We start from the raw sequence: 103,514 nt of genomic DNA, 5'->3' as shown, positions 1-103,514 counted from the left end.
GTTCATGATTCAACAATAAGAAAAAGACTGGACAAAAATGGCATCAGCGAGAGAGCTCTAAGGAAAAAAAACAACACAAATTTCCCAACAAACAACTTAATGATCTGCAAGATTTTGGGGGAAAATATTGATGCAGCTGCATGCATGCAGTTGCATCAATGCAACTCTGAAATACAGCTTACAAATTAAGACGCAGCTTTCTAGACCAGCCCCTACAAAAGTCCTGCTCTGCAGACTTCTTCACATACAGTCAAAATGTTTTGTTTTTTTTTACATCGTGTTAAGTTATAAAGACTACACATTTTCAAAGGAGGCACTCTTTAGGCTCATTCGCCACCGTTTTCTTAATCACTTCCTCTATCAGTGTTGTGGGGACTGTAGCCTATGATAGCAGGAAAAGCGAGTACACAATGGACAGGACTCCAGTCTACTGTAATATGGTAATGATAATATTCACTGCTTGTAACATTACATCACTTGTCTTAGATAAATCCAGGAGATTTTAATGGAATTGTTAGTCATGCTATAGATAAGGCGTGATATTTTCTTCAAGCCTGTGTGTTTTTAAATGCCTTAATGAAGCATTACCTACTAGGCTGAACTGTAGAGCACAAGGAAGAATTATAATGATTATTTTTCACAGCTGTTTGGCCCTTTAAGACCTTCTGATGTTCTTACAACAGCAGGAACACAAGCAATTAATATTGGTCAAACGGTTTAGTTTGTATCCACTGGATATTTCTAAAATGATAAACAAGTTCACACTGTGTTTATAAATGTTACTGACAATTCACAAGTCACTTGAAATTTAAGTTTTTTAATATATTGCTGAGGCATTTACATTTCAGTTTTCCTCTTTATATTTTTAGTGGGAAAATACTGTAAATGTAATATTATAATAAAGTTGCTAAAATGGATTTATTGGACCAGCTACACCAAATGCAAATCTATCAGCCATAAACATATGATGTGCTTCATACTGTTTTCGTGCGGGCAATGATCCTAACTTTGGATTGGATAATAGTTTAAAGCACGTTTACACGCTTTTGCCACGCAGGATGCTTACTCTCTCGGGCTTATTTGGGTTTCAGAGCTTTGAAACAGAATAAAAGAAGAGGTGAGAAGAAAAGGTGGAAGGAGAGTAGTCTGAATTGGGTTCTGGAGCTGTACTCCACCTCATACATCGCACTCATTCGCCAGCCGCGAGTGATTCCAAGCCAGCGAGCACCACATCCACCTGAGGAGCTGAGAAACTGCTCCACCTGGCTTCTCCTGTGAGACGTGCTCGCGTCGGCACCACTATTTCTGTTCACTCGCTCACCCGAATCAGGTGATGCCCTGCAAGAGCAGCTATTGGCTCTTGTCTCAGACCTTCCCCGAGGTAACTGGAGGAGTGACGAGCACTCTGCACGTGACCTCTACAATGAGCTTCCTCCCACCGGAAGACGTAAACACAACTGGAAGTTATTTATATGGGGGCGAACCCGACGGTGGCTTTTGTTACGGTGCGAGGACTCGTCCCTAAATAAAAGCCGTGTATGACATAAAGTGTTGCTTTATTGTGAGACTAAATTATATTCGCTAATTTTGCATCTGAAATGACCTGTCCATTGACACGATAGGAAAAATGGTGCTGAGGCATGCTGGGAAACAAGGCATGCTGGGAAAGACACCACCGCAGACGAATCAAATGGCTTCTTCAGAGACAGTATAATGATACCTATATTAGACCTGGCCTCATTAAAATACCTTTATAAACAACGCACTGCTATTTATAAAGACACTGTCAGTGCGCCAATATAAATGATAATTCCACTGAAAACGGGAAAAATAACAAGTAAGGGATAAAAATGCAAATTATTTCTTCTTAAATTATCATAATACAAATTAGTAAATCAAGTCAGCTATGAATTTATGCATGTGTGCGTAACACACGGCGTTTGTGTGGAGTTTATTGTCTTAGATGTGGTGTTTTGAATAATTTACAGCAATTATAATGGCATTTTTTGAAAAGCTAAAAGGGATGTTAGTGCCCCCCCCCCCCCCCCCCCCAGCCCTCCGGGGACATTACTGCGTTTACTGAATTATTTAAAAGTGATACACTAGACGTGGGTACAGCGTTGGCATATCAAAAAAACAAACAAACCCCCCGCTAATATCCGCCTATTACTGCGCCTTTAACATTTCCCATGATGTCCCGCGGCTTTGATCCGTTCAACTTGAGCTCCTTACAAACAAGAGGAGACGCTCTTTCTGGGACAGAACAGCTGAGACATATTCACTCTCATTTTGTAAAATAGTTGTTAACACTGATACAGTTGTTCATATTTTGAGACACCGCGATGTTGAACATGTGCCGCCTGCCCCTCTATTTATGCGCCGCTTCCTGCTGATGACATCCGGGCATTCAGAAGGCTTGCACTCTGGGCTACATACAGGGAACCTGGTTTCTCCTCTCCTCGCCCAGGGGAAAGTCCCCGGACACGTGGCAGAAAGTGCCCTGGCTTGAAACCAGGATCGATCTGCGCTCCACCACGAGTGAGCTGAGATGTTCTGCTGAACTGAGCTCGGTGATCGCAGGTCGAATTTGTCAGCGTTGATAGTTATGCAAGAGAGCTGCTAGTAACGCCTTAACAGAACGGGGCTCATTCTCCGAATGCTTCTTTTATAGTTCACTTCGTCCAAGCATGTTTGTGAATATATGGGCCTACTTTTACTTCACATACTTTTGCGGTTTGGAGCAACAGGTGCAGTCAATATAATAACAGGTCCTTATAAAAATGAATGAAAAATGGTAAGGCTGCAATTTCCTTACGGTAAGGTTCCTAATTACTGCTCATTTAGACATTCCCTCCTGTTTAGCATTTCTACCATTTTTACCATTTAAAATATAAGAAGAGCTTATAAAACAATATAATTTTTTATAGATTAAAGTAGTCTGAAGTGATTTATTTTAACAACAACAAATATGCCAGGTCTAGGGTGTAAGGATTTCTCTGATTTATTTATTTTGTAGTGTTGGCCATATTTATTTATTTATATTTATTTGATAAAACACATTGTTAAGATGTTCCTGTAAGTTCCTCAGTAAGTTTCCCTGAGCTTTTAAAAAACAGACAAATCCTGTTTAAGCACCGTGAGTTTGACCAGGTTCATCTTCAGAAGAAGAAAAATAAATCTCAGGTTTTGAATTGTGTTTAGGGCTCCACCTTGCGGTGAAATATTGGACATGCAACTCATTAGCGCCGAGCACAGGGCTCATACAATAAATCCAGGCATATATTAGACAAATCAATCTGAGAGTCGGATTTATTTCCATATAATCAGACATAGTTGTAAAAAGTTTTATTGTATGGGGATACTTTGTGCATATAGGTATTTGGGGGGAGAAGAAAAGCTTGTGAGAAATAATCCCATATTTAAGCAGAAAAAGGCACAAGATTAAATGTCAAACCTGGGATTTTTATTATGTATGTATTTCACTGTAGAGCTATGCTGTGGTGATGCATACAAAATGCTGGTGAATTAAGCAAGGCCTTCTCTGAAAAAGGCACTGACGCCCTAAAATCTGTATATGTTATTTGGTTCGTTACTCATGCAATGTGGACTAATGCTCCCATTCAACCACAGATGCAGACTTCTGTACAGATGCTGATATCAGCCAGGTGCTCCCTCTTTTGATAGTTTGTGATTTTCAAAAAAAATATTTTTCACATTTTCTTCGTCAGCCCCCCTGAATATATATATATATTTTTTTTTACCAAACTCATGTCCATCTTAAACGAGCTTGGTCTCCGATATCTCAGATATCAGAGTTTTAAGTTTGTGTATGTGGATTATATGACAAGCAATTCAGTATTAGATTTTCAGCTTTGCCCCCTGCATAGATATATTTCTCTGGATTCTTCAAATTTTTTGGTGAAATTCAATTGCATATAGAGAGTATTCATCCCCTCAGATGTTTTTACTCTTTTATTGCTTTTATGATTGGATTCATGGTCAATTTTAAAGCTTTAAAATCAAATTTAAAAAAAAAAACAAGTCTCTGATATTAAAATAAATTTTTTTTTACTTCTACAAAGTAATGTGGATTAATTCAAACTATTAAACAAAAACTAAGTGACTACATAAATATTCACTCTCTTTAAAGCCATTTATTCTCGAGGGTTCATTCACTGAAGATACAAGCACACTGCAAACATCTCTGTCTCTTGGAGTCTATCCACAGGCACGCAGGAGGCTCCAAGGTTAACTAGAAGAAGGTTGTTAGCTCTGATTTAACTAACATAGAGCTTTTTGTCTGAGGCCAGACCTCAGGCCGGAGAACTTGTCACTGAACTTTAAATGTGTTGTTCACAGCAGATCTCTGTTCAGTCTGATGGAGTTTGAGCAGTGTTGCGAAGAAGAATGGAGTCTGAGTGAAACCACTCCACATAAGGTCAAAACAAGGATGGCAGCCAAAGGTCCACTAAATATTCATTTCAAGGGGGTGAATATTTAGGCAATAACTGACTATAAAGAGCTTTTTTGTGAATTATTGTCAAAAAATGAATGCAAGGGGGATGCTTAGCAGCGCTACATGCACCCACGAGAAGCAATTTTATGTTAACAAACATTATTTTAAATATGCCTTACAATGACTTTAAACATAAGCGTATTTTTTGATATAACGATTCAAAATAACACCTTCCCAATTAAATATGGAGTTTAAATATTATGCAAATCATTGCACTTAAATTTTATTTACATGTAATTTAGAATCCCAATTTCTTCTTCTTTCTGATAAAACATGCATTCCCTACAAGCAGCAATAACTTCAGGCCAAATCCTTTCCCCAATTGATTGTAAAAGTCACTCCTGGTCTAGCATTTATGAGTAATTATGATATTGTAATTTTTGGTGGGTATGGTCCAGTTTAAACACCCTGTAACCCATAAAAGAATACAGGAAGAAAAATGAGCTTCGTTATTGTTATTATACACTGTCTGCACTCAAAATGGCCAATGGATCTCCATTTTCTCTGTGATCTCACCTTTCAGGCAGAATAAAGACAGTTTGTTTTTTTCCATTTGGTCCCCAGTAGGGGGGGAAACCAGCTCTACAGCATTTATTCTAATAGCCTCTGACATGAAAGCACCCAGTGACACACATAGGCATACTGTATACTGCAGGATTAGGCAGTACACAAAAAGATTACAGTGTCACATGGTATTCCTTCCAAATGGTGCCTTCTCACAACCTACTTCCCCCTCTTAGGTATCCCATCATTCCCTGGAATGGGCGTAGGCTCACGCAGCAGCAGCAGCATCACAAAGGTTCAGCTCCTCCCTGCTGTGTGCTTGATATAGGATGGGAGGGAGAGAGGGAGCGAGAGAGACAGAGAGGATCAGGCACAGATGAATTCTAGTCTGAGTGACGGAAGCAGTGTGGGCACATGTGAGTGAGAGAGGACGAATCAGGAAGTAGAGAGACCTGCGCGCGTGTGTGTGTGTGCGGGAGAAAGAGACAGACAGAGTGTAAATCAACAGAAAGAGGAAGAGGACATAAAGAAAGGAAGAAAAAGGGCTGCAGGAGGAAGCAGACAAGACAAGGGGTCTCAGACTGAGAGGGAAGATGGCTGAGCCGGAGCTGAAATTGAGAGGCAGCCGAGAGAGCGTCGCTAAGGAGAAGATGGGGGGTAGGTACAGTGCATGCTCACGCTCCTCTAAGTGCCACATGGTGCAGCGCTGCATTATTCCACCATGCGCTCTGATGCAACATTGCCTGATGCAAGAGTAGAATTGTAGAGTTGATGCTGAGGAGATGCTTTCATGGTAGCAGGTGACAGGTGTGGACAAATGGCACATATTAGGAACGTGGGTATGAAAACACAACTATCAGATGCAGTGTGTGTTTACACGGATAGAAAGAGTTTAATAAGGACAGCAGGTTCAGAATGAAAATCTCATAGGCGCTGATTTACAAAAATTTCTATTTTTAAAAAAATTATATGAATTCTTCCTTTAGTAACACAAGTTTTTGTTTGTTTTTATTAATCATAATTTTTCAAAGTAACCAGTGCCTAAAACAACTCAGTGAGAAAGCTTGTAAATTCTTTTCATTTGTCTGAAAATGAGCCAGACTCTGTAATTTGACTGTCTCCCCTTCTGCTGTCCTCTCACCACCAGCGACTGGAGCAGAGCCTGAGCAAGATGGTCTCATTGTGGAGCAGCCAGCATCTCCATCTGACCCCGTGGGTTCTCCGCCTGCTGCCACAGGTTCCACCAACAGCCTGCCAGGCAAGGGGGAGAAGATTGAACTCAAACGTAGCATCACCCTCTTCAACGGTGTCGGAATGATTATCGGCACCATCATCGGCTCCGGCATTTTTGTCACTCCCACAGGTGTTGTCAAAGAGACTGGCTCCGCCGGGCTCTCTCTGATCGTTTGGTCCGCCTGTGGAGTGATATCCACCATGGGTGCTCTGTGCTACGCAGAGCTGGGGACAACTATTGCCAAGTCAGGAGGAGACTACACTTACATCCTTGAGGTATATGGCGAACTGGCTGCCTTTCTGAAGCTGTGGGTGGAGATGCTCATCATCCGGCCGTCGTCGCAGTATGTGGTGTCACTGGTGTTTGCGACCTACCTTCTGAAACCTCTCTACCCCAACTGCATCGTGCCCGACAGCGCAGCCAAGCTCATTGCCTGCCTGTGTCTTAGTGAGTACATGATGTTGGTGGGCTTTCTTAGGTCAAATACACATTTTAGACACTTCATTGCAGCTGGTCATTCACCAGATTCTTGATTGTAGTTTGTTTTGTGTCTCCCCGCTGCTTGTAGCCTCCCTGACATTTGTAAACTGTATCAGTGTGAAAGCAGCAACCAAGGTCCAGGACTTGTTCACCGCTTCCAAATTGATAGCCTTGATCATCATCATCCTCTTTGGCTTCATTCAGATTTCCACAGGTGAGTGGCAAAATACCCCAGAACAAACCAAGTCAGCTGCATGACTGCATGCTGTTGAGAACAAATCTTATGCCTTCATCACAAGACTTGTTAATTTTTAACAGAGAAGTAAAATAAGCTTCAGGTCAAAGCTGGAAAAACAGGTTTTGTGAGTGTAATAAAATCTAAATCCTCAACAATATTTAACCTACTTTAATAGTCAGTAAAAAAAAAATCCTCAAAAAGTGTCCTCACTTTGAACCTGTTATTTCAGATCTGCTCGTCAGCATGCAGCTTCCTTCATTGTGTTGGGAACACAGCTCCCTTGTTTTCAATATTTTTAGTTGGAGTAATTATGGAACTAACAGCATGCCTGTAAAGTAAATGCCATTGCAATATGTGGCTTTTTGCAAACTATATAGTTGCATCAATTATTATGATTCTCATCTTTACACGACATCTATGTGAGGTTTACTTCTTTTATCTCCAATGGTAAACAAGTTGTTAACGAGCCCTAATGAGCCTAATGAAGCAGACTGCTTTGCTTTCAGCTTGTTAGCACACTTGCTGAGTCTGAACACAGAGCTTGTCTGTCTAGAGCCATGTGATTGAGTCTGAACATGAACATGGGCACCAGAACGTGCCAGGATGGTTTTGATTGTACAAATGAGACTGCAATGAAATGAAAATTTACAGAAAATAAGGTGACTATACAGACAGTAATTTACTGCCTGAAATAATGGCATTGTAGTAACATTTTTCTATATGATAGCCCTAAGCGTGTGGATTCACGTGTGCCGTCTAAGACTGTAAAAGCAACGCACGTTAATCCGTCCGAGCTGTGCCATTCACAATACAAGAGCGTGGCCACACTTGCTCCACGCTGCATCTGCTGCTCCCCTCCTTACACAAGGCCACGCCTACCACCTTTGTGCGCCATACTCTGTTACCATGGAAACTAGGCAGTGAAGCTTGCCGGCTGTTGTCACACTCTTTCAGCAGACCAGCAAGAGGGAAGAACAGAGTTGGAAAATAATAAGGAGGGTCATTACCATCTGAAAGCGACAGGTACAGGGAGAGAGAGACACCAAAACGCCAGGCTCTCTCTCTCTGTCTCACTCACACACACACACACACACACACACTGGATTTATTGACTGCAGTGTATTGTATAAATGGATTGAAGTTTACTTATCATAAATTTTTTTTTCTCATATTTAAATGTCAATTGATCATGTTTCTGTACCCCAGAGGAGATGCTCAGCTGGCTTGCTGGTTGAAAATGCCAAGCATGTCAAAGGGCAGGCATCAACAGGCCGGCCTGGTACAAGAGACAAAATGTGTCGGCAGCACAAAAAGAATCTATTCAATGCCTAAGCACATAACTCCTCCAGGCGCTACACCTGGCAGTGGGACAGTTGCTTCCCTTTCAGATGTTTTCTTCTTCTTTCTGTATGTGAGCAGGTGATGTGCCATATCTGACCCCAGAAAAGGCGTTTGAAGGGAGCAAACTGGGAGTTGGGAATATTGTCCTGGCTCTGTACAGCGGTCTCTTTGCTTTTGGAGGCTGGTGAGGGACTTAAAATTGAATTATTTATAGCTTCTGTTTGTTTTTGCTTGAAAGATTTGTGACCTCTTTGCTTTTCACCCCCCCAGGAATTACCTGAATTATGTAACGGAGGAGATGATCAACCCAGAGAGGTGACTTAAATGTAATGAAGGTTGTTTTGGTGATGATGGCACAGACTGTCTTGTAAATATCTGCCAAGAGCATGGCTGCTCTCATCCATGACTGAGCTTGTCTATCATCAGATAAGTCCACAGAGATAAAGTATCCAAGCGATACTGACATAATCTGAACTATGAACTAAATATGAACTAAAATATTACATTTTACAAAAAAATAAAAGCATATGATAATAATGATTTATAAAATCCAGTAAAATTATGCAGTCGTGTTCCTCACTGCATACCCTGCATGAATTCAGTCACATCTCATAACACAGTCTGATATTACCAGAACATACAGTGTTACACGGTATTGTTTTTTCCCCTCAAATGACCTTTGACCTTTCACCCCATAGGAACCTGCCCTTGTCCATCATCATATCCATGCCTATAGTCACGGTGGTATATGTTCTAACCAACCTTGCCTACTTCACCACCATCTCTCCTCAAGTCATGATTGAGTCAGAGGCTGTTGCTGTGGTGAGTGTACTGCTTTTGTTTAATATAATGTGTTTCATCTTAACTGGTTGTTTGTAGTCACAAATTCTCCTCATCTGCTTTTTTTTCTGTTCTGCAGAGTTTTGGGGAGTACCATCTTGGTGTGATGTCCTGGCTCATTCCCGTCTTTGTGGGACTGTCCTGCTTTGGTGCAGTCAATGGATCACTCTTTACTTCAGCGCGGTGTGTGTTTGCATGTGTACAATGAAACATAAGATAGCATTTTATACATTTAGTATTAATAGTTTAAAGTCTTTGTATTTTTTGAATAAATAATGATTTAAGAAATTTCTCTTCTAGTTTGTTCTATGCTGGAGCTCGAGAGGGTCAACTCCCTGCTGCTCTGGGATTGGTCCACACAGACCTGTTCACACCAGTGCCATCCCTCATATTCACAGTAAGAAACCTGATACTTTCAGTGACATTTTACCAGCTGGCGACCAATAAGATTAGGTTAGTATGTTAAATCATGTATGATCATTGCTAAAATCTGCCAAGTGTCCTCATTTTTGAGGTATTATACATAAGTGTATATAAATCTGTTTTGACGATACAAAACATTTGTGAAGCATTTGTAGAGTTATTTTTGTTAGAGAAAATTATTTCAGTGAAGAGTTACAGTCCATAATTTGTTGGATTTTTGTGCATTTTTTATGATCTTGCCTCTGTGCACCACCACAGTAGATTTTAAATCAAACAGTCAAGATGTGATTGAAGTGCAGACTTGCAGCTTTGATTCAGCGAGGTAGACTTTACAACAGTTTTTATACACAGTGCCTCATTTTCAGAGGCTCAAAAGTAATTGGCTGACAAGCAGTTTGAACGTTACTTCATGACAAATTAAGCAGATCTAGTATCTGTGGTTGATTCCAAGTGGTGCATTTTTATTTTAGAGCTCTTATTTAGCTCTTTATTGTCATTTTAAATATCAAAACAACTTCACAACATCTGACCAAGTCAAGAATAGTCTCAAAGAGGTAGATGCATTATTGTTAGGGTCTACAATCAAGACGGCTTCAAGAAAGTAAATACAGAGGGTTTAGAGAAAGGTGCAAACCACTGGTTACAAGAACAGGGAGGTCAGATTAGATTATTACCAGAAAACATCTAAAAGAGCCTGCACAGTTCTGAAAAAAAAAAAAAAATTGGGGGGGACAAATGACACCAAGATAAGCTTCTACCAGAGTGAAGGGAAGAGAAAAGTATGGCGAAAAAGAGAAACAGCTCATGATGTGAAGAATACCACATCATCTGTCAAACATGGAGGTGGAGGGACTGTTATGGTGTTGGCATGTATTGCTGCTAGGGGAACTAAGTCACTGGTGTTTATTAATGATGTGAGTGCTGATAGAAACAGCAGGGTGAATTGTGAAGTGTCCAGGGCTACAGTTTCTGTTTAGATTCAGCCAAAGCTGCAAAACTGATCAGACAGCGCTTCATGGTGCAAATGGATAATGACCCAAAAACTGTAAAACCAAGTCAAGAGTTTCTTAAGGCAAAGAAATGGGATATACTTCAAATGCCAAGTCAGTCACCTAATGTCAACCCAACAAAGCGTGTTTTTTCATTATTAAATAAAAACCTGAATGCAGCAATAAAGCACAACGTCTGGTGATGTCCACGTGTTCTAAACTTCAGGTGACTAACACACTGACTAAAATCAACCCTTACATTAAAAGTGATGTTAACTTGTTCAGTTCATTTTGAGCCTTTGAAATTGGAACTATGTCTAAAAATGGCTCCAGTTCTTAAAGAGTTAATGCAGTCCTCTCAAATTAAGGTCTGCATCAATCACATGTTGATTGTTTGGTTTAAAATTCACTGTGGTGGTGAACAGTAGCAAAAAAGCACACAAACTACCTCCATTAAATAAACTTTCAAAAAACAAACCAAAACCCTGAACATGAGAACTAAGAACTGAAAAACACTGGGAAACTAGAATTTAAACTAGACCAAAAGAAAACAGACCAGGAACTGAGAACTAGGGATTTAGACAGAGCCATGAGAGAAACGCACAGCAGTGAGGGTCTACGCCACGACAAAGGGCAAAGGGCTAAAATACACCACGGAGTAACGCGGGAATGAAGAGCACAGCTGGGACTAATCAAACATGACGAGATAAAGGGGAAGCAAAGCTTTAAACGCTGAACACAGGACATAAGACTATCAAAGTAAAACAGGAAACAAGAGACATTCACAAAGATGTAGACTTGACACTGAAACATAGAGACATAACTGACTGGGGAGACAGAGAGAACATGGAGACGAGTGACTAGACGAGGAACACGGGGAAGGCAAAGTAACAGAAACCTAAATCCTAGGAACTAAGAATATAACACAAGCAGAACACAATAAAGAGAACCAAAACCATGAATAACAATAATCAAAGAATAAAAATTAACCAACAAACACAAAACCCTGGGTCACAGACCCAGTACTGTGACACCGACCTGCCTTAAATAACTGCTCTATTCAAGAAAATCACTAAGGAGGATTCAGAAGCCTTGTGTGTGTTTATAATCTATTATCCATCTACTATCTATAATCTAATGTTTCCAGCAAACTAATGCAATCTTTACTCCTTTTTTCATTGTATTAGTGTTTCCTATCGATGATGTATGCCATCTCCCAGGACATCTTCTCTGTCATCAATCTCTTCAGCTTCTTCACCTGGATGTGTGTTGGGATGGCCATCGCTGGCATGATCTGGCTGCGCTTTACCAAACCCGACCTCAGAAGGCCCATTAAGGTGAACGTCTTAGGGGTTAAAGTAGCTGCTCAGTGCGTGTTGCAGAGAAGATCCATTTTGATGGATATGAGTCTCACTGAAAGGTGACCCTGGCCCTACCTTCTTTGTCTGGCAAAACATCAACATGTCTTCTAGTTTCATAAAGCATCTGCTATTTTTTTTTAGTGAAAGCACCATTGTATCGCTACTCTTGTTATTAGGTGGAACTGGAAACATACTGTTTTTCCAAGACAGGAGGGAGGGGTATTTGGAGGAATACATGATCCTTTGTTTCTATTTCATCATGGGAAAATTACCTTGGCTGACCAGAGTCTTTCATCTTCTCTTTGGCCCACACTGCTTTCAGCTCATTTATTTTATAAAATCATCTATAAACATATTAAAAGAGAGAGAGAGAGAGACAGAGCTATTTATATGTAAACCATTCATAAAAAATGTCAGTTTCAACCCAGAAAAAAGAAAAACAAACCGTCAGCTGAAGAAGTTTAACTGATAACTGAATCTAATAACAGTATGGAGCTCTTAACATAACAGTTTAGCCAATAATTATTACTTCATTTTGATCAAATTGTTGGAGACGCTTAAGGAAAAAGGGAAAGCCAATATGAGAAAAATACTTAAGTAAGAGTACAAATGTATTTAGTATCAACTGTAGCACATATCATTGTTTCAAAATCTGATCTTTAGATGAAGTCAGGCATCATTCAACTTTACATACACAGTCTTATAGTTTGAATTTGTATTGATTTGATTGATTTTTTTTGCATTATTGTCTGATCTGTAAAGTAATCGGTACTGAAAATGTCTTAACATAAAAACTTTGGTAATTATGTGTCTCCTCTTGTTGTTTAATGGAAACAAAGTGGCAGAAAACAGATATTAGTGAAGAAGTTACAGGATCTAAAATCTGAACTTGGGAAGTATTGTCATCAAAATCACTATACATTAGTCTTATCGTTAGCTATAGTTGCATTATTCCAAAGTCCAAATATGATATTTTCTTCTTTTTCAGTGTGTGAGACATCTTCACTCAACAATTATAAGCTGTATCTTATCTGCTCGTGTCTAATATAAATCGAAACACATCTTCATCTGTTATGTATTTTATATTTTCTCTCTGCAGATTTCTCTCTTCATCCCCGTTACTTTTGTGTTGAGCTGCGTCTTCATGATCGTCGTGTCCTTTTGGGCAGCTCCCTTCGAGTGTCTGCTAGGCAGCGGCATTATTCTCACAGGCGTCCCAGCGTACCTACTGGGCTACAAGTGGAAAAAACCCCATGTGGTCAAGAAGATGCTGGGTGAGTTGGAGATATTTTTTGTTTTTTTTAGAGTGAGGCAAAGGTGGTTTGTTGTGAAATTCCTGTGAGATTATCTGCTCAAGTTCTGCTGTGGGCACCGATACATTTCCTTTGTTTACATAGTTGGTCCGGAGGACTCAGGCAAAAGGCCGACGCAGTGTTTAAAAAAAAAAAAAAAAAAATCCAACATTTGACCTGTAGTAGCCTAGCAAAGAGAAAATAGACGTGGCTAACGTGACGAGTTGTTTCTCCTCAGAAATCTTCACCATGTTCTGTCAGAAGATCTTCATGTCTGTTCCTGAAGAGAAGGAGCAACATGGGGCGGCTGAATAATGCTGGACAAACTGAGCAAGATGAAAGACTGGGTCAATATTTTTGTCTGGACATTCCTGTAATGTTTACATTCATCCACATGTGATTGGACTTTTTTTGTTTTAACTTTATCTGACCAGGCAGGTAACTGTGAACATATTCAATATTTGCAAGAGTGGCCTGACAAATGGAGGATTTGTTTTATGAATATTTTATGAATACTGCAACTTTTCTGCAAAGAAGATCACCGGGCATTTTACACTCCTTATTATGAATTGATTTTAGTATTTCAGCGTATCTCCTTAAATGATTAAACATGCTCTGATGTTCCATGTTAGTTAATGGAACGCCATCTGTAAGTGTATAACTGCTGCAGGCATATAATTACTTGTGTACTGCAAGTACACAATCAGGAGCCGCAGTGGCCTATGACATACAGGTATATTTTTCTCCTGAAGTGTACAAATGAATAGCTTAGGCGGGAAAATATATGTCTAATACCACTAACAACCAAACTAGACATAGTATATTATAGTTTAGGGTTTATATTTATAGTTTATATTGTGTTAAAATAAAGGATTTTGCTATAGTTGCTATAATCACGTCACTTTATAACTAAGGTCAGATTTGGAAGAGGAAGAGGTTGTCTAACAAAGCACTTACTTCATTTTCTCATATGGTACTAATGTTTGTGTTAAATAGTAATTCATTCTCACATTTTACTTGATATTGTTTTTTATTTATTGGTAAGATGAACTTGTAGCGCTGTCGTAAAGCACAAGCTAAAGGGAGATGAAAGAGTGTCTGTGATGTCTGCTTGAGCTGCACTGTGAATCAGGTCTGTTTCTTGTATCATTTCATTCTGATATTAAACCTCATCAGCGCCACGTGTGACGATACTTGATGAAAACGATACCAGCATCTCCGTTTGTGCGCCATTGTTGTGAGACGGCGTAGATATGCTCAGATACTGTAGTAGTGTTCGTAGTTAGCCTTAGTGTTTGTACTGAACGTATTTGATGTCTGTGCCAGCCGTGCCAGTGCTGATATTCTGTTTTTTTTTGTCAGTGTATGACCAAAATGAATGTTGCAACTTTAGAGATGCTGGCTTTGCTTTTAATTTTTGTAGGAAATGTACCTGGAGAGAGGTTTGAGGTTTTCCCAGCGTATTTCCTGGTCCAATGAAGGCCTGGGAAGGGAGGAGCTTCTGAGGAAAGTTAAGGGATTGGAATCATGTGGAGTGGGAAAAAGGTTTCTTACTTTTGCACACAATGGAGAGACAGTCTCCTGACAAATCTACCACAGATGTACGTATTGTCAGCCTACTCACTGTGCTGGCAGTCCTGGTTTCACAGGCCCCTTTCCAGTGAAGGGAAAGTGCTGAAAAAACATACTAATTCATACTGGTTGCTATTCCTTTAACATTAATGCAGCAGAAGCTTTCAGACCAGAACAAAAGAAAGTCTGTGAGAAAAATGACCTTTGACATTCTCACTGGTAACATCAGACTTTCCGTGGTGAGACACAAACAGCTCTCCTTTTTCTTTTTTTGAAAGGAACCCTCTTTAATCTTATTTGTATAAGTTAATGGAAATGTGAAGCTTAAATACAAACATGTAAGTACATTTGCAATTAGCATGCAACAATATTTCTCCCACTTAAAGTATTTAATACGGATTCTTTATTAATGCAGATTGCATACAGATTTAAAAAGAGAATAGCTGAATGCAAATGTTTGCAAAGTTGGCACTGTGATCATCCTTAAAGGTGAGCTCTCTGAAAGCACACCAATGAACAACACAGTCCTCGAAGACGTGCCTCTTACTTAATGAATCTACTTAAATTAAAGCCCTGAACACACACGTGTGTCTAAAAACACACTGATTCCAGTTACGATGATAAACGGTCTCATATATTTTATTTTATGCACAACGTGCTGCATCGGTGTGTGTGCGTTTGTGTGTGTAAAGTATTACTATATGTGAAAATCAATAACGCAAATGTAATTGAGAATAAAGGAAGCTCATATTTTTGATTCTATAATCGAGAGTACCTATTGTAACTGTTGTCTGTGAGTGACCATAGTAGGTACTGTACGTGTAAAAAATAAAACTATTTTGTTCAAAGTTTGATTGTTTGCGCTTTTGTAAAGCAGACAGCCGACAAAAGGAGTCAGAGGATTAAAATCTGATTGCTTGCTCCTGTAGAAATGCAGCAGCTGGTCGACAAAAGGCCGGCCGAAGCCGCTCTTCAGGCACCGGCTTCAGATAAAACAAAGATTCTCTGAACATGACATCCTAATGTCCAAATGAGGATGTTTCTCAAAATAGCGTTATCATCTCAGCCATCAAATGTTTGGTAGTGCTCTGTGTCACATGCACATTGCTTCTTGTTTGTCCTGTCTTGTTTGTTGGCTCTCAGACAATGACGCTGCCGACCCGCTGTGCTGTCAGGGGACTTCATATCCGTCTGAAGAGGAAATGAGACGGCCTGATGGCTGCTGATGGAGCTCTTATCAGAGCTGCTGGACACAATATTAGTGATGGGGGATTGGACAGGCAAGGAGCCGATGAATGAGTCACGTCTACAAATACAGAGTATTTTGATATATTAAGTGAAGATGGAGGTTGTGGGGAAAGGGTTCAAAGCATTTTCAGAAGATGTGGTGAAGTTGAGGTGTTAGTGTATTCTTTGTCTTGAAGACAGTGTGGGTAAAATCTTTTTTTTAAAAAATATGTATATAAAATTATACAATTAGTTTAGTTTACAGAAAGCAAACTATTGCATATGTTTTTGTTATAACACATGATCATCGTTTTACAGCTTCTAAAAACAAAAAACTTTCATCTGCTTTTGGCATCAACGTTAGGGCTGTGTAGCCAACACTAGATTTCACCAGCAGGTGGCGATAGAGGCCCATCAATAGAAAGATGATGGCGAATCACTGAAAGGAAACTGCCGAACTACGGTAATCACCCACGCAATAAAACAACAAAACATATTAAACTTAGAACATCTGCCTTTGAAACTGTGCAAACCTTATTATTAATATTACTAATCTCTACATTTCCGTTCACAAATTATTAAATTAATTAGTCTAACAAATGCTAGTTTACCTGTATTTTAGCAGAGTATTTTTCCTAAGACGAACATGCTGCAGATGAAGATGAGCCATGGGTGAGGGTTGCTCAAGGGCACAACTGAAGAGGGAATGATAGTGAAGCCTTTGATATCCTTTATCACTGTTAAAACATGTCAGCGTCCCACTTTTAGAAATCTGATTTACTATAATTAAAGTATCTTTCTATTTTGAGGGTTTAGGGCAAAGATGTCAAACTCATTTTATATTTTGGTACAACCCATTTTGATCATAAGTGGGACAGACCAGTGAAACTCTCCTTTCTGTTAGCGTAAAGAAGCTTAACTACACATTTAATCCCAGAGACATTTTAATATAAGAACACGAAACTCAGTTTGAGCAGTACATCTCAGTTTGTCTGCATGAGAAATAACTGTTGCTCTGGACCTAAACTGCAAAAAATAAATGTTCTGTTAGCTTATTGCACAAAGTGTCATATAGTTATAAAACAGAACATTTGTAATAATTGACAGAATGACTTTTTTAAACATGATTTTTACAGTAAACCTACCGTAAAAACCAAACATTTCTATAGCATCTGGCGAAAAAAACAGGCACTCTGTTATTTCATTGTATATCTATTACTTGTTTACTCTGACTTGTCATGGGGGAGCGCTTTAGTAGAAAAAGCCATAAAACTTATGAAACTATAAGCTTGTAAACATTTTTTCTATTTTTGTTCTTTACATTTTCGAAAGCCGTGTAATGCATCAGATTGGAGTCTCTGACAGGCCCATTCTGGCCCCTGGGCGTTATGATAGACACCCGCTTTAGGGGAACTAACAAACTGGGAGGTTATAGTTTTGTGAATCGGCTCTAGGGGGCACTGCGCCATCACCATCATGGAAAGAGAGAGCGAGAGGGCAAAAGAGAGAGGGAGAGGGGGAGTAGAAAGGGTAGAGAAAGCGCTGATGCGAAAGGCTGATAGATTCCATTTCTATTTTACCTTTAATCCAACTGTGAAATTCATAACTAAAAGGCAGATTTTGTTCTTCTTCTCAGGTAGTTCTCTGAAAGGCCGTGTACTGCTGCATCAACTCTGAGTTTCATCATGGCACCTTTTAGCAAAAAAAAAAAACATGGCCAGGGGGCAGAAAAAAATGTTGCTTGGTGTTTTATATTGATCTAGTCTGGATTTTCTAGGGTGGGGAAGAAAAAATAGAAACAGCGAAAAGGTTAAAAGCACGTTAAATGAAGTTACACTATCAAGCCTTAACTTTTCACCTAATGTGACAGCAGCTACATCAACTCCTGCTACATCAAAGGTAATTCTCCTAATTAACCCCAGACACATGCAGGGGGAATGCAAAGTTGCGTTTACAGGTTGCTGCAGCGATCAGGCAGAGCTCATCGAAAACACTAATGAATCTGCTAAGACTTAATAATGTGAGTGACAGCCATGCAGTCAAAAATAAGCAGAGACGCACACCTTTTTTTGTTTTGTTTTTCACTTTAAACATTTTATTACAGACAAAAGAAAACGAAAAGAAGTAATTGTGACACAAAAAAGAAAAGAAAAAAGAATCTAATGCTGGTACATTAGCACCAACAGCAGTTTTTGAAAAAATATTATTCTAATAATCATGTAGTTTGATCATTAATAATAATAATAATAATAATAATGATAATAATAATGCACCCTGATGAAAATAAGCCAAAATTTTACTTCATTTCATTTATAAATAGATGTGGAACCTGCAACCAAATTAAATAGAATGACCATATGATATTTAACAAAAACATAATGGGTTCTCTCATCACTGGCTTTAAAACTTTAAAAGAAGTATGTTTGGCAGGTTTATACACAAAATTAAAATATCTGTCCTGACGAGCAATCCTCTGAAACAAAATCCTGCTACAGTGAAAAAAAAGAAAATCTTAAAGAATTATTTTTCTTTACAGAAAAAAAAGATAAAGATGAGTTCAACACAATTCTAAAACACCTAATAAAACTAGTCAAAAACTTTAAAACCCACTGTTATGTTTTTTTTTTCTTTTTTTAACCTTTAGTAACATTTCACATTTAGCAACTTTTTTTTATTTTTTTTATTTTTGTTATTCACCTGTACAAGTGGTGCTGGGACTAAGGGGTGGCTGGGCGGGGTCACAGGTGTAGGGGAGGAGGGTGTGGTCTTTACTGACCTAGTAAGTAGGAGGAGCTAAAAGGAGAGGTTTCAATCTTTGACCTCTACAGTTCTGCAGCGTCCTGAGGCCATGTGAAGAGAGTGCGACACTCTCTACCGGAGCTCTGCCAGCTGTGGAGGAAATTGAGCATTTTGCAGTCTTTGCATTTCCCTCTTTATTTTGGAGAGATATGAGACTGGTGAACACAGTTTCAACACGAGTTTTAGTGTGTGTATTCCCTCACTGAATCCGCCTGCACAGAAAAAAAAAACAATTTGAAAAAAAAAGAAAAGAAAAAAGAAAAAGGCAAGGGACTGCAGCTAAATACACACATAAGAGGAATCCATTTTGGTGATATTTACAATCACGCTGTGATAAATAAAGGAAAGGATGAAGTCCTCTACTGAGGGCAAGGATGATTTACAAATGCATTTGTGACTATACCTTCATTTTAAATGTCGCTTTGCTTTCACTCACTTCGGGTGTTTCAGTCTGTCCCGAAGAACATCCACTCCGATGAAGTGACTATATTCTATTTTCCTGCATTAGCTTTTCTACCCAAGACCCTACACTTGGAGTATGCTTTGAGCATTTTAACTCCCCAAAACAAGGGCAGTCCATGGCAAACAGCGTAATGGAGCAAAGAGGAGTGGAATCATCTTTAAAAAAAGAAAATCTAGACAAAATGAGAAGATGTTTTTTTTCTTTCTTTTTCTTTTCTTTTTTTTTTTTTGGTCTTCATTTCCAGTATGTTGGCATGAGCTTAAAACTCACTGCCCCCTCAAAAATTGGAAAGTTCACTGATAAGGAAAAAAAAAGAAGCAAGAGAAGTGCCTCGGGCTTCTGGCCGATCTAAGTGCTTGGCAAATAGGTGAAGTTACTGTAGCAGTCTTTGGGATTTTCGAAATCCATCAGGAAAAAAAAAAAAGAGAGAGAGAAAGAGAAAAAAAATGGTGTAGAAGCAGATACATCGATGATGTTGTTGTTATGTTAGAAAGCTCCCTGGAGTCTGACATTTGGAGGTCTTTCAACTTCAAGTGAGGTAGAGAGGCTTGTCTCGAGCTCCCATGCCGCTGCTGCTGAGGAAAGAAAGAAAAACAGCGTTAATGTATGGCTGGATATACGTGTGAATACGGGGGTGTTTATCCTATATTTCACTGGGAAAATGCTGCAGGATTGTTAAACGTTTGTCACGGAGGGACTGGCATTAGAGAACGGATTCAGAACAAACATAAAAGCTGACGATGAAGCGCGCACATCAATAAGCGTGAAGCCAAAATTTGAAGATCACTTGTTACTTGAAATGTCAAACACAAAGTCTGTTCTCCAGTTATCTCTACTGACATACTGGAGACAACTTAGCTCCCTCCAAAACTACAAACTACAATGACTTGACACTGAGAGTAAAGGTTTAAGCAAACACCCAATATTACTTCAAAGACTGTCAAACATGATTTGACCTAGGCGTGATCCCGTTTGACATCCAGATGAATCAGCTCTAAATACAGGAGACGCCGACTTCCAGCTCAGCTGCCTCTCAAAGTAGCGACGCAGCGTTTCAGGTGTGAGACAAAACATTCTTCTCGTGCCCGCTCGGATATCTTGATTCAATAAGGCAACGTGTGCCGAGCGAAACACGGGGAAACTTAATTGGATGTCACACTTTTTTCCAAGCTTGGTAATAGCATTGTTCTACTGCTGCATTACTCATTTCAATTTCAAGGAGATGCTTTGCTTTAGCAGGGAAATTGCAGTTTATGATTAATACTGTCTGAGTCTCTGAGTGTGAAAGTGAAGTGGTTTAGAGTAACTCATTTGGAAAATGAGTAACTGTCAGACAGCTGCTTAGTATTCTCAACAATCAAATGTCTTGGATTGCACTCACAGAGGGACAGAGCTTTTTGTGTGTGTGTGTGTCTGACTCTGTAATCCCCGTAAGGAAAGAACTAATATACTAACAGCATAATGTAAGCGGTGCAAAGAGCTCACCTGCAATGGTTGGGTCCGCAGTCCCTGTTGCAGTACTCGCTATCCCAGTCGGGGTTCTGGCCGTGCACTGGATTGGGGGCCCCGGGAGACTGTGAGCCCCCAACACTGTTCTGGTAATCAGCTTGAATATGGGAGAAACCCTGCAGATAGCAGGAGAGGCGAGATGAGCACAGGATGTTACACGACTTCAGCTTTATGATGGCCAGCCATCAGAGTTTGCTGAGCCATGATACTGTATAAGGCTAAATGTTGCCACTGGTCTATATGAGTTGTTACGCATTCACATTTGGCCCCATTGCATTGACGAAATCACCCTTCTTAGTTTGGCAAGACACCCTGCTGCTGGAATGGAAACATTATGGACTCAGAGGGAAAGGAGAAAACAGTTTGATTGAGACTAAATGGGTCTTTTATGTGTTAAAAGAGGAATTGAGAACTCTTTATTAGAGAGCGAGGCTTTACTGGAAGTTTTTCCTCTTTAGAAAACAGCAGTAACCGATGAGTAACTGTTGTTGATTTTATATTAAATCACAACAGGAGAAGCATTAGACGCTGAATATCTATGGAAGATAATTAGGAAGTAAATAAAGGTGATGATATTTGTATATTTGTATGTGAAGTGAGTCTAGAAGAGACACAAATCCCTTTGGGGTTATATAAGGAATGGGCATCTGGTGGAAAATATCTGCCAAATGAAACACATGCAGAGCTACTCGAGTGGCGACCCGGTGTAAACAATCGAGTAGCTGAAAGTAGCTCATGATGTCTGCTAGCATGTGTGTTGTTGATCATCTGTGGAAGAAGCATGCATGGTGGATTTTAATAACAGCTAGACCAACCTGTTGGCTGAGAGGAGGGGAATGCAGAGGTGCCTGGAGCCCCATTTGGTGCGAGATGATTGGTTGCGACTGCTGCATTCGGATTGGCTGGTTGAGCAGGGAGCTCTGATGCAGGGAGAGCTGAGCGTGTGGATGCAGAGGTGGGCTGATTTGGAAGGGTGCTGGGGGAGAGGCACTCATGCTGGGTGGGAGCATCTGGGACTGGCTGAGGGTCTGCGCCAGTGTGTGGCGGGGTGGCCCGCCGTAGCTCTGGAGGTCTGACAGGGGAAAGGAGCCCGGCGGGCCCAGGTACGGTGAGGAGGGCTGAGGGGGCACGCTGTACAGGGGCTGCTTGGGGGGCATCATGTGGGAGGACTGGCTGGTCTGCTGGGCACTTTTTGGTTCAGGGTCATTGTATGTCTGTGGATGAAAATACATCATATTAAGACAAGAAAGGCCCCATTAATGACACTGCACTCATCAGCCAATATTCATCTGATAATAACACATCTCCCTCATTCCTTTTAAAGAGAAACTTTTTGTTTTTGTCATACTCTGTATTGTTGAATAGGTTTTATTTTTTTTAAACTGCACGCATTGTTATGCTACAGGAAAGTGCCAGCAAGCAAACCAGGTCGTATCTGTTTCCTATCACAGCCACAGGGATATCCTGCTATTTTCCATCATACATTTTTGTTAGACTCACAGAGAATTATTTTTTAAAGCAATAGTTTGAGATCTTTGCTTCTTTGCTTTCTTTCTAAGATTTCGATGAGAAAAATCAACAGATCCATGCAGCTGTTTCCCCTGATCTAGTATTTATGCAAAGCTGAGCTAGCTTTCTTATTAAGCATGTAGGTATGTAATAAAGGCTTTTTCATCTAATTAGAACCTAAACAGGCTATCTCCTAAAGCGTTACATTTACTGCTGAATTATTTTTGGAAAGCTTGCACCCTTGCACAAATTACTTTCTTTATTGACTGAGGCTTTGTTTACTAAATCTCTACGAGGCTCCAGGCTGTGCGTAAAATATAATCTATATCAATATTCATAATGCACAAAATATGAGAATAAACCCCTGCTGGATTTTTCTTTTAAGCATGTGACAGTTGTCACCTTTATACCCATGTAGAGGAGCTGACAGATGGGCAAAGATTGTACAGATTAAAAACAAAAAAACCTTAAACTTCACCAAAAAAAAACCCTCCGAATTTGACCTTTCTCAGGCTGGACAGTACCACACTGAGCAGGTGCAACACCCGTAAAACACCCCACCTCTATCTTCACCCCACCCTCTCCAGGCTCCTGTGATGAGCTGTCAGATTGCTCATCTCCAGCCATCAGTGTTGATTAGAAGGTAATGGAGCCCATTTGTATGAATAGAGCAAGGGGCCGAGGTAATGATCAATACACACCTTGACAGATAGATGGGAAAAGGATTGGGACACACACACACACACACCCACACGTGCGCACACACACATACATATATGCAGGACCCCAGGCAGAGAAATGAGACTGTTTGCCTGCAGAACAAATGGAATGACAAAAGGAATCTTCACCACACTACATTGTGTGTTGTTAATACAAGACGGCACTAAACAATGCAATTCGCAGCCCTCCTCCTTGCCTTTCTTTATTCCCTGTGCTGCGTTGCTGGTTTATACAAACCGGCATCATTCATGGGGCAAAAAGGATGTCATAGATCTGAATTAGCGGGAAAGTGTCAGAGGTGGGAATAGCAGCAAAGCCCACGATTGCCTCTGTTGATTTGGATGTGCTTCCAGCTCTAGATGACGACAGGAGGAGCTAATGCAGGACACAGGTAAATTAATGATTGCTTATTTCCAAAGATACATACAGTACAGAGTATCTGATAGCCCACATAGCGCATAAGAGAGTAATTATATTGTCCTCTCTAAGCCGCATACACATTATGGCCATTATGGATGTGTGCTTTGACTGGCCGACCCCTCCCCCAACCCTTCACCCTATATCACCATACCAACTACATATCCCTACCCCCACTGTGCACCCTATGGAAATCAAGTATTGTTCCAAATAGGGCCTGTACTTTTAGCATCAGATGCCCCCCCACCCCAACCACACTCTTTTTCACCACCACTAGCTCATGCGAAAGAAGGTCCTCCCAGCCCATTAGCAAGTATTTTACATCCAATCCATCATCAGTCTTAGCCAGGGCCTGTGTGTCATAAGCGTTACCTTGGAAACCAGACTGGCTCGGTACGCGGCCAAGGCTTTCAGGTACTCTTTCTTAGCCGCCTCGGTTTTCCTCTTGTACCCCTGTGAAGAAATAAAATCAAAACAAGAGGCTTCAGGTGAGAGCAGAGTTTGACTTGCTCATAAACGTGCAGACACACACAGACACACACATCTGTCAATAAACACACACACAACTTTTTTTTAAGGCTACTCTAACACTCTCTTAAACACATCCTGCGCACATGAACATGCACGCACACACAAACATACACACACATACACATAAAAAGATGCTTAATGTTTCCCTTTCCATCAGAGCCAATGGTACAGAACACCTCTATTTCCTCATCACAGCGCTAATACTCCCTCATCTCAATGTGTCTCTCTCTATTGTAGCGACACATCATTTCCATTCCAATCCACCTAGAGAAATGAACTGGAACTTCTCTCTCTCTGTCCCTTTAGCTCCACAATAACACTATCAGTACATTAGTGATAAACCAGAATGGTTGTTGTCATTTGGCACATTACGATGTGAGTTTTGTTTGAAACTGCCTTTCATATTGTCAGAGGGATGTACAAGCCTCTGATGTCATGCAACTCCCTGCTGCTGTGTTTTCCAACAGACTGAAGTGTGTTTGCATGAAGAATGTGAGTTTGTGAGCGCACATGGACTTCCGCGTGTGTGCTGTTGCACAGGTATTTTCTGCCAGCATATATAGGTGTATATATATATATATATATATATATATGTAATGATGAGTGTCTGTGTAGGATGCAACACCATGATGGAAAATGGTGCTATTAACTATAAGGGCTATGAGGCAAAATGAGGCAAAATTATGTCTATTATGCAAAACAAAAAGAAAAGATAGAGAAAAATCCTTCTTAGTAGGAAAAAATGTGTTTATATACTGTACTGTTGTTGCAGTACTGGAGCCGGTATGAACACATTTACTGATATCACAATGATACTTTTCTAAATGTTTTCCAAAAACACAACTATTCATTTAGCAAAAGACCTGAAACTTTAACAATCTTAAAAGTTTTCTGAAAACAAGCCACAATGCAGGAACTGGAAATCTTTTTATGTGATTGATGTGCACTGGTAAAGCACTAGGCTAGTCTAGAAGCTACACAGGAGCTTTGCAGAGCCCTGTCTGAACTCTTTTACATCCTTTCTTAAAATTACACTTTGTTCATCCCATGAAACAGCCTAATTAATTAACAGCTAACAACTGCGATTTCTCTTGCAGGTGAAAACCCACGAAGACTAAAGTGATGGCCGTCTATATCTGTCATCAGTATTATTTCCCACCTATTACTGCTGAACTGAAACTAGAGATCATGTCGAATAGAGAAAAAAAACAATAGATTGCTCCTCCTGGATAGCCAAGATGCCCTTCAGCTCAATCCAAGGATGAGTCGATAGTGGAGGGAGCTCACTAATTCTGTATTCTAGGCAGGATCAAAATAGAAGGCGAGAGATATAAATAAAGAGAGTGGAAATGAGAACTTCACACATTCCAGCTTGTCAGAGGGCCAATGAAGATACATATTGTGGAGGCTGGTGGGACAGAGGAAACGGGACACTACCTTGGCCTAGCGCTTTGTGGGAGTTTTTTTTTTGGCAAAGATTTTCACTTTTTCTGTTTTATTTCTGGAAAAGCCGTTTTCACTTTCTATGGACACTACACTGCTAAGATAGATGCCTTTGATAGTTAACAGCAGAGCTGCATTCACATGTGATTGCTTGCTTTTGCAGGGGTGCGCGAGCACGTGAGTATGTGTGTATTTACCTCCTGCATAACATTATCAGTCCTAGACTCTTTAAATCTCCCCAGGCATGTTTATATTTTTCCCATACTGACCATTTCCTGCCTATAAAATGTCCTACTTTGTTAGTCTCAGACTGTTTTATGGCTATTGTTGCAGAGAACACTCCCCCTCCCTCCGTTTCCTTCCCTTTGGTAGAATTAAATTTAGAAAGAAAATCATTTTAATGAGAGTCAGGGGAGTGGGGATAAACGGATGGATTATCTTTGGAAAGAGAAGAACTAGCTCATTAAGGTGAGCTGTATCTCACAGCAATGTTCTGGTAATTACACGGCAGATAATGCCAACGAAAGGCTGCCCGCCTCTGCTGCAGCACATGCGCCATCTACTGGAGCGACCGCAATCAAAATGTGTACGCATGTTTGTGTCATTGCACCGTGCTCCCATCTGGAAAACTCATTTTGGTGCCTAGACTTTTGCACAGCATGTTGTTTTAAACCTTCCGCACCTACACAAAATAGTTTTTACCTGCTTCTGTTCTTCGCCTAGGCTGTCCCACATGGAGGCCACGATCTTGGACACGTCCCCGAAGGTAGCATTTGGGTTTTGGCCCTTGATGGCTGCTTGGGTGTCTCTGAAGAAGAGCGCATATGCGGACACGGGTTTCTGTGGCTCGTTGGGGTCCTTCTTCTTCTTCTTCTTTTGAGGTTTGGGTTTGGGCTTCATCATTTCTGCTGAGGGTCGCTTCTCACTGCTTATCTGAAGACAGAAGAAATGGATGGGGAGAAAGAGAGACAAGGAAACCGTCATAAATCACTTCATAATATCAGCTACCGAAGAAAGAAGTTTTATGTGCCTGATGCATTGGTTGGACATGATACTCTAGTTTTTTCAGGGCATCATGTACAGTATATGTAGGTTATGCACAAACATGCAATTTTGCACAATTTTAGAGAAAGTTAGACTAAATTTCAGTAGCAACCAAAACATGCCAAAAACGGCGGTACTTTTAGTGCCCAAACTGATCTACACAGATTCTTGTGGGAAGCACAGTCAGGTGGTTAGCAGCACTGTTGCCTCACAGCATGGTCCTGGATTTGGATCCACCGACCAGCTGGGGCCTTTCTGTGTGGGGGTTGTATGTCTTCTCTCCAGGTAGGCATGGGTTAGGCTAATGAACAATTCTAGATTGGCCATAGCTGTGAATATGAGCGTCTCTTTGTGTTAACCCTGCAACTGACTGGTGACCTGCTCAGGGTGTACCCTGCTTTTCACCCTATGACAGCTGAAGTGACCCCAAATTGGATACGTGAAAAAAATGGCTGGTTAGATTCCTGTGTTATTTACTGTTCAGTATAAATAAAATACTGCCAGTGATACCTACTGATATAAATGTGAAAATCCCACGTGACTTCCTTCTTGAACTATTAAGTCGAACCTTTGGCCTGTCTGGCAACCTGGATGCCAGCCTACCTAATAGTGTGACGACAACACCACATCAGCTTTTTACCTCTGAGGGGTAAACAGCTGTAAAAAGATGGTTTTGGTCTCTATAGCTAATTAGCCACTTAGCTGAGTGGGAGGATTTACAGTTCCACTCAACCTTGTAAACGTTAACGTGTAAAGTTCAGGGTGTGTTCACTTTGACTGACAGGTGGAGGAAGGCAGACAACTACACCTCCACTAAACTCACTGAATTTGACCTCTTGCCTTGTTTTTGGTGCCTTTAGGATTTTAGATTTAAATGCAGCTATGTGATAAATACAGTAATCTTAGTTGCAGGTTTGGGAGTTTAATTTAAGCAGGTTTGGGTTATAGGGACATTTCCCAGTAAGTTTGCAAAATGTCACTAGTTGCTTAAATTAATAGCTGCAGAATTAATAGATATTTCATATTTTCCTTTTTTCCTCCTTTTAAAAAAATGCTTCTTTCAAGTGTACCAGAAATAATGGCATGTTTTCAGGAAACCAGCAGAGAGGGAATTTTCCACACACTCAGTTTGTCAACAATAATACACTGCAATCTCTCGACATTTTCAGGAGGCAAAACTGTTCACATCTGTGTGATGTACTTGATCCAATACACATGAATACATTCTCATTTTCCATGCAGGGCTTTGACTGGGAGTCAAATCCAGGTCACCTGATGCTGGATGTGATTCTATATGGAAATTGCCTTCTTTACGGAGATGAACGGAGAAGGGAGAGGGAGCCAGGAGAGAGAGGGAGAGAGAGACGGTGAAGAAAAAGTGATGGCTTGATGTTGCCATTAGTAGCAGTGAAACATCAGTTAACCTGATTTCCTGGTTGCTATAAAGGCAGAAAAAAAACAATCTAATTTCCATCCATATCATAGAAATAATGACATGCGGAATATATGATGATATACATTGGTATTAAGTCAAATGACGGATGTTTATGTGCACTCGTTGCGGTTGTCGGGTTACGCCGAGTTACTCAAACGTTGTTAAGAGCTCTGAGGGAAGTGACAGCGAATTCTTCTTTATTTTGGCGAACGCGCATCATCTCCAAGGCCAAGTTCCTGTTTAATCATGTTGCATTTTTAAAAAAATTCTAACCATCTTTGAATGTTTGCTTTCATAATCCACTCATTCAGGGGTTTCAGTGGTAAAGCTCAGTGGGGGTGCAAACCGTGAAAAAAGATTTGTCCCCGCGTGAGTATCGAACAGCAACTTTAGGACATTTAAAGACGTTCATTTCCAGCCAATGCATACTTATCACTAGATTAAGCAAAGGCCGTGTTTTCCCCTTTCACCGTCGATTGGAAAACAAGAAACGACTGCCTTTGAAAACTGCATTGTTTTTAGCGAGGCATTTGCCAAACAACACACTGTATTCCACACAGCATGAAATTAACTAATCAAAATTCAAGGTCCAGGAGCACATTTGGCAGCTAAGGAAAACTTCAAAATGGCCTTTGTGGTGTGAAATGAATGAATGTTCCCCATTCAGGATGATGTGAAAGTATTGCTTGTCTATTTCACAGCTTACAGGTAATATTCTTTTTTTTTCCCCGTGCGAGTGTGTGCGGTTTCATTAAAAAATAATCATCCCTCACTTTTAGGCAATGAGGCAGAAGACAGGCATTTGAAACGACATCTGTTCCACCCAAGCCTTTGAAGTGAAAATAGAATAAACTGAAGGTAGAGCTAATGGAATGACAAAACATAAAAAAAGAAGAAGAAGGCTAAATAATCGCCAGGAAAATTCACATGTATTCATACAGAGGAAAGAATGATGACACACAACAGCCCACAGCAGAATGCAATCAACCAGGAGAATAAAGGGCGTATTCTTTCATTTCTTTCTTTATTTCCACGTCTTATAATCGGAGATTCATGTTCTCAGCTCAAGTATATACAGTAAAAAGCTGACAGTGACTCTGAAAGATTAATAAAGATGGCTCACATACTTCTAAAGAGACAACAGTAAGTGAAAACTGCTCACTCTGCACAGTATTAATAATTTTCTCCCAGAAAAATAAGCAGGAAAAAAAAAATCACCCCCTCAGATGATTAATTTGTTCTCATCTTTCTTCAGCATGTTTCATCTAAATCTAATTGTGAAAGTGGTTTCCTTCATTTATGAGATTACCTTTATATATAAATATATATGTATTAAAAAACCCAACTTAATCTAAACTTCTCTGCAAAAAAGGCAATTTAACATCGGATCTTTTTTCTTCCTTAACAAAGTACCACAGAGAAACACTTTGTATTAGAATATTAAACTAGGCCCACTGGCCTGTGATTTTGCCTGCTATATAATCTTTTTGTTTTAATGCGCTCTGCCTGGTTTCCTCACACTCGAGCCCTGAACACCTATTAAGAGAAAACGCCACAGCTTTGACTTTATATTTAAGAAGACCAGTCTCTGGTAGAGCATTAACCGACACAGTCTTCTGTAAAAAATATCTTTCAAATGAGAAAGTGAAAAAAGTGATCGCAGCCATATTCATCACTATAGTTTTTTCTTACTGGCCTTACAAACTATCGACGCTGGATAAACACTTACCCACCACACAGCGAACTACACAATATCAAGCTTATTTTGCTGGGTTCTCTCGTGCAGGTGCAGTGAACAGTAATGATTATGACAGCTGTTGTTGTCAGTTGAGAAAAAGAGACAGTCACATCCCTTATTCATAATGCAACATCTCGTGGCTCCAGTGCATTCTGGTCTATTTTCTGATACTGTTACTGAGAAGACTGGTATCTTGTGCTCTTGCGAGATGGACTCTCCATGCAAAATGTCAAAACTTGAAACTCTTTTTATTATATGCTTACAACAGACAGATTTTAACCTGACTGATATTTGTTTCTTGTCTTGCATCACTGTTATTGTGCTAAAGCTAGCTTAACATATGATACCATGTTATTTACCAATTTATTTAGCCATCATTTTTATTTTTTATCATTTTGAAACACAAAGGGAAATTCGAGGGAAAACTCAACCCCTCATAATCTGAAGCTGTAACTTTAGTTTAGACACAGGCCTCTTTGTTTATTAAGTATTCACATTTACAGTGCTGGATGGATTCAGTGCAGCCACAACAGTTAAATTCACTGCAGCAGTGCAGAGGTCTCCTTTGGCTTATTTTCTAATTGTAGCTTGCAAAGTAAATCACTCACATGTTTTACATAAAAATGTACCGGGGATAAAACTGTCAAGGATCATGTAGCCTGATGAGATTAGTACCCAAATTAAAGTCAGTTAAAAAAAAAGGATAAATTTCAAAAGTAAATAACAAACTGTGGAAAAAAGTACCAAAGGAAATCCACCTGTAACAATTTACCATGATGTCTTTGCCATTTACATATAAAATCAGGCATTCACACTACAGACAGGCCAGACCAGACAGGTTTATTTAAGTATTTCAGAAACTGTTGATCTACTGGGATTTTCCCACACAACCATCTCTAACGTTCACGGTAAATAGTCCAAAAAAATATCCGGTGGGCGAAAATGCCTCGTTGATGTCAGAGGTCGGAGGAGAACGGCCAGACTGCTTCAAGCTGATAGGAAAACAACAGTAATTCAAAACAAGCACTCTTCGCAACCAAGGTATGCAGAATCTCTGAAAGCACAACACAGTGAATCTTGAAGCAGACGAGACCAAACCTGGACAGCAGAAGATTGGAAGGGCTTGGTCTGACGAGTCTTGATTTCTGCCTTGTATCAACAGTTCAGTATGGTGGTGGTGGTGGTGTTAGGGATATTGTCTTAGCATGCTCTGGACCTCTTAATATCAACTGAGCATCACCTAAATGTCACTGTCAAGTATTGTTGCTGACTATGTTCTTCCCTTTATGACCACAGTGTACCCATCTTCTGATGGCTGCTTCCGGCAGGATAATGGACAATGTCACAAAACTGGTTTGTTGAACATGACAGTGAATTCACTGCACTCAAGAAGCCACCGCAGCCACCAGATTTCAATCCAACAGAGCACCCTTGGGATAAAGAATAAAGGTAGCTCTGAAGGCAAAGGGAAGTTCAACCTGCAGGGTGTACCTAACAGATTGGCTGATGAGTGCGTTTAATAACATTTTCTAAAGTTAAGTAATTGCCTGCCAATTTTCTCCATGCAAGAGGACTCAATGCACATTTACAGAGCAGACATACACTGATGCTAAAAAAAAAAAAAAAAAGCTTTTAAAGACTGCAATTAGGGGGTCAACCAGAAACAGCACACGGATGTCTTAGGTAAAGACCATCGTGTCCTGTACACAGCAGCAGAGACTAAATTTATTTCCAGCACAGCTTTCTAGTTTACCAGGAAAAGATTGAACTATAGAGTCAACCTTAGCTTGCTCATCCCATCAGCATTTCTGTTGTCTGAGAGTGAGAGAGATAGTGATGGAGAGAGAGAGAGAGAGAGAGAGCGAGAGAGAGAGATGGAAGGGGTGGTAGGTGAAGAGAGAGAGATAAGGAAAAGGAGGGGTAGCTGTGATTCTGAATGGACAGCACTGCACTGGCAAGACAAGATTAGAATTGACAGCCTGGTAACTGCGTCACTATCAAAACAGCAAAGAGAGAGAAAGAGAGGGGTGGAGGTGGATTTGGGGAAGAGTGAAGAAAGTGAGATGCAAAAAAAAAGAAGAGTCGATCTAAAGAAAACAGAAGGAGTGGAAAGATATAGAAAGAAGAGGACTCGCAACGAGGACTGTGTGCACGCGCGGTGACTGACAACGCTTAAGACAGATGAAAATTAGACAATAAAATCCGATAATAGCATGAGAGTGTATAAAAGTCTTTCTCCAATCACAGTCTTCTTATCATAGTCATTATCATATACAGTGAACAGCAAAGTGGAGAGTGCTGCATAATGTATCAGCTTTGAAAGGCCATAAAAACAAACAGGAACTACTCTAAGGTGATACATATCCTTTCTCCTTACAATGATGACTGTTACACAAAAGCAAATACTGGGCACAGCGCTAAACCAAAATGAATGCCATGCACTTCCAAAATCTACACACCTTGTTTCATAGATGCACACACACACACTATTGGTTTTGAGTGTGTTACACAGTTTGATCTACACAGTAGCTCAAAGAAGAAGAAGAAGAAGAAGATAAAAACCTATTTTTACATGCTTTTTTTTTTGCAGTGAGTGTGCAGTGGCCCGGAGAATGAGCAACAGACTATGAGAGGGTTTTTAAATCTGCAGTTTAAGAACATCAATCGAAAGCCGGTAGTGAAATAAGCTTTGGCCGAGGACTGTAAAAGCAGATTTAACAAGCCGACGTCTCAATAACAAATCATCTAACATTGTTTTCCCGATACAGATTAGCACCTTAATGTTATCTCCAGAATAAAGTACACTTTGAAAGAGGCAAGAAGTGCCGGCTGAAGCGAAACTGCGGATGTGGCTATTTACTGGAAATCTGAACGTAAACTGTTTCTTCACCTATCTGCATCACAAATTCCCACAATGGGAAGAAATGCGACATCCCTGATTTGCGCACTACTTTCTGTCGCATTTTAAAGGTTCTCCAACACTTACGCTCTACACTTCTCAATGATGATGCAGAATGATGACATATAAATGGCTGCAATCCCCAATTCACTTTTCATTGTACAATCAACTGCTGCGTTTTTGATACACAGGGAAGGAGCAAATGATGAAGCGATTGCAGATGCAATTTGCGTAAACTGTCTGTGACTGTTGTTCAAAGTGGTGATTGCAGAGTAATAGCAGATTAAACCCAACGGTTCGTTCTTCAACCTGCACTAACTATTTTTTTTTTTTTTTGATCACATGGGGGCAGCGGACACAAGCTGTAAACACAGCGAGTCTGAAGCAAAACGCTTTCCTCTTTCACACTTACAGGAAATGTGGCGCAGCAACATTTTTCATTACTGGTGTTGCTCTAATGTCCATCTGACGAATTTCAATCCAACATTTCCTTGTTTTCCTCTCAATTTGGCTCCTCACCAACTGCTATCTGGCTCTTTATTGGCTAACCTTGAATGCCTGGCTTTTGGTTTTGTGTAGGAAATGTGTGTTTATTTTTTTTTTTGATTGTTTGTTTTGGAAAACACCTGAAATATGATTCACAGACCTGATGGGAGTAGAATGTGTAGATAATTCTCATTGAGTTCATTACCATGACCGACCACTATTACACACAAGTGCTCGTAGGATCCACTGTTAATAACCACAGCCTTAAATTTAATAAACAATGAAGGAAATTCAATAATATATTTAGATTGCACTACAGTGGAATACATCTTTCAGCAAAACAAACACGGACCTCTTCACAGTAGCTCAGTGAAGAGCTGCACAGCTTAGTGTGGCGGTTGCAGACACTTAAGCCTTTCTGGGTTAATAAATAGATAAATAGTCACAGTTAAAGCACCAGCAGTGAGAATAATACGATTTCAAGATGCTATATATAATTTCTTTTCCTGTAATCTTCACCACAAGCTGGAACTCAGGGCAATAAGACAAAAATGAGCTCTTATAGGTGCTGTAGAAGTACAAAAATCTATTGTGCCAAACATCTGTAACAGCAATTGTGTAAAACGTACGTTTTTGTTAAGTCTTTGTTAAGTTTCTGTAATTTTGCTGTTTTTTTACATTTTATAACATGCTCTTAGTCATTATTTAGATATCATTTTCAGCTAGCATTTGAAAGTGCACCTGCACATGATGCAGTCAGGCCTGTTGTCTCAGAAATTGCTGGCAGGCAACATGAGAATGTAAACACATCTGAACGCGTCAGTCCTCTTTAAATTAAAAGTGACTGTAAATACCAGGACTGGCATCCAAAATTCCAGATGATCGTTAAACATTTTTTTTCCACACAGGTTGAATGATACACAACATGTCATAGTCAACTTTGGATACAGGTTAACACAAATTCCTCTTATCTTACGCTACCAAACGCTGTGTTAGCCTGGTTTCTCTGTATTCCCCACATCCAGCTCAGGATGAAGACTTGATAGGTTAAAATATGTCTTAAAATATATGCAGTGCCCTCCTCATCTGGAAGCAATTACAGCTCCATGTCAGACTGCCCATCTGTAAGCAATAAGCAGGACTGCATGTCAAAGCCGCTGCAAAGATCTCTGAGTGGAACCAGGCACTCGTCCAGAGAGCAGCACTCATCAAATAAAAAATACAGCCTGGCCTAAACAATAATGAACCGGAAGTGCACATTCGTGATCTTGATCTAGGAGACATGAAAGGATGTTAGCAGAATCGTATAGACCTGATATATAGATATATACATATATCTATATATACATAAAGAAGCCATTATGGAATTTGTATCCAGTTTTGGTACCATTCCATTACAAATACACAGGGTCATTATGATGGAGTATTTCTACAGTTTTGGGCTGCAATGTGGATTTGATTTCAACTAACATTCCTATTGCTGATACTTTAAATCCAAAGCCATTGCTGAACTAAGCTGCATGATTTATCTGACTCGGGAGAATGACTGACAGCTCTGAGGAGCTCCTCCCTACAAGCTCTGCCTAACAGCACTGGACCTACTTAATCAGCCTAAATTGCAAAGTCGAGGCCCTTGTATTTGGTAATGTGGTGAAAACAGTGGCAAGTGAGAGCTAATTAGATTAACGGTAGTTTAACGAGCTGTTGGAGGGGCCCCCGCAGATTGGATTTTAATAAATAGTGGCAAAAGCATCTGCTATGCACTTCCTGGCTCTGCTGGCATCCTAATTGGCCCCAGTGGGTTGCTGTATCTCAGCGCTACACAGTGCAATTTAAGAGGAGAAAAAGGCAAAAGAAAAAAAAGCTTATCTTCTGTCCAGGTAAGTCTGGGGAACGAAATAAAAAATATATCTGTATGATTGCGTGGCTTCACAAGCGAGCTTTATCAGTGTTAATACAATGCTAATGCAGTTACTCGACTTTTATCACCACATCCACAAAATGTCAAAGCAGGAAGAGAGTGTATCTGCAAGTCCAAATAGAGCAGATTTGAACATATTCATCTTTTCCTATTGTTTGTTTTCGAGATGATATGTTCCCATGATGAGGTCTTTGTAGAGGCAACAGCACAGAAAGGAAAAAACAATTAATCAAACATGAATGAGCGACCGTAGCAGGGTTATTTCCATAGCAACAGCCTGAGGGGACAACTTGAACCCTTTAATGTGAGCTGGTGATGTCTCTTTGTAAACATCTGCGCAGCGGGGGGAGAAAGCCAATGAGAGAGCCTGGCAACAGAGGCATCACAGGGCAGCAACCTCTTGGTATCAATCGAAGTTTCCATTATCTAGAGCTGAAAGGACCGAAAAGTGCTCTAAAACATTGCATTTGGAAGCATTTGGAGTTGATAAGTGTCTTTGTACTTGTGCTGTTAAATGCACGAAAACACCTAGGTGTTTTTTTCAGAAAAGCGTCTGGCTGATTAAAAGAAAATATCTTATGCAAATGACAAGAAAAGAGTGATGTTACAAGGAATGAGTTAATTCTTGTAGACATAATTCACCTGGTTTAGCTGCTTGAAGAATCACTTGGATGGTTATCAAAGCCATTTATACAAACAGACTTTCTCAAAGTTGTGCCTCTTACACCAGCTAGAAATCACAGTCATAATCTCTCTCATAATCTCTCTTTGCACCCTGTAAGTGGTGGCCTCCAGCTGTGACCAACAACAGGCACCATACAAGTGCACAAACAGCTTTTATCAAGGGTTTGCTTTTTGTTGGCCGCAAAGGCACCAGACTAATTGTCATTTCACAATTCCCATTTAGAGCAGTGGGGAATTATCAAAGCAATCTGCCTTCTTTGTCCACTGGTGGAATTAAAATGCACGAACGCAGTCTTTGAATTTACAAAAGTAACAAGACTAACAAGAGTAATGCATGAAATGGAAAGAAAAAGAGAGCCTCGTGTTCTGAAAGTAACTTGATTGCAGTCTAAAAATGACTTGAGGACCATAAGTATACAGTAGCAGAATAGTAATTCAGTCAACCACAAAGCTCTCAGCTTGTAAAGGGGTACGTGAACAGCCTATAGTTTTCAGCGGTTTATGCTTAAGTCAACAATCCTTCAACAAATCTTCAATCAGTTCTCAGTCAAATGCACAGAAGCAAAAATCTCACGTTTTCAGAAGCAGCATAGTCAGAAACAGTCTTTAAAAGCTCTAGAAAAAGATATGAATAAGGAGTTTTTTCCACTCTCTCAGGGCTCAAACAACTCATCAGAGACCGGGCTAAATGCGGAGCACGACAGCACGACTGCTGGCAGCGGCAGGTATCCGTAACCTTCTTACAAACACTCTCGTCCCAGACCTCATTGGTTCCCTGGGCGAGAGTAATGGCTTCTTTGCGCTGGGCTGCGCAGTGCTATTGTAGAATCACAGAGCGGTTAATTGAAACAAATGACTCTAATAATGGGACATTATCCCCACAGGCTGGCTTTGCGGTGGGCCTAATTAGCGTCGCGGTGGTGGCGAGGACGAGTCACCACACTGATCCCCTCATAGGAAGGCCCTCTTTTAAGTGGCCAGCATGGGATTCTCTGACTTGTAACATGTAAGGGCGCCAGGCGGTAAACATAAACATGTTTAGTCAACCCTCGGGTCGCCCGAGGGCCCACTGTGCCAGGTGCAGCTTTTTCCCCGCGCTCTGCTAACTCTACATTCCTGACTGAGCGAGCTCGAAAGGTTTATGATCATTTTAATTTATTTTATGATGATTAAACCCCCCAAAACAAAGACTTTTCTCTCTTTATGATACATATCTAAATAAATATATCACTTTTTTTATCTTATGACTGGTTCGGTGTCCGAATAATACATTGAACCTATTCGATTCCCAAGCACAACAGGTGAAAATCAACACAATCTCACATTTGCAGCATTTTTGCGTGATAACTGATTATGATTTCAAAATTGCTCCACTTAATAATTTGTTGATTACGCTCCCCGATTACTCAACAAATCATTTTAGCAATTATTATGATTATTTACAATTTTTCACACTGTCGCATGGCACCGCGCTCGCCTTCGGATTGCCAACGGCCTGTAACTAATGTGACAACACGGGACACTGTTTCCCAGACGTATTTTCATCACCGCTGAAATCTGTTTTTGCCATTACTAATTGTTTACTCTTGTACACGATGATCCTAGAAAGTCAGATATAATGCAGTGTTCAAATCTCTGTGACCAAGCTGTTTTAAATATTCATTAGTTGTAACAGTTGCCTAAGGTTATTTGAATTAGCGGCATGAATATTCATGAGCCCCAATGAATGTGCATTTGTTTTTAAAGCTCAATCCGTTAATGCCCGTCTTCATTACTCCATTTTGAACCCTGCATAATGAGCAGCGCAAAACAAAGCTTTACTTTTTTAAAAAGCCCGATTCTATTTTGAAGCCTACTTGTCTCGGTTTAAACGAAACGGGAATGCCCCACCAATTATCTTGCCGTCATTTCTTTTGACAGCTACAAGACACATTGTTCACCCCTGTTGTGGAGTGTAGCACTGAAGGGCATCTGTCTTTTTTTTTCCTTTCTTTTTTCCTCTCTCATTTTTTTTTTTTTTTGTGAAATAGAAAGCCGCAACAGAAAATATTTCTACTGTTCCAAAAGTGATTTATCTGGGAACGTCACCAAGATGTCATATCTATTCCAGTGAAAGGCAGCAGAGCAAGCGGGTCATATGAGATATGTCTTAAAAAACCTACGGTGGAAAAAAAAGATGGCTGTTTCAATTTAAAAGGAAAAAAAATCCAGCTTCACTGAACATGTCATGTCAAACCCAACTCCAAATATTGAGAAAATATTTTAGATAAATCTACTTAAATAACAGACAAAGGAAAGACTGACACGTTGCCCTTCACCCTAAGTACTCAACAAACAGATTCTACTATGAACACTTTCTGTAAACTCAGCATCTCTGAATATCCTAAATATCTCAAACATGACCGTGTGCACTATAGTTTAACTCACTTTGATCTCTTCATAGCTCGATCGGTTCATCTTATATCCATGCACTCTCGATAACCACAGCTGTCAATATGGTTTTTATGTCACTGCCCTAAAACAGTTGTGGCCTTTTCCGTAGCCATCCTTGTCGCAAATGCCAAGCGGTGCAAGTAAATTTCTTTCTCCAGATTAAACAAAATCAAATTAAGCCAAGCCAACCTAACCTTGCAGCTTTCTCTTCTACTTTTTCTGGAGACAAAGGCAAACAAAGACACACGCACATATATCTATATATACACGCACATGGTCAACACACACATACATACCGAGCACCCACATGCTGCACAAATAGTAGCAGGGTGCAAACACGATCTACTTATGATGTGAAGATACCTTCAACTGCACTAAAGTAAGACCTTTTATTGGATGCACTGCATCTTTAAATTAATGCTTATGTTCCTTCAAGATTGCTAAATATGAAAGTGAATGCTGAGCTTGCTGTAGTTTTCTATGCACAAGCCACCAAAAACGAACCGACCGACCAACCAAAACAACTCCGACTGACAACTTGTCCGTGATATCAACATCAACCTGTCAGCAGAGGGTTAAAACTGGCTTGTTAGTCACACATCGCTGTGCCAGAGATATTAAACTAGAACCACATATTTATCAAAGCTCTACACAATTCCTGGCTGGAGTCATGTGGCTGGATGTGTGTAAGAAACTTGTGAAATTGGCCACTGTTTTTTTTTTTTTTTTTTTGGTGGCAGGGGTTTTCCTGGTCTGTAACTGGCCTCATTACACTGGTAATGAGACAGGGCCTCATGCTCTGTTTGAATATTTAAACACAGTGGCCCCCCCTCAAGGCTCCACGTTGGGGCCGCTGTACAAACTCCTCCTCGACCTCTCATTACCGCCTCCCAGCGAGGGTCCCTCTTGCTTTTATTTTTTTATATTTTTTTCAAAGAGACTGACCTTGCCTGCAACCCCCCCGCCTCCCCAGCCCCTCCTTCTCCCCGGCGCCACTGTGCCATCAGCCAGACCTGAATGATCAGGGCGCTTGTTGAACACGAGACCCCTGGGTGCCACCTCTCCACCAAGTGCCGGGATGGCAGAAATGCTGGCAGCTGAGGATGAGACAGGGATTCTCCCTCAGCAATGAGCATTCGCACGACAGCATGTTACATTTCACAGTATCCAGTCATCCAAGACTTGGCTCGGTTCAGAGAAGCTGACAGACTAGGTCAGCGGTGTGAGGAGGAGTTTTGAGAATGTAGGAGCTTCGCTGATAGACAGCTCTGTCTTTTATAACAGCAGTGTTGATGCTGCTTCTTGTTGGAGTTCCTGTAAAAGGTGTAATTTTAAGTCTAAGAAATGGGTCAAAACTGGCAGTTGAGAACTGCTATGATGAACAACACGCAACCGCAGCAAAAAGGATCAACTTCTGGATCTCAACTAAGTGCTGGATTTGACAGATGAAAATAAAAATGGAAAAAAAACCCAAACAAAACAAAAACATACATCAGTGTGTCACATGCACAAGCTCTGAAATCTGAAACATTCAATGCATCTATTTGACAGATTTTTTTTTTTGTTCCCTACATCCAGTACGCATCTCTTTGATTCACCAGCTACTGTAATAGTTCAGCTGCCTGTGGAATCACAATTAGATGGAAAAAAGAAATTTGTCTGACTAAAGGAAAAAAAAAAACAGGGCTTTTGAAGAGAAATTACTTCCGCGCGGTCAAAAAGCTCAAGATTATTAATACAGACTACAGCTACAAGGACAAACGGATGCAAAATTACTGTATGTGCCCATGCAGCACTGTGATGGTCAATCCACCGCTCTCAATCCTGTAATGATTTAACTCTGTTTGCTGTAGGATCGATGTGAGCTGAAAAAGAGAATCCCAAAGCAGCGAGAAGTTTACAGAGCTTTAGCCTTAGGCTAAATGTTGTACAAAAAACAGCAACAACATCCCTCGAGATGAAGCGTATCTGTTGCTCCAGCTGAGCTTGTACTTGTAGGAGGTTTTAAATGTGCAGTGAAGGATAGCTGTTACTGAAGAGAAGCGTATCCTTAAGGTAATGCTGTCGACTTTTTATTTGCTTCGGCGGCGGTGGTGAAAGAAGGCTGTTGAATGATTAGCGTTTTGGTTTTTCCCAGTTATCTCCTTCAATTTTGTGAGTTTATTGTAAGGCTTTTGTCAATACAATACAACAAAGGTAAAGGCTTGTCTCTTCATTGCTGCCCCTGGTTACACCGAGAGCTTATTTCTATCCACCCTTATTATTCTTTAAGCATGCAGCAGACATAAATTCAATCTTCCTTATTATACCTTTATCAGTATGAAATTAAGGTTAATTGACTTTGCTGGGGAAACATCAAATGAAACATCCCTAATGGAAGCAAAATGAAAATAACGTCATCTCCAATTGCGTTAAAATATTTCTCATATACAGCCTACTTTCCTATTCCTCAGCCTCAGAAATAAGCTCCTCTTGTCCCAGGAGATAATAAATGAATTGAATCCCCCCCCTTCCCATTCCAACCCCACCACCACCCCTCCTCCTTCTTCCTTATCGGTCATCTATTTTTCCAGAGTAAGCTATTACTTGCTGGGGTTGCTAGGCAACAAGAAATATTAATAGCAGCTATTATTAGCCAGCCTCTGCTAGAGTAGTACTAAAATGTGGAAGTGGGAAACATGAATGTGTTACATAAATCTCTGGACCTTTCACAGTGTGTGCAAGTCTCTGTTTGTGCGGTGATTTATTACAATGACGGTTCATTTATGAGAAAAGGGGGTGTGAAATAAGAAAATGGAACATTACCCTGAAGGGCTATTTGAAAATAAATAATTGCAAAGGTGAAACAAAAGCTGTTTAAGAGGCAGGTACTCCCTCTTTGTTTGCTTCGAAATTGTTGCCGGCCCAAAAAAAACGGGGGGTGGAGGCTTTATCGAACATACATGTGCACGGACATAACATAAACTTTAAACGTGCTGTGCACACGCATTAGACGCAGGGTATGCGCTCTCATGTTAAAAGCTTAATCAACACTTTGTTTCGAGCGTTCACTCGCGCTAAAAAGCAGACAGACGTTCGAGCCAGCGGCATCGTCCTCCTGCACCCGAGCACATTCAGCAAAGTAGCCAGTGGATTGTGACCTAATCCTGAAGACTGGCTTTAATGGAGGCCTTAGCTACCACCCACGGAAAAAAATAAGAGTCTGCATCTTATGCGGTTTGATTCTGAAAATCACATAAGACCTGATTAACGGGGGATAAATGCCACGGATGTTCACATTAAAGCATAAATATTCATGACGGAGGCCACGGAGAAAAAAAAAGTAATATTTATGTCAGATGAAAGTATATAACGCTGAATAATTCACCACGCGCGCCATCTATAATTCATTTGATTCGATCCTATGATTAAAGCATTTGAATGTGTTCGCCGGGGGTGTTTACATGTTCAGTCTGAAGCATGTTTAACACGGGAGAAAGTCCCTTTAACTGAGGGGAAGAATGGAGGTCCTCGGCGTCCTTTTGAAATAAAAAAGTAGCTGACAAGGGATCTCCTCCCTCCTCCCCCTTCTCCCCCACCTACTCATCCTTACCCCTCTCCTTTTTGGATTTGCTGATTGTAACGAAAGAAAACGCGCAACAATGAGTTCCTCCATCCCTTCTTGGCTCGTTTTCCAGGCAATGAAATCTTTGACTTGCGCAGCTGTGCAGATATTAAAGAAGTTTTGCTGCAGTGGTCTCGGTGTTAAGGAAGCAGCAGCTCTCTGTATTTATGCTTAGACTTTGGCCTTGCTCAGACTTCAGCGCTGCTTCCTTGGCCTCGAACCAAGTTAATTATGACTCTAATAGAAGAATGCTTTCCCATTACGAAAAAACATGATCAGCACGCAGAAGAGTTGGTTATTTTGTGGCCTTACAGTTTATATAAGTTTATGTTGTTCGATGCAGCACATAAGATCTTAAAAGGACTAGAACATGTAAAACCTTCAGACGAAATGCTCTCCATGCTGACTTGCTGGATACCTTCCAATCCTCCGACCACAAAGACTAATAGCCTGGCACAGCGCTTGACTTGCATGAGCAGAAAGGGCCATGGCTAAAAAGGTGGACAAAAAAAAAATGTACTCACCGAGTGCATAGGCCCAGACAGGAGGTGAGTTTCCTGACCCAGCATGTTGGACATCATGAGCGCGGGCAGCTCGGGGTAGGAGTAGGTGTTGAGCAAGCCATTGTGTGGCAGGGAGTGAAAGGGGTAACCTGATTCGTGCTCCATGAGGTGGAGCAAAGAAGGGTCGGCGTGGTTCGGCGGTGTGATGGGGGGGATCTCGTAGTCTTCATCCCCAGCTCCTCCTCCTCCGCCACCACTGCCACCTCTGCCCTGACTGGAGTAGCTCTGAAAAAGCAGAAGAAAAGCAATCTGTTTTTTAGAAGAGCATGAAGAGGAAAGGGCAAGACGGGATCGTTTACTTATTTTGGGAACAAAGTCGCAATAAGACTTTAGTTTTTTTCCCCTAGCACACAGTCTATCAACAAACACAAAGAAAAATGCAAGGACAGGTCTGGTCTATGGGCGATCCTTCCGCCCCGGAGCACTTACGTACCTGCATGTCAAAGCAGTGTCATAGTTAGTTACAATATCAATAAAACCCTTTCAGTGCTATTAGAAAGCATTTGAATGGCAAAACAAACTTGAGTAATCATCCGGGGAAGGAAACAGCTAACAAAAGACGCTCCTGAGTAAATAAAAAGCTTCATAATTAGCTTTTAAATGCACCTGCTGATTTCTGTTGTTTCCATGTTGTTTGTGCAGACACTTCCAGACACCGCTGAACTGCGGCAGTCGATTCAGTGTGTTTTGCTGAAAATAAAATTAATTAGAAATGCAAATTTTTGTCGCACTTGCAAAAGTTAAAGAAATCATTCAACGCAAATGTACGCCGCAAATTAATTAGAGTTAGACAACAGATGTTGCACAGAATAATTCAGAAATCCTGACAGCTTTGAAGAAACAAACTGTCAGCCTGCACGCCTTTAAGATACAGTTAATCAAATTCATTACGTTGAAAAACGCCACTGACAGACAGTCACTTAGAGGCTATTTTATAAGCTTGTAATTATAATGCCAATCATATTTTTAGAAATGGAAGGGAAACTGGACTAGTCAAACCTCAGAGTCATTGTGAAATGTATGCAGAATATACCAAATGACCCCAGCAGTTAAAACAGCACAGATTTTACGCCACTAATAAGGTGATACATGAGAAATGTCTTTTCCAGGGCCTATCTTGACATAATATTGTGCTGAGAAATATGGTTTTGTGCTCTCAAAAAGCATACAGAGGGTATTCACCAGGGAGTGAAAAGCAATTTTGTCAGAGGCAATCTGATGCCAACTCCCCTTTATAATGACTGAAGAAAAGTAATCATCACAAATAATATTCCACTGTCAGCCATTCAAGAGCTTTTTAATAGAATTTTTATTATTCATGTCTCGTGGTACACATCAACTAGTCCGTTCTGCAACATTTCAGAAATCAATTCAATATCATCTTCGTGTAGGCTGTCATCTCGCCTGCCAGTGCAGCAATTCATCTTGCAAACAAATACTTTTAGCAAACAAATGGCAAGAAATGTTGAGGAACAGCTACAATGTCCCCACTAGCAGAACTGGTGCTTGAAGATAGGATAAAAGTCTCATAATGTGAACTATCATTAGGGAGAAAATAATAATAATAAAAGGGAGTATGTTTACCATCAGGGGATGATGTGCTATTTTCTCTTTTTCACAACACTCGCTCGCATTGTTTGGCGCTTGCTTAGAAATATTATCGCTGACAATTTCTTTTCCCATGATAAAAGTTGTGCAAATGTCTGTTCCTTGTCTAACATTTATTATTGTTGTCATTTTTTATTACGGTTAACAGACAAATGCTGCCGATTAAATTGACTAAGAATACAAACAAAACTCACTTGACTACACACTGATCAGCGACAGCATTAAAGCTACAGACAGGTAAAGTGAATGACACTGACCGTCTTGTTTCAATGCAATGCTCTGCTAAGAAACCTTGGGTCTTGGCATTCATGTGGATGTTACTGTGACATTTATCACCCACTTTGACGATTAAAAAAAAACACACCTAAGCTCAGCACCCCAGGGTAAAAGCCCTCCCTGCACAACAATCCCCAAAGTGTTGATCCAGCCTGCTCAGGACCCAACATTGTGAGGATATGTGCAAACAAGCCCGATTCATGAGACCCCACTGAGTCACAGCTGTTTCTGTTATTGTGCTAACCTTTATTTCACTGAAATTTCCGGATCTTTCTTAAAAAAATAGTTCCTGATTAATTAAAAATTGGAGAGTGTGGAGCATAAACTTTTCTTTTTTTGGCTTTTGAAGTATAGCGTTCAAGAAGAACTTTGAGAACAACAGGACTGCATCAAGAGATCAAACAGCAGTTTTTAGTGGAAGAGCTGAACCCTTTGGTGGTCTATCAGGCCAAGGGCATGACCGAGAGCGTTCTCGTTGGTTTTCTGGTTTTCAACATTCATGAAGCTGAGCAGTGCGAATTCAACTCCCAGGGTCAGACTGCCAGTGTAGCCCTCACTTCTAAAATGACTCTAGCACCTTCCACTAGAGCCTAAAGCATATGGAATTTTTAATACGGATACCGATATTTCGTGATTTAAAAAGTTGATATTCTGATACATCAGCCGATAATTTTTTCTTTCTGATACACGAAACACAAACAGATTTCCCTAATATTTATTACGCATAGTTATTTATTTACTTGTTTATGCTCTGGCCAACTCTACTCGGGCAGCTGTATATACAGTAGTCTACAAGTTGGAAGATTGGTGGATCGATTCCTCAACTCCTCTGGTTCGCAGGCCGAAGTATCCTTGAGCAAGATACCGAATCCCAAGTTACTCCTTATGTATCCATCGGAGTGTGTGAAAATGTTAGAAAGATATTAGGCATAGATAAAAGCGCTGTGTGGATGAATATGTGACTGGAACACTGACACTTGCAGTAGAAAGACATTATATAAGTACCTCTACATGCAATGGTTTGTCCGACCATAACATGGTTGAAGGGTGTTTCTCCTGTGTCTTCATTATAATGTTTAATTTTTCATTTAACAGCTGTTATAAATACAATAATCTGCAAAATAGCTAATAGCAGCACACGAACAAATCAGTTGGCCTCCATTTTGTACTCCATATAGGATAATAATGTTGTGACTTATGGGTACATATACAGCACGATGGCAATGGTCTGAGCATCCAAGCACAAAACTAAGTCTGGAGAGGTCACTAGAGAACAGGTTCTGACATGATGTGACATCTAAGAAAGAGCAGCATGGTGTTGTGGTCATTACCGTTGTTGCCTCACAGAAAGAAAGTCCTGGGTTCAAATCCAGGAGGCCTTTCTCTTTGGAGTTTGTAAGTTTCCACTAAGCTTGGATTCTCTCCAGGTGGTTTTCATGCACAGTCCAAAAACATGGGTTTGGTTGATCAGTGATTCTAAATTGTCCATGGGTATTAATGGCCGTCTACCTTTGTGTCTAAACCCTGTGACAGACTGTCCAGGGTGTATGAGAGTTGAGACTGGCACCAGCCCCACCTACGACCCTGAGCTGGGTAAGCAGAAGAAAATGGGTGGATGAACACCAAAGTAAGTATGCATGTCTTTCATCCTGTTTTCCTTCTCTCACCCCAACCGGTTGCAGCAGATGGGCGCCCCTCCCTGAGCCTGGTTCTGCCGGAGGTTTCTTCCTGTTAAAAGGGAGTTTTTCCTTCCCACTGTCGCCAAAGTGCTTGCTCACAGGGGGTCATATGATTGTTGGGTTTTTCTCTGTACCTATGAAGCGCCTTGAGGCGACTTTTGTTGTGATTTGGCGCTATATAAATAAAATTGAATTGAATTGAAAAGTACCAGTAGCTACATTCTAATGCAAAAAGTGCAAAAACCAAACAAAGTGTCATTAACGCGCTTACTGTTGTTATTGTCCAGCCCTGCCAATGTATCATTAAAGTCTCAATCTTCATGTAAGGATGGAATTTGAGGCTTGTTTGGTATTAATGAGTAGCTATCATCCTCAAGCCCCCCCAAAAGGTACATAAGAGGCATAGAGGTTAAACTATCGCCAATTAATTAACTTTTAGAAAGAAATTCAATTTACTTTACCTCATCAGTAACAAAAATATCTACTGTATGATTGTTCATATCAGGATGAGTAATGTGCCAGACACCATACTGATACTGAATAGCCAAAATGATGCTGAATAGTTAATACTGCTACTATACGATCTCTAAAACTGTGATCAGAGGTTTAGGGGATTTAAACAACTCAGGATTGGTACAATTTTACAGTGAAAAACACATCTTGCATTTGGGACATTTCTTCTTCGTAAGAAGAAACATTGCTGTTGTCATATATACTGTACGCCTGTACCAAGATTTGAATTCTGTCAAGGCTATTTTATGACTGTGCTTTCCATTGCTTTTTAAATGTTTTTTTTTCTTTACAGCTTCTTATGATGCCCTTGGAGATAAGACACAGGACAAGGACATCACAAGTTTAACATTTTCCAACATGGATAAATAATTCATAAATATACTGTCTTTCAGGACAAGGAGAGGAGTGGATAAAAGAGAGACAGGTCAAAAAGAACCACCAAATGTTGATTCAGCCATCTCTCTCTCTAACCTTCACCCTCCTCTGTAGAGGTGAAATTTCAGCAAATCCGTCATTTTTGAAGACAAGGACATTACTTTGGATTCTATTGGTTCTTTTCTAATCTATCTTTATTCTTTGAGTTAAACATGATGGTACCAAATCTCTTTTGTACATCACTTGTGACTTGACATCAAAACACCTATTTTTCACATTCTATAACTAAGTTCACAGATGCGACTTGTGGCTCTGAAGTACCTATCATCATGCTTAAACCACTCCTTGTTTTTTTTGGAAAACAACTAGAATTACTGCCTTGTGGTTGTATGCCTTCTCCAACCAGTTGAGTTGCAGTTTCCATTCATGTCGGTCCAGACTCTTATAACATATGTAGTGAACAGAGGCAGAATGAAACAATAATTCAAGCCAGCCATTTGACTCTATCCGTGGCCACTCTGTTCACACAAACCACCAGACCGCTAATGTTGGAGGTTAAACCTATCTGTTGATGTAACGGGTACCGGACTAGTTATAAATCTGGCCTCTACATTCATCTGGGAGGAAACTTATTCAGAATACAAAATGCAAAAAACTCAGAGTGAGCCTAACTGATGGTAGGTTTTATGGTCTGACTTCGAAAAGGTTTGCTATGGTTATGGGCACACCCACAGAAACTCACTAGGAATACAGCAGTCGTCCAGCACACACTCATAAACAGGGTGCGATTTCCCTTACTAAAATAATTCAGGAACCAGAATGGTCCTCTACATTCTGAAGCCTGTTAGAGTGTTTATTATTGCTCTCAGTGTAACATTAACATAACAATGTTGTAATGTAGTTTTTAAAAAATTAAATTCATTTGCACAGCATCCTCAGTCTCACATTTTCTTCCTTAGACATATGTGATCCAATTAAACATAACAATACAGTTTAGCCAGTATTAAATCTTTCTTCTACTTCTCTTTTTCTGGACACTTGCTGCTTAAATTCAATATTTAATACAAGATAATATGAAACATTTCTATTTTTAATAGGAAAAAAATGTTGCCAGTTGCAAATATTAAATAAATATTCCGCTATGGTAGATTCATACATATCAGCGTTAGAAAATAATGTGCTTTATTACATTTACTGAGATCAGGAGCAGACTTTTGAAGTTGGAGAGGTAATGAATATATGAAAATGGCTTGTCTTTGTAACCTGCTCTACGGCATTTTGGACCTCAGGTCCAAATCCGTGTATGATGGTCAGGTTAAGATGAATCTTTTTTCTCTAAAGTGCGGCTGATACCCTCTATTAGCTCATCTCAGGAGCTGCACCATTACTTGGGAAGACAACAAGCCATGCATGTAATATCTTCAGAGATAGCCTTCATAACTGCAAGTTGTCACAGACAACAACACCTTCCCATAGCTGCAAGCTGCACAACTCAAATTTGTATGGAGTTCTGATGGAGATGATCAGTACAAAGGGAATACATCTAAAGGGTTTTTTTGTGAGTCTAGTCATGCTCTGAATTCGGCTAACTTCTCTTTTAGTTAGCTTATGGTAGTTTTTATACTGAAACAACAGTGCTTAGGGGGCTCAGTGGAAAGCTATAATCAAACAGATCCCTCCCTTCAACAGCTCTCAAGGTCAAAGTATTTTTTTTATTTAATTTGATTCTTGCTTGTGCTGCAGACTGTTTCAAGATATCGCGCTTCCCCCTTTAGAGTTAGCAGAACAGTAATGAATTATTTTTTTCAGCAAAATATGCAATGTTTTTACCTGAAAAGCGTGTTAAGCTTGTGTTTGCTTAGTTTATGCACACAGCAGATGCTGTTAAACTCTCAGTATACATGGCAATCTCAACACTGAAAATTTCACTTTTATGTGTAAACTTGCAGGTTAAAAATTCCGCAGCCAAACACAGTTCCAGTTTGTCAAGCAATCTTCAGTAATTAACTTATCATTAAACATAAATGTGTTAGTTGGCTTAACTAAAAGTTTTCTTTACCCAAATGGCTGAGAAGAGGAGATGAAGTCATTAGCTCAGCGATGGAATCATTTGTAGGTGTTTAGTGGAAGACGGCTCTTGCGGGAACAATAACATGTTGATCAAATACAGGAAAATGAAAATGTTGCACAGTACGCAGAGAGCCTGTCATGGCTGACAAGAGGTGAACTGTCCAAAGCCAAGAGCGGCTTGTCTTGGATGGACTTTGCTATTAGCGTTTTAGCTGTCTTTCTTTTAATATTATCCACTTTCTGCAATTAAGGAAACACTCGATGAATGAAATGCTGAAGTTTAAGATCTTAACTGACAATGGTCAGTGGAAACCATAATCATCAACACTTTGAGACTTGGATTCAAAATTACACTAAAAGTGAAAGTTAAAATTGTGCAAGTGTTCCCTTATTTTTATTTTTAACAGTACATACATACATTACAAAACTCGATAACTTTGAATGAGTATAAAGCGTCCTATGGAAAGTCATTCAGCCATATGCTTCTTTGTTAAAAATGACAGAGCAGCACGGTTTTGGTGACAAACAACAGCTGGCCATGCATATATAACGGCTTTCACGTCCACCCTGTGTGGTCGAGATAGACGGGTGGCAATGCTAAATCTTTAAAATTCACCTTCAAAGATGAAACTTGCAGCACTGAGAAAGGGCAGAAATCAAACTCATCATCAGTGTGTGTTTGAGCTAAAGCGTGCCACACAAGTGAACATTACAGCGGCAGTCTGCGGGGTCTACAGAGGCTATCTGACCTGGCTTTTAAACGCCAAGGAACTCCATTTGGGTGATGTATCAAGAAAAGCAGACAGCGAAGTACAATAGAAGGAGAATGGAATAGCAGACCCACCAGGTTGACTGACAGAAAGAAAGAACTGGGATAAGTGAAGTGTGTGTGTGGGGGGCTATTTCACCGCGTCCAATAGTAGCTCAGGGTCATAGGTAGCGTCCGTCACTAAAGGACAGGTGGGCTGTGGTAAGCTTCAACCAATCGCTAAAGACTGAGCTAACCTCCTCCCTGCTCCCCTATGCACTGGTAATTCTCTCAAATGTCACATCAAAATGGATCTCATTTAGGTGGGTAAAAAGGACCTGACTCTCCATTGCAGATGTGGGTGGACCTGTACTAGATTGTACGTGAACTCTAAAAACACGGCCGCAAAGGAAGTATTTTGAAAAGGTGTGAAAAAGGGCCATGCGCTGCACATTTATGTCAGTTCGATTTAAGGGAAAAAACAACTCAGTTAAAGATGAAGGGTGATCTTTGTACTGCAACAGAGAGAAGCAGAAAATTCTTTAATGTTTGGACCAGGGCTGCAGTTCTTTTTCTTCATTTTTTTTTCCTGACAAAGGGCACAATATAGTGGTCTCAGCCACATTTCCTATTCTTATTCATTAGAGCGAATTGTATAAATAAATAAAATATGTTGTCTCGTAGTCACTCATCTTCCCCTAGGGAACATGGAAGCCCCAGTAATCACATATGGCACAATAGCTTGCCCATAATCCCCTTTATTTTTATTTTCATGATGTCACTCTCTTTAAGCCCCTTGCTTTATGAGTCGCAAACGGAGTGGAGAGGGGAGAAGAGGAGGAGCACAGAGGAGAGGAAAAAGCAAGGGAGGGGTGAAAACAAATGATGTGGATCCCTCATTGTTCTTTCTCTATGCCCTCATTCCAGTCAGGGCAATAAGAGAACATTGTGATTTACTGTCAGTGAAGCGCAAGAGTGCATCAGAGAGAATCCACTGCGGCAGGGGCCATTAAAATAGATTTAACTTCCCACAGTATTAGGCCAGATGTCTACACTTCTATTATATTTCAATCAGCCATGACCTTGGTCTCCATATGATGAGAAAGATCACTAGGAGAAAAGGGAAGAGAGAGTGGAAATACATGCAGAAAACCAATAGAAATATCAAACTACTTAGTCCCACTAAATCCCTGTGCTCCGTTGTGCTGCATATACAGAGAGAGAGGGGGAGAGAGGCCGGGACCAAAATAGAGCCAAGGTTTCAAGTTCTCTTAAAAGAGTGTATGAATCATTGAGTGCACTCTTGCTGCTGATAAGTTGCTGTTTTCGGGGAGTGCTGCCTTTCTGCGGGGTATGTACTGTACTATTTGAGGGAGTACACTAAAAAGAGTGTGACAGTGGATCGTTTAGATGTGCTTTAAAGCCTCCGATATCAAAAAATGATAGATTAAACTCTTCATATTCCAACAATGAAAATGTTGACTTTCTCACATCACTTTGGACTCCTATTCTGGAACCATTTGTCATCCTGTCATCTACTCTAGACTCTGTTTATCTTTTTTTTATTATTATTCTGAATGAAAATATATATCACTTATATCCGAGGCATCCCTGCATCCATTTCAGTCCTATGACAGCAGAGTAGAGGTCACTGCCCATTCTATTTCAGAGAGCAATGGTAATTGGACTTATTGGCTGACATGTACTGACCTACATAAAGAACTAACAATTCCTGGTTCCAACTGTATCTTACAATCCCTCCTAGCATGGGTGTGGATGTTGTGAGGATGTTCCTCTGATGTTTCTCCAGCATTGTTTTCAGATATCGACGCCTCAGTGCTGGTTCATAGCTGTTTTCCGCCTGAATTCAGGATACTGAAATTGTACGCTCTCTTGAAATTTAAATACACGCCGCGCAATATGTATCTCTACTTCATTCTGCCGACCTTGCCAGCGGCTCTGTGCAGCTTTTAAAGAAAAAGTGAGATGCGTGTTGGCGTTTTCAGACCCTCAATTTTTATTTTTTTCATCCTCTGTCTCAAATGTCCCCGTTTTTCATCTTGCTGGGGAAGAACGCAAGGATGGACGATAGAAAGACTGAAGTATAAGGGGAAGCTTGGTGGGGAGATTGAGCGTTGCGAAGTGAGAAGAGTTTGCAGTCATGGTGGTGGGGGTATAATGGTGCACTGTGAGTCACTATTAAGTAACGGTGCCTTTTCACATCAGCATCGCCCACATTGGGTGTTCGGTGCCAGGGTGTACTGAGGTATCTCTGACTCAGAGAGAAAGAAGGAGAGAGAGAGAGAAAGAAATATAGAGGTAGAGAAAATAGAGCGAGGGAGCGCTGGATCTATACGGAGCAAACAACATCTGGAGCTCGACTGACTGATTGACAAAATATCATCATGTTAGATGTTTTTAAGAGCACTATCCACTTTTTTAATCTGGGAGAATACTGGAAATAAAACCTGGCAGCACCTCAGACTCAAAGCTCAATTAACTAATTGTTAAGATATAGTTCATTTATTTAATGTGATAATTAAAAAAATTCTTTTTAAATGTTGTTTATGGGGGTTATGTGCCAGACTGCTTTTGATTTCATTTGAAAAAGCTAGACTTACTGTCTGGCTTCACATTTACTCAGCAGAAGTTATAACGGTATCAATCTTCTCATCTGACTCTAGCCAAGAAAGTGAATGAGCACATTTGCTAAAATGTTAATCCTTTAAGCTCTCTCAGAGAAGCGATATGCATACTTCCTAGCAAGCAATGCATTTGGACTAATTTCACTCAGAAAGCCTTCCTTTGCTACTTGATGAGGTTTTGCTATTCATCCTTTATACATTTATCTCAGATAATTTCCATCTTCTCCCTGATCAAAATGAAGAAATGTCCACTTTAACCGTTCCCCACACTCTGTCCTTTTACGGTACTTCAAATACTTCTTTTATTGGTCAGCACTGATCCTGATGTGAATGTAGCTGCTGGCAATACAGCAAAAAGTGCAAGTGTGCATTTTATGAGTAAGGCTAAAATGTATCCGCAAGAATAAAATCCACATATCAGACACCAAACCTCATATACATTAATATGAAAGAGAAGGTTTTAAACAGGACTATAAGTAGTCCTGTAAAAAACTAGGTACACCCCACAATTCAGTGGGTTGTAGGAACACGTTTAGCAGCAATAACTTGAACTAATTGTTTTCTGTAAGACTTTATCACAGTCACACCTTTGTGGAGGAATTTTGGCCCACTCTTCTTTACACTGTATCTTAGTTTTATTGAGGTTTACAGGTGTTAGTTGATGCACAGCTCTCTCTATTCAGTCATTCTGTTGCAGAATTGCTGCTGTGCTTGTTATCATTGTCCTGTTGCATGACCCAGTTTCAGCAAAGCCTCAGCTGTCAGACAGATGGCCTCACATTTGACTTGAGAATAATTTAGTATACAGAGCAATTCAAGGTTGACACATTAACTGTAAAATGCCCCAGTCCAATGACTGCAAAGCAAGCCCAAATCATCACCCCTCCACCACCATGCTTGACAGTTTGCGTGAGGTGTTTGTGCTAATATGGTGTCTTTGGTTTTTGCCAAACGGGGAGCTGTGAACTCTGGTCAAACACCTTCACTTTGGTCTCTTCTGCCAAAAGGGCGTTGTTCCATAAGTCTCGTAATTTGTTCGGATGCAGATCTAAGCCATGCTGTCATGGTTTTTTTGTGGGTTTCTTTTTTGTTTTTTTATAGACAAGACGCTTTCTCCTGGCAAACCTTCCAAACAAGCCATACTTGTTCTGTTTTGTTCCAAATTTATTGAATTTTAGCGTTTAACACGATAACTGCAGCACTGCTTGCTGATTATCAATTAATCAAGTGCAGTTGATTTCAACATCTGGCTGCTACTTACCTTCTCACTTTAGATGAACGCAGTAAGGGTGTACTTAGTCGTCAATAGGATTGCATAGAGTCCTGTCAAAACGTTCTTTAAAAAAAAAATTATTCATGCACTAAACTTACGTTCTGTGCTTAGGTAAATTTACTCATTTGATTGACTTTTACATTACAAGTAATAAACAAACGTAGCATTTAACTTAAGTTTTAAGGTAGACAAAGCACTTTTATTTTTTAAAGAAAATACATTTTCTATACAAAAGAAAAGTGGTTTGAAAAGTGTATAATAACTCTTTAACAAAATCCTTATTGAACAAAACCATAAAGCAAACAAATCTTCACGGAGCTGAACTGAAGTGAATCCAAAGCGACTGCGGACGTACCAGTTTTTGCATATGAAGCATAGTCAAGTCCACATGTGTAAAAGCAATACAGTTTTGGGAGAAAGGTGCTGGGTGGAGCGGCAGACTTAAGAAATATACAAAAATAAACAGACTGAACTATAGCCTGAAAAAGAAGGATGAAGAGAAAAAAGAGCAAGTCTGCATCCAACGAGTTAGATTTCTATTCTGATCTCGACCATCAGCCACTGTTCTACTAAAGTCAGCCAAATCAATAGAGACGCGCGGCTCAGCGAGACACCTTGAAGCCAAAAATGCAGTGGCATAAACAGGCTGAAACTTGCTGCTTCTCCAAGGACTAGTGGCCCCAAAGCTTTGTCTTCTGCAATGGGATACAATGCACAGAGTATGCCCCCCCCCCCCCCCCCCCCCCCCATTCAACCCCATGCCACTGGCTCATTTTTTCCTTCTCTAATATTTCTCTAAATGAATTTTCCTTCCTTATCTTCAGTTTTTTGGCTTCATCTTCAGCACGCACATATACACACATGGACTTCTTCACACAGACTCTTATTACACTTTAGGGCGAGGGGAGGTGTGCAAAAAAATCTAGAGAATTATATACGAACGTAAAAGTCAGTGAAATCCTGCAGACTGATCGGGCTGATATGAATCCAAATCACAAGCACTTCTCTTTATACAAAATTAGAATTTGTGTTGGCGTGGGTGAAGGAAGCCATTTTGGTTTGGCTGTGATCGTTCCCATGCCGCTGTTACAGTGCTGCAAAAATATACAGTGCAACCAGCATTATTTTACATATACAAGGCTGATATTAGCACGCTGCCATTTTCATTATATTATTAAGACTGAAATTCAACAGTTTTTCTTTCCGAGTTGGGGTTTATTTTGCCTCCAGCAGAGATTGTCATATTTTTGTCACTTTCAGTTAACACAGAAGTTGCAGTAATTATTGTTCAAAACAACACTTTCACATTTCTGGGAAGGAAAAAAAAAGTGCTGATTTAGGAATTTCTGTAAACAATATTCACTTTTTTTTTTACCCCAGTGAGAAAATTGGCTGATTGGCTCATTGTTTTTATAGCTGGGGAGTTAGCAGTCAATAAGCGCACACTAGCCGTCCGTGTGTTTAACTGAAAGAAAAAAAAAAAGAAGAAATGTGACATATGGCACGCTGGAGCCAGGAAAGCGATTTAAAACTCCTTATTGCTTACACAAACATGTTTTAGTTAATTGGGATAATTGAGATATTTCATAATCTTTATTTCTACAAACTATCGACTTAGCTTTGTGTGTGTGTGGGCAGATACAAGCAAAGCCAGTAAACATAATAACCCACCCACACTTTTGCTTATAAGCTGAAATCGCAACAGGAAAAACCACATGGAAAATATTAATGCCATCAAACTGCCCATGTGTGCAGTATGCATGCATATTTTGTACAGAGACCATACAGTATTTAAAGCCTTGAAAACATCTTGCTTGAGTGGACTGTGTCCAGGCGTACATTGAGCTGCCCCATCAAAACTGTTTCTGATTTGTGGTTTTCACTTTTAAAAAGCACAGAGATGTTATGTGTAATGCAATCTTCTGGCCGTGTTGGACTGTTACCTCAGTGTGTACGCCGCGGAAGACCCCAGACATGCAAACAAAGGAGTCTCTGTTCTGGCTACATGCACCTTTTTCACAGGCGCACATCATGTAAAGGCTTGGCTGGGTATCTTACTGCAGTGTTAAAACCTGCATTAAAGCTTATGGGCTTCTTTCACAAAAAGCTTTACCAATTGTGAGGGTAGAGTATTTCTGAGCATTGTCCACAAGACCAAAGAATATCAGTCTCTACTGTGCTATTCACACAGAATAAATAGAAAAGAAGTAACGGGAAGCCCATATTTTTTTACACGCACAGCTGGGGATTGGTTAAATCTTAGAAAGTAGGGAAAGCATTTTAAAAAGTTATATACTCCTTATGATTGGTGATTATTGTTTACGAATATACTGAATATATTTAATCTGGGTTTCTTTATTACACAGTAATCACCGCTACAACCCGACGCAGAAAATCATATATATATTTATCATATATATACTTGAACCTCTAATTTGCCTGATTTCACTTCAAAAGAAAACCACATGTAACAAACCGCCGCACAGCTAATGCATAAGCGTCAATTGGGAAATGATTGACTTGTATACACAGCGAGCGGTCAGAACGAATTTTGCAAAAAGAAAATGCAGACACATTCCCTGCATGTTATGGCTTTGAAGAAATACATGGGTTAACCTCTTCTGAAATCTCAGTGTACGAATAAAATACTACACAACTCAGCTAAAATATAATGATTTGGACAGCCCTCGCAAAATTGTTAAGGGAAGCTTTTATGTAGTTAGACTAAAGAAAACTTCCCTATTGAAAAATGCCAGTCAGGTAGTTCTCAGCAGGGGTTCATTTTTATGATTATTTTTGTTATTAGTAAGAAAATAGCCCCCAAAAAGCTCAATGTATTATGTTTTTAGAGCTTGTATTACTTGATCATCAATCCAAGACCTAAAGATATTATCTATTAGGTGACAAAAGTAGCACATATTTAACACTAATACGGGGTTTAAGTAGTGGATGGTTGTTCAAAAAAAAAGAGAGAGTGCAAGGGAGAGAGAAAATTCACACAGTGGTCACAGCTTTATTGTTTTTTTAGCATAATATAGTATATTAAATGTGCTAAAAACCCTTTGCAACCATTAGCTCCCGAGCAAAAGGTGCACATCCTCTTTGAAATCTCACGTTTAATGTTCTCTATTAAAGGATCAGGCACCAAACAGTGAACTCTGTGTTCAGAGTGCTATTCAGAACTGGTTTGTAAGAGTCTATTTGACAGCACCGACAGAGCTGCAACTGACATGTTTTGAAAAGCCCAAATTGCCTTATCCACTAAGAAGGTATTTGTTGACACAACACTGCAGACCTGGAGTGGGTGTTGGTGATTGACATATGACCGCTGCAGCTGGGAAACTACAAAGCTGGACATTTATCCCAATTAGCACAAGCAAATGCATATAAGTGACATAATTAGGGCAGATTTGGAAATGCAGCTAACAACGATGGACGTCGAGGTCTCCGATGTGTGCCGTAAGCAGACAATAAGCTGCTAAAGCTTCTACTCGACCTCTCACTATAGTTACTCAATCCCAACATCAAAGGAAAGACAATCTTACGGCTATAGGATGATGGCGTGTGAATGCATGTGTGAGGGGTTTTTATGAGAACATGTGTGTACGGGTTTATGGGTATATATGTGGGTGTGTTTAAGAGCACGTACATATGTTCTTGTTCATCAAAAGGCCCAATTTAAATGTTACATCGTGAGACTAAGCACATTTTTAGAAAGTGAGGGCATTTTGCCGGATCTTTACTTCTTCAAAGGGCTGTCAGAGTAGAGGCATGTTTTTGGAGGGGTTGGTGTTATAATTAGATTAATTTTTAAAGGGTCAGTTACACAATTTTACAAAATTAAAAGCAAACTTTGAAAAACAGATTAAAGCACCAATCTTAGATTATGTGGAATACCCAGGAAAAAGTTTTTATATGTATCTTGAACATTTAGGCAAAGAAAGATGTGCATTCACTCATCTGTCCGTTTTCCCAGGTGTTTGGCTGCTAGTCTATTCTTCACATCGCTTCCCCTTTCCCGTGTTGTGAAACTCAATGCTGACATCACTGCTCTAGTCCAATCATCTTTTCGCCCGCCTTCTTCAAATCAATCTGTCTCCACTCTGCGTACTATAAATCGCACTGCTCATCTTTTATTATCCCACGTGGACTCTTTTGTGCACCCACTCCTCCACCTCAAGCAAGCCAATCAGTGTATCATGTGCATCTTCACCACCACCAGCAGCTAGATTGCGGTGGGGTCCTGTCCAAGTTTCTAACGCTGGATTCCATTCTGCTGTGATGGGCCACCAAAGTCTAATCTGCAAATTTGATAGTTGTATATCTTCTAATGATCTCTCCTCATTGAATTATGTTTGTTTATTACCTTTGTTTTTGGGAGGAGGATGTAGGTTACATCTCAATGTCTGAACAGAGAAATCCTAAATCATGTCCATGGGCATGCTGCATCATGAAATTGGCAAAAAGGGGCGGGTCTTCCCTGAAATATTTGCAAACAAGCTGGTTTTTATTTCTGATGGAGTTTTCTGATTTCCCATGAGCCCCAATTGTTAGACCTCATTGCGCCTTCCTCTTTTTAAAAATCTGGGAAAATGTCTCTCTGCATCATAAAGGAATAGGCAAAAAGATATGTTTTGCAAAGTGGGTGAACTGACCCTTAATCTTGGGATAGTGGTTTAATAGTTATGATGGTTATGCTGATCCTTATGGGGACAATGCATTGTTACCGGCGCTATGCCCATATTAGAAAGTGCACGATTTTCACACGACTGAAACTACACAGCTTCTTGCACGTGAGCTTATAACTTGTGAATTACTTTGTGTCAGAAAACGTGTCACTTCCTTTTACAGTAAATGAGTATGTTTATATGAAACAGTGTGTGCCTGTGCGTGTCTATGTCTGTGTGTGATTGAAGGTGTGTATGGATCCTGCTGTCCTTGGCCTGACTTATTTGGAAAAGCGCTAATTGATGTGGAGCTTCCACCTCATCGTGTTTTGTCAGGACATGAAGACCTTGCTGCTGGATCAACAAATCCTGGAGCTCTGAATTCTGCCATATGTCCAGCCATGTGTTCCCATCTACCAGCTGGGAGCACTCAGCACCAATCCTGTCTTATTCACTGAGTCTATGTGCGACTGGGACCATGATGCTCCAGAGTGGGACCAGAGATCCAACTAGCTTGTTATTGTAAACTATTACTGCTGGTTTGTCTGGTTCAGTGGGCTGACATGTTGCTGAAACTGTGAGGGCTGATGGATTAATCCATCTGATGTTAAATAGATATAAAAAAAATTTAACTTTTAAGTTATTAAGAATCAAACCTTCCAATCATATATTTAATATTTAAATCTGATCTGAAACCTTGTGAAACACACTGACTGTCACATCAAATGATGGAAACATTTCTGATGCAGGCCTATGAGAAAGAAACTGGTGGACATAGTCATTTTTTTATTAATATTCAGAATTTCCACAGAGACAAAAGCATAACTTGGAAATGTGCCCACAACAGTGGCGGTAAAAAGGCGACACATCACTTTTGACTTGTGTTTTCCTCTCATGTTAACCACATGGTTTGTTTGTCCATTTTCCACTTTTCTTCACTGAGAAATGTGTACATTTCACATTTTCCAGTCTACACCCAAACATAACAATCCATAAACTCTTCTTGTTAAAGGGTGACATCAGCTTACTCAGACATTTATTTATTTAAGTCTGCAGGGCTTACAGGAAAAGACGTGGGCGATCTTACCTGGTTTGGTGACCGAAACTCTTGGTTATTGTCATTCATGTACATGTTGTCACCATCAAACTGTGAACAGAAAAAAGAAAAATAGAAATAAACATTGTATCCAAGAAGTTTTGTTTTTTTTTTTTTAAAAAAAAGGGTGGTGGGTCTGTGAAAGAGGTACTAAAGAGGAAAAGCTCTTTACGGGTGGCCTGAAGTGTGAGACTAATGACTTTGTCACTTTGGTTAAACCTCGTGGTGGCATGGCAGCATGGGTAATTACTGTTTCGTCAGCGGGCCGGTAATTAGGCTACATGAGCAAAGTGACGAGAGATGGGCTTTTCCCTCTGGGCTGTGCTGTGTGTGTGTGAGAAAGAGAATGAGTGCGGGTGAATCTGTGAGTGCTTACAGTAGTAAAGTGTGCCTGGCTTAGAGGTTTGCACATGTGTGTTGGTGTGTGTGTAGCACAATGAGGGCATGCTGCGTCTTTAGATTTGAGCTAATCAGGCAATGAAGGATCGCTTGCTGCAGGTGCCAAAACATTGCTTGTCATGGGGTTAGGACTCACATAACAACAAATTACTTTTGACCCACGGGGATGCTGGGAAGCAACACTGGGTCATCATTTCAGAGTTTCATGCAACATGCTAGCCTTCATGTCTAGCATGTTACTGAGCTAAATTCCCCATCGAGATCAACTATGAGTGCGCTACGAATAAAGAAAAAAACCACAGACGGATTCTGTTTTTAGCTCAAGCGGAAATGAGATTCAGCCGCCACAAACGGCTCGGTAACGGAACCTGTGTGCTGCCAAGGTGACTGAGAAGCTGTGACCACGTTAAGAAGAGCAGCGTTGTGAAATGCTCTTGGCTTCCAAAGGCATCAAGGTTTGTCACCGCGCACTTGCGGCAAATAGAAAAAACCTTGACTGGAGCGGGTAATGTTGCACGTGAACACACGTACACATAGAAACTCAATGTGTCAAATAATGCTCCCTTTTTTTTGTTTGTTGATGGAGGTCGTTCTTTGCAATATGACTGCGCAGTCGACTCGGGAACAGACAGGAGAAAAAACACGATCAAACTACACAGCGCTCCATGTCAAATTCCTCAGATGTGAAGATATGGGAGGCCCTTTTCATTTCGGGTGGTCTGCTTTGTGTCGGCAAAGAAAGCGACCAAAGCCTTGAAAAATAGACACGCACTGGATATGAGTGGACGCAAATGGATCATAACATATACCTGCTCAAAAACAGTGACCAAATAGACCAAATAAGTAGACTAATGGACGGAAATGGGCAGAATTCCTGAGGGGGAAATCTAATATCTGCGCTGGTAGACAGGAAAAAGTCGAAGCAAATGAGCATGTGAGTGGTGAGAAAGAGAAATTACTGTACATTATTGTAGGAGAAAGGACGGGGGAATGAGTTCCTGCCTCGGGGCAATGCTTGGCTAACGATGCATACTGTGGAAACCCTGGTGAGGATTCACTTGGTTATTCTAATGATTAAATTCATACGAAAACATGAAACTGACACAAGAGGTGCATTTAAGCCTCGTTCACACCTGACATGATTAATCCAACATCACTGCACCAGCAGCTGGAAAAAAAAAAGAACCCTGACATCTCATCTTCACATTAAACTGATAATTGTTCAATGCCACACGCTAAAGCTGCTAATTTGCTTAATCAAGCATGCCGGTGTCTATCATCTGACCGAACTGTGGCGGGAAGTGACTGCCGCTCGCTGAGAGGGCCAAACTAATGTTGACCTTGGTGACATAGCTGCAATAAACTCTTCACTCCGCACATGAAAGCCTCTTGTCATCGCCTAACTGAGCAATTTCATTCCATTGAAATCCACTTTGATATCACTGGTGACATAAAGCCATTCCGAGAGCTTCTTCAGAATAAGATTCTCTCGGGTGAAAAGCGACTGCGAACAATGGCATTTTCAACCCCGCGAACGCCGCCACGGCTCTCATTACAGCTAATTCTGCCACGTGAATTCTTCGAGAGCGAATCCTCGACGGCGTTTGTTTCTGCCCTGCTCTGAAGGAACAAATGAAGTGAGATAATGTTTATTTTCACCAATTAGATCTGTAATGCAATATTCACCAAAAAAAGGCTCAAACTGCCCAGAAAGGTCAACCATTTTGTGCTTCAACATGGCTGCCCACAGACTGCAATGTAAAGCTCTTTCCTCTTGCTCCTTTTGATAGCTCTCCTTAGCAGTTCCTCACTCTCCCACTTAATATGCCAATTTATCCTCGGCTCAATGCTATCAACTCTGCCATTACTCCACATATACACCGCAGAAATTCTCTCATTCCCCTTTCTCTTCATCTTTCCCCTTTCCCCTCAGTCTCTCCATCTTTCTTTCCACCTCCTTTCGTTTTTCACAGTTTCTCATGTTCCCCTTGCTCCCTTTCCCCCCCGTGTTTCTCATCCTCGACACCCTTTCCTCCATGTTGCAACCTCCTTACTTCCACTTCTCTGTCTCCCTGCCTACTCCTCCTTGCCCCATCTTTTCTCTCTTTCTTCACCGGGCCTTGGCATCACTTTCTCATCGGCAGTCTAATTGGGCATTCTGCCTGAGACAAGGGCCTCATTAAGCAGTAATTACACACATGTTGTTTTCGGCAAACATCTCTATTTGGATTGCTTTGCATGGTAATTGTTCAGCAGGGACCACTGCTCGCGATGTTTCCCTCCGTGGCACACGTGGTGCTGGTAGAGAGGAATAAAAACATGGAGAAGAAGGGAGGGGTAGAGAGAGCGAGAGAGAGGGGGGAAGGAGAGGGGGTGAGAACAGAGAAAAATAATAATAGGCTGTGGAAGAGAGACAAATTGAGAAATAAAGAATGCATACATGGGAGAGAAGGAGGATGAGTAACACAGAGGCAGAACAGAGGCAACCTAAAAGGATGAAGGCAATGCTGAGGCAGTAAATGGAGAAAGACAATGAATAAATGACAAAAAAAGGAGGTAGACAGATTCAGTGTGAAAAGAAAATGAGGTGGAGCTGTGGAGAGGGCATAAAAAAAGAGAGACACATAGAATGAGTAAATTAGGTAGAGAAGTGAGAAAGTAAAGACAGTGACAGAGAGAGACGGAGAGACAGAGTCCCAGAACTAGGTCATGCCGTGCAATCATCGAGCGTTTCAAAAATAATGAAGCCACAAGGTGGAAGTAATGCTAACTAGCATATCCAGGGAAAACATGTAATATTTACACAGTGGTAATGGGGCAATACAATGCTGGGATCTTTTCATCTTGGGAGTATATTTTTGAGACAGCTGATGACGGGATTGGAGGCAGAATTACAGAGTCCGCTGAGGATCGCGTTTGATTGACGGACAACACGAGCCTTCTAGGAAACATCTGTTTGTGAAGAGGGTGGGGTGGAGTTCAACTGCTCTGGGTGTCTGTGTGACGCCCAAACTGCTCAGTGATTAGAGAGACAAATCACCTTGTAGTAATGAAAAATGTCGAAAGCTACAAAGCATCATGACAATTTGGCCGAATTTACACAACTGGACGTAATTATCTCAAGTACACAATCACATGCCTGCTAATATTAGCGGCCGCGTTTATTTCAGGTTCGGTTCATAAAGCATTTTATTACAAGCCTGTCTCTAAGGGCTGCAGGAATTGTGAAAAGTACATAAGTACATTTATGTTACTACTGGGCTGCAGGGCTGCCCCATGAGCACGAGCTCTTGCTTTTCTGCCGCAGGCACAACTCTTTGCGCTCGCTGAGTGGCAGTAGCACATTCAGCCGTCCGCACCGCAGCTGAGCCATTTTACTTTCTTTCAAGTGATCACTTTGCATGTAAATATATCCAAATTGGCATTATCTGTAACATAAGTGTATGGTAATTTTTGTCAGAGGATGTCAAGGTTATAAAACTCAGGATTTCAGCAGTGCAGAAGTGCATCTTGGAATCGGCTGCCTGTTAACGAGGGAGTCTTAATTGGTCACATTCCTGTCATTATTTCACACTTGTTCCATTGTCTCATAAGCAGAAATATGTAAATGAGAAGAGCTTTATTGGAAATTTGCCTGTATGAAAATACAGTATATGTCAGCACAGAGAGTAGGAGAGACGCAAACAGCTGGCTGAACTAGCTAGAATGCAAATACGGTGCAGTGATGTCATGGATATGCTAAATAGCATATGGCATTATCTGAACTGGCTTCCCACTGAAAGTTAATGACACTTCCAGAAAATGGTGTGAGGCAGTACATTTGTCAAAAAGAGTAGGAAACCTCCGTCACAGTGTCTGTGACATCTCCAATGTAACTTTTATTTACTACTAAACATTTAGCCCACATAGTAGAAATGAGCAACATATATAGGTCATGTGTCACCGGTCAGTCACAAGAATATAAATAAATAAATAAATACTGGGATGTGATTAGTTTGAAGAATTTTATGCTACTTGTCTCTTTTTCCAGCTACACTTTAAAGGGAAAATGTCTCATTCAGCTGACATACTAAGCTTTCATATGCAATGCATTATATCAAATTATACATTACTAACCATGGGTACAGAATAAACTGCTCAAAACTTAATAAACTTATAGATTTACAACATTAGAACGATCTATGTCAGCTGTAAAGTTTTAATGTTGTTAAAACATGTATATGTATAGATAACAACAAACCAATTATACAGTATAGACAAACATGATAGATTTCCCTATGATTTCTTTCATTATGACAGCAGAACTGCATTATCATAGAACATTACCCCCACTGGGGTTTACCGCCTTATTAAATATCACAGCACAATGCCAGTGGCCGCAGATACAATCAGATATCGGCGGCAACTTTGCACGTTTATGCAATCAACACCCTACAGACCTTTGTAATATATGTAAAAGCATTCAAAAAGGAAAAACTGTATAGAACCCCCCCCCCAATACATTATCATGTTAAAGAACAACCCGCAATAACTTTTTTTTTTTTTTTACTTTTTCAGTTAATAAAAGAGAATCTATAAGCAGAATATGTAATATTTGTGACTTTAAAAGCCTTTGCCAGTACACCAAGTCTCTAAAAATAATTCTCTCACCGAGCGGAATTAATAAGCCCAGAACAGTACACAGCTATTCTGTGAAGAAAGGGGTGTGGTGGTGGTGGTGGTGGTGAGGGCTCATGCAATATGTATGCCTGTTTGAGCACCCTTCTTCCTCATCTTCCCCCTCTTCTCTTTATTTCTTTTTTACATCCCTCTCCCCCTCTCTCTCTTCCTCTCTCTCTCTCTCTCTCTCCCTCTCTCTCACCAGTCCTCTGTTCAATTAAGCCGTAGGAACCTGAACCTGAGACAATGTGGCTCTGGATTTGATGTTGCCCGACTTGTCAGTGCTGGTTCAAAGCCACAAAGGATGACAGACAGAAAGACTAAAAAAGTAGAGGGAAACAGATGCAGAGGAAAGAAAGACAGAAAGAAAGAAAGTGCTGTAGTGCTGTAGATTTTCAGAGTTACATAGGAGGAGGAGAGAGAAACAGCAAAGAGAAAAGACACTATAGTAACAATTCTGGTGTTGCGCCACGCCCCAAGCAAACAATGAACATAGGCAAACAATGAACATGGCACACACACACACACACACATACACACAAAGACACACACAAAGCCCATAAAAAGCACAGCCTGTGGCCATGGCGACACATGCTCTGTTGTCGTTAGATAAGGGAAACAGGGCCTCTTCCTGGGTGTGAGAGTTTGATCCTGCGCACACAGACACACACACTAAACACACTACACCCACACGTGCATGTGCAGAGTGAGCTGCAGCACCACTAGGGTCACATCCACAACGCCGCGCATCTTATGTACCCTCACCTTTATCACCTGCATGGTTCATTTTCATATGCAAAGCTCAGGCTATGTTTATCTGAACACACTGTGCTCTGGTCAGTGGACCACACAGAGCATGGTCAGATATTGACACAACACACGGAGCAGCTTCTTGTATATCTCAGCTGATTTTGATGGAATTTTTGTTGGAGTTATATCTGGCTTGGTGCCATCTTACATAGTATTTGTTTATAGGACTGGAGAGTACAAATTGTTCTAGTGTTACATTCCTCAAAGGAGAGTTTCAGAAGCATCACAAGACATGTTTGCTTACCTCTTCCACGGCTGCCGTTTAAGAAATATTTGGCTTTATTTTTACTGATTAAGCAATCCATCAACTCATAACTAGTCAAACAACATGTGCTAGTGAAACACAATGAACCCTTCCCACCAGAAGCAACTTAAACACTCACACACGTACAAACACACACACACACGCACACACAGACACACACAAAGCTCCCATTCATCTACTCTGCAGTTGTACTGGAGCAACCACAAAACAGAAATAACAGTTAGCAGCAAAGGTGGTGAGAGGTGGGAAGGGAGATTGAGACTGCGCGGGGAGGAAGGGGTGTGGGGGGAGTGGGGAGGGTGGGGTAGGGTGGGGGTGGGGGCGGGCGGGGAGACAGGTCGGTTGATGCTAAATAAGGTTTTGTTTCCACCCTGAACTTGGGTTCGCTGTGACTTGGTGAGTTTACGGCACGATAAAAATCTCAACGGCGATGATAATGTAGTTCACACCTTTTAATGGAAATATCAGGTTGACAGATTTCGAGAATGTAATGAAATTTTATGTTTTGCTTCTTTTTTTTCCTGTTTTCTGTTTTCAAAAGTCAGATAAGATCTTTTTTTTTGTTCCAAATGCAGGTACACAAGGCAAAACCAAACATAAGATAACTGTGCTGTGTCAAATAGAAGCTTACAGTACTTCGTGCTTGCATTTCCACTGTTGTATCTTAAAAAAGCCTATAATGAGCTAAGCATAAGCACTGGGGAATTTCCTATTTTAAAGATGTTTTGCTCATTTTATACATACAAGAAGCTTAATTTATCTGGTTATCTCATTAGGGTCATTGCGAATGCTTTTTTTAATGTTTCACAGGGTTAGCAAAACTATAAAGTAGTTTTTTTTAAGGTTAGAAAAAGAAATAGGTAAATGTTACGTGTAATTACCATTGTGCATTCAGCTATTCAGCTTATGCTCACTGTTAGAGAAGGCTAACTCATTCTTACTGTATGGGAAATGAGGTTAACCATGATTCAGCGTTCTCTTCGGTATATCCTACGTTACCATACGTTCGTGCTAACACCCCAGCCTCTGCGTCTCTCTCTTTCTGTGCACCAGCCGCAGAGTTTCTGTGTCACAGAATTAGCGAGATCTACACCTATGCAGCTGATCCGTCCTGGTCAAAAGGTATCCATCATGAGTGTGTCACTGCTTTTAAGTGGAAAATTTCTATTTAGTTCACGCTTATCTGAGAACGCGTCAGTTCTCAGAAAAACGTTTTTTTTTTCTTTCAACTTATTATTTTGGTTTTCTGCTCATTCTCTCTCACGCCTCTCATCTGTGGTGTTTTCTTTCAGAGAAAATCATTCCTCCAGGAGTCAAGGAAGAACAAAATAGAGATAATGTTGCTACATACACTCACCTACTACACCTGTTCAACTGCTCATTAACACAAATATCCTATCAGCCGATCACACGGCAGCAACTCAAAGCATTTAGACATGTAGATGTGGTCAAAATGACCAGCTGAAGTTCAAACTGAGCATCAGAATTGGGATGAAAGGTGATTTAAGTGACTTTGAACATGGCATGGTCTGATTATTTCAGAAACCTACTCAACTTTGAAGCAGATGGCCTACAGCAGCAGAAGACCACACGGTCACCTAAGAAAGGGAAACTGTGGCTACAATTTGCACGGACCATTTGACAATAGAAGAGTAGACAAATATTGCCTGGTTTGTTGCCTCCAGCGATGGTTCGCACAGAATTTGGTGTGATCATGAAAGCATGGATCCATCCTTCTTTTAATCAACTGTCCAGGCACTTTCTGAGTCTTAGTACCTACTCAGCATCATTTAACTTCCCAGTCTACGTGAGTATTATTGTTTACTATGTCCTTTGGTGCAAGTTTGTAGCTCAAAAGCCAACTGATTTTCTATATAAACAAACCCACAAGCATTAGGTCAAAGGACCACCTTGTTCGAGGAAGCATGTTTGTACTGTGTCAAAGATATGTCAACGTATGGTTTGTTTGTGCACAGTTGTGGTTTGCATACACTCATTGTGAGCATGAGTGTCATGGCAATTTTGGGTTTTGAATGATGTCTTTGAACTTTTCTTTTTCTAGAATGGTATGATTGTACAGTACACATCTTTAATGACATGCACAAGTTCAAACTCATTTTAGATTTTCTCTTAATTCTACAAGATCAAAAGTATACATGCAGGCTCACATACATATATACACCCCTACTAATATTTGGTCAAATGTCCCTTAGCAAGTTGTACCTCGACCGTATGCTTTTGGTATACATCAACAAGCTTCTGTCATAATTCTGACTGGAGCTCTTCTTGGCAGAGTTCATTTAAATTAGTTGGTTTCCTGTCACAGACCCAGTCTACAAATCTTCAACAGGGTTGAGGTTGGGGCCTTGGGAAAATTAGCCATATAGTATGGGGGCTATATGTATACATTAACCCTCTGTGGTTGAGAAAAAAAATCTAATTTATAGTCAATAAAGATGTATGCTGTCCACAATTATTCTGTACTGTACAATCAAAGGAACAGTTAGAAATAATCAAGAACTCATTAAAAGCCAAAAATTACCAGGACGTTCATCCTGATGATGAGTGTATGTAAACCACAACTGTATTATCAGTCGGGGGATGACGAGTGTACAACAAGTCAAGCAGTTAGCAAGTCAACTACCTGGCTAACTAATGCTTGCTATCCTTTTCAGTTGCTGAAGAAGCTAGCGGTCTCTCCTGTAAAAAAACAAACAAACAAAAGAAACATTTTTTTTAGCAGACTTTATAGGAGCTACTCAAAAATATGGTCCTTATTTCAACCATGATATGTAGTAGCTGTTTTTCGACCTAAGGCTCATTAAAACAGAAGACTTCCAGCACGTTGTCATGTCCCACTAAATGCTCCATCAGAGGGTAAACATGAAAAAGACTGGCAGATCAAACTGTAACAACATGCTCAGACTCGAAGTGGCAGTTCCAACTCCAGCAGACTTTATTTTAGCTGAAAGACAAAATTATTTAGGCTCTCACAAGTTATTTATATGATTTGTCTATCTAGAAAAGTACGCGGTCAGTATTCATAGATTTCTTATGCAAGCAGTTCAACTGCAGTTCCAACCAGTTTTGAGAAAAATAACCTTAAAACAATACGTTAAACATTTATCCTTTTCAAGGATTTCCACCCCTTGTATGAACCTTGATTAGTATCTGTCTGTCTGTTCAGTATATGTATCAGAGTGCAAAAGAGGTCACAGCCATGAAACGAGCCACGTGCAAGCGCATGTGCAGAGGTATAACAGAAGAATTCAAATGTCAGACCAAGGTGCCACCCACACGGCCTCCCTCAGCTTACTGTGGTAGCCTTCAACGGCCTGTCGGCTAACCAGTCCTGGGAAACACCTTCCTAGCATCAAGCACAACAGCATCACATGCAACTAGCAGCTAGCAGGTGCTGTAGTACTGTACTGCTATACTTAACAACGAGAGGAAAGTAGTTATCCCACCAGACTACCTGACATTCGCTGTCTGTGGTGGTGTGAATGTGTATTTGCACGTTTGTGCATGTGTGTGCACAGTATGCGTGTCCGTACAGTATGTGCATGTCACTAGGTGAGTCTTTGTCAGTGAGGTTTCTCTGGCAGCAGGAGAGGATGCAGAGCACAAGCCACTTTTAACTGACTGGGGTAAACAGTGATGAGAGAAGATAAAGGGCAGAGTGAATGTCACATTACCCCAGCCCTTTGCTTCTGCTCACCACAACATCAGATAACTGCTGCAGGAAAAAAAAAGTCTGGTTTCCTCTAGCATATAATTGGTTATCTCATTGCGATCTACTGTTCTCTTGCCTCTGCACAGAATGAAGTATAAAGAGCAAAGGGAGAAAAAAAAAGTCTAAAGTTTGACTGTTCAGTCAGTGACTAAAATAAATCATTACGAGCGTAGGAAAGGCACCAATCTATTTTCATGGTGGTTGCCACAGATTTAAACATTTAGCACAAAAAACAAATAAACAAAGAGAACACCTGACAACAAGGTGGTGTTGTTTTCGCTTTCAAACAACCTATTAGAATAGCACAAGCAACGCAACATAGATAGGTTAACACACAACACGTTGACTTGACTAGATAGGGAAGTAATATTGATTATCAGCAACAATATCTAACAGCTTATTAGCTCAGAGTTAAGTAAACAGATAACATTTCATATGAAATGAAGCTATGCATTAAAAAAACAAGGTCTGTTAGAAAGAACTTTGGTATATTCTGTCTAAAAGACAGTTTTTGTTATAAAGAGCCTCATGAGATCTTTAAATAAAAAGTAAAGTTAAACTCTAAACATGTTAAACGTACTTTATTCAGAGTTAATGTGTCTCTTTGGATGCGACCTGATCATAGCATAACACATCACCATGTGACCTGATCATAACAACTACAGAGGCGTATTTCGCACCTTCTTCATGTTTTCACACATACCGTAATTAAGAAACTCCTGACATGATTTGTAAATTCCAGTAAAACGGTTGCCTTTGAATAGAGACACTATAAATGATACATATGTGTTCACACATTTGTGTATAAAACATATATGTGAAGGTTCTTATAGGGAGCTCGACATAAATACGGAGAGCAATTTCATCTCAGCATAAAGCCTCCAGAACTGACCAGGGCCCAGGATAGAACCTTGAGGTACACTTTTCTAAATCAACCGGCTAGGGAAAAAATAAGGGGGCTTGGCTATCTCACCACAGCAGTGGGTAGTCTTTTCCTAGATGGATTGATGGCCGGAGAGGGGGCAGTGTGGAGCCTAACCCCTCGCTCACCCACACTGTACCGGGCCTGTGGTTAGAGAGAGCGAGAGAAAGAGAGAGACAGCGAACAGGAAAAAAAGAAGAGAAAGAGAAGACAAAAGCAGAGAAGGAAAGGAGACGGCAGGGCTTTAGATTGCAAGGTACAAGCAGGGCATTTGTAAAGGGAACATGTCAAGCCCTCCCGCCCTCTGTCGTGAACCTTTCTCTCCTTCTCCCTTTCTCCGGTTGCCCTGCTCTTCCTCTAGTACGCCGCGCACGCGTGGAGGGGGAGGAGTAACGACATGAGAATTACACAGTGACATGCAGCGCTGTGCTACGGGAAGAATGGAGGTTAATGAGCTGACATACCCTCCACCTCGAACACGCCTCCTCCCCATGCCAACCTCCCTGCTCTCTTTCACACGCTGACAAGCATGTACACAAAAACCCCGGCAAGACAGTGAGGAGTGAAAGCTGGCAGCGAGACAAGTTTTGGTGCACCAAAGGAATGTGGCAAGAGCGCAGTTTACACTCTCTTCACATACAGTGCACACAGCTCACAGCTGTAGCTGGGTTATGAACAACTGTGAACGTGAGCTAATGTAATTTACATTAGAAATATGGCCTCAGCTAATGCAATCAAGAACTGGGAAGATGCAAGACTCGTTATGCATCAGAAATCAGAGGCATAAAAATATCTGGCAAAAAGTCGCTGTTAAAATTCCTACATTTGATCATACTTGTACTGTACTATACTATAGGTGAAGGGACGCCAACAGCAGAATGGAGGCAGCAAGTGAAGCAACAGGTCCACTCTGACTTGCAAAATAATGTGAAATTTAAAAAAAAAAAAAAGAAGTGGAGAAATTTAGCCGCGCTGGGACTCACATATATCTGGTATTATGAGGATTCATCCTCTCCTGGCTGTGAAAGTATCTACCAGCGTGTCAAGAGCATTTATTTCTTCATTCATAACCCATAAAAAGTTACGCTGCTCATATAGCTAAAAGAAACATTCAACCACAAGTTTTACCAACTTGCTAAACACTATAAAATACAAATAGATAAAACAGCCGATTTATTAAGGGACAATTGTATTTCGTGTCCAGACCACAAACCAAAGGCTATACATATCATTCTCTTACTGCAAAGAGCATAGACTTCTGTGAATAACTGATTAGGCCTTCAGATTCTCAACCATTTCTTGGTTGTCACGTGGTGATGTGTGGGTGTATAATATGTTAAATAAAACCTCAGTGGCCTTTAAGTTGCATCACCAGAAAACCAACACGCAAAGGTGACAATTTTTACCAGATAAGAGTCCATGGGTGCTCAAGTATGCACAGACACAAATAACACAGAGGGGTAAAAAAATAAAACCCAAAAAACAGCCGGCTTCAAAGGAACGTTTCAGAAAAACTTTCAGCAAAGAAAAACTTAGCTGAACACCAAGTTCCTACGAGCACCGGTGAAATTCACACGACCACATCTAAAGATAGGTGCAGGTGCACTAAAACACTGAAATTGTGACAATTTTGTTTATTTTCCAAATCTGCAGTTGCCTAAACTGTGTATAGCCTGTTCATATGGCTCAATTTCATCCATCTATTGATTGGTTATAGGATGCTACCATTTAGGGATAGAGACAAAATGTCTCTGCATGCATCCTGCTGCAGTTGATGTGCCTTAATTACCTGAAACTAAATGAGTGAAAAGCACAAGAGTAACAAAACAGCGTCTAAGAAATGAAAGAACTTTAGCAAAAGCAGAAATAGAATTGATAATGATGCAGCGACACAGCTCCGCAGAGCTTGAAAACAATGGAAGATGGATGGTTAGTCATTAGCACCCATTGTGAATCTTTCAAGTGAGTAATTTGTGGGAAGGCTTGTGCATTTTTAATAGTCTTAAACTGAAGAGCCCTAAGAACACAAACTCCATGAAATAATAACAGGCATTTCACCTTAGCACTATCCGAGCCTCTCAATTATTTACCACTAATGAATTGCCTTGGGCAACATTCTTCCTAAGTACAATATCAACCATCCCAGAGAGCCTGAATCAGCTCACTCAAATACTTAAATACATTTACTCAATTATGCTCACTGTCCCCGCAATTAAAGAGCCAAGAATGTCAAGCTGTTTTCTGCTTGCTGTCTCGTATGCTCTGATTCAGCCTTGATATTTCAGCAAAACTCTTCCCCCGGATAGCAATGATTAATTGATAAAAACATTTTCACAGAAATTGCAACAACCAGATTCGTGGCTTTTTCTCTGTTTTTGCATCTGTGGTGTGGGTGATGCTAAAAAAAGCATGTTAGCTGTTAGCAGCGACATATCAGAAACGCAGGCTAGCAGACACCATCTAAAACACCAGTTGCAATGGCGTACGTATATGTGAGTGTTAGCAAGTGTTTATAAAAGCACATGCTTTATATCTGTTCACGTGGAGTGACAAACCGTGTTATGCTCTATTATTGCATTCAACATTTTTATCACCGCACGATCGGAGAAAAATCACACCCATGTTATTTCCACTATGTAACAGATCAGGTCAGGCCTGACTAGCTTTAGTCAATTCCATGCTCTCCAGCTGTAAGTCTCTGGCTGTAACTACACCAGAGAAATTAATGCGCAAAGGATCCCGTTCCTAGACAGCTGGTAGTTGTAAATTCCTATCAGGGAATTAAAGAAATGTATAAAAACAAAAAGAAAACACCAAATAAAAAGGAGGGTGCGAGAGAGTTTGAAAGAAAACATATACAATTTTCATTTCAACTGCTTTAGGGATTAAGGCTCAGGGCTCTAGAAAAAAAACTGCATTAAAATAATCCACCATTTGCATGTTTTATCTCACAAAGGAGGCTCACATAGACACACATATGCAACAACCCCCACTCTCCCTCCCTACCTCCCTTTTCCTCCTCCCCCATTCTGTTTGAGCACACACACACGTGCGCGCACACACACACACACACATCACACATGTACACGCTGCCATCATTAAACACACTCGCACACACACACACACATCGAGATCAACCTGCTGCCATCTGCTCCACGCGCTCTGTACAATCCTTGCAGAATACATTATTCACTACAATACATCACATCACATTCCCTCAATGTCATAGCCTTGTGCTTGAGGAAGACTCTGTGTGTGTATGTGTGTTGCGAGTGTGTGTGTGTGTGTGTGTGCATGCGCGTGTGAAAGAGAGAGAGAGAAGATTTGCTCTGTTATACGGTAGAGTGGTAGAGAAAATTAAAGACAGTTTTATTTGGCTTTTAGGTGAAACAAGACTGTCAGCAAAACTCGTGTCTGTTACTAGGCCAGATTAAAAATCCAGACAAGGATGTCAGTGCATGAAAGTGAAGGATAACAGCTACTGAGAAAGTGAGAGGAACTGACACATACAAGCAGGAGAGAGAGAGACAGAAGGCAGGAGTTTTGCTTTTTGTTACACACTAGGGTCTGCTTTCGTGAAGGACATTCCTCTCAGAGAGTTATCAGGTGTCAAAAGTATGATTTAGCATTTCTCCAAATGTAAGCACATTTTTCACAGTTCATTAACGTGTTGACATTATGCTTTATATCCCTGTTTTTACTGAAGGGGAAGTCGGGGTCGTACTGCACGGTTTTATTCGATGTGGAGCAACTTTTGGTTTCTGAACTTAGTGGAGAGGAAGAGAACACTGGAATAAAGCGGCATTTATCTAATGGTCCACCAGTGGAAAATTACGGCACACACACACACGCACAGTAGCTTGGACTTCAAGTCTCAGAGATGACGTAGTTGTATTTGACTTTGAGCAAAGACCTGGAAGAATGAATTCATGTTGGGTTTAGTCTGTTTTTGTTATTTGTTAATACGAAAAATCCCAGTTTTATGACTTTTTAATGCAGCGACTCTGCATTTGTATTATTTACTTTACTCTAATTGCTTCACTTGATTTCATTTGAAAGATAAATACAGAAACATCAATTACTTTTTTTTTTGCTTGTTTACATTTGTATCTTTTCTCCCTATCGTTTCTTATGCGCAAACCATGAACATGTTAATGCATGTGTGTCGCTATGTGCGGTGGCAGAGCGGAGGGAGGGAACAGCTGGCAGGCCCACACTCGACCACGTATTGACCTGTTTTGCATTCACCTGTTATTCAACCTAATGTTTCCACTTGGCTCTGCTGCAGCTGAGCTACAATTAAGCTCGCTGTGCGCGCAAGGGAAGGAAGTCTTGAGTAATTTTTTTTCAAAGCAGTTTGTCAAACTTCCCCAAATGTCATTCTGCCCACTGTCTTAAAATTAATGTTTTTTACTTTAACTTTCCCACTCCGAAGAGAAGAGAGGCGAGACATCTAACCCTTCTGAGATCTACAGTAGCTATAAATGTGGCCTATATTCACACAGCGCTAAATTCTTTTCACTTGATTCACGTAATCTGATTGCAGATAATTAGCCTCTGAAAATGTTACTTGCCTTTCTAAACCTCATGAATGACAGAAAACGCTGCTGCATCCAACCCTTCCCTTATCTGCTCTTCACTCGGCTACTCCGCCTCCTCTCGCTTTTTTCCCACCCTCCATTTCCCCCTCCCTCCTCTTTTCCCAGATGCCCTCTCAGCTCTTGCTTGTGTTTGGGCTGCAACTGCGAGGGGTCACTGCCTGCCTTGTCTCACACGTGGAGCACTGAGAATGTGCGTGTGTGTGTGTGAAAGAAAGACAGCACACACTTGTCTATGGATAATTATATGAATGAGAGCGTAAGAACATCAAAAAAAAGAAAGAAAGAAAAAGAAGTGTGTAAGTGTGTGAATTTAGCCTGATGTGTGTGCAGTTGAGCCTGAGTGCCTTTCCCACTGTGTGTGTTTCAAAGTGTTTCAATGTGTGTGTGTGTGTGTGTGTGTGTGAGTGCGTGCGCCTTGCGAGCTCAGTGCCAGGTCTCTCTAATGAGTCTGTCAGGCGCTGTTAGCGACGGCGTGCTCCCCTGGCTCAGCGCACTCCTACAGACACACTGTGATTAGCCGGGCCAACGGCACGCCACCGGGCCAGATTAAACACTCACCACGCCGCCAGGGAACACACACACAGAAACACACACACACACATACACTCAGCACAGTACACATTAGAGCAAAGCATTACAGTTGCTCTCATAGACACCACACACAGACGTACTTAGATACACAGCTTCATCATCGTTGTTCCTATTAGTCTGCAACATGTACTTGCCCTCTAGAGCCAGGTGTGGATGCCACTGGAATTGAAAATTAATGTGAAATATAAACATAATACAAGCCACCTATGGCACAGGCAAGAACATGCTAGCATTTCATTAATCTCCGTGCCGCTATTGAATTCCTGTCTGCTGCTAATCTTGAACATCACTCAGAATTAAGGCCAAACCTTCTGGCTCCAGCAGCTTTCAACATCTTCATTAAAGCGACATAATTCACTAATTACAGGTAATTACCCTTTAATGAACAGTCCAGATGAATGAGCAGATATGCAGAGGAGGAGCAGCCACGAGGAGATATCCTTTTTCATTCCTCTAGGCCAAGAGCGGACTCTGAATGACCGGGTCCTACGACTTTGATCAGAGACAGCGGCCTAGTAAGAACGGACTCGGCTGACACATGTACACACTACGACCACTCGTAGAAATGTAGACACACCTGCACTTGGCAACGTCTGCTGGTCAAAGGTTGCAGATGAACTGTGCGCAGATGACTCAATTTGAATACATTTTTTCCAGTTTTCGTGTCTGTCCCTCAGTCTGCCCGTATATCTATGGAAATTCACCCCTACGAGTAGTTTAGCTGTTGTTTATCTGAAGCAAATGTCATCTCCAATCTACTATTTAATGTAACACATTTTAAAGGACTGCTGTGCTCTTGCTAAGTTGATTTTATAAAATCATTGGTTCTTATCCCATGGCGTCAAATACTGCTGCTCTGTCAGATGCTGAACAGATAAACACAAGGTGTCCTTGGAGTGGAAATATTAGACACTGGGAGATAAGGGTCCTCTTTTAAAGAGTGATAAAATCTGCACTAGGATGTTAGAGTCACCCAAAAGGCTCACTTTATTTTTACCCAGTGATTTGCTTTATTTCCCACTTTGCATCTATTTCTAACTAAACACTAAAAACTACTCAGCTAGGTTTGGGCAGTTTAGGTTTAGGAGGACAGGGTTTTAGCTGAATTATCCACTTTTGCAATTTCAACCCTCTGCATTGAAAGTGACTATGTAAATGTTATGCCAAGGGCTCGTTTACAAGCGTGGCCTGATCTCAGTACCAGTATAACCTGAGGGGTTCGTTGCTCCGAAGCCAAAGGACAACCTTGTGTGTTCTGTATAAGTCGCCGGCACCGTATAATAGAGCAGAGTTCTGAATGGGCCGATCCAAGACAATAAAAGTGGCTGTTGGGTGACCTTATTAAAAACTCTTGTAAAATCGTACACTTTATAGTCACTTTACCCTTAAAGGATCTTTAAATTCACGAAGCAATGCTATTTTCTTCCAGTGTCAAGCTCTACAACAGTGTGCAACTATGTTTGTGTCAATTGAATCACTGCAGACTAACCCTGTCATCAACCTGAGTGCGAAAAGCAGTGTTGAACCCAACATGAAATGTGGGTTTTCCCTGTGTCAATATTTAGCAGGACTATTACTGACACTGTTAAGAAGTGAGATGTATGACATATTTGAGGCTGTAATGTGTTTAAGTGGGCAGCTTTTCGAACAGTGAAGGTGTAGGAGGTGTAGACTGTAAAGTCAGAACAGAGCACTGCTCAATGTTCCTTTGTTGTTTAACTAGAGGAAACAAAATCTTTTTTTTTCATTCTGCCTCTCTCTCTCTCTCTCTCTCTGAAAAGGAACAAGCGAAAAATGAGATTGATCTAACAACTTGCCAACAGTGAAGTTTCTTATCTCGGGCTTGCAGAAGAAAGTCCCTACAAGAAGAATGTGCACCAATTTTCCTCTCTTTCTGATTCTTCTCCTCCCCCTCTTTTACCGTCTCTCGTGCCAAGTGGCCTATTTTTACCCCTCCATGTGGCATCTCAGGGTTTTCCTTGTCACCGCCACGTTTCCTGTCATCGTGTGTAGGTACAGTTGAACAGTGCAGTTACTGAAAAGGCCCTGACACTGACTGTTTCTCTGTCTTCTCAGATGTGGTCACAGATCTTTGTCTTCACATCCAATGCACTGCTGCCTTTTTTGTCTTTCACACCCTATAGTTTATTCATTTTGAAAAATCGTCTCTGTGCTATGCTAGACTGTTCAGTTAAAGCAGGAATATTGGTCTTTATCCACTATTTGTTAGCCATACATTCATTTTTCTATAATTTATCTGAGTTTGGGTCATGGGGGCAGCAGTCTAGGCAAAGATCTTCAGACCTACCTCACCCTCCTCCATCATCTGGGGGGACACCGAGGCCAAATCAGCCGAGAGATATAATCTCTCCAGTGTGTCCTGGGTTTGCCCTAGGCCTACTCCCAGTAGGAAATCCTTTAAAACCCCTCACCTAGGAGGCATCCAGCAGGCACCCTAGTCAGAAAAATGAACTACCTCAGCTGGCTACTTTTAGTGTGAAGGTGTAGTGTTTCTGCTATGAGACCCACCCGAATGTCTCTAAGGGAGTGCCCAGCCATCCTTTTGAGGAACCTCATTTTTAACGCTTGTATCCGAAATCATCATTTTTTTAGTCTGTACCCAGAGCTCGTGGACATAGGCGATCTTACGGCTGTAGATTGACTAGTAAATCAATAACTTTGCCTTCACACTCAGCTCTCTATTTACCACAACAGACCGCCAATCCATTTGTCCACTCCTCTCACTCAAGACACTTAAACTCCCCCACTTGCAGAAGCAACTCCTTCCTCCCTGACCCGGATTGAGCACTCCCCTTTTCCAGCTAAAGATCGTGATCTCAGACGTGGAAGTACTAGAGAGCCTAAATCCTTCGGTCATAGGATTAGGATTAAAATATTTATACCACACAATGTATAGCCCACTTTGTTTACAATATAATCTAATCATTTGTGCATGGGCCTATTTATCATATTGCCATATGCAACAACACAACACTGTGTGCTTCCTCTAGCAGAAATGTGCAGCATGTGATATACTGTACTGCGTGGCACAAAGGAATAATTGTGTTCTGGTCCTAGGAGAGTTGCAAGAGGAGAAATATCAACACAGGATGTATGGCTCCCAGCCTTATAAGACAATCCAGTTATGAGTGAGACCAGCTCATGGAGATTACAGCCATGTCCCGAAATACACAATATCCAGTGATTTGTAGACATTTACAGTGTACAAAGTGTCTAAACTGCTGGAAATTGCAGTCTCAAGAGTCGACCGGTCAGTTATTTGGTTGATATGCTCTCATCCGAATAAGCAATGGTTGGTCAATGGTCAGTGTTACTCTCACATGGAGAAAAGTGCTACATCAACAGCCTTTCAGGGTTGATCCATTGTTTTTGGAAGCAACTGACTATGAGAAACTGGGTGTTTGTTTTTTAAATTGGTTTTTAACTAATTGAAACCAGGTCAATGAAGCTGTTTTGTGTCTGCATTATGTTAAAGGAGATCACCAAAAAGTCAAACGTAAACTTTGTGACAGCTCAGATCACAGGAGCATCAGTTACAGCGAGACTAAGCTGGAAAATTTACAGTGTATCACGATGGGCATTCTGAAATGAAAGGCCCATTCATTTAATATAGGCTATCTGTGTTTTCTGTAGATCTTATCCATATGAGCACGTGGTTTCAGTATGCTGTTAGACAAGCAGGCTGCAATGATGACTTTGACATCAACAACAAATGTGCCTTGGGATAACATTTTGAAAGAATATAACTGATGCTGTGAATAACATTTAAGTTGCAATGAATTTAGGTGAGCAGCTTTTATGAACTGTGAACGTGTAGGAGGTGTTTGTTATTAAGCAATGTGATTTTCAGGATGTAAACTGCGCTGCCTGACCTTTATCGCAGCAGTCTTTTTTTGGCTTTCTTCTGTATTTTTTTTAAGTCAGCCCATATCATGTCATTTTTTGGAAGCATTTTGATACCACCCACCTGAATAACTTTTCTCTCCGCAAGGCAATTAAATTTCAAACCATTCGAAATCAGATCCAGATGCACGTGAGCGACTAAATTTCCTCCACGAAATACAAATATACGTTATATACCGGTCAGACTCAAGATAGTAAACAATGAAATGCCAACAGACAGCCTGAAGTTAGCGGCCTTCTTTGTACTTCACGTCTCCTCTTGTGTGACACACACAGTGCCTCTTTTGTTCTGCCACTCACTGCTCGTGTTACAGTAGAGCTCTAATGCACACAGATCGATAGCATACTTTCCATTTCAACACGCTGAGCTGATGTTCGGACACACAGTTGGAATTGATCCTGTTCTGTCAACACGAAGTTTTAGGTCTGTATGTCTTCTTATGGAAAGTCTTTAAACGAAAAAAAAAAATTAGCTACAATTCACAATTTCACATCTGCTAGCAGCTTAATGTTGACATCTACATTAGGCATTCAATAACGGCATTGCTGATGACATTTGGCAAGGTCGGTGGGGAAACAGAGCTGTGGAAACAACACTACCCATCAACATCAAAACTGAACATGTGGCCCCCTCATATGAATAACATTTTTAAAAAAAAAACCTTCTTTCCCACTCAGAAATTTTATTATTGGAAGAAAAACACACTGAATCAAATAAAACTTTTCCATAACAGCTGTGAATTGATGACTATAAATACCCTAATAAAACCCTCAGTAAAGGCGTGTACACAAATCAGCCACAACGTTAAAACCATGTGCCTTTTTAGTGGTTTAGGTGATTTGCATCCAAACAGAAAAAAAAAGTTGCTTTCAGAGGATCCCACCTCACAGAGCAACTCTAACCCATATGGGCATGGTGGTTGGAGGTTGGATGCAACTCTTTTTTCTGGTGCATTCTGTGGAGGCTTGATCTATTGGAAGAGAGATCTGAATACTGGGCCAACACCTTGGCTGGGATTAAACCAAGTCTAAAGTCAGGATTAAACAGTGCTGTTAAAACCTGACTTTAGGTGGGTGGTACGGATCAAAAGTAGTATCCACATGAATACCAGGGCGCAGTGTTTCACAACAAAAAAGTTATTCACTTCATCTGTTGGTGGTTTTAATGTTGTGGCTGATAAGTGTATATATATATATATATTTTAAAAACACACAAAAAACGCAACATTAACAACAAAAACCCTGGTTTCAGGTAACCTGTCTGAAAAAGAAAACAAAAACCAAACCAGCAAAGAAAAAGTCAATTTCCTTCCCCTACAAGACGTCCAACCCATGCTAGCAGGTTTTTTTTGTTTTTTTTTAAACCACAAGTGAAAGGTGCAAAAACACCAAGCATATTTCAAGTAAGCTAAACTATTAACCTGTACCGGTAGTGTGCAAACTGCACACAGTCTGAAAATACTGTCTTCTGAAACCTTTACTGGCAAGTAGATGTCAGGCTTGCTGCTTACACTCCAACATGTACACAAAGACAGCCGGACTGCAAGATTATCAATATCGAGATCACGATTATTTGTTATTCACTGATTTCTGCTGACAAAAGTGTTTTTATTGTGTCATGTAAACGCCACGTTGCTTTTTAAATCCTTATGCAACAAAATCCGATGCGTCTTGGAAGAAAAAAAAATTGCACCAAAACGTAACAAGAAATCAACAGGAAACTGCCTTCACCTTTACTTGTGCTAAATTAAGAAATACATCTTTAAAGACAAATAAGGTGTTTGTCAGGCCTAAGTGAACCTGTTTATTCACCTTCATGTGTACCTACATGATGGACCTGAGCAAAACTTCTAAAGCCACTTTAAGAAAATAACTGCATGAGTGGGTAACATATCTTTCATCCATTCAGTTGACCATTTTCTCAAAGCCTTTGCTGCTCTCTGAGAATTTATTTCTGGCCACATGCGATTGGTTAGTGGTCATTTGGTATTTCTGAAATGGATCGATACCCTGACGTGCTGTACAGGCTTTTATGAACATCTCAGCTCACGTTTGATGATTCACCTTAGCAACCACCGCATTGTTTTTCTTGGCCTTGCACGCATTCATTATACAGTTTGTGGTGTAACTTCAGGTAGTTGAATGAGTTAGATGTGTTGCTTTGCAGTTCACACAAAGACCTATGGACTCTGCATGTCATTTGCTCTCGGTTGACATCACTTGCAACAAATCTAAAGTATTTCCAAACAGCAGCTGATGATCCACTTCGAGGGACAAGCTGTTGACCTTCTGCTGTGCCTAACGTTTGGATTTTGCTGTATAAATCTGTTTTTTTTTTTTGTGTTACTCATCCAGACTAGTCAAGAAAACTTGCAGGGAAAGGTTATGATGCTCAGGCATCGATTTGCCTTTTCTTTGTGTTTTATTGTCAAATTTTCAATATTGCCCGATCATGTTCATTTAATTTTCTATCACACTCAAAATTGTTCATGAGATAAATAATCTATTAATTTGAATAACTGCACAATCAATACATACCATATTACTGTACAGAAACAGAGGTGTTTATCCTAAGATTTTGGGATAAATTAGTATGTTTCCTGTCTTTACATGTTATGTTACAAATAATTATTTGGGGGAAACACGTTCCTGGAATCAAAACTTAAATGTCAAAGCATGCCACGTACATTAACAAGTCGCCACAGGCTGTACAGCATGTCATTACACCTTTAGACTATTAAAATCTGTCTTTGAAGATCTCAGGTGGCTAATCTACACTGCTGTTTATTAAAAAAATAGCATCAGGAAACAAAAGAATGCATGTCACTTCTTGGCTATAAATCATATAGTGGTCTTTTAAAATGATGCATTGTAGGAGGAAACACTTTAAATTTTTGAAGGTCTCTGCCCACACAACACAGTAGGTGCTTCTAAGACAAAGATAAAATGTTTTCGGTGATAACAATAAAGCAGCTTTTCTTGGTTCGATGAACCAAACCAGCAGTTTCTGAAAGGCAGAGATGGAGACAGAAACAGAGAAACAGAGAGCACTAATCTCATTACCTTCTCTTCCTGGCATGAGAGAATATTCAACCAAAAAAAAAAAAGAAAAAAAAGAAGGAAAGAACGAAAATCAATCGCACATCCCACCATTTCATTTTCCATGTAATTAAATCATTTAAATGTTATAAACAACATGTAAACTCCATCAATGACTTTGAGCCATTTGCATTTTTAATCAGGCCAGATTAATTCTAATAAGCGTGCTGGGCTAAGGCGATGACAGAGCAGGCCTATTGTGTGTCTGTCACACTCATTTAATTCTGTCATTATGTCCCATATCCTATTATGATAATTGGCTTTTTATTCTCAATCAACAACCAGCCAAGGCTATTAAGTAATAATCTCTGACTAGGCCACATTTAACCTTAACCATGATAGAAGTTTGCTACCTTAAAAACAAGCGGCTGATAAAAGCGAAACACAAAAACAGCGCAATGCCTTAGGTTATTCAACCTGGCTAGTTGCTGTAAATGAAAAATGACTGTCAAGAAGCTAGATGTTGACACTTGGCATATGGTGTAAAGCAAACACATTAGACAGAGGAAATAGGTATCACCATCTTCCCCCTAGAAAGTAACTAAGCAGAGAAGACGAATGTGTCTGATGTGTTCAGCCATTTCCTTTGCTGTCTCTCTGGGGAGTCACTTGAAAACCAAATCTCTTAAAAAAAAACAAAAACCTGCAGTTTAATTGAACAACACCACTGCAAACAAACAGGGGGAGACTTTAGCCACGGAGAGAACCAGAAAGCCAAATATCCCAGATCTAAACCTTGAAACGAGCTCCAGAAAAATAAGCAACGGCAAAATATATGTCTTAACGATTCACCGCTGACAGACTGATAGCAGCTGTAAGGCAGAGCAGTGGGATTTCTTTTACTCTTGAACTTCATTCATTATTCATTTAGTTCTGAGTGTTTCCTTAGTCCCCTTAAAAGGAGAACCAAATAAAAATTAAGTGTAATTTCTGGCACTTGTTGCTGGTAGAAGAAAAGCTCTCAGATTTTCTCAACTGTCTTAGAAATGTGAATTCGTTTTGCCCTCATGACCAAATGCCGGATACGGTACTATAGCTGTTCAATAACATGTCTAGCACCACGCTCTCCTGAAAGTACATGTTCTGTACATTAGCATTGCCTTGCAGAGCAAAGAACACCAAAGGCCACAAATAATGTGGGGCATTCATGCAAATATGTAGGACAGAAAGTGCCAGTCACTTATAGTCACTACTCAGGACTTGAAGCAACCCACTTGTGGTCAGGTACATTTTCAGCCTAGTCACAATACTTCCTTGGTGAAGTTATGCTGCATTTCTTTGAAACAGTCAAACAGGAAATGTGCTTTTCAGCTGTCATTGACAGTTATCTGGCGGCCACAATATAATTGTAGAGTAATTAACTGCAATCTACCATTCTGGGAAATGGCGAACATGTAAACCATGGATATGATTTCCAGTCATCAAGGTTAACTCTTGCTTAAGATGGAAATTCATCTAAACCTGCTTAAATGACAAAAGTCTTTTCATAATGTTTTTTTAAAGCTTGAAATTTCAGAAATACATATGCATTTGTCATATTTTAGAACTCAGGTGTAATATTTACACATACAGACATAAATATTAATGCTACAACATAATTTCTCATTATTTTTTATTATATTATTACCCTTTTGTGTGACTGTTTTTAGGTATGCTACCTCTCAGTTATTTCCTGTGTTCTTGTAATGTTATGTGTACCTGAGGTTGACTAACAAGCTTGGCTGAGCTTAAAAAAAAAAGTCAATTTATCATACTTACCCATATAGTATTGAACACTTTTATTTATCTGTGATATTGTCATTGGTTTTGTCAGGGGGCCAGCGTAACAATGGAAAAAGCTGCCGTCCAATCAGCAACTAAAAAATTCACAGCAAACAATGCCAGGAAAGTGGTGGTGGGGGGCTGGAAGGGCTTTGGTTCAACAGAAGCTGTGATGCAATTGACGGTTGGAACTTTAATGTTCACAGTGGCTTCTCTTTTCTTAACAAAATGCTTGTGCAGTCATCTCACTCATGTTCTTAATTCTAAAATTAGCCCTGGAGTACAGCAAGCTGTCAGTGCTGATTTAGTTAGACAGGTACAGCGAGAATGTATTAATTTTTTTCACAGGGGAGAAAAGTGCTTTTTGAGGTTTCAGTATGCCCCACTTTGCCTATATCCCTGCATTAGCGTCTTTTTGAGAAGCCACTTGACACCAGAAGAGATTTTTGAGAGATTTTCTCTAGTCCTGAAAGACAGATGCAAAAAAAAGCATGGCTCTTTTCAACAGTCCAGTAACATGTGCTCTGCTTTATTAAACAATGAAAGTCACACTTTCCCGACTCTCACTCGTTACTACTGTGAGCTATAACAAGCCTAAACTCTCTGCACAGCCGTTTCACACTCCCACAAGCAAATTCACTTTTACCGCCCTAATGACTTCATAGACCATTCCGTTTCACAGCCAGACCTCATGAAAGTGCCGTATGGGCTCTTCATTTACATTTTACTCACTATTTATCTGTAAAGAAGACTTCATAAGTTGACTTTTGAGTAAACATAAGGTGAGTGTTACTATGGGGACGCGACGTGTTCCTCTGTGCTCCGTGGGACTGTGGTCTGTTCCATTGTGGCAAGAGACAACAGCTGTCTTTACCTTTGGCAGGCAAACAGACTCATTAAGGGCAGCCATGTTTGTTTTTGTGCCCGATACCTAGCCCTAAGCAAACACTGCCATATCTCCACTCCACAGTCCTTGCAGTCTCAACATTTCCTTCCCTATTGTGAAGGGAGGCCCTGGCATGTTGAGCTTGCTCTACGTTTTTCTTTTTTTTCTCTCTCCCCCCCCCCCCCCCCCCCACAAGCTTTAGCCAAGCTGCCAATTGCTCTCAAAGAATGCATGCTTAATTGAGAAATTTAGTCGAGGTTCGAGCTGATGAAATGCAGAAATGTAAGTAGCACACTGCAGAGATGCTATGAATGTTGTGTATGCGTTATATACATAATGTATGTCATTATACTGCCTGATATCATATCTTCTGGTATGTCACAAGAAAGCTTTCTTTGTTTGTTGTGCCGTAGACGTGATAAAGGCGTCATTATTTGGTCTGCTCACAGCTAACAGTAAAATCTGCAGTGAAAGGTTTCATTCGCATATTTTCTCCCCTCTCAGCAATGTCTGCGGCTTGAGTGACAAGGCAGGTTGAATTCATAACGCTTTGACAAAAATTCCATTTAAGAGGGAAAATGGCATTGAATGTCATTCCATTACTGCAGATGGCAAACATGGGAACACTTTAACCCAGAAGGCATTCACATTAACTTCTACAAAACAGCAGAGAGACTTTTTGGGGGGCGCTCTCTCCTAATATATGTACAGTACTGGCGTATTTCCAGCCAGAGCATTTCAAGAGTAGTCCTCCAAAATGTACTCACTTATTTGATTTCATCCCTTTTCACCATTTGTCAAAGCCCAAAGTCACAATGCATTGTGAAATGACTTCTTAATGTGGAGTAATGAGGCTGTCATGGCAAAGCAGTCTCTGCTTGTTTGAGTTTGACTCATGTCGTAGATTCAATTAAATCAGCTGAAGTCAAGCTGGCCCCAGGCCAGATCGGTAATGCTTGACCTCATTCAAACAATGCTCAGACATATTGAAACAATAAGAGGAAGGGCCTTGAGTCAGTTGCAAAAGCAAACTCCACTAAAAAGTGATAAGGTAGAAAAATTACTGTGAAGTCACCAAAGTGTTTGAAAATGAAATAATCATGTAGGCATGCATCCTCGAGCCAGATCAGATGTATATTTTTGGATGTTGTTGGTGACAGACTTTTCACTTGTGTAAAATCTTACAGGACATGACGGCTGTTTTTGTATTTGGAGGCATGTGCTGTCATCAGAATCATGGATATAATGGATAAACGTCCATATGAAGCATATATAAAATAGAACAAACATAGAAATGTGGTAAACGCAATCTTAAGTTGTAAATAAAAGATAAAATATCTTTATCACCAAGTGTTCTGGTACTTCCTCCACCTGTAACTGAAAAGAAGATTGCTTTAGAGATAAACCCACCTAACAGGTTTTAAACACAGCTGGCCCATTTCTTCTTTTGGAGGTTTACTTGTCCTCAGAAGGCTAAACTGATTTATTTGGATGTTGAAATGCCTGGAATCTAAATCATGACACAAACACTCCCAAGGCTATGTAAACAACCTTTCCAGTTCCAATGCACACCCATGCTTTCTGAGCAATAACTTGAATGCCAAGGCAAGAAAGCATTTCTCACTTTTAAAGGGGTCTCCGCTGTTACAGCTACTAAGAAGGGCGCTCCTCAACTTGTGCGGCTATCTTAGCCTCTGCTGTGAAAGTACACTCAATAATGTCACATTTAGCATTCCTCACATGCAAACGTAAAAGCACAGAACTGACAGTGATATCCTGAGGGCTATGTAGAATAAACAACAAAATGAGACAACAAAATCAAAAGGAAACATCTTGCTTTTCTCACTCTTGTTCCTCTATTTACTAGAGCAATAGCAGTTACAGTAAACAGAGCGCACAGTCACACACACACACACGCGCGCACACATTAACTGCGTCTCGTTAAGCGTCATTCCCTCTGGCCTTTATTCCATTAGAAATTAAAACTCGGGACAATTAGTGGCAGATTGGTCTCAGCTCAGTACGCCATAGTCGCACTCTCAAGGCTTCAAGATGACTTAATTACCGGTGTGTCTGAAAACTGTGAGATGGCAGCACACAGTGAATACCTGGAGCAACTGTCAGCCACAACAAGGTTCAATATGTGAAGAATTAACTTCTGCTATATACCTGAGGGAGAAAAAGGAAAGTAAAATCATCCCAGAGACAGAAGAGATGATTGTGAGCTTAACGGAATAAAGACACTTTTTTGTTTTGCTACAATTTGAGACTTACTTTAGTTTAACATGATGTGAGTTAAGCACTGAAAAATTACAAACTACATAGAAAATGCACAACCCCGATAGTCTTTGATTATTTCTTGGGATGCCTCATAAGGGAGGGAAAAGGTCAAATGTCGGTGAGTTTATATTTCTCTAGGCACTCATTTCCTTATATAGGACATTTGGTATTTCACTCTTGAGTATTAGTTTGTCCTTTCCTCTGGATGGAAAGCTTTACTCACTGACGGGAATTACCATTTGTGCACATATTCCTTATACACTGAATATCAGCTGGTCACTCTTTAAGGTAGCAGTGCAGGTGTGTTTCCATGCAGACACTTCAGTAGTGCAGGCAAACCTAAATGAAGTACATGTGTGTCCATACTGTATGTTTCTGTGGATGTGAATATAGAAAGTGAGGTATTTTTCCAAAACCATGAAGGAACATCAACAATAAACTGGGATTTTTTTATGTGCTTCATCACTCTCCTTATGACAAGGACACAAAGCACATTTTTCTGTAATTGAACCAACCCTAGTTTATGTAACGACTGACCGTTCTGCCCTTCAAGCTAGAGTGAGACTGAAAGAGCGATTTGATCGCTACATGTACTTGCTCTTGTCATGTGACACCATGTCCCATTATATTGTGATGTTGTCTCAGGAGGAGAGGAAATGAAATGCCTTGAAGCTATGTGGGAAACGTGCGCGTGTGTGCCCACGAGCATGCACGTGGGCACGTGTGTAAATGGTGGGGCTTCAGAAGAAAAGTGAGCAAGTACGAGTCTATCTGACCCCGTGCATGTATCTGTGTGTGGTCCTGGTATCAACTTGGCCTTAAGTGTCTTAATTTTGGAACTTATCCATTCCTAATCATGCTCATATTGGCAGTCTTTGTGAACAGTTTCATCCAAAATGTATCAAACGATTTTGTGAGGCTGGCATCACAATCCCACACTTTAGGCATCAAACACCATGTTAGCCTTTAAATAAATAATACTGACAAACAGAAGAATAATCTGATGCTGTGAGGCTCATGGGAGGATACTAAAAATATTAAAGAATTATCACTAGCACGGGGTATATTGACGTTAAAACTCCAGCAAGACTGAAAACCAATACAATCTCTAACTTCGCCCTTAGCACAGGTTAGAAAATTACAACGATTTAAAATGGATGTGTTTGTATAGTCAGGGAATATCTAAATGATCCCGTCACTGAGTCTAAAGTCAAGGTCAAAGTTCTTTCAGACACAAACGTGCTTTGGTTTGACCCCTGGCTTCAAAAATCTAGATTCAATGTATCTCATGTTTATTTAATTTCACAGTTAAATAGCATTTCTTCTTCATTCACCTCTTTTCACTCACTTTGTGTTTATAAATCACTTTGCATTTAATCATTAGTTATCGTAAATCTCTTTCTCTCTTCCAGACTTTGTCTTTTGTCCCGTCTCCTTCCCCTCGAATGCCGGAGGTTTCTTCCTGTTAAAAGGGAGGTTTTCATTCCCAGTGTCACCAAATGCTTGCTCAAAGGGGGTCATCTAATTGGTACGGTTTTATCGTGCTTTGGCACAATATAAATTGAATTGAATAAGGTGTCCTTTAACGTGTCTTGACACACTGGACTGCAGGGAGATTACGGTCCTGTTGTAAAGTGTTGGTTTCTCAGTTTCTCCGATTTGCGTTTACGCGTTCTTTCGCTTTGTTTTCACTAGATGTTTTTTCCTTTGCTTTCACTCCCGGGTAGGGTTTAGGCACTAAAAGTACTTGTTTGGGCTTTGCAAAGAGACTGTGGTTTCAGTTAAAATATGCAACGTTAACCCTGGTGTTTGAAAATTTAAGCTTAAGCCTAAACAGTGCCTTGAATGTGATGCCAAGGGTCCTGAAAAGCTGGAAGTAACGCGGTGCACCAGAACACTAACACCTTGTGTATATCTGTGAAATGCAGAAAGCTGCGACAAAACAGCAGTATTTGACACCCCAGCGTCTGTGTGTGTGTGAATGGACTGGCCTGACCTGGATAAATGATTATTAGTGAGCCCTCCTATTGTGGCTGTGCATATTAATAACTCGAGTGCAACACATGTGGGTAACCACACATTACTAAAGTACTGTGACTTATTTGGGGGTGATTATACTGTCATTTCTACTCACAGCGAAAAGATTTGACGAGTTTTTAGCACACTTTCTTTAGTCATTCATTGAGCGCATACTGTAGGATGAGGTTTTGCGAAGTGTCTGAGATACAGAGGAGATAAATACATTTAGTTTCTATACAGTGGGTTTTATTTTGTTACTTTCATGTATTCTTAAATGTAATGGGGATTTTGAGCTCAAACCACAAGGCGTGAAAAAAAAATTGCAGGGGAAACACTGTATGAATTCATCTCAGAGTTTATAGTTTAAAGCAGCTGTTCTTCCTGTCTTTACCCATGTACGGTTTCTTGAGTCTACGGTGGGGGCAGTAGATGCTTTTGATCTATACCAATAACAGAATCCGCGACTTTCTACCTGAAATATGTACAGCGTTTAATGACGGCTCTGTCAAGATCTGTGTAAGACCAGCAATTATTTAACTGCGCGCATATCAAAACACTGTTTCAGTTCTACAAATAGCAATAGATCTAGATAGTGGGGGGAAAACACTTCTGAGTTTTTAACAATGAGAAAACTGGGGACAACAAGTGAAAAGAAATTTGTGGGATTTTTTTCCAACAAGCCACCGTGTCCGTTGAGAATTTCCTTGGTGTGCGTCTCTGTGTTCAAGGGATGTTGCATGAATGGGCATTCAGCATTTAGGATTCAAAAGAAAACAGCAGCTCCTGTCTGCATGAAAACCAGGGCTACGGTGCTCTGTATCAAGTGCCATTGTTTTGGTAATAGTAAACCTGGGGCACTTGCCAGGAGGCATTAGTCATTCATCTAACAAGTTCCACAAAGCAAACCACAAAGTGCTCTACTGTTGACTTCCTCCTATTGAATTCTAAGCACATAAGCACATTTTCAAGCCTCTAACAGCAAGGTAACTTTCGGATGACTAGCTACCTGAAATATGGCTGCTATGTTTGCTTATTTGTGCATTTCCTTGACAAGACGGCAGCTCTTATGGAAGCATGTAGGATTTTAGGAGCGCGAGGGAGAGAATGAAGGGAGAGAAGCAGTGAGGTGCCGGGTGAAAGGCGGATAGGAGGGGATTAGGGCGGAGTGCAATTATTCAGCAGGCCAGGCATACGACATGATCTCTAATTACCCACAAAGCAATGTGTAACCCAAGCCACAGATTAGGCTGCATTATCAGGCTTAATAAAACATGACCATCTCTCAGTTTCACTTGCTTTTCCTGCCCCGCTGCCACAAACACTTGTTTCTCGTTGTGACACTCGCTTTGCAAAGTTCGTAACCACACTGCACTTGTTGCTTTTTAAGTGCAGCAACAAATATATTAAAGTGCAAAAGCCCAACCAAGGCACGTGATATCTCAAGGTTTAAAAAAAGAAATCAATTAGAGCTAAAAGGTCCTTTACCCAAAGAAAAACACTTATTTATTGTGTTAGATGCAAGACACTAAAATACAATACTCACAAAATTACAAAACAAAATAATGAGGGAAGGCATTTCATTAAGAAAAGCATACGGCAAAGAGGTTTTTATTAACATTTAGGTTGACCCACAATTTAAATCATCAATAAAAATCCACATTGCTTCCCCATCATTAGTGTAAAACTATTACACCATCCCTTGTAGGCCTTTTCACTTGGTTTTGTATAAGTGAACTGGCTTTTTCTTTTTAACTTTAAAGGAAGTTGCTTTATGAGTTAAAAAAAAATTATATACTCTTAGGCATCAAACTACCCAAGAATATATAAAGTGGTTAAAATTAGCACACCCTCTGAGCCAACAACACTTAAATCCCTATCCCAGCTGCCATAGACGGAGAGGCGGGGTTTACCCTGTATGGGTCACCAGTCTATCACGCGGCTAGCACACTCACATTTACACCAATATGCATGTCTTTGGACTGCGGGAGGAAGCCGAAACACCTGGAGAGAACCCGTGCACGTACAGAGAGCATATGCAAACTTGAAACAGAAAGACCGCAGCAGGACAGTGTATTCAAACCCAGCACCTTCATGCTGTGAGGCCACAGTGCTTACCACTGCACCACTGTGCTGACCCTGCTTGTATTTCACTAGTAATGATCTGATAATAAGGTAAGATAACATTGACTGGCTAGCATTCAGTGCAAAATGAGCTTAAGTTTATGTAGTTTAAGTAGAAGGTACACTACCCCTGCTACTTTTGAGCAAAATGTTGAATTCTTTACTTATATGTGAAAAACCCTGACTACATGTTCCACCAGCAATGTACATAAAAGCATGCAGGCATATGCATACACATATTCTTGCTTGGTTCACGTGGGTTGTGCCAGTAAGTGCTGCTTTAGGCTATGGTTTTTCACTACTGTCTACTGTGTTATTAACAATTCTATAAAAAGATTCGCTCAAGTTTCCCTTTCCTGTGTGTTAACAAGTTTGCTGAGCTGCTATGAGGTTGCTGAAGCCTAGCGAACATGCAGACAGTCCCCAACAGCAGTAACACCACTGACCATATGTCATAATTTCCAAAATCCTACTTTTCTATCCTCTGTTTGTTTTTCTTAGCGACATCACTCATCAGCATGGCTCACAGCCAGCATGAGACTAAATAGGTCGACAACACAAAGACAGGGCCTCTTTCTTTAGCCTTCCCTCCCTTTTCACAATCCACAAGCTTCCTCTGATCTGCCTACCCTCTTATTTCTTAAACGTCTATCTCTAGCCATTTCTTTTTCCATCACTCTATAGCAACTTTTCCCTTTTTCTCTGTTTTAGGAAAATCCCATCCCATTACCTAAACGAAAAGCGCTGAAAAAAAGCCACTAAAAAAACTATTACCTCTGTACTTTCTGTTGTGCTTCGTTTTCTGTCCATTGTAAACGATCCTGGAGCTCATCATTAGCTCTCGAAGAGGAAGAATGAGCCACAGTTTGATTACCTCGGTGGCTCTATGGGCTCCCACAGTCTGCTTACTGAATTGGACGGAGACGATTACAGCCTTGCACAGGCAATTATATCTGCCTGCTAAATATGTCACACATAATAAACACATGCTTCTGACAGACAAGGGACAAGAAGAAGTAGTCACAGTCGGGGGAAAAGAGGAAAGAAAGTAAAGACATGATCACATGGGTTTATCAACCCGGTCTTCCTCAAGTGGAAACCTCTAACAGTCCAAATGACTGCATGCCAGTGAATTCAGGAAAGACAACAGTCGCTCAAATTATGTAAGCCAAAGATCTGCTAGTGAATGGCAACCCTGGAAGAACAAACATTCTTACAGATGATTTTTCCTCCCATGAGTGAGATAAATCCACACAGATGAGCCCCGCATTGAGGTCGAAATATCTCAAAATTCAAGCTTTACTTTAGAGAGTTTCTGATCATTTCAGTCTGCATGTACAATAATCTGAGGTAATCTGAGTTTGGACACTCTCCCTTCAGACCACAATAAGATCATGGTACTGACGCCAGGCTGGTAATATTTGTAAAGGATACTGAGTCAAAACAAGGGAGGGAAAGAGCCTTAAACCCCTGGCAAGGCACTTATATCATGGCCTATGGTGTTTGCACAGGACATACCTCAGGAAGCTGAGACAACTGAGAGTGTTTGTCCAGCTTTCAGCCTCCTCTACGCATACATAGGCAGAGCACATACATGCAGCACATACAGCACAGTACATACATAAATCACATAATGCACATTTTGTTTATATGACCGTACATATTAACAGTAAATGGATCCAAGACTGTAGATCTGTACATTAGATACAGACAGTAAATATGTAGAGTATTTACATATGCACTTACATGCAATGATTAAGTAAATGCACACAAGCTTTAAATTGTGGTTAATCAAGCTATTAATTCATTATTTCAGCCAATTACGTATTGGCGAGAACACGGGAAACAACAAAGATTTAACTGTCTTGCCCAAAAACACAAAGATATAAAGACAGGAGGAGTGGGAAATTGAACTGCCAACCCTGTGATTAGTGAGAGACCCACGCCACAGTCAGCCAAAGTCAAAAAGCCTAGCGAACATGCAGACAGTCCCCAACAGCAGTAACACCACTGACCATATGTCATAATTTCCAAAATCCTACTTTTCTATCCTCTGTTTGTTTTTCTTAGCGACATCACTCATCAGCATGGCTCACAGCCAGCATGAGACTAAATAGGTCGTGTGCGGCAGCCTGTTACAGCAGCTCTGCTCATTCTGAGTTTCTTTCTTTCTTATCTTTTCTTCTCGTAATTTTTCTATAACTAACGTATTAGTAATTAGACTCTGTAACCATGTTCTACCGTTTTGTGCTAGTTCTGGTCGTTTTTCTTAGTTTTTTTCTACTTTTTTCACCCGTGTCTGGGGACCCAGAGCAGGGATCCTTTGTTTACAGTAAGGATCAGCTGTTAGCGCTGCGTCCCGCAGCGGTACTGCCGGCGGACAGACCTGACATTCCCAGTGAGCTGAGGAGGAAAAGACGGGGGTGTCGTGCTGGGAAGGAGCGCCGTCGGCCGAGAAGGAGACGTTATCGACCATCTCTTCCTTCTGTAATTATTGGAAATGTACGTTCTTTGCACAATAAATTGGATGAGCTCACGTCGCTAACCTGGTCACAGAGGGAGTACCGGCAATGTAGCATCATGATGCTAACGGAGTCGTGGCTAACACCGCTAACTCCGGACACGAGCGTGACACTACCGGGATTCCAGCTGCTGCGAGCGGACAGGACGAGAGAGAGCGGTAAGAGGAAAGGAGGGGGACTGGCAGTGTTTGTGAATGACAGATGGTGTAACCCTGGGCACATCACTGTGAAAGAACAACTCTGCAGCAGAGACATTGAGCTGTTAGCCGTTAGCATGCGTCCGTACTACCTGCCCCGGGAATTCTCGCATGTTATCGCGATAACAGCGTATGTCCCCCCCTCGGCCAACGCGGATGCAGCCTGTGACACTCTCCACTCAGTGGTCAGCAGACTGCAAACACAATCTCCGAGAGCCCTCCTCATAATATCAGGGGACTTCAATCATGCCTCACTGGACTCCACACTGCCCACCTTCACCCAGTATGTGACCTGCCCAACCAGAGACAATAAAACACTGGACTTACTGTATGCCAATGCAGAAGAGGCATACAGTTCATCATCTCTCCCTCCCCTGGGCAGATCTGATCATAACCTGGTGCACCTTGTCCCTGTGTATGAGCCCTTAGTGCGCAGGGAGCCACCAGCCACCCGCACAGTACAGAGATGGTCGGAGGAGAGCGAGGAGGCTCTTAAGGACTGTTTTGAGTCGACTGTGTGGGAGGTGATCTGTGACGACCACGGAGAGGACATCGACAGCCTTACTACATGTATTACTGACTATATTAATTTCTGTGTGGATAACACCGTACCTACCAGGACTGTACGGTGTTTCTCCAACAACAAACCTTGGATTACCCCAGAAATTAAAGCCGTCCTCAAGCAGAAGAGGAGGGCCTTCAAATCCAAAGACAAAGAGGAGTTGAAAAGGGTGCAGAGAGAGCTGAGGGGACTGATAAGGAATGGGAAGGACAGCTACAGGCAGAAGATGGAGAACCAGCTTCAGCAAAATAACGTTGGTGAAGTCTGGAGAGGCCTCAGAACCATCTCAGGCCACAAACATCAGAACTCTCTGCCTGGGAGGGATGTGAGGTGGGCAAATGAACTGAATCATTTCTTCAACAGATTTGATTCAGCCATGAGGCAGTCTTCAACATCGGCTGCAGACTCACCCACCCCCACTGCTGCTGTTCCACCTCTGACACCTCAGACACTTCACACCTCCTCTATTCACCCTGCTCACTCCTCCCCACCCCCAACAACAGCATCCAATACACAATCAACACAAGGCTCCAGCCTGTCTCTCTCAACCACCCAGGTTAGGAGGGAACTGAGGAGGATTAAAGCCAAGAAGGCAGCGGGTCCAGATGGCATCAGCTCGAGGGTCGTCAGGTCCTGCGCAGACCAACTGTGTGGTGTGATGGAGCACCTCTTCAACCTGAGCCTGAGGCTGGGAAGAGTCCCACAGCTCTGGAAAACCTCCTGTGTTGTACCAGTGCCAAAGACTTCACGCCCCAAGGACCTCAACAGCTACAGGCCGGTGGCTCTGACATCCCACCTGATGAAGACCCTGGAGCGGCTGGTCCTGGCTCAGCTTCGGCGCCTTGTGAGCTCATCACTGGATCCACTTCAGTTTGCCTACCAGCCTGGCATTGGAGCGGATGATGCCGTCATTCACCTCCTACATCGCTCCCTCGCTCACCTGGAGACCGCTGGAAGCACTGTGAGAATCATGTTCTTTGATTTCTCCAGTGCCTTCAACACTATTCTTCCCTCGGTTCTGAAGGACAAGCTGGAGAACTCTGGAGTGGACCATCACCTCACTACCTGGATTCTGGACTACCTCACCGACCGACCACAGTATGTGAGGACTCAGGGCTGTGTGTCGGACAGGGTCGTCTGCAGTACGGGGGCCCCACAGGGAACGGTTCTGGCTCCGTTCCTCTTCACCATCTACACTGCAGACTTCTCCCACAACTCCACCCAGTGCTTCCTGCAGAAGTTCTCTGATGACTCTGCTATAGTCGGCCTCATCACTGATGGGGACGACAAGGAGTACAGAGGACTGACTCAGGACTTTGTGGACTGGTGCCAGCTGAACTACCTCCAGATCAATGCCAGTAAAACAAAGGAGCTGGTGGTAGACTTCCGCAGGCACAAACATCCTCCACTGCAACCACTGAACATCCAAGGTATGGACATTGAGGCTGTGGACAGCTACAGGTACCTTGGTGTTCATCTGAACAGCAAACTGGACTGGACTCATAACTCAGACGCCCTCTACAGGAAAGGGCAGAGCAGACTGTACCTGCTGCGGAGACTCAGGTCTTTTGGAGTGGAGGGCCCACTCCTGAAGACCTTCTATGATTCTGTGGTGGCCTCAGCCATCTTTTATGGTGTGGTCTGCTGGGGCGGCAGCATCTCTTCTGGGGACAGGAAGAGACTGAACAGGCTGATCTGCAGGGCCAGCTCTGTTCTAGGATGCCCTCTGGACCCAGTGGAGGTTGTGAGTGACAGGAGAATGGTGGCTAAGCTGTCATCCCTGTTGGACAACATCTCCCACCCCATGCATGAGACTGTGACAGCACTGAGCAGCTCCTTCAGTGGGAGACTGCGGCACCCACGGTGTGGGACGGAGAGATTTCGCAGGTCTTTCCTCCCCACTGCTGTCAGACTGCACAACAAAGACTCCAACTGATCAACACACACATTCACACATGTGCAATAATCTTTTCTGGTATCGTTGTATTTTTACTGAGTTGTATATAGCACTTGTATTCTATTTTTATCTTATTGCATATTTTATTCTATTTTATTCTACTGTATATAGTATTTTATTTTATTCTATTCTGTACAGTTGTGTACTGTATTTATTCTTATTTTATTTTATTCTAATTTTTGCTTCATAACTTTTGCACTGTCCACTTCCTGCTGTGACAAAACAAATTTCCCACATGTGGGACTAATAAAGGTTATCTTATCTTATCTTATCTTTACACAACGTCACATTTACAGTGATGTAAAAGCAGGAAGACAAGTCCTTTTTCACACAGCCAGAGAACAGAGGGATTGTTTTCTGGATGCACGACTTAACTGATTAAATACGTAACTCTTTAATCATTTCAAGGCACATTTTTGCACTCCTTTACATTTTTTTCAGTGTAGCTTTTCCAGCTGAAACAGCTGCAAGTTTATTAAATATAAACCCACAAGAACTCTGTCACCAATACAGATAGACAAATAGAGCACTCCCCCACCCTACGCATCTTCTAAATGTGTTTTCAGCCATTAACAAACATAATCAACATTTAACTAAACACCCAGGGGTCTACTCTGCAGCAGGTGCTGGCTCTGTTTCTTTTTCTTTCTCCTTCTTCTGCCATAAGAATAAGAATAAGAATGCCATCGCATTGCCCCATGGGAAGGCCCGGGCAGACAAATGTAAGCACACTGCAGCGGGGCGGCTGGTCTTAATTATTGTAACAGACGCTGAGGGGGATGCACTGGTGCCCACCAACGAGAAAGTAGCTTAGTGCTGCCATTGCCAATAATTAGCACAGGGAACCCCCCCACCCCCACCCTCACCACTCACACAATCATACTGTGACACTCATAACCTAGATCAAACACAACGACTACATTTTAAGGGCCAAACCAAGAAACACGAGGCATTTTAAAGCCGTGTATCATCGTGTGTCTCATTTCCTTAATCTGTCAAAATCCATCCAAAACACAGCTGGCAAAAAAAGCAGAAAACAACCAATGCAGGCATCTTGCGTTTATTTGGGAAGAAGACTTGTCCAGCAAAGTCGCTTATGAAACAAAAAGATCATATGGCAAGAAATATCTGTGCCATACACTGGGCCCTGTGACTCAGCCACTGTCAGAGCCAATTCCAGTTTTACTGAAATGATTTCAGATGGTTGGAATCCCTATTAAAACCTCCTCTGTGTGTCGGGGCAGGGAGAATATGATTTAGTAGCTGTTTTTGCTCTGCCCCTGTTCGCTGTGTGTCACCGGCCCTTACTGTGGTATGCATGGCCTTCCTCTGCACAGGGCTATGAAAGCAATTGTGATTGTGATTCTGTAGTCAGCAAAACGCTTGAATGGCCCCGAGTTAGCATGCACGGGCACACACACACACACACACACACACACACACACACTCACAGTGTCCCCACACTGGGCCACTGATTACTTCAACCCATTTGACTCACGCTCATCCTTTGATTCTCCCTTTCTGCCTCTCTGTCACATACCACAGAGTTTATTACAACAGTGAAAACACTGCTCAACATGAGCAGGCACTACAGCCAGCATTACAGGCACTGGCTAATTTGTCAGCCATCTTTAAGTACTTAAGTTATTAAAAATAGCCCCCAGTAGGTTGAGGCAAAATGAACCGTAAATTCATGAACAGTGTTTATTCAAGAGCTTGTTTCAGTTGAGGATGATCAGTTGATGGAAGCTCGCTGACTATGTTAATGCAAAGTAATCAAACCTTTGCACAGCACAGACAAGGTAGTCCTATAATAAAAAATAAAACTGAGATAAGGCATTCAAATGGAGCGCATCATTCCCCAGCTTATCTGAGGCAGGGGAGACCACCAACTAACAAAGCCTGCTCTTCAGTTCTGCTCTATCTAACCAGATATCAGTTGTTGGGAGGATATATGAGCTGGGTGGGGCCTGAGTGTATAAACACAGGCCTTACTATCTCTGCACTCTATTGCTATATTGTAGGCAGCACCTCACTCCAGCTACAGCAGCAGCAGCGGCAGCAGAAGCAGCAGCAGTCAGCAATGTTTGATTAAGGTATTCAAATAAAGGAGCAGACACTGTGTTCCCATTTCACAGAGCAAACCAAAAGTGCTGGACAAACGAATAGCCGCAGTACAATTACAGTTGGACATGTTGTATACGACAAGATGTATCTGTTTACTTTCGGTGCTTACTACACTGCAAATTTGTGCAGCATTTGCACAGCATATATGAGTAATGTCTGTGCCATGCAGTCTGTCAGGAAGCTGACAGCATTAAAAACACGGTACAGTTTCATATCACCATCAGAGCACAAAGCTTTTGTAATGGTATTATTTTGTGTGATTTCTCCCTGGCTGTGGGAGTTCACCCCAGTAATAACACAGACTCTCACAGTGAAATAAAGGGAGTATTGAAAGTACTGAGCTAGATATCTTCAAGGTTATTTATAGACCTTTGTGAATCACCTCAATCTGCACTTAAAGTACCTTCTCGGTGCATTTTTTTGCTTTTATACCCTCTTTTTTTCCCCCACTGAACAATGGATCAGTAAACACAGCCTTACCACAAACTGATTTGGTTAGCAGATGATTCATGGTATTTAATGGATAACTAAAGACAAACCACTGCTCCAAAACCTTGGAAAACTTTCACATTTCCTACCTGCAAAATGCTTTAGTTGGTTATGGACAACACTACCAATTTAACAGAAGTGATTTATGCACTGTCATATTGGAAGATGTTACAGAAAGACTAAGAAATACCTGACCTAGAACATGCACCGAAACATGAATGAAACCAACGACGGCTCCAAATGAGCAACATCACAAAGGTCGAAAGCATGACAAGAGCACGTGTGCCCTGGAAGTCACAGAAAGTTGCTAATTACTCAAACTCAGCTTGTGTCCGCACACAGTATCCAAATTGAGTCAGCAGCAACAGCAGCACACAAAAAAGAGGTTTGCAAATAAACAGACTAAAGCTAAAATACAAACACATGCTCATTTTATCCAATTAAACTCGTGCGTGACTCAGATTAACACCATTAATTTCACAGCGATAAAAGGAGAAATGTTTTCTCAGACTGTAAATTGCTTTAAAAAAAAAAGGAAAAAAAGCAGCCGTAGAAAAATAATGCTAAATCGCATCTGGTGTTTCTTTTTATTCAAATTATTTTGAATCTTTTCCAATAATAATAATCCCAACTGAATATATTTGAGCTAAACTGAAAGCCAACAAATCCACCAACAAATTCAACTACAAACCAAAATACCCGCGTGAATATGCAAAGTAAGCCCTTCAAAACAATTGACCTCAATGCTATGATTAGCCTTTTTTTTGGCTCTGTGCGTAGCTTAAGAAAGAGACACGGGATGGGATTTGAAACTGGCCAACCAATTTTTGTCAGAGATGGTTAGGCAGATGTGATCTGTAGATAAAGTACCTACACAACAAATCCGATGTCTGTTTTATGCCGCAGTCGCTTTGACAAGTGCTTGAGGAAAGGAACTTGACCTTGTGCACTGTGTCAACAGGACACCAAATGATCCCTGCTGGGGCCTGCCTCATTTGCATTGCTAGTGAAGGTAGTTAGTGTTACACATGTGATGATAACAAATTATTCCTCCCCTGGTGGAAAGAAACCCAAGTAAAGGCAGTGAGGGGGATTTCAATAATTCAAATGAACACTTGTATTTTCGAGGGCCACCACACTTTATGTCTAAGTGACAATAGTTGGTTTCTCCTGTGCGAAAGCTCTTTATATCGTTTAATATCTACTGGCTTTGTTTCCGGGATTCATGCAGTGCCTGGATATCAGCATATTCTTAGGATTATCCGCATGGTGGATGATCCCAATTCATTTGACCTACAAAAAAAGATAGCCTGTGCAGAGGAGACAGTTATATGGGCCAGTTTTTGTGTCACAGGTGTATCGATAAAAGCTTTATATGGACCTTATTTGTGATCAAATGGGAGGCGCTTATGAAAACCAAGTCCAGTTTGCTTTATCTGTCTTTGACACTTGGGCTTTGTGTGATCAAACCTTAACAAAGATTACTGTGGTGCTTTTTTTGTTTATTTTTTATATCTATGTATCTACACTTGATTACTGGAATGTCCCTGTCAGTTACAAAGATTTTCCATTGCCCACACAGTGAAAGTAAAACATCCCCAACTGTCTTTTGCATGATTTCCCTCATTGTCATACCTGAAAGCCGTGTTTTATTTGAGAAAGCCAAAGAGCTCCAAAGCACCGTTGCCTTATAAGAAGTATACAGCAGCAGGTCAGCATCCTGAGCCTGGTGATTTGTAATATTCCAAGCACGGTGAGTGAAAACAACAAACTCTTATTCAGTGATTGCAGATGGCTGAGATGCTGTTAACACTAGCGGAAGCTGTAAATTAGGCAGTTTAAAAATTGTTTTGCTAGTATTTCCACAGGCCATACATTCACTTTGCGGTACTTATTAGTACGTCACCTGTAATCTCTTCTTCCTTTGTGGTGTTTTTATCTCTCATGGCAGCTTTTCAGTTGAATACATTTGGAGTTCTAGTGTTTTTCCAGCTTCTGGATTTGTTTGTTTTTTTGTTTAGTCTTTTTGTTGTTGTTGTTTTTACACTGCTCAGTTTTTCTTTCATGGGCTGATTTATTTATGTGCTTCGTAGTTTTGGAAAATGTCAAACAGCAAAATATTCATAATGTTGTTTTAAATGCCACCTGCTCCCTCACTCGGGTCAGTGCAGTTCACAAGGCTAAAAGCGCGGGTGTCAAAACTAAAGGAGAGAAGAGGGATACTTGTACAAGCCAGACTGTGGTTTCTCGTTGCAAAGTAATTAACGGTACATTACTGGCACGGATCCATTTAATCGCTGAACTCCCAGCGGAAAAACCATGTAAGCCATAAGAAATCATTGAGAGGGAAGATAATGTTGGATTCAGAGAGCAGAGCGGGGCAGTATGGATTCTATACAGTCCCTGGTATTCCACATCGGGTGGGACACTTAATGTTAGCTTTGCGCAAAATTCAACTGCAGTTTCACCGAGAAAACAACATAATAAGCATGCTTGCAAAAGAAAAAAGAAAAGTTGTGCTGCACATTTAAAGAAAAAAACAGGAAAACAGAAAAGATTACAGGTTTAACTCTAAAGTAAGTAATATAAATTGTGACAGTCTTGCTCCGCACTAGATTAAATCCAGTGCACCCTGACCCAGGTGCGTTCGGAGCAAGTGGGCGCCTCTGTATAAAACGCCTCCAAAACACGCATTTTTATTGCGTGAACGTGCAGACAGACAGGTGAGACGTCGTTTCAGTGCACGAGACTACACAAATAGTTATTTACCTTGTTCGTGTGATAATAGTCCAACGAGCTCAGGCAACTTGGATCAGTCGGTAGGGAGCATGAACCCACATTTGCCGGGGGCGCAGGATAAAATCTCACGTCCATCTCAGACTGTGCGAGACTGAAGGCATGAAATCACTTTCTCTTTGACGTACTATTGTCCTGGCAAACACAGCGCCAAAGCGGGAGAGACGAAAAGAAGTGAGGGAGTTTTACTCGGCGCACTCTTCCCTCACATCCGTTCGCGGCCGAACTTCGGCACCAACTCTAAGTGATGCGCAGTCCTCCTCAGAGCCCCGCGCCGGGATGCGAAACACTCACTCACTCACTCACTCACTCAGTCACTCACTCAAAAGCGAGAGTACAAATTCACTGATAACACACGTGCTGGCAAAACAATGCAAACATCCAACTTAGATCCTGTCTTACTGGGTATTTCTAAAAGCTGAACAGCAGCCCGCAAACCTGCAGCCTGTCCTGTCCCGCCGCTCTCAGGACTCCATACAGGCTTTGTTATGGAGGTGCATATTCTTGCATTGGTTCCAGTACAGAAGTGGTTGGACTTCCCTCTGCCATGCGACCTCTGCCGATAATAAACGGGAAAGAGGAACGGAGGGAGAAGGGGGAGGGGAGATTGGTGGCTGCCTTGGCAACCGCTCTCCTTTCTGCAACTGCGCGCTTCTGATTAGCTGGAAATGTAGTAGTGTGCACGAACGTGCATTATAAAGCGCACTCTGCTTCCATCAGAGCTTCATAAAGGCTTCCATTTGGGTTATTGTGCCAAGGCGGATGGGAGGAGATTGCACAGTCTTTCTGTAGTTCGATCATGTTTTTTGTGTATTTTCATTTTTCATCTGCTTTAGACATTGTAAAGCTCCTTGAGCAACTTTATGTATATATATATATATATATATATATATATATATATATATATATATATATATATATATATGCTGCGTGCGTTTAAGCCGCGATCACTCCATTATAGCCTATATAAAGACCCATCACCGTCCAAAGCAGTACGAATGTACATGTATGCCCATCTTCTGATTTACTGTATTCTTTTTTTATTAAAGTTTTATACAGTTTTCGGTGTTGAAACAGGGATTAAAAGGTTTATCTATGTAGGGTCTATATAGTGTTTTGCAAAAATATACCCAGAAACATTAAAAAGTAGACAACAATGCAATACAAAGATGCTGCCTTGTAAGTGTATAAGATATGGTGTGCTGAGAGTGGAATAAGTACAAGGAGGTTTAATCTTGTATTGCCACACAGTTGCAAATGTGTATGGAGACTAGCTAGGCTTGTGAGAGCTGTATCTGACAGCTCACTGAATGTGATGGATAGCACACCCTTGCCCTGTGATGTGCATGCACATTTGATGTTGAAATGGCCTATCCATGGGACCATTGTCTTTCAATCATGTCAAGGCAAAGTACAGAACAGAGCACATTTTCTGCTGCCTGGCGTTATTACTATGCCACAGTTTACAGCACAATCCATACACCGTGCCTGCACAGAAATGTTCTTCAGTCCTCTTGCTATACTGTTCACTTTAAAGATACCTAATTTGATCCATTTTGGGATGCATCTGCATTAAAACAGTGATAATCTGGACTCTTTATCAGTCTTTATAGTGCTGCAGACAGGCTT

At 40.9% G+C, this 103,514-nt stretch overlaps 2 protein-coding genes across 8 annotated transcripts; one reads left to right on the top strand and one right to left on the bottom strand.

The window, feature by feature from the left end:
* The first annotated feature begins 5,269 nt into the window (after window positions 1-5,269).
* Window positions 5,270-14,612, top strand: LOC134618107 (large neutral amino acids transporter small subunit 1-like). Its single transcript, XM_063463385.1, has 11 exons — window positions 5,270-5,677; window positions 6,168-6,701; window positions 6,823-6,948; window positions 8,392-8,497; window positions 8,584-8,628; window positions 9,012-9,135; window positions 9,233-9,336; window positions 9,454-9,550; window positions 11,753-11,902; window positions 13,026-13,200; window positions 13,457-14,612. The coding sequence occupies exons 1-11, from the start codon at window positions 5,614-5,616 to the stop codon at window positions 13,531-13,533; spliced, it is 1,602 nt and encodes a 533-aa protein (XP_063319455.1). The 5' UTR covers window positions 5,270-5,613; the 3' UTR covers window positions 13,534-14,612.
* Window positions 14,613-18,120: 3,508 nt separating this feature from the next.
* Window positions 18,121-102,463, bottom strand: LOC134619074 (TOX high mobility group box family member 2-like). 7 transcript variants are annotated; one of them, XM_063464799.1, is made up of 9 exons: window positions 101,859-102,463; window positions 70,005-70,097; window positions 59,157-59,216; window positions 42,177-42,440; window positions 26,111-26,341; window positions 23,807-23,887; window positions 21,604-22,002; window positions 20,765-20,904; window positions 18,121-19,854 (listed from the first exon to the last, which is right to left on the bottom strand). In XM_063464799.1, exons 1-9 carry the CDS (start codon window positions 101,961-101,963, stop codon window positions 19,809-19,811), a joined length of 1,419 nt encoding a protein of 472 aa, XP_063320869.1. In that variant the 5' UTR covers window positions 101,964-102,463; the 3' UTR covers window positions 18,121-19,808. The 7 variants fall into 7 exon arrangements, with proteins under 7 accessions (XP_063320869.1, XP_063320870.1, XP_063320874.1 ...); XM_063464800.1 differs by having other exon boundaries at window positions 18,121-19,851; XM_063464804.1 differs by having other exon boundaries at window positions 102,288-102,461.
* Between the last annotated feature and the right edge of the window lie 1,051 nt (window positions 102,464-103,514).

Source organism: Pelmatolapia mariae, linkage group LG20 (genome assembly GCF_036321145.2).
Source record: "Pelmatolapia mariae isolate MD_Pm_ZW linkage group LG20, Pm_UMD_F_2, whole genome shotgun sequence".
Lineage (NCBI taxonomy): Eukaryota > Metazoa > Chordata > Actinopteri > Cichliformes > Cichlidae > Pelmatolapia > Pelmatolapia mariae.
Note: the sequence above shows the minus strand (reverse complement) of the source record. Positions and strands in the feature narration are given on the sequence as shown.

What these genes read in the sequence shown, in the direction of transcription:
- LOC134618107 (XM_063463385.1), top strand. Translation starts at nt 5,614, where the DNA reads ATGGCTGAGCCGGAGCTGAAATTGAGAGGCAGCCGAGAGAGCGTCGCT. An exon ending in GAGATGATCAACCCAGAGAG is followed by an intron (nt 8,629 to 9,011) that starts GTGACTTAAATG and finishes TTCACCCCATAG; the next exon opens with GAACCTGCCCTTGTCCATCA. An exon ending in ACCTCAGAAGGCCCATTAAG is followed by an intron (nt 11,903 to 13,025) that starts GTGAACGTCTTA and finishes TTCTCTCTGCAG; the next exon opens with ATTTCTCTCTTCATCCCCGT.
- LOC134619074 (XM_063464799.1), bottom strand. Translation starts at nt 101,963, where the DNA reads ATGGACGTGAGATTTTATCCTGCGCCCCCGGCAAATGTGGGTTCATGC. An exon ending in TGTCTGGGCCTATGCACTCG is followed by an intron (nt 26,342 to 42,176) that starts GTGAGTACATTT and finishes TTCTGTCTTCAG; the next exon opens with ATAAGCAGTGAGAAGCGACC. An exon ending in TGCGGACCCAACCATTGCAG is followed by an intron (nt 19,855 to 20,764) that starts GTGAGCTCTTTG and finishes TTCTTTCCTCAG; the next exon opens with CAGCAGCGGCATGGGAGCTC.